Source organism: Equus asinus, chromosome 20, assembly GCF_041296235.1.
Source record: "Equus asinus isolate D_3611 breed Donkey chromosome 20, EquAss-T2T_v2, whole genome shotgun sequence".
In the NCBI taxonomy this organism is placed as follows: domain Eukaryota; kingdom Metazoa; phylum Chordata; class Mammalia; order Perissodactyla; family Equidae; genus Equus; species Equus asinus.
Window position 1 is genome coordinate 88576485 of NC_091809.1, and position 138614 is coordinate 88715098.

Below are 138614 nucleotides of genomic sequence, written 5' to 3' on the forward strand. Positions count from 1 at the left end.
AGCCCCTGGCAACCACTAATTGGTCTTCCATCTCTACAAATTTGTTTTATCATGGATGTTATATAAATGAAACCATACAACACATAACCTTTAGAAACTGTGCTTATTTCACTCAGCATAATTTCCTTGGATCCGTCCAAATTGTTGTGTGTATCCATAGTTTGTTTCTTTTTATTTTTATGCAGAATTCCATGGTGTGGATGTACTACAATGTTTTTAAACATTCCTATGTTAAATAACATTTGGGTTATTTCCAGTTTTTGGCTGTTATGAATAAAGCTGTTGTGAATATTCATGTACACATATTTGTGTAAATATAAGTTTACGTTTCTCTGAAAAAAATGCTCAAGCATTTTTCAATATGCTGCAATATGTGCAATTCTGGGTTGTACAATATGTACATGGTTAATTTTATAAGAAGCCACCAGATTGTTTTCCTGAGTGAGTCTGCCATTTTACATTCCCACCAGCAATGCATGAGTGATCTAGTTACTCTATATCCTCACCAGCATTTGGTGTCCTCACTATTTTTTTATTTCAGTCATTATGATAGGTGTATGCATCATGGTATTAATTTGCATTTCTCTAAATGCTAATGATGTACATTTTTGATATTCTTGTTTGTCGTCTAAGTGTTTCTGCTCAGTGAAATATCGGCTTATGTATTTTGCCTGTTTTCTATTCGGATTTTTAAATTATTTTACAGTTAAATTTTGGGAGTTCTTTATATATTCTAAATACAAGGTCTTATATATCTGGTTTGAAAATAAATTTTCCCTGTCTGTAGCTTGTCTTTTCACTCTCTTAATGGAAACATTCTCAGAGCAAATGTTTTTCATTTTTAAAACTTTTTAAAGTTTTTAAGTTGATAAGCATTCCAATTTATCAATTTTTCCTTTCATGAGTGTGCTTTTAGCATCACCTGAAAACTCTTTGTCTAGCCCTAGTTGCTGAGGATTTTCTTCTATGTTTCTCCTAAATGTTTTATGAGTATTCATTTTATATTTAAGTCCATGATCAATTTCGAGTTAATTTTTGTGTAAGATGTGAAGTTTAGGTTAAGGGTTTTTTTTTTCCTTTGGATATTCAATTGCTCCAGCACCATTTATTGACAAGACCTGTCCTTCCCCCATCAAATTCCTTTTGTGACTTTGCTCAAAATCAGTCAGGCATATTTGTGTAGGTGTATTTTTGGGTTTTCTATTCCGTTTTATTGATCTATATGTCTATTCTTCTGACAATACCACACTGTCTCGATTACTGTATCTAAATAGTAAGCTTTAATATTAAGTAGAGTTATTCCTCACATATCACTTTTTTCTCAAAATTGTTTTAGATATTTTAGGTCTTTTCTTTTCTATATCAATTATAGAATAAGTAACTCTATGTCTCCAAAACTCCTGCTGGAATTTTGATAGGAATTCCATTAAATATGTAGATCAATTTTAGAAATATTGGTATCTGATATCTTTACGACATTGGGTCTTCCAGTTCATGAATGTGGTATACATCTCCATTTATTTAGGTCTGCTTTGATTTATTTCATAAGCGTCTTCTGATTTTCAGCACACAGATCCTATACATATTTGCTAGCTTTTTCCTAAGTACTTTTTGCTTTTGGCATAATTAAAGATGGTACTTCTTCATTTCAATCTCCACATGTTTGATGTTAATCTTCAACATTGATTTTGTGTGTTAATCTCGTATCCTGCAACTTTAATGAATTTATCTATTCTAGGAGTTTGTTGTGTTGTCTTGTTTGCTTGTTTCATAGATTCCCTGGTATTTTCTATGTAGTCAATCATGTCATCTCTGAGTAGGAACAATTTTAATTCCTCCTTTCCAATCTGTCTGCCTTTTATTTCATTCTCTTGCTTTCTTGTATGGCTAGAACTGCCAGCATTAATGTTAAATAAGAGTGGTGAGAACATACATCCCTACCTTGGTCTTGATCTTAAGAAATATTCAGTTTTTCACCATTAATTATGATGATGCCTATAGACTGTTTGTAGATTCTATTTTTTTCAAGTAGATGAAATTACCCTCTATTCCTAATTTGCTAAACATTTTTATCACAAACGGATGTTAGATTTTGGCAAATAACTTTCCCTCATCAATTGATATTTTATACTTTTTCTTTCTTAGTTCTTTGATATTGTGGATTACATATATTGGCTTTTGAATATTGTACAAGCATTGCATACCTGGAATAAATCCCATTTGTTCATGGTATATAATTCTTTTCATACATACCTGAGTTCAATGTGTTAAAATTTTGTTGAAGATTTTTATCTCTAAGTTCATGAGAGATATTAATATGTAGTTTTATTTTTTGTTCTGTCTTTGCCTGGCTTTGCTACCAAGATAAAACTGACCTCATAAAATGAGTTGGGAAGTGTTCCCTCCTCTTCTATTTTCTAGAAGACATTGTATAAAATTGGTGTTAATTCTTCTTTAACCATTTGGTAAAATTCTTCAGTGAAACTATCTGGACCTGGAGGTTTCCTTTCTGGGAGCGTTTTAAGCTCAGATTCAATTTCTTTAATATTTACAAGATTATTTAGAATATCTGTTTCTTCTTGGTTGAGCTATATAGTTTTAAATGAATTGATTCCTATTGTTTAAATTGTTGAATTTCAGAACACAAAATTGTTCATAGTATTCTCTTATTATCCTTGTAATGGCTGCAGGATTTGTAGTGATATCCGCTGTTTGACTCCTGACTTTAGTGATTTGTATCTTCTCTCATTTTATCTTTGCCAGTCTTTCAAAGAACTAGCATTTTCTTTCATCAATTTTTTTCCTATTGTTTTCCTGTTTTGAATTTCATTGATTTCTGCTGTTATCTTTATTATTTCCTTCCTTCTGCTTCTTTGAGTTTGTTTTGCTCGTCTTTTTCTAGTTGTTTTTCTTTTTTTAGGTAGGAACTTAGATTATTGATCTGAAATCTTTTCTCTTTTCTGATGTAACGCACTTAGTGCTTTTTCCCTCTTTTATTTCCAATCTACCTATGTTATTAAGTTTGATGTGAATTTCTTGTAGACAACATACATTTTTGTTGTTTTTTAATCCATTCTGCCATTCTTTATCTTTCAATTGGTATATTTATATCACTTTCGCTTAAAGTAACTAATGCTATGGTAGGGCTTATGTCTGACATTTTATTATTTGTTTTCTATTTGTTCCCCAGGTTCTCATTCCTCTGTTTCTCTTTTCTGCCTTCCTATGTTTTTTTTTTTAACATTTTTTTAAAATTCAATTTTGAGTTTCTTATAGTGGTTTATGAGTATATCACTTTGTTATATATATGTATATAAGTAATTTATATATATTTATTCAATAAATATGTAGGGTTTGAGTATATCAGTTTGTGATATATAAATGAATATATAAAAATTATATATAAATATATAAATCATCTTGATTAATTCATCCATTTGTTTGTTTAATCAAAAGTTTTTATTGCATACCAATATACCAAGCATGGTGCTAGGTGTGGGGATATGCTAAGAAACTCAGAATTTACAGACTTGAAAAGGAGACATTGACTTTAAAAATAAAGACATACACATTTGAATTACACTTGTGACATTAGTTATATAAAATTAGGGTAGAAGTTTTTTCTTTTTTCTCTTTTTTACATTCTGTTATAATGGAGGACCTTGTTAAGTGCTATGATCAAATATACCTACCTGAAAGAGGAACCTTTAATGAGACACACGGAGGATGAGTTCGACTTGATTAAGTGAAACAAGAGGGAGAGAACATTTTTGAAAGAGAAAACCTGTGACATGAGAAAGAACTCGGCCCTGGTGAGGGAGTAAGAGAGGGGTAGCAGGAGTGGAGCCCAGGGAGTGGCTTACCATAAGACTAGAGGTCTACCCGTGATCTCTTCACTCAGGGCCAGGTAGACATTGTTAATAAATAAAGTTTCAATACTAAAAGCAATGAGCATCCAATGAAATGTTTACTTCCAAGGATGGCATGATCATATTTCACGTGTAAAAATCATTTTGGTTATTCCATAAAGAATGTACATTGGGTAGAAGGTGTTAATTGGGAGAATAATTAGGAGGCCATAGGGGAGAAATGAGGGAATGCTGGTGTGGAAAATGTTCTTGCAATGAGAGAGAGAAAAAGTAGATGGATTTTTAGATATATTTAGTGAAGAGAATTTATCTTTTGCTGACATTTGGAGGTTGGATGGCTCAGTGTATGTGGATTGGTGTGAGGGGCAGGGAGTGGAGGGAGAGTGGTGGACAGGTGTGTCAGACACCAGCTCCCTTTCACTGTAAAATGTCTTCCCTCTCCAGCCCACCCACAGAGCACCTATTCATTTCTATATTCTTGTCTCCCCTTGAATCTCTGAACTGACCCCAAGTCCAAGGCTTCCAGTAAGGTCCTTCCTGGCTATGCAGTTTGTGTGAGGGGTAAGTATCATTTGGATGTGGGAACAGGCATGTATCAGTGTGAAACATAGCTCATAACTAGGGATCTGTTTATCTAAATCTATAAGTGATTGTCGATTTTTTTTTTTTTTTTAGGAAGGTTAGCCCTGAGCTAACTACTGCTAATCCTCCTCCTTTTGCTGAGGAAGACTGGCAATGAGCTATCATGGTCATCTTCCTCTACTTTATACCTGGGACGCCTAACACAGCATGTCTTTTGCCAAGCTGTGCCATGTCCGCACCCGGCATCCAAACCAACGAACCCTGGGCCGCCGAGGAGCGGAACGTGCGAACTTAACCGCTACGCCACCGGTCTGGCCCCTTGATTTTATTCTGACTTCCATTCTCTGTGATCTGAAATGAATCATGTTCAGAATGCAAATTAATTTACTTTAAACATTCTCATCTTGGTTTTATTTCAAAAATAGAATAACTTGATTAAAGAGTCATAAATAATTTTAAAGTTTTATCTAGCTGTAAAATAATTCATCATTATAAAAAAATCTTTACTCTGAAACAAAAACTTTATTCTCATCATTTTCCTTGTTGCCTTTTTAAGCTCACTGAACATAATAGTTACAAATTTATTTGATATCCCTTTTCCAGGTGTAGGTTTTTTAAAAAAATTTATCCTGTTCAGTGTTCTCCGAGCTTTTTAGATCTCTGGTTTGGTGTCTGTTATTATTTTTTTGGAAAATTCTTGGCCATTATTACTTGAAATATTTCTTCTGCTCCTGCTTCATTCTCTCTTTTTCCTCTTTCTAGTATTCCAATTATACATATATTACATAAATTGAAATTGTCCCACAATTCTTAAATACTCTTTCTTTTTTTTCATTCTTTATTCTCTTTGCTTTTCAGTTTTTTTATGGGGAATGCTCTGGGCATATTTCAAAATGGTTCTTTTACCCTACTTCTGCCAGGAATAAGAGAGGAGTTTTTTTCTTGGCTCCTTACTATGGGAACCTGATTTTGTTTTCCAAGTGAATTCCAAGAAAGTATGTTTGTCGCCTAAGGCTGTTTCTCTCAGGAATTTCTCACTCTCAAACTAGTTCATATTCAGCCTCCAGCACTTCACCAAAATTACCATTTTAATGCACCTACCAGTTTGTGGCTCCAGCAACTTCTCTGGTTCAGTAGACTTAGGCTGCTTTTCTCTGTTTTCAACTATCTATCTCTAGATTTCAGTGTTATGGTTTGCCCTGTGACCTCAGTTCTCTGTTGGGTCTGAGAAAGGTCATTGATGTTCAGCTTGTTCAGCTTTTTTCTTGCTGTAAGGATGGAAGTAATGGCTTTCAAATTCTTTGCATGTTGGAACTAAAACTGCAAGTCTCTGATATTCTTATCTACTTCTGCAGTAATTCTCTTTTATCGCTTTGCCCAGCTAAGTCTCCATTTTTCAAGTTACTTGTCAACATTATAGCGATAGAGGACAACTCAGGAGTGCTAGGATGGGTTCCCTTAGCAATGGTGTAGGTCAGTGTTCTTTTCTCCTGGTCAGCCTTACTCTTTCCAGTCAGAAATGAAGTAATGCCTGTTCTGCACCTCTAGTGAGACAGCAAGTCAAATGGTGCTGCAATACGTGGTGATATCCCTGGATCTTTTTGGCATTTTCATTGCCAACTATCTCTTAACTTATGAACTGAGACAAATTTAATTAATGTGCTGCTTGATGAAGCAGTTTCTGCTCTGGTCCCTTCTTTGCCAGGAATTTTTCCATTGCTCATCTCCTGACCTTTGGTGAGGGAAGAGATTCCAAATCAGACACATCCGGTCTGTTTGTGTGTAGACACACACCGTTTTCTCCAGCACTCATCCATGGACACTGGAGGCAATCAATTCTATCCATTTCCATTTGACCCCGGTATACTGGTCACCCCATTGCTACAATGACTGAGGCTCTGACTCCCTAGGAACATCCTGCACTCTCTTGAATTATTGACAGGTAACTCTCTAGGGATATTCAGGTCTTTCATTCTCTGAAATTCCCAGCCTCCCAGTTCAAGATGAGAAACTTGTTACAGAGAAAAAAAGACTTGAGATAGCAAACACAGGCAAAAAGAATCTACACACTAAGGGTCACCATCTTTTTAACAGAAGCTTCTGGAGCTAAAAATGGTTCCCTCTGCTGACAAGACTATGAAGCCTGTGAGTTACTTTACATTTTTCTGTTTTCAGGAAAAGACCAAATAAGGGATCTGCATTCAAAATGAAAAATCCAGTGGGTACCAAGTGTGGGTTTTCTCCACCCAGGAATCAGTTCTAGGGCTTTCTCCTTCCCATATTCTCTAAAAGTATATGTGACAATCATGCCATCTTGTAATTCTGGGTCCTTAGGATTGTGCTGGGTCATAATTAGGGATGTGGCGTCCACAGTGGAAAGTTTGGGTGGGCTCAGGAGAATCTCAAGGCATAAAGGAGCCTTCAATTTGCAGAACTGTCTGTGGACAATGAGCAAGCAGATGTGTCTAGAGCCATCACCATAGGGTGATCAGAAGTTTCTAAACCCTGGGACCTAAGATCTCATTGGAATAGACATAGCATCTGCAATCATTTGTAAAAGAGTCTAGTGGTCTTCTGTTTTGCCTGAGGACAGTGCTGGGTAATCTCTTGGTCCTGACTCCAACTCCCAATGTGTTTTATTTTATTATTATTATTATTTTTTTTTTTTGAGGAAGATTAGCCCTGAGCTAACATCTGCTGCCAATCTTCCTCCTTTTGCTGAGGAAGACTGGCCCTGAGCTAACATCCATGCCCATCCTCCTCTACTATATATGTGGGACGCCTACAACAGCATGGCGTGCCAAGAGGTGCCATGTCCGCACTGGGGACCTTAACCGGTGAATCCCGGGCCACCGAAGCGGAATGCGCACACTTAGCCACTGTCTCACCGTGTAGCCCCTATTATTATTCTTTACTCTCAGCACTCTCAACTCTTCCTGCTCCACGGTACATCTCCCAAGCTATGCACCTACCTAGTTCAGGCGACTCTCACCTACTCTGTCTAGGAAAGGCAGAGAGGAATTGTTTTCTCCTCAGGGTTGCTTTACCACTGAGACCGTTCAGGTGGGTATGATATCCTAGGTGTTTTAAGTTATTATTGAGAATGTTGGAGACTTAACAACAAAGATCCTGCTGTCTTGAAGTGGTGGAAAGAAAAATACCTCATAGTACATAAATAAATTTTAATTATCTTTCTAGCAAACGTGCTATTATGTCAAGTGGTCAGTTTTTGGCAAACTCATACAATTTAAAAATATTTATACTTAGTAAGGGATATAAGTACATTTCTGTTGTTGAATGTATTATAGGAAAGCTAAACAGATGATGCTTTATAGGTGGCATCTGTGACCTTCACGTGATCTAAGAGGCCTCAGATTTTACACTTCACTCAGTAAATGTGCCACTTGGCACGACTGAGCCCAAAAGGTTCAAAAGGTCTCCTTCACTGACTGATGGGCTGGAGCTGCAACCTTGAGCTTGAGGTCTGAGAGTCTACACTGTGCTGTGCTAGTGGGCCTTTTCAGCAGTATCCTCCTGTCCCTTCCCTTCTGAGTCATTAACTCTCGGTGTCACAGGTGGAGGCAACTGCAGCAGCACGTGGTCTTCTGTGAAGCCCAGCCAAGGATTTCAGGTTTGGGGAACTATTCCAGACCCTTCCTGCTTCCAAACTGCTGTCTTCCCTCATTCAGGGAGATATGCTTTTTGAAAGAATACAACAGTGTATGAAATACAAGAAAATAAATTTCCATAGAAGAAGTGGTCATTTTACACAAATAAACAAGACAAATGTAACACAAACAACTAATGAACTTGTGAATGAAAAATACTTCATTACAGATAATTAAAATATTAAAAAATATTACACAGGGGCCGGCCCCGGTTAAGTGCGCATGTTCCACTTCTGTGGCCTGGGGTTCGCCAGTTCGAATCCCGGGTGCGGACATGGCAAACCATCCTATGGTAGGCATCCCACATGTAAAGCAGAGGAAGATGGGCACGGATGTTAGCACTGGGCCAGTCTTCCTTGGCAAAAAGAGGAGGATTGGCAGCAGAGGTTAGCTCAGGGCTAATCCTACTCAAAAAAAAAAAAAAAAATTACACATTTCTATACTAATAAGCATTAGAATCTCTATGAAGTAATTCTGTGTGATGAATAAATGACAAGCAATAGGATATACTGGAGTGTATGAGGGAGCCATTTGGTATAAGACTAACTTGGTCTGAACTTGTTTTTCCAAAAAAGCCTAACTTGTCCCGTTGAGCATGCGTTGTACATCTGCTTTAAGTATTTACTATGTCCCAAAGATAAAAACAACACCCTTAAAGATAAGGATGTAACTTCCCCCACATCAGCATTTCCTTAAGGATAAGTATCTCTCCCCAAATTAAGCATTGATTGCTGGCCTGCTGCACTCACCCTGTGACTACTCACCTCGAGCCCACAGACCTACTGCCTCCTGTGTTCATCAATTGCTGTGTGAATTGCATGCTGGCAAGATAATCTCATGACTATTGTAAAAGGGACATTCCAATCAATTGTGATACATGCTCTTTGATGGTGTATAACTTCTCTGTATAGTATGCCCCCACTTATGTGGAGCGCTCCATTCCTTTGTGAAAGGACTCTCCCAGGCTACATGGTCCTCAGATCCAGCTCATGATAAACACACCCCAATTTTGATTTATAGATTGGTTATAGGTTACTTTCATTGATGTGTGAAAAACAAAAAATGTTAAATATTCAAAAACCAACCAGGAAAGCTTCATAATAAAATAAAAATTAAAAGAGGTACAAAATTATCTTCCACGTGCACAGGGCCTTCTGCATATTGATACTTGTGGAGACCCAGGCTTCTGAATCATATTTGCAATTAGAGGCTCATAGAAAAGAAAGCCCTGCTGGGCCCTGCTCTGTGAGAGGGTGGGTACTATGGGACAATGATTGGAGTAAAGCCAGAGGGGTCTGGGAAAGCTGACACTTTACTCCTGCACTGGTATCCATGTAGTGGTTGTCCCCATCCTCCAGATAATTTCGCAGCTCTCGCTCTGCTTGTATAAACGAGTATTAATGATGTGACCTTTGCTCACTTCTGTGGCTTCTCTTCTGTTTACCTACAGCTCCAAGTACAATCCCATGGAACTATTTGTAGATTCCTAAATACACAAAACGTGCTTATCTTTCCATCCAGGCCATTCCTGCCTTCCAGAAGCACAGCTCAGCTGAGAGTGATACACCAGAGAAACTCTTGATACAAGATGAGTTTCCAAAACTGGCTATTTTTTCTGCTTTTAACATATTATATGTTGATAGAAGGTTGTTAAGTAAATAATAAAACAATGGCAAGGTCATAGCATGGTTACAAGCCCATTGAATTCATAGAGAAATGAAAAATAGAGGAAAAAACCCAAGTGAACAAAATTTGTGCTGAAAAATTTGATGTCACACATACAGAACTGATGGACAATGCTATGGTAATATACACCAAAACTAATGATTTAACAAGTCTGTCTAATGATATAAATTGACAATATTGAACTAAGGAGAAGAAAACCTAAATGGAAAAGTAACAATTGACTCCTTGGAAGTAGCCAAAGCGTATGTCCAAATGTGATGGATACAGATGTTTTTACAGGAAAGTTGTTAAAATTTCAACAACGTTTTAATTGTCTTTCTGCTTGGGACTTGTGCTTCGTCCTAAACCATGGGTCATATGATGGAGGAGGGCAGAAGGGAGAATTGTACCTTGGAAAGCGATTTTCAAAGGTGGCTCTTTTTGTTGTATAACATGCTCTACAAGGGCACAGGATACAGGATTTCCTTGAAGAATATGACACAAAAAATTAATCCATCAATTTATTTTCTTCACAAAAACAGAGGGTGCTCTTCACAGAGACAAAATGTACTGGGAGCATCCTGTGCCCAAGAAGAGTAGTGTAGGGGAGGAAGACAAATTCTCTACCCACTCCAGGTCTTCTGGCTGGCCTACAAATTAAATTGACATGAGACAGAATAACAGGAGAAAATCAAACAAAGCCTTATAACATGTATACATGGGAGAAACCCAAGAAAGCCGAGTAACTCTCCAGAATGGCTGAGCTGCAGCTTAAATATCATCTTCACCTAAAGACAAAGGAGGATGTTGGGGGTAGTGGTTTGGGACTTCAAAGGGGAGGAAGGCAACTCACATGGGGATGGAAAAGCAAATGTTTGGTATATAAAAATGGGCTTAGCAATGGCCCTCACAGTGCGTTGATACCCAGAGTTATCTATGGTGACAGCCTGTCCTGGGGACAGGCCTTTTATCTTAAATTCTTTTAGGCAGTTAGGAGGAAGGTCAAAGTTTCTTTCAGAGTCTTTCGTTCTTAAAACTAATCAAGCTAAAGAGACACATTTTGGAGTGGCCAATTCTGATCCCCCACAGTGGTGAAATCTGACAGAGACTCTCCTGTTTAAGGTTACTCCCTATTAGGTTGGTTTCAAACTTACCTCAGTTTCAAAGCACCCCTTTCTGTCCAGGGCCCAAAGGTCCCAATTCATGACTTGAGGCCTCAGCTTCACATAAAAATCAGTTTGAAAACTTCATTTTCTTTTACAATCAACATTATTGAGATACACGTTATGAGCACCAATATGTACCCTAAAAGATTGTGCAATTTCGTATGTTGACAAAGTTTTACACCTGTGTAACTACCACACAATGAAGATTTAGGAAATTTCAAACACTCCAAAAAGTTCCCCAGGTCCTTTGTGGCCAACTCTTCTCAGTAGTCTCCATCCCTCCCCCACCCAACTCCCATCTCCTAGGAGGTGATTCAGTGCTTTTGGGGAGCAAATGGAACATCAGATCTGAAGGGACGATTCAAATCAGGAGGCTGAATTGAGGGCCTATGCACAACCATGAAAGTGGTAGGAGACACTTCATGTCTAGCTGGCCTAGGAAGCAGAAAGGGTTAAAACAGTTTCTCAACCTCAGCACTATGCCATTTTGGACTGGATAATTCTTTGTTGTGGGAGCTGTCCTGCATTGTAGAATGATTATCCATATCCCTGGCCTCTAGCCACTAGATGGCAGTAACATCTCCCCAGTTAGACAGCCAAATTCATCCACTGACGTTGCCAAATATCCCTTCAGGGCAAATCCTCCTTTCTCCCCATGAAAACCACTGGGTTAAAGCATTGCTCTCTCTCCAGTGGCCCCAAGGACCGCTGCCTATTTGGCCCCGAAGCTCCTTCCGGGTTCCTCTTCCTGCCAGCCCCCAAATTTCACTTTCACTTCTCAGCCAGATCCTGGGGAGAAACTACTTCAAGCAGACTGAGCCCCTGTTTGGTAAGTAAATCCTGACCATACCTGTCCTGGTTTTTTTCACCACTTAAATCAGGAATCAAGGCTTCTCTGCTGGAGCCTGACACTGTGTGGGGAAGTCTGTGGGAGGCAGGGATGGGAGACTCCAGGAAGAAATTACTAGGCGAGGTTAGGTGCGTTTCCTTTGTAGCTCAGATTTGCTCTGAAGGGAAGAAACGCCAGCTTGCAGGTTTCCTGCTGTCAGTGCAGACAGATGGCAGTCTTGAGTCTGGAGAGGGTAGGCCTTGAAAGAATGGAGTGTGAGGAGGTAGAGCCTTGTTTGTTTCCTGGAGTGGACCTTATTTCTCCAGGCTGAACCAAATCCTCTCTCTCTCTCTCTTTCTTTTAAAGAGATGAACAGAAAGTCTCTTCTCTTCTGTCCACCTCCACCTCCCCAGAAGAAAACCTTGTGAAAGAGATCTCTGTTTTCCAAATATGTGAAAGCCCAAGCTTCTAGTATGGGGCATCAAAGACAATGGAGTATTGGGGGCATGGCAGAGGTAATATTGAAGCTGATTCCGTCACTCCCCTCCCGGCAACCACCAAGGAGCTGTCTGTGGCCTTTCTGACATATCCTCAGCTGTTGGCCTGCCTGAAGACAGCTGGGCAGATGATCTAACTGTTGCCTGCCTCTGAGGATGCCTTTTTTTTTTTTTTTAAAGATTTTATTTTTTTCCTTTTTCTCCCCAAAATCCCCCAGCACATAGTTGTATATTCTTTGTTGTAGCTCCTTCTAGTTGTGGCATGTGGGACACTGCCTCAGCGTGGTTAGATGAGCGGTGCCATGTCCGTGCCCAGGATTCGAACCAACGAAACACTGGGCCGCCTGCAGCGGAGCACGCGAACTTAACCACTCGGCCATAGGGCCAGTCCCTGAGGCTGCCTTTTATCCTGTGTCCTTCTGAGCCCCAGTCTCAGGAATCTACTTGCACTTCCCTAAATAGACCTGCTTACTCTTACTCCAGTAGCCCCTTGGTACTAGTGTCCTCCCCTGCCTCAGAGCTTTCCCTTCATCATTCTTCCTCTTAGATATGCCTTTGTGTTGATTGTTACCTCCATTTCTGACTCTTTTTCTTTTTTCAGAGCTATTTAATGAGTCAATTATCGCTGAGAAGAAGCCCAAAGATTCAGTGGGCTTGCTAAGAAGTTTGCTCCATCACTTGACACTATGTCTCATCTTAAGCTCACTTTTAAGCAATTAGCACACTGATTGATGTTGCATACATTCTGATATATGCCCACTCTGTCCTATACTCCCATTTTCCAGAAGTCACTGTGTCTGCCTCCCTGTGAGTCTGTGCCTTACTCCTGATAGGGTCCATTTCTGGCCAGATATTGATTGTCGTCCCAGGGTCAAGAACAAGGCCCAACACATAGGATGAAGTAGATTTATTTACTTAATTTTAAAATTTAAATCATGGAAACTAAAGAAGGCTGCTGGTGTGAAAAAATGCAATGACTATCAATTCAACATACAATAAATGTTAAATACATGTAGGAGCTTATATTCTAGTTGGGGCAAGATCGTAAACAATAAATAATGGATATAGTATATAAGAAGGTGACTAATATTATGAGGTAACATTTTTTAAAAGTTGAATTAGGGTGGGGGATCTGCAGTGACCTGGTAGAAGCTTTGCTAGAAATCTTGAGGAGAGGGTCATCAGTGTGGAGTATATTTAACCCTGGACTCTAGGGGTGGCTGAAGCAGGAGCTCTGAGCATAGAGGGATGGGAGTGGCAGAGGCAATGTTTCTGAGTTCCTCAGGTCTCTGGATGCCAAAAACAGGTCCTATTTTCCCCAATTGCAGTTCCTGACTCAGGAAGCAAGAGAAGTGTCTAGGATGTTGTCTGAAAACTTCAAGGGACATCCTTCCCTGCACTTTGCTCCCTGGAGACACCTTCATTTTACTCTCTAACCTGAAGAGAGGCATAGAGTTTGCAATATTGTGAGTCCAGATGTTGGGAGAAGACTCAAGTGTAGGATATAATTGTCTGACACTGTGGAAGCCAAATGACGTGGGACTTCTATCAGGCAGATGCTACTTGTGTTCCCTTCTCTACCTCCCAGACTGCCGCTGGCCTTTAGGGTCCCTCTTGGACATTGGTGGGGTCACTCCCCATGTCTGGGGAATCTGGCTACTCTGTACCTTCCTCCTTCTGTGGCCATTATGGTGGAAGCTGCTTTGATATCAACTTCTTGCAGCCCCACTGTGAACATGAAGTCCACAGCCCCACAATAGAAAGCATGTTCCACTCCTCTCTCCTCTGTAGGCTCTTGGTGTATCACAACATGTGTTGGATACTGAACAAGCTGAAGTATAACAGAGAATCTCATACCCATGGTTGGCCCATAGCTTCAGTTATAAGCAGGGGTGGACATTATCATATTATGTAAACCCTGGTCTTGCCAGTCTTCAGAGCCTGACCTAACCAATTATCACTACAGCCAGGGGCTAAGAGCATCTGGTCTCAGTATCTCCATTTTCAGTATCTCTACCATTGGCTGGATTACACCCACCAGCCCACATTCAGCCTTATTCTTCCTCAGGTTCAATTTATGGATGATTAGAGACGTGGGCGGATTTCTAGGTCTAAATGTATCTCCATACAGCTTTCATCATGCCCTCACCCTTTCTTTTCAGAGCAAGGGGAAGATTGATAGTTCGTTACATACCTCAGATCTTTTCTTTTACTATCAAATCTTTTTAACTATATTAGTTTCCTAGGACTGTTGTAACAAATTACCACAAACTGGAGAGCTTAAAACAATAGGAACCTATTCTTTCACAGTTCAAGAGGCAAGAAATCCAAAATCAAAGCCGTGGTAGATTTGGTTTCTTCTGGAGGTTCTAAGGGAGAATCTGTTCCATGTCTCTCTCTTAGTTTCTGGTGTTTTCCAGCAATCTTTGACGTTCCTTTCCTTGTTGCTGCACTACTCCAATCTCTGCCACCATTGTCACATGACCTTCTTTCCTAAGTGTCTCTGTGCCCTCTCGTTTTCTTATAAGGACACAGTTCATTGGATTTATAGCCCATTCTATTCCAACATGACCTCATCTTAACTTGATTACATCTGCGAAGACCTTGTTTCCAAATAAGGTCGCATTCACACAGATGAACATCTCTGTGTGGAGGACACAATTCAGTCCATTAGAGCAAGTATCAAGGCATTCATACCTACTGAGATCTTCCTTTTTTTTATTTTGCTTCATGTTTCCTTGTCCATATTGAATCTAGGTTCTAAGAGTCAGCATCACCATGCTCCTACTCTGTGACATGCCCTTTGACTGGCCACCAGCAATAATTTCAGGTTTGGTTTGCCATTCCCACTCATATGACAACAGGACATAAACCAACTAGGTTCACTTAGTTTAGCAGGGGCTCACAGGTCAGAAGACAGAGAATGTTGACATGGCTACCTCAGGTGAGCTCTCAGTGAGAATACATACAGTGGTATAGGAGGTACTTTACCCCCCTTAGTCATTTGTAAGAGAACAAAACCAGGTGGATATGTAGGAAGCTGACATAGCTTAGGTAAGTCTTGCTCCAATAGATTGATTACCTTGTAAGAACCATGAGCATAGCTGCCATGACTTTACAGAAAAATATTTCATCACAAGAGTCACAACCCCCTTGTGGAAGCTGAGGTCTGCTTTTGCAAAAACAATAAAAATAAAATTAAAAAAAGTACTAGGAGAAAGTAGTACCAATACCCTTCTTATAGGGAGAGAGAACTTTAGCCAGATGATAACCCTTTGTCTGACATGTCCAATCGAATTTTTAATTCTGTCCCTTTTATCTCACCTTATTTCTCACTCTCATCTGCTTCTCTCCATTTCTTCCATCAACTGGTTCTGCAACCTCCCATCACTGAACCCAGCTCTTTGGAAAGACACTGACTGTCACTTTTAGATCATTTAGGAAGGGTCACATCTTTGATCCCTGCAGGCTCATGTAATGCCAGAGGCCTAGCAGTTCTCTGCACACCAGCTATACTGGCATTTTAAAGCTTGTAGAAGATGCTGTGTTCTCCATTAACAGGGCATTCATATATGTGATTCCTTCTCCCTGAAATGTTGTTCTCTTTCTCATTCTATGTCCCCTTCTCATCATTCTCCTTTCAGTCAATCGTTGCTTATTCAAGGGGAATATTTTTCATATTCTCCTATTTGGGAAATTATTTGATTTCCCAAATACATGTACCTCTGTGTGATAGTGTTGATCACAACTGCCAGACCTCTGAAAGAGAACCCTAAGGACATTTTATTCACCCCAATTCAGTTTATTGGATTGAATACTCTTTGTAAGTCACTTGATTCTGTTTACACATCTGAGGGAATCGTTATTTCTCAAGGATTTTTGTGTGAGGAATAAACAGGTCAAAGTGATTTATAAATTGTAACTGATTATACAATTATTAGTGATAAGATTACTCCGTTGTTGTGGTCCTTGCTGTTTCTGTGGATGTACCTGGAGAGTGAACATGAGGGCATTGGAAACCCTGTATGGGACATTAGGAGGTAAATACTTCCCTGGAAACCATATCTTTGGTCCCAAAGTTCACTATTAGAGAACAGCTAGTTAATGGGGGAAAAAAAGATGAAATGCTGATTTAAATAAAAAATCTAATCATCTATGGAGAAATGAAGACATTCTTTATATATTCATCAAACGTTGTGTTCCTGTGGGTTCTGGGCACTAGGGACACATCAGTGAATCAAAATGAAGTGTCTGATCTACGTGTGGGTTACATTTTAGGAGTAGAATAATTAAAGAAAGACATTATTTATTATATAGTGATAATAAGAAAAAGATGGCAAATGTACGTTGAATGATGTATTGGTGGTTGTGCTGTAGGTAAATTAGTTGTATTAGGCCCTTCTGGTGAGAGGACATATAAGGAGAGAGCTGAACGAAGTGTAAAATGAAGTCATGCAATTATCAAGGGAAGGACCATTCCAGGCTGAAAGAAGAGAAAATGCAAAAGCCTGAGGCATTACTGGCTTACTCGGGCCACTGAATTCCATTTCTGGTTTGTTTCCTTCTTCTTCTTTTTTGTCCTTCAGCATTTCAGTGTTGGCCAGTCCTTAATGTCTGCGCAATTTGAGCCCTTTTATTCATGCCATTCTTACACTATCTCTTTTCAATCCACCTAGCTATCCAGGAATCTTTAAGCAAGGAGAACCTCAGGAATTAGGACAAGAAGAAGCCTGGAGAGCCTTACTATGGCTTTAAAAATCCTGACGAACAAACAGGAAGAGGAGACCTGCTCTGTCTGCCTGGAGCTTTTGACAGAATCCTTGAGTCTAGGCTGTGGCCACAGCTTCTGCCAAACCTGTATCACTGCCAACAACAAGGAAGCAGAAATCAGCCCACGAGGGGAAAACGGCTGTCCTGTGTGTGGTATCAGATACTCACTTGGAAACCTATGGCCAAATCAGCATCTGGCCAAGATAGTAGAGAGACTCAGAGAGGTCAAGTTGAGCCCAGAGGAAGAGCAGAAGAGAAATCTCTGTGTGCGCCATGAAGAGAAACTCCTGCTCTTCTGTAAGGAGGATAGAAAGGTCATTTGTTGGCTTTGTGAACGGTCTCAGGAACACCGAGGTCACCACACATCCCTCATGGAGGAGGCAGTCAAGGAATGTCAGGTAGGGCCCAGGATGGAGGGAGAAAGAGCAGAAGATGATACTTGGTGGGAAATCTCACCTTTTCATCCTTTTTTACTCACCTTGGCACCATAGTACTGAGCCCTGTAATCTCCCTCCATGTATGTCTCATACCCTAGGCTCAGCTTCTAATGCCTGAAGGACACTTCTAGGTATTCCTTTCATTTACACAAAAGATGAGTCTAGAGTTTACAGCCTAGACTCTTGGCCAAGGGTGAGAGGTTTTCCTTTTTTCTCTTTTGTTGTATGGATGGGGAATTCCTCTTGCAAGGTTAGCTTCCACTGCTGCTCTCAGCAGGATAGTTGATGTTCAACATTGTGGGTTGGGTGTGGAAAGAATGTCAGTAAGAGGATAACACTTCCCTTGCTACAGCAGAGTTGATACTTACTCTAAGAAAATAGAGAATAAGGCTAATCTTGATGAGGGGATGATGACTTCACCCAGGAATAAAGAACACATTCACCTCCTGAGATTTTCTCTCATGTCACAGATTCTAACCATCAGATTCTAATCACAATTTCTATAAACTAGTTTCTTCTGAGATCAGCCTGATTTCTTCCCCATTTATGGTCTATCCAGGTACTGAGAAAGCCCATAGCTTGACTCTGATGTGATTTCTCTCTCATAGGAGAAGCTCCAGGCAGCTCTGGAGAGGCTGAGGAAGGAGCAGCAGGAAGCTGAGAAGTTGGAAGCTGATGTTAGAGAAAAGAGAACTTCCTGGAAGGTAGGAAGAGACTCTTCCTGAGGGATTTCTGAGACAGGAATCTTGGCAGGACCTTCAGTCCAAATCACAAGGGAGCCCCTCGTTCTTTGTCCTCTTGAATGAAGCCCTTTGATTTCTCTCTCCTGTCTCTGTTGGGGGTGAAGGCTGAAGAGTGGTTTTGTTACAAGTACACACAGATATTTGGAATTGAGCATAAAGAAAGACTCTATGATGAGGAAAGCTGGAGAATTCTGTCTTTTCTTCTTCTTTCCAGTGAGGCTCTGGTACTTCCAGTGAAGACACCAGGCAAAAGACCAAGATTTTCCTCCAGGTTCAAACTTGGGATTGTAGTAATGCATGGAGGCATGAATGTTCAGGACAGCTGTCTACAATGTAAATCTCACTCAGGTTTTATATTTTGTCCCAGAGTTGGCATAAATAAGACAGTGTGAGGCCTGTTTTGGAATATACTGAAAGGCAAATAGTAGGAGAAAAGCAGCTGTTTCAAAAATTGTCCCCCTGCCTCTACTCCCCTCACGGTTAAAACTCTTTGAAAAAATATTTCTGTTCCTGGCTCCTAATCTCTTGCACAGTAGGTTCTCAAGCTGATAGACTTTCTCTTGTCCAATCTCACAGTATCATATACAGACTGAGAAACAAAGGATACAAACAGAATTTAATCAGCTTAGAAGCATCCTGGACAGTGAGGAGCAGAGAGAACTGAACAAACTGGAGGAAGAGGAGAAGAAGACACTGGATACCTTGGCCGAGGCTGAGGATGAGCTGGTTCAGCAGAACCAGTTGGTGAAAGAGCTCATCTCAGATCTGGAGCGTCGCAGTGAATGGTCAACTACACAGCTGCTGCAGGTAAGAACCGCCCAATCTGAGGTTCTTGAAACACAATCTAAGTTATTTTCTCTTCTGTATCCTCGAGCTTTAATCCTGGTGTTGAGACTAAGAGGTTCCTTTGGCCCTGTAGAGCCCTTATTTGCCTTATTTGCCAGGAGATTCAAGTTTCTATCAATTAAGCTCTGAGAATAAAGTCAACAGATAAGGAAGAAAAGAGAATTGAAACACGGAAAGGCCAGATCGGTGACAGGATTTGAGCTTCCAGTCCATTTTTGACTAAAGTAATATTTCTCTGGCCACAATCCTCTTTTTTAGTTAAGGCAATTTTAATTGGCTTCTTTGTCATGTACAACCAAACTATAATAATATGGAGAGCAAAAATATTCCTTTGGTTGTAAACCTAGTTGGTGACGTTTAAGAGTAAGGCCAAATATATTGGTAAGTATTTTTCAACACAAGTAAATCCATGGTGGTGATGATGTGAAAATGCACTAGGCCAAAGGAAGTTAAGGATGTAGAATGGACTAGCTTGGTAAGAGGTTTGAGTGTTTAGAACAGGGACTGAGTGAATATCAGTACCATTCGTGGCAAGTGGGCATAGGGGAGGGAACAATGTGGTTGGTAAATAGTAGTTTGTATTTACATATTCTGAGTTGCTGGTACCTGTTTCCTCTTCTTTGTGTAATGTATCATCCTGGATGCATAAATGCAGACAATAGACAATAATTAGATTATGTGAAGTCTGGAATCAGCACTGCCTGCATGTGAGGTAAAATTTAAAAAATGGAAGCGGTCACCTATAGGCAGTGTATAGAGCAGATCTTTTCTCTATATAAGATCATATATTCGGCAAATAGAGATAGTTTTTCTTTCCAATAGAGCTGCTTGTATTTATTTTCCTTACCTAACTGCCCTGACAAGAACCTCTAATTCTATTTTGAATAGAAGTAGTGAGAACAGACATTCTTGTCTTGTTCCTGATCTTAGGGCTATGGAAAAAGCCTTCAGTTTTTTCACCATTAAGTATGATGTTAGCTAGAGGTTTTCCATAGATGCCTTTTATCAGGCCGAGGAAGCTTCTCTCTGTTCCAAGTTTGTTGTTATTTTTCCTTTTTTGTTTTTATCATGAAGGGATGTTGAATTTTGTCAAATGATTTTTTTCTGTCTCTATTGGAATCATCATGTGATTTTTATCTTTTATTCTATTAATATGATATAGTATATTGACTGTTTTTCTTATGTTAAACCAACCTTGCATTTCTGTGATAAATTCCACTTGACCATGGTGTATAATCTTTTATACTTTGTTGGCTTCAATTTTCTAGTGTTTTGTTGATGAAATTTATGTTTGTATTCATGAGGGATCACGGTCTGTAGTTTACTTAAATGTGGTGTCTCCGTCTGGTTTTAGAACCAGAATAGTACTGGCCTCATAGAACAAATTGGGATGTGTTCCCTCCTTTTCTGTTTTTTGGAAGAATTTGTGAACTATTTGTGTTATTTCTTCTTTGAACCTTTTGAAGAATTCACCAGTGAAACCATCTGGGCCTGGACTTTTCTCTGCAGGGAGTTTTTGATTTCCAGTCCAATCACTATATGCTTTAGGTCTATTCAGATTTTCTAGTTCTTCTTTTTGTTTTTTTAGATTTTTTTTTTTTTTTTTTTGAGGAAGATCATCCCTGAGCTAACATCTGCTGTCAATCCTCCTCTTTTTGCTGAGGAAGACTGGCCCTGAGCTAACATCCTTGCCCATCTTCCTCCACTTTATATGTTGGACACCTACTACAGCATGGCTTGCCAAGCGGTGCAATGTCCACACCCAGGGATCCAAACTGACGAATCCCAGACCACTGAAGCAGAACGAGCACACTTAACCACTGCGCCACCAGGCTGGGCCCTCTAGTTCTTCAATCAGTATTGGTAGTTCCTGTGTTTCTAACAATTTGTCCATTTTATCTAGATTATCTGCTTTGTTGGCATACAATTGTTCATAGACTTTGTAATGTTTTAATCTTTGTGAAAGTCAGTGATAACGTCTTCTCTGTCATTCCTGATTTTAGTAATGTGCCTCCTCTCTCTTTTTTTCCTGGTATGTCTAACTAAAGTTTTGTCAGTTTTGTTGATATTTTCAAATTGTTCACTTTTGATTTCTCTGATTTTCTCCATTGTTTTTCTATTCTTTCTTTCATCAAGCCTCCTCTAATCCTTATACTCCTTTGCTCATGTTTTCTCTCTTCTTCCTAGGACATGAGTGGAATCATGAAATGGTGCGTATGGGTTACCAAGAGTGGTGCTTTTGTGCTGTCAAGAAAGGTTTGTAGCCATGAGAGTTATCTGGTAGTCAACCAGAATGAAGAATCTCCCAAAGCAGGGAAATTTGGATGTAGTGTTATTTTAAATTGCTAGTCATAGAGGAGGATTTAAGTGTTCCATGTCTTTTGAGATTGGACCAGATTCTATGGTAGTGAATTTGGTGGTTGGAGCTCTCAGAGTTATGGGCCCAGTGTGGATAATGGGGATCAGGAATTTCATTTTCAGACTCCTGTGACTTCACTCATTTTACTCACCAATTGTCCTTGCTCTGGGTTCCTGTATTTCATAAGTACTTATCTTATTACATGGAGGGCTTCATCAAGCCCTAAATAGGCTATGGTGGCAACTATTTTATATTTTCTTTGCTTACATGGAAATGGAAGAGACAAGGTCATTCTACAAGGTTCTCTGAACCTCAGGGTTAGTAGCTTTGACTCTAGTGCCAATAATTAATCTCTTCTTGTTCACACACCTTAGAAGCTTATATGGGAAAGCATAGGCCGTGTGTCTAAAGTTGCCAAACCATCTGGCAGCATCAAGTTCCTCACAAACACATGAAAATCTAAACATTTTTAGTTGGGTGGTCATATCTCCTCCTTTGCCAAGTGATTTTAACTCTATTCCAGAACACTGGGGATCTCAAATGTTGTTTGTAGGCCACACCACTGGAGTTCAGGATTTGACTAGGACACAAGATCACAGGCTCTCCAAAAAGAGACCCACATCATAGGCAGGATCTGTAGCCTCACTATTGATCTGCCTGGGAACACGTGACTATGGCCCCTCCCCGGGAGATCCACTATGATGGCTTTTCCAAATATTACATACCTTTTTTAGAGGTAGCAAAGTCTTTTCTTATGCATTCTTTCATCTAATTTTGTATTATTTCTTTGAGATATCAAGGGAAGGATTAATTACTCCATTTTTAGAAGAGGAAACTGTTTCTTTAAGGTGAAGACCTTCCCAAGGTCACACAGAGGAAGGTAGACTGAGCACATTTCTTCTGGCTCCAGTGTCAGCACTCTCCCTTCTCCCCTCCTCAGGCTTCTCAGGGAAGAGAGTTCAAGTACATAAATGGCATGGAAGGAGAGGAAGGCAGTGGTATTGGAGGGACAGAAGGTAAGAGATGCAGGGTTAACATTTTTTGTACTTCCTAGGAGTGAGATCTGGAAGCTGAAGAAGCCAAAAACGATTTCCAAGACACTGAAGAGTGTATTCCGTGCTCCAGATCTGAGTGGAATGCTGCACATGTTTAGAGGTGAGGAGAGCAAGGGCAGGATCATGGGTGAGGATTCTTGTGGTTTTAGGGAATAAATTGGAGAGCTGGTATAGTTTCAAAGAGAGGATAGAAAGGAGGATGGTATTCAGAGAAGAAGGGATATTATTGAAGAAGATAGGCTTGTATCTAAGAAAGTATGGCTATGTATCTGGTTTATCCTCTCATTCATCAGTTCGTAGCCTCACAGTACTCCCCTCCCCTGCCTTTACTCTGGAGAAGAGATAGGTATCAGTGCTTAATCACTTGCTTCTAATCAACATCATTGAATGTTTTATCATTTCAGAGCTAACACATGTCCAGTGCTACTGGGGTAAGAAGAAGTTATTGGGTCTTCGAATCACTGTGTTCTGATCCCTTTTCAGAAGTTTGTGGTCTCAGTTAGATCCCATAATATTAGTCCCATGTGTTCTCATCTCATTACCTCCATATATATTTGTGTGTGTGTACATATATATATTATATATACATTACATGCTTATATGTATATACATATGTGTACATACATACATATATGTGTGTATATACACACATATGTATATATAAAAATATATATGTATAATACATTTCTCCAGTGTTTTACCCTCTTCTTCAATCCATCAATACATGTTTTTCGTAATCACTTCCCAAATTTCCTCCTCACAATGTCACCAGATACACCTACTGCATATTTGTCATCTGATTTTATAATTTTTTTTCTGCAGTGGATATCACACTGAATCCAGTCAACCTAAATTTGAATCTTATACTTTCAGAAGATCAGAGGCAAGTGACGTCTGTGCCAATTTGGCCTGTTGAGTATTATAATTATGGTATCTTGGGCTCTCCATATTTCTCTTCAGGGAAACATTACTGGGAAATAGATGTGTCCAAGAAAAATGCCTGGATCCTGGGGGTATACTGTAGAACACGTTCCCATAATATAAAGTATGATGTTAGGCGAGGCACAAATCATCCAAATGTTTACGCCAGATACAGACCTCAGTATGGCTACTGGGTTATAGGGTTACAGAAAGAATCAGAGTACAATGCCTTTGAGGACTCTTCCACCTCTGATCCCCATGTCTTAACTCTTTCTGTGACTGTTCCTCCCCATCATGTTGGGGTTTTCCTTGACTGTGAAGCAAGCACTGTCTCATTTTTCAATGTCACAAACCATGGGTCACTCATCTACAAGTTCTCTAAATGTCGCTTTTCCCGGACTGCTTATCCGTATTTCAATCCTTGGAACTGTCCAGCTCCCATGACACTGTGCCCACCGAGCTCGTGAACGTTCTGTTTCCCTCACCCACTTCTTGTAGTGCCCCTTGTTCTGGGTTTCATCTCTATCCCTGAGCTCATCTGCACCATTCACATCATCTCTTCCTTGTTGTCTCCTTTTTCACTTTAAAAATTTTACTGATCTTTGGGATGCACGCTGTATTTGGTTTAAGTTAGGAGAAATGCTTATTTGCCATTTACCTTTTTTTTGTATTCTCAAAGAAAGATGTCTAATCCCTCCTAAAGGCAGTGCAGTCTTGATATAACATGGTTGCTCTCCCATATCTCCATATTTTCCTCTATCTTTGATCTGAAGAGACATAGCAAAGCCTGTCTGCCACCATGCATGTTATCTGGGACAGTCCGTAATCACCCTCCACCCACCACCCACAAGTAAGGTGTCTTCGCGTGTATGTTCCTTTGTTGCCCAGAATACACCAGGTTCATCAGAGGATCAAGGAAAGGAAAACATAAGCCATGCATATACCCAGAGTGAAGATTTTATATACAGAGTGTTTATCTTCAAATCCTGTCTCTTCTTTTATAAGATATGTAATGATAAATAAATTCTGGGTTTCTTTTTCTAAAATACAAATTAAGATTTAAAACTGTACCTGTTAGATTGTTGTGTAGAACTAAGTGTTACTGAACATAAAACAATGACTTAAGTGTCCCATACAATATAATAAATATTTTCTCTCATGATTACTGAAAAGTATAAGCTGTGTCAATGTCCTGTGCAATAGCTGTACAAGGTCCTGTGTCCTTCAGAGGAAAAATAATTGATTCTACTGGTCTCATTTTTCAAGTTCCCAAACGCCACTGTTAAGGCCACTCCTGTTCCAGTCTTATTCTATAGAACTTTTTATACTAAAGCTTAAGGCCTTTTATTGGGAATGGGTCAGAAAACTGCAAAAGTATGAGTTTCCAAAATCTTTCCAGCAGAGGAAGCCACCTCTAGGCACAGCTATTCTTATAAGGGACAGGCTTTCAGTATTCAGGCCTTTTCCTTGTGGTAAAATGATTGAGTATACACCATATATAAAGTCTTACCCACTTTGCTTTGCTTTGCTTTTTTACTCAGTTTCAAATTCAGGATGAGGAATAGACTTACCCAGGATAATAAAGGTACAAACTTTCTTAGAGGACGGTGTCTTATAAACTAGGATGGGCTACTGCCTAGAGTCTACATCAAGATATAGAGGGGTGATAATTTGTCCCAGTGGAATGAAAAAGAAATAACTTGGTCTGGAAATGGTATATCAATACACAGTCATGCTTAAGCATGCATATGCATAAACACACACACATATATATAATTATGTGTATAAATACATATATGTAGGGGATTTTTATGTCAGTTATTCTTCAAACATATCATATGAAGAAGGCATTCCTATCAGGTAGTTAAAAGAATATATAAAGTTATGAGATATTCCCGAATGTCCACGGCTGATGAGTGGAGGAGGTAGGATTAAAACTAGGTCTGGGTTTCTCCAACGCAGGTGCCCTCTCTGCAGTACACACCCAAAGAAAAGGTAGCAGCTAAATTCCCTTGGTGTGGGGTAGGAAGGAGAACCCATGGGATGCTGACCTGCAGAAGGAGCTGGGAGCATCATGGGAAAATCTTGGGTGCCACAAGATAGACGTTGATATGCTCAATCCATGTAGCCATTAATGAAGCAGGAGAAGGTCATGGTAATGGCTAAAACTAAGTTGAGCTACTTCATGACCAGGATGCTCTTGCAGGTGACATGATGTAGAGGGTAAACACTGTGGACGTTTGATAGCCTGGACATTGAAATCAGATAGAATTTCATTATCACAGTGATGTTGCTAATTACTGACCTTTACTAAATTTAATTTAATTGGATTGAGTTCATCATCAGAAATAAATATACTAAGACTTATTGTGGGAAATAAATAATAAAATGTTTGTGTGTCTTCCTCATTTCCTAGCACGTAAGTGCTAATCCAGATTGGTGTTGAACTTTCTCTGTTTTCTGAAATAATTAATGTTAAGAATGACTATTAGTCTACTTTACATATTAGTACCTTTGCTTTGCTTTGATACAGAAAAACTTGATTAAAGAATCACAAATCATTTCTTAATTTCATCTTTTTGCGTAATACATATTTCTTTTTTTAAATCAACTATCTTTATTTCAACTTACAGATAGGTATCTGAGTGCAAAATATGTTTTTCCTCTACACATTGTTTTTGACTTTGTTATATAATAGTCTGATATCAATCAGTCTTTTTTTAATTGTGGTAAGGACATTTAACATGAGATCTAACCTCTCAACAAATTTTTAAGGTGTTGCTATTCAATAAATGTAAAGTTTCAGTTATGCAATTTTAGTAAGTTCTCAAGATCTACTGTACAACATTCTGCCTATACAGACATGCCTTGCTTAAGGACAGGGATATGTTCTGAGAAATGGGTTGTTAAGCGATTTCATCTTTGTGTGAATATCACAGAGTGTACTTGCACAACCCTAGATGGTATAGCCTACTACACACCTACGCTATATGATACTAATCTTAAGGGACCACTGTTGTATATGCGGTCCATCCTTGACTGAAACATCATTATGCAGTGCATGACTGTATTTAACAATACTGTATTGTGCACATAATAAATATTTCTTCATTGTAAAATAAAATTTTACCTTCTTCAAAGCTACTTCGTCTGTTTTTATTTTAAATACCGGAACAGTCTCTTTAATCTAAATATATATGCTAGGCATAAGTTGATTTGCCATTCTTTTCTATTTCCACAGTAATTCTCTCTCAATGGAAAATGTTTTCTCTGTTTGCCCAGACCCATCTCCATTCTTCAGGTTGCTGGTTCCCTTTATGACTACAGTGATAGAGGAAAGGTTAGGACTTTGGTCGTGGGCTCCCTCAACAATGGTGTAGCTCCATGTTTCCTTTTCTGGTCAGCCTCACCATTTCCAGTGAGCTGAAAGGCTACAGCAGTCCTCAGGAATGAATTACTAAGCCCGTTCTCCTCCTGCAGTGAGACAGCAGGGCAGATGCTGCAGCACTGAGGGTTCCTGCAGCACGTAGTGTTGTCCCAATGTCATTATCATTTTTATTTCCAACTCTTTCCCAATCTACTTATGAGCTGAGAGAAATAGAAATAACAGGCTACTTAGCCAAACAGTGTCTGCTCTGGTCCCTGTTTCACAGAAATTCTTCAGTTCTCCATTCCAGGTTAGATACAGCCACTCTCTCTCCACACACACACATGTGCCCCTCAAACTCTCATTCATGGACATTGGAGGAAATCAATTCTTATCTATATTCTCTTTTATTTCTGCCTTCTCGTCACCCTATTGCTACAATGGCTGAAGCCACAACTCATTAAGGAAACCAGTTCAAGATGTGAAACGAGTTAAAGAGAAAAGTACCTGAGTTAGCAAACACAGGGGAAAACTTCAAGGCATGCTTTTTTTTTTTTTTTTTTTTTTTTGAGTAAGAGTAGCCCTGAGCTAACATCTGCTGCCAATCCTCTTCTTTTTGCTGAGTAAGACCGGCCCTGAGTGAACATCTGTGCCAGTCTTCCACCACTTTATATGTGGGACACCTACCACAGCATGGCTTGCCAAGCAGTGCCATGTCCTCATCTGGGATCCCAACCTATGAACCCTGGGCCACCAAAGCAGAACGTGCAAACTTAACTGCTGCACCACCAGGCCGGCCCCAAGACATCCTTTTTTTAACAGCATCTCCTAACCCCAAATGAAGCTCTTTCCTCACAAGAGTAGGAAGCCTATAGTTAGCTTTTCCTCAGAAGTGTCCTGAGAAGGAATTCTGGACTCAGTATAAAAAGTTCACTTGGCATCAAGTGTGGGTTCTCTCATGATCCAAGTTCTCTGAGTAGCAATTGCTCCATCTTGTACTTCTGGGACCTTAGGATTGTACTGGGCCATGACTTTGGGAGATAGGTATCCACAATGGAAATTTAGGGGAGAGGGTTCACGGAATCTCAGGGAGTAAGCAGGCTTCATCCTGCAGGTTCATCATGAATAATGAGTAGGCAGTGGTATCTACAGCCATCACTAGTTGGTGACCAGATGTTTCTAAACCCTGATGACCTGAGATCCTTGATGGAATAGAGACACATGATCTGTGCTCAATGATATGGGATTCTAATAACCACCCAGTTTGTCCAAGGATGGTGATGAGGGATCTACTGATTCTGACTGTTAATCTCTCCATATTCTCCAATCCCAGATCTGCTTTTTATCTCATATCTACAGCCACTCTACCATGCCTCCCAGTGCTATGAACCCTCCCATATAGGTGACATGTATAATCACTCAGGGTGGCAAATGAGGCATTGTTCATCTCCTCAGGTGGTTTATTTTAGGACATTATTATAAAGGGAAGTTTAAGTTTAATTTTCAAATTATTCACAGCTAGATTATAAAATATATTTGGTTTCCAATATGGGCCTTGAGTTCTATAACCTTGCTTAATTCAGTTACTAATTCTAGTAGGTTGCTCTAGATTTATTTTGATTTTCTACTTTAACTGTTGTGTCATCTGCAAAGTCATCTGGAGACTTTTATTTCTTCTATTCTGATAGTTATGCTTTTATTGTTTTTCTTGCCTTATATTTTGGGAAATATAGTTCAACTATGACTATGAATGGTGTGTGTTGATGTGTTTCTTAGATATTTCCAGTCGTACAGAGAATGTATTCAATATTTGACCATAAGTATGATGTTAACAGTAGGCCTTTCCTTATTTCCTTTTATGAGATTAAAATTCCTCATTTATCATGAGTATGAATGATGGGTAATGGGTATTGTATTTTGGGTGATGATTTTCTACATGTAATTAAAAGAACATGTTCTTTTTTACACCTTTGTTTCTCATGTTTTTGTGTGTGTGTGTGCGTGTGACTAAGATTGGTCCTGAGCTAACCTCTATGGCCAATCTTATTCTATTTTATGTGGGATGCCACCACAGTGTGGCTTGACCAGTAGTGCTATGTCCAAGCCCAGGATCCAAACCTGAGAACCTCAGGCCACCAAAGTGGAGTGCGCAAACTTAACCACTATGCCACCGAACTGGCTTCCCTCTTTGTTTCTCATTTAATTAAGCTACTTGTATAGTTTTTGCATTGCAGTAATTTAGTAGTTGTCCTGTGGTTTAAGCCTATGTTATTATCTTGATTTTTTTTAACAGGTTATTGAGGTTCTATTCATTATTTTCATATATGATCTTTTTTATTAATCTACTTTTAAGTTCACCCGGGCTTTATTTTATGATCTGAATTTCCCCTAAACCAAGCCTGGGTTGGTTTTTTGACTGATTGTAGTTTCTAGTTTTAATATTTCAATTAAAAGCACTATTTCTATTTGTCTTTTGATGTTTCTTCTTTGGTCATTATTGTAAGCATATCCTCTTTTACATCTTTCACCTTAGATAGAATAGCTGCTGCAACGTTCTTGTCTATTAAATACAAAATCTTGATTGTTTGAAGTGGGTCTCCATTGATTGCCTTTTCTCTTGAGTAGGAGCCATGTTTTTTTGTTTCCTTCTGTGTTGAATGATTTTATATTGTATCTAAAATTCTTCCAGGGGAATTGTGAATGAGATGTAGAGACTCTGGATTCTGTTTATTTCTCTGAAAAATATTAGTTTTTTTTTCTGATAGTTAAGTTGGTTGAATTCAAATTCTTAATTCTCCCCTGCATTTTGCAGCTGAAATCTCTGTTCAGTTCTGTCAGCCCTACTTCTATGACTTGTCGTCTCTCTCACACGTGTAGTTTAGAGATTTGGTGAGAGTTCAAATGTGCAATTTGGGATCTCTTCTTCTGCATCTCTCTTTTACAGATATTCCCCACCACTTCCCAGCTGCTGTGGTAGCCCCACATCGTTCTTCTTCTTCAAGCCAATAAGTCTGTATGTTGCTGAGTTTTAGTGGTCCCATACACTACTGATTGAGATCTGCTTTCAAATGAAAAGCCATAAAACCAGGAAACTGCCCCAATACTCTTTCCTTCTGCCAAGTGTCCATTGCATTGCAGATTCTAACTCTTTTGTCACTCTGTAGTGCCTTCATATTTAGTTTCCATTTTTTTTTTTTTACATTTGTTCAAGGTTTGTAATGCTGATCTATAGGTTAAAGGTAATGTTTTGTTAGAATCAATAGCTCCATTAGTGGAAAGAGAACCTCAGTTTTGCTTGCTTTGCATATTCAGTAATGATGGTATGGAATATGGCGGTTAATGCAGAGATATTAAGGATAGATGTCTTTTTAGTTATGTTATATGATTGAAACTGGGCAGGATTGGAGAGCTCAGTGGATAACTGTGTTGTGGACAAGCACAGCACTAGCAGTATTGATTGCAATGTTTGAAAAAAAAGAGCTATCTTTTTCAAAGACATCTTCTCTGTCCAATACTTCTTCCATTCCCAATCCTTCCACAGATCAATATCCATCCTTGTACTCCTCTCCCTTTGAATCTCTGAACTGACCCCATATCCTTGGTTGATATCTTGGGACTTTCCTAAGAAGCATCAGGTTTGCAGCTGAGAGAAATCAAATCCTGAAGATACCTGAAAACATGGGCCAGTAGGAAACCTGAATTCACCAAGCTCCTCTCACCACATACAATTTTTCACCAGAGTGGAGCATGTTGGCATGCTCCACATTCTAGCTTATCATGTTCTGAGTTACAGGGAAAAATAAATCCTCTCTAGGGCTCTGTGTTTCCCCTCCAGTCCTTACATCTCCTGCTTGGAGAGGAAATATGAAATATCTCCCCTTGACTAATGGATTTCCAACATTTTTCCATTTAAGAAAACCTTAAAACAAAGTACGAGTTAATGTGGTTAAAATGTGGTAGTGGAGACAAATTAGACATCAATCTGATTAATCCTTAGGAAGAAATCAAGAGATACGAAAAATTTTGGCTAAATTTTGTCAAAGGGGAATTACGTTTTTGTTAATAATACCATAAGAATAAAAGAATTTCATTGTGTAACACAGCAATTGTATTCACAGTAAGAACAGTAAAGCCTGTTTATCATCCAGATGTTCAAATCAGTTACAATGAGCTTTATAGCGGTAGGTCTGTATTTCTATATCTTTATCATTCTTTATATGCAACAACTTCTAACAGATCTGAGGCACTAAGCAACAAAATAGAGAAAATCTCTGTCTGACTTTATGAAACTTACAGTTGTAGGTGCAATGTGGGGTAAGGATGGAGATAGCTAATGACAGTATTAGTGATAACGCCATGCTGCCCACTGCATTTCTCCCTCCTGTCTTCCACTCATGCATTTTCATTTCCTAACTCGGGTTATACAGACTGTGACCTCACCTCTAGTAGTAATCCTAGTTCCAGCGAGAACTTCCTGAGAAATCTTAGCAAAGGATGCCCAAGAGAAAACCAGTGGATCTCCATAGGCCACAGCCCTGTCTTTTGGACCAGTTCTGCACAGAGAGCAGCAGAGAAAAATGCTATGCCTCACCCTCCTAAGGGATGAAAAACATCCTTTGAAGAAGAAATAAGGGAGAGTCAGAGAATTCTTTGAAGGTGAATAATGTAACATCTGTCACTGTAATAATGTAGGGTTTCTATAGGCACACCACATAATCCTACACCCTGTCATCTATGGGTTGGGAGCCTTAATAGTATGACAGCTGTCCGGATCCATAGCTTCTTTTAAGTTTGCTAGTCATAACAGATTTCCAAATTCAAACTCAGGGATTAGTTCAGTTCCTGAAAACCTTGCTCCTCCTTCTCTTCGGGCCATATCTGCCAGCAAGAAACAGAGCTCAGCTGAGAGATCAGGAGCAAGAGGGGCATGTAGGAAGAATTTCCATAAAGGGGCATCTTTACAACTTTTAATAAAACAAAATGAGATAGTTGATTGGTGTTAATAATGTGAAAAGATATCAGAAGTGACATGATAAGAAGATCTTGAAACCTCTGGGAAAACGTGATTAAAGTACAAGTGTCTCTTTATTTGACCACCTCTTTCCTGTAAAAGGCTCACTGCACTTCAGACTGGCTCACTCAGATGGTAGATCCCAGTCAAAGCTCTTTCTTTTTTTATGTTGACTTCCTCTTATCTGACCAGATCTTACTGGATTAAGGTTGATTTTGAGTATTATCATCCCTACAACATCCTCCTTGTCCCCTTAACTTCCCCAAGGCATTTTTAGGCACACATCTTTTGAAATAGCACAGTTCATCTGTGTCGTTATCGTTATCATGATCACATTTCACCTATGCCACTTAACACAGAGTTTTAGAATTTTTTCACTACTGTATTAGTCAGGGTTCTTGACAGAAACAGAATCAATATGATATATATATATCATATATATGTATCATATATATCTGATATATATATCATATATATCATATATATATCTGATATATATATATCTGATGATATATATAATATATATATATGAGTGTGTGTATATATATATATATATATATATATATATAGGTATATACTCAAGTGATTATGGAGGCTGAGAACTTCCAGGATCTGCTGTCTGCAAGCTGGAGACTCAGAAAAGCAGATGGTTTAATCAGGTCCTGTCTGAAGGCTCGAGAACCAGGGTATCCAGATCGTGCAACTGCTAGTGCAAGTGCAGATCAAACAGGCAGACAAGAAGCAAAAGGGACAAATTCATTCTTCCTCCACCTTTTCTTTAATTCAGGCCCTAAAGAGATTGGCTGATGCCCACCCACACTGGGGAGGACAATCAAGTTTACTGAGTTCACAGATTTAAATGCTAACCTGGAAACAACAACCTCTCAGACACATCCAGAAATAATGTTTGATCTGAGCACCTTGTGGACACTCAAGTTGACATGGAAAATTAGATGTCATGATTATTTCCCTGCTTCACTTTTATTATGGTAAGAAATAGAGATTATATGTTAAACAGTATTGGATGACATTGCCCCAAAAGGACAGTTCATACAATTTAATCAACCCAGTCTAATTAGGAAAAGTGTCATTTTGGCCATACTGAATCCAGGTTCTGAAAGTCAGCATCACTGTGCTTCCACTGTGATAGCCCCTCTGACTGACCACCTGAGGTGATTTCGGATTTGGATAGCTATTTCCTCTCACATCACCTTATAGGACACAAACTGGTCAGACTCACTTAGATCAGCTGGTGGGTGTGGGACAGGAGAGAGTGTGCAAGTATAGCTGCCTCAGGTGAGCCTTCTGTGTGGTCCTCACTGTGGTAAAGGAGGTACTTTATTTCTTCCTCATGACGGCTCATTTGTAAGGGAACAAGGCAAGGTGGATCTGTGTATAATTCCACTGCCCAGGGAAGCCTAGTGCTCCGAAGGGCGAATTACCTTGAAGAGCCATGAAAGAGCTTCCAGGACTAGAACTGAGAAAGGGATAAGAAGGTAGTCACTGGCCCATCTGGCCCCGGTGCAAAAGCCTGGTCATTTCCCAGGGTCCTGACGTGGAGGCCTTCCATTGGTCCATAGTTTCTCTTCTCCTTTTCTGCCCTCCCCCAAGAATTTAACTTTCATTTTCACTGGCTCCTCCGATCTTCTTAGTGTAGATCAGGGCCCTGGTTTAGTGAGTGAATCCTAACCACCTCTGCTCCTAGCCTGGCTTCACTCTGCTCCAAGGAAGCACGAATTCTCCATTGACGTTTGAAGGTGAGTTGAGCAGCTTGTAGAGGACAGAGATTTGGAGACTTTAGAAGAAAAAACGATTTTCTAGGGTGAGTTTAATTCGCCTTCAGGAAGCTGTTCTGAAGAGGGAACAGGCCCAAATTGCAGGCTTCCTGCTAGAGTCCTGACTGAAGTGCAGTCTAGGGGAGGGGTGGTCTTCAAAAAAGAGAGGTTTGGAGAAGTGAAGGGCTTTATTTGTTTTCTGAAGGGACTGTTATTTCTCCAAGTTGAATCTAGCCACGTCTCCTAAACTTTCTATAATTTTAAATTGCACCTTGTTGAACAGCCAGACTCCTAGAATTTTCAGAGGTAGAAGGTCCCTCTCCTCAACAAAAGGAACAAAGGCAAAGGGGTCTTTGAATCCTAATAGTTTCATGTCTATCGGTGTAAAAACACAGTAGTTCTGCATGACTTTGTAGACAAATTCTCATCCCTTGGCCTGTCTGTGCCTAGGACCCTTGGTGGGGTGACAGCTGCCAAGCTCTGCAGCCTTTATCTATTCATTCATCTAGATACAGAGAATAGTTGCAGTTCCTTAAAAATCACTAACTAACCTTGCTCATCCATCTACTTGGGCCATGTCTGCCACCTGGAGGCAGAGCTCAGCTGAGAGATCTGAAGCAAGAGGAGCATGCAGTAAGAATTTCTGGAAAAGGTAACTTTTCCCACATTAGTAAACCAAATGAGTTACTTAATTGGTGTTAATGATATTAAAACATGTCAGAAGAAGTAGTGAGATCACAAAATCCTGAGAACCACGATGGAAGGAAGTTAGAATAAGGGAGCCTCTGTGTTCACTTCCCCCTCCTATAGAAGGTACCGCTGTACCCATCTTACTCAGGCATATGGAAGACACCAGTCAAATCTCTTTTCTTACCCTGACTAACCCCACGCGACCAAATCTTATTTTATCAAAGTTGACTTTGGAGATTATCTCCTCTGCTACATATTCTTGTCCTCCTCTTAGCCATAAGTCCATGTTAGGCAGCTGTCTTCTGAGCTCGTACACTACACCTCTGTCATACCAATTATCACAAGGATTTAGAACTGATTTCTGACCTTTATGCTTCAGTTTTTATATGGTAGTATTATAGGGAGTTTACATTAAATAGTGTTAGATGATCATCTGGTAAATAAAACACAGCGCAATTTCATTTTCCCATTCTATTTAGGAAAAATGACTCTTTCCCATATAACATCAGTAAAATGGGGCTCCATCATGCTTAGAGAAATAGTTTTGCTCCAATCACAAGAGAAGAAAGTTATACTATATCCTTATTGTTAGAACTTTTACATAGTTATTGTCTTTTAATGTCTTTTTTGCTCGTCTTTAGCTGTCACCTCTGGGACATTTTCGTGAGCTTATATGTTGGAGAACCAATGTATAAGGTGCAATCAGCTGACACCTACGGCAGCCAACTGACCTGGGAGTTCCATCAAGCAGACAACACTCATCTTCCTTTATCTATGTTGCTGATTGCTGTGGAGCCCTGCGTCACTGATTAGGTAGAGATGGGGTGATCCTCCACGTGAAAGGACTCTAGCTCCTTTGCACGTTACCCTTCTGTGTCCACAGTGGCAGCAGTTCTTTTGCCATTAGTTCCTTGTAGCCAGACTGTGAAAATAAATTCCATAACGTCATGCATAAACCATGCTCTGATCCTTCCCCCTCTACAGCCTCTTGAAGTATCTCAGCATTGGTTGTCTCTTGAGTGGACTGAGAAATAATTGGAGGCCCCACTCCCATGTTTGGAACAGAGCTTGAGTCAGAAACTGGAGTAGACATTATATGTAATATCTACTCCTGGTATAATACCCACCTCTGACCTTGCTACTCAGCAAAGCCTGATCTGGGCCATAGTCTATGCAGCCAGGGGCTGACTGCACATGGCCTCTTTACTCTTTTTAGTATCTCTACTATTAGCTAGATTATACTTTTGGTTTACCTTCAGCCTCATTCTTTATCAGGTTCCCTTCATGGATGATGAACATGGCACAAGTAGACACTTTTAGTAGGTCTAAATAAATAAATAAATAATAAGTAAATAAAATAAACAAATAAATGGCTTTCCCCTCCTTTTTGCTGGGCAAAGGGAAAAATTACTGGTTGTCTCATGCTGGAAATCTTTTTGTTATCATCAAATTTTGGCAACTATCAAGGTATGACAATGGTTACTCTGTAAATAAGTTACACAGAGTAGGTCTTGCTGTTGTTAGAAGACGGTGAACTGAAGTATAAGAGTGAGTCATGCTGATATCAGGGCAGCTGAGAGAAGAGCAGGTATAAAACCCCAGAGCCATAAGTGGTTTGGCACTTTTAACATTGAAGGTGTGTTTTGGCAGGAAAGAACAAGTAGGATAGATGGTAGATCACACAAGGATCTTGGTAGGAAAGTTCTCACCCTTTTGTTCAGTAAAAGCAAAGAAAAATATCAATCATTGCACAGACAAGGATGGAATTTGTCATAGAATGTGAACTCGGAGTAAAGTGTCTCAAGTCATTGTGAAAAGTCCTTTCTATCAGATCACCAAGCTTCTTTCCTTGTTTCGCCACCTTTTCTTTTTTGTCCTTCAATATTGTGTTTCGGCCTTGATTTAACACAATTAGTATCTTTATTCTTACCTTTCTTATGCTGTCACCTTTTACCTTCGCAATTGTACAGGGATCCGTGAGCAAGAGGAGACACAGAAGTCAGGACAGGGGAGCTGCTGCAATGGCTTCAGGAATCCTGGTGGACATAAAGGAAGAGGTGACCTGCCCCATCTGCCTGGATCTCCTGACAGAACCCCTGAGCCTAGACTGTGGCCACAGCTTCTGCAAAGCCTGCATCACCTCAAACAACAAAGAGTCCAAGATTGGCCAAGAAGAAGAGAGCAGCTGCCCTGTGTGCCGCATCCCTTACCAGCTGGGGAGCCTGCGGCATAATCGGCATGTGGCCAACATAGTGGAGAGGCTCAGGAAGGTCAAGTTGAGGCCAGAGGAGGAGCAGAAGAGAGATCTCTGTGTGCGTCATGAAGAGAAACTCCTGCTCTTCTGTAAGGAGGATGGGAAGGTCATTTGCTGGCTTTGTGAGCGGTCTCAGGAGCACCGTGGTCACCACACATTCCTCATGGAGGAGATTGCCCAGGAGTACCAGGTACAAGACCAGGATGAAGACAAGGCATGGGAGAAAATGGTACCTGATGGGAAATCTCCACTTTACGTTTGAGCTCAGTGACCTTGTCACCATAGCCCTGAGGTCTGTGATCTCTTTTCTTCCTATGCTCACCTTCCGAGGCCTGAAAGCCATTTCTGTGCATTCCATCCAATTACAAAAGGATAAACCTACCAGAAGTAGATATGTTTGTACCTCGTGCTCTTAATACCCCTTTGAACAGGAGGGTTGAATGGAGAGCTGGGTGGCTTGAGATATAAGTTCTTTCCTTGTCTCAGGATCAGATTTCTTCTACTAGAACAAAGAGAATCAATCTTCTCTTAGGGAGGGGATGCTGACTTCTATCACCTGAGTCTTAAAGAACACATTCACCACCTCTAGTTTTCTTCCAAGTGAAAGATTCTAATTGCTGTTCTTACAGTTTCTGTAAACTGCAGTCTCTCCAGAGATCAGCCTGATTTCTTCCCCATTTATCCTCTATTCCAATGCTGTAAAGCCCAGTGCTTGATTCTCATTTAATTCCTTGCTTATAGGAGAAGCTCCAGACAGTTCTGGAGAGGCTGAGGGAGAAGCGAGTGGAAGCGGAGGAGCTGGTAGCTGATGTCAGAAAGGAGAGAACTTCCTGGAAGGTAGGAGGAGACACTTCCTGAGGGAGTTAGACTGAAATCTGGGCAGGACCTTGGGTGTTAGTCACAAGGAACCGCCTTCCTCTTTGTTCCCTGACAGTTGATGTGTCCAAAAGTCATTTGATAAGTCCTCTTTTTTATACTTCTCCTGACAGGGGTAGGGGCTCAAAAGTGAACCTGTGGCAAATGAACACAGTTATTTGAAATGAGGTAGTCACCAGATGAACGATCTGATGAGGATGGCTAGTGAATTCTGTGCTCCTTTCCTGTCATGTTTTTGAGCCTTTGACTGGGGGAAGACATTTGACAATGGCTCATGGTTCTATCCTCAGTTTTCAACTTTTGGCACAGGGTGGCACTGGGTCAGAAGTGATACAGAGAGGCTTGACTGTCCTGGACAGCTGTGTGAAAGCTGGACCACACCCAAGTATCCAGTTTGGCTCAGGGTTAGTCTCAACAATGCAGATTTGAGACCCTTACTTGGAATATGATGAAGAGAAAATAATAGGAAAAGTCAGCTTCCCCTAGAATTTTTCCCCTGCTTTTATCTTTCTTCCCTGTAGGAACTTCCCAAATAGAATCATTCTTTTTCTAGCTCCCAGCCTCTTCCTGAGAACCTGAGCATATTTCTCTCTTTCTCATTCCTGAAGAATCAAATACAAAATGAGAGACAAAGTGTCCAGGCCGAGTTTAATCAAATGAGAGGCATCCTGGACTGTGAGGAGCAGAAGGAGCTGCTAAAGCTGAAGAATGAGGAGGGAGATATTCTTTATAATCTGGCTGAGTCTGAGAATGAGCTGGTCCAGCAGAGCCAGTTGGTGAGAGCTCTCATCTCAGATGTGGAGCATCGGTTGCAGGGGTCAACACTGGAGATGCTGCAGGTAAGATTTGAGAAGAAGCCCCAGCATCTGAGATTTAGGAAAAATGAAGACAAGTTTCCCTCTCCTCTGTATTGCTGTACTCTTTCTGATGGTGAAACTAGGGTTCCTTTTGTCCTGCAGTACGCCTTCCCTGCAACTATTACAGAGGTTATAGGAATAATGGAATGCATGGATAACAAGGGAAAATCTAAGTTTATTAATTTATCCAGCATAGTGCAAAAATTTGATCTTGGAGAGGAGACCTGTTGTGTCCAGTGGTATTCTATAGGCCTCTGTTATCTGGAGTCTGTGTCCAGCATGTATCTGTTACCTCTTTATCACCCAGCTTAGTCACAGACAAGCAAATGCACTTTGGATTGTAAGTTTGTTTTTTATTTTCCTTGTAGTTGAGTTGATATTTTCCTCTTCTTTCTCTATTTTTTGAATAAAAATTGTGAAAGACTATTATTATTTATTCTTAAATATTTAATAGAATTCACCAGTGAAGCCATCTCACTCTGGGCTTTTCTTTTTGGAAAGGTTTAGAATAATATTGTTTTGGTTTGTATTAGCCTTATTTCAATTTTCTACAGTTCTTGAGTCAGTTTTTGGTATTGCATGTCTTTATAGGAATTTATCCATTTTATCTAACTTGTCTGATTTCTAGACATAAAGTTCATCATAATAATACTTCAGAAATTTTTTAATTTCTACAACACACACGGTAATGTCCCCTGTATTATTCCTGATTTCAGTGATTTGCTTTTTCACTTTTGTTTCCTGGTAGGTTTAGTTATGTTTGATCAATTTTGTGGCTTTTTTACAAGAACAGTCTTTATTATTTCATTGATTTTATCTATTTTTTAAACTTTCTATATCATTTATTCCTGCTCTCACGTTTAATGCTTTCTTTATTTGTGTGTGCATATGTAGGTACACATATGGGTGTGTGTGTATGTTAGGTTTATTTGCTGTTCATTTTCTGGATATTTTTAAAGTGGAGAACTCAGATTGCTGATTTGAGACCATTTTTTCTGACATTGTGTTTAATGATAAATGCATTACTTTAGCTGTATGCCATTCATTTTGATTATTTAGTTTTTATTTTCACTCAGTTCACCCTACTTTTAAATTTCCTTTGTGATTTTTTGTTAACCCTTTGGATACTTGAAAGTGAGTTCAATTAAAAAATATTTAGTGATTTCTTACTTTTTCTTCTGTTGTGTATTTCAAATTTAATTCCTTTGTAATCAGAGAACATATATTTTATTATTTCAATCTTTTAAATGTCTTGACACATTTATGACTAAAATACTGTATATCCAGAAAATTTCTCCATGTAAATTTGAATGTTTATTCTCGATTCATTGGGTAAAATGCTGTATAAATGTCAGATCAACTTGGCTCATTCTATTGTTCATGTCTTATTGACAGTTTTCAAACAAGCTATTCTCTCTGAGAGTTACTGAAATCTCTAACTATTATTATTGAATTATCTAGTTTTTCTATTAATCTCACTTTGTGTATGTTGAAGCTCTGTTGTTAAATGCATACACATTTATAACCATGATACCTCCTGATGTACTGAGTTTTTTATCATTATGAAATTTCTCACTCATTCTGTCATAATATTTATTGCCTTAAAGTCTATTTTGTCTTATATTAATATAGACAGGAGCAATTTCATGATTACTCCTTGTATGGTTTATATTTTTTTATATTTTTACCTTTTCCCTTATTTCTGTCTTTGAATTCAAATTATGCATTTTGAAGATAGCAATAATTGAATCTTCCTTTTTATCCAGTCCAAAAATCTCTGCCTTTTTAATTGAGGTATTAAGACAATGACATTTAATGCAATTATTGATGTTGCTGAATTAAAATTTTCCAGTTTGCTACTTGCTTTTCGTATTTCTCCTGTAGGTTTTATTCTTACCTTTCTCCTTAAGATGCTTCTTTCCTGTTAAATGAATATTTCCAATATAACATTTTGTTTTCCGGTTTTCTAACTGTATTTTTTTTAAGTTTTTTTCCTAGTGATGGCTCTGGTGTTTACATTATGCATCCTATCCTATCACAATCTACTTCAGATTAAAACGAACTTAGTTCCAGTAAAATATAGAAATTTGCCTTCAACATTGCTTCATTTCCTTTCCGCAAGAACACAATGATGCTTTTAATATGGGCATCTGATCCAAGGTAGGCCAATGCCTTGCAGAACTCAGATTTTTGTGAGAACTGGAAAAAGAAGTTCTCTTTCATTCTGGAGTTTATATCAGGAGATTCATGTTCCCTTCATGAATTGAAAACAAATCAACATATAGAGAATAAATAGAATTTTAAAAGTGACATAGACTAGTCCCTTATGACAAGGTTTGAGCTTCAAAATTAAGCTTTAAATAAACTTATGACTGCCTTCAAAAATTCTTTCTCTACTTAATAGTTTTTTTTTTTTTTGGTTTTTGTTTTATACAAAAAAAGCCCTAATACAGAGAGCAAAATCATTTGTTTTTTGTCATCTGTAGACCCAGCTATTGGCCTATTTTTTGGTGACATGAGTGAAGTAAGTCTGAGACAAAAGGTACCACATGTATTGGTACAAAGCTGTTCAAACAAATAAAATAATATCTGTGATGACAAAGAAGATCGGATGGCTAAAAACTGTTAAGAATGTAGACTAAACTGGCTTGGTAGAGACTGAAGAGTTGGGTAAATATTGTACTTTTCAGGACACTGACCCAGTGGATATTGGTAACGTTATGGAGTATAAGAGAAGAAACAATTTGGTTTATGAACAGTGGGTTATATATTAGACATCCTAAGTTACTGGTTCCTGTGGCTTCTTTACTACTGAATATATTAACCTACATTTAAGGGCAAAATTGAGTAAAAATAAAGAGTTGGAAATTAACTGGGCATATTTGTGTGTTTAATTGGAGGGAGTAGACGAAGGCACATACAGATAATATATAAAATGAGAAGAGAGAGATTTAAAAAATACTTATATTAATGTATTTGTTTCCTTGTTCCCTCAGCAAAAACCATGCAAACTTCTTGAGGGATATTATGATTATTTACTCAACTTTGATTTTCCAAAGCCTGTTATAATGCTTGGCAAATAATAGTATATCGTTTTACATTTCTGTTAAATAAATGAAAGAACCATGAATTATTCAAATCATCTCATGGGGAGCCTTCTGTATTTTTGAAAACAATTATGGACCTCTTGTTTTCCTCATAAATGTCTCTCATCTCCCGATATCAGAAGCCTCATGCTGCACTTCCGCTAGGATCAAAGCTGTTTCTATCTTTTAGGAAACGTGACAACATTTCATGAGTCTTCTAGAATGAGTAGCCTAGGTCTTATCTTTGCTTTATGGCTCTCACTTTGGGACCATTTCTATTCCCACCACATCATGGTGTGGTGGGGATGTGATGAAGCTTTGTAAGTGGGGAGAGTGTATCACTTCTTGACTCATGTTTTCTCTTTTCTCCCTAGGATGTGAACGGCATCGTGGAAAGGTATGTGAGGGAGACCAGAGATGGTCCTTCTGTGCTGTGAAGAGAGGTTTAAAGCTATTAGGGTAATCTGGTGGTCAGTTAGAATAAAACATTGCTCAGGGCAGGAATTTGAGGTATAGATTTTTCTTAAATTTCTGTTCACAAATCATTGTTTGAGTGTTCTATAATTATTGAGAGTGGACCAGATTCTATGGTAGGGAATTGGCTGGGGGAAGTTGAAGAGAGTTTGGTTCAGTGTCAGGGTTAGAGATAAGGCATTGGTGAATCAGAACCTTGTGATTTCATAAATTTATTCACCCAGTGTGCCTGGATCTAAATGGAGTTCCCGTATTTTGTAGGTGCTTGACTTATCACGGTTAGGTCGTGGCTTCTTTATCTGCAAAGCACCCAAAATTGGAGACAACTCCTTTGTATTTAAATTTTTGCCCTGGGAATTGAAGAGAACAGGTGTTTCAGTATGGTTCTGGTTTGATTTTCAAAAAACAGACTTGAATCTTTAGGAATATTTTGGCCCTGGTGCAAACAATTGATCCATCTTGGTCACGTTCTTCAGAAGCCAGAATGGAAAGGAGGCATCCTTGTATCTAAATTGGCACACCTACCTGGAAGCATCAAGCTCTTTCCAAACTCTTAAAATTCATCCCACTGTTAGTTTGGTGTTCATAATATCTTCTTTTCCAAGGGTTTGTAGTTGTTTCCAGAGAACCTGAAATCCCAGATCTTATTCTGAGGGCCACCCTACACTAGCGAGCAAACTATGAAGATCTCGATCCTCTCTAGACAGTATTCCCACACTTGAGATGTCTCAAACACCCAGGATCCAGGTTCTGCAACCTCATTTTCTGATCTTCTCCCTGGGAACCCACATCCATTCAGGGTTTTTTAAACACATTATTTTTTTTAAGGTACCAATATTTTGTTTTGTTTGTTAAATCCATTATTTCATATAATTTCACATGATTACTAGGAGGTAAAGAGGGAGAGATTAGTGATTTCATTTTGGAAGGAAGAAGCTGTGCGTCTGAGAGGTCAGGATCTTCCTAAGGTCACATACAGGGTAACTTGGAAGGTGGACATAAACATATTTCTGGCTCAAAGGGCAGCAGTCTACTATCTCCTTTTTCAGAGTCTCCAGATAAGAGAGTTCAAGTGCATCAATGTGGTGAAATGAGAGGAAGTTAGTGCTTTTGGAGGGACAAAAAGTCAGAAGTGTGCAAGCCAATTTTTGTCATCCCTAGGAGTGAGACCTTGACTCTGAAGAAGCCAAAAACTTTTCCCAAGGAACAAAGGAGAGTTTTCCGAGCTCCTGATCTGAGAGGGATGTTGCGAATGTTTAATGGTGAGGAATGTTAGAGCTAGTGGGTGGCTGTGGGATTCTTGTGATAGCAGGGGCTAAGTGGGGAGGAGGGTACAATTTCTAGGTGTCGGTAGAGGAGAGAAAAAAGGGTAGATATCATGTGCTGATTATATCATGAAATTTAATGGGGAGTGGCCAAGTGTCTTGTTCATCCTCTGATTTACCTGAGTTAACTATCTCACCTCTCCCTAATCTAGAGAGGAAATAGATTTCAGTGCTGACTCCTTTCCTTATATTTAATATTGGATTATTAATGTCTTGGATGTTTTAATTTCAGAGCTCACAGATGTTCAACACTACTAGGGTAAGAAGAAATCACAGTGTTATCGAGCCACTCTGTTCTCATTATCTTTTAGAATTTTGCATTTTCTAGCAGGTCTCATGTTTTAAGACCCATGTTTCCCCTTCCAACACACAGATAGATCTTGTATTTCTGCAGTGTTATATCTCTCCCCAAGAACAGAACAGAGTTCTTTCCAGTTTCCCCTCAAGCTATTCCCGAGATCCCTCTCAGAATGTGCCAAATCAAGCTACATCATATGCCTCACCCAACCTTGTAATTTTTCTACAGTTCATGTGACATTGGATCCTCCCAACAATAAATCAAAAGTTTTCATTTCTGGGGATAAGAGACAAGTGAGATATGTGTTCTATTTGAAATCAAAGAAAAATGCATATCGGAATGGCGATTATGATGATTATGGTGTCCTGGGCTCCCCAGTTCTCAGATCAAGGAAACATTACTGGGAGGTAGATGTGTCAGAGAAGCATGCCTGGATCCTGGGGGTATACAGTGGAAAATGCCCTAAATTCAATATGGAAGTTTGTTTTAGACAACATGTTTACTCTACATATCAACCAAAAAAAATGGGTACTGGGTTATAGGGTTACGGAATCGCTCTGAATATAATGCTTTTGAGGAGGCTTCCTCCTCAGATCCTTTGATCTTAACCCTTTCTTTGACTGTTCCTCCCCTTCGTGTTGGAATTTTCCTAGACTATGAGGCCGGCACCTTCTCATTTTTCAATGTAACAAACCATGGGTTTCTCATCTATAAATTCTCCTCATGTTGCTTTTCTCAGGCAACTTTTCCATATTTCAATCCTATGAAATGTCATCTCCCCATGACTGTGGTCGCCAAGTTCTTAAACCTTCTTGCACCCTCACACACTTTGTATTGCCTCTTGCCTTGGGTGCATCTAATGCACTCAGCTTATTTATACTATTCTCACCATCTTTTCCTCGCTGCGTCTCTTTTTCCTATTTGAAGATCCTTCATTCATTAATAGGATGCTCAGTTTGCCCTGTGTCGTATTTTTCCAGTATCATTTTTGCATTAGGAGAAAATCTTAATTCATCATTTTTCATACTCCTAAGGAAAATTGACTGATGCCTTATAAAGAAAGAAAGATGTAACACATCTGTCAATTTATACATCCTCATTTCCTCTGCCACAGACTGAGAAGATGAAGGACAGCTTTTCAACAACTTTTGTATATTATTGAAGACCGTGTATGGGAAATATCCACGAAAGAATGTGTCAGTGGGGTGTCGATTCACTCCTGGTACCCCTTATTCATCAAGGAGTTAAGGAGAAAATATCATGAAATAAATCATATGTACCAAGAGTGTAAGTTTTAGGTCCAGAGTGTCTGAGTTCAAGTCGTCTTTCCACATAATAGCATTGTAACCTTGACTAACATACTTAAGTGCTGTGTTTATTTCCTTAAAATAATCTTGCTATAAAAATTGCATCATACTTAGGATCATTGTGAGAAGAAAAATGCCATTAAGTACAAAGTGTCTAATTGTCTCAACTTAATAATAAGTATTTGCTCTACTAATTACTGAAAAATATAAGCTGTGTCAGAGTCTCATGAAACAGGTTTGTGTCTTCAGGGGCGCTAGGGTTGTTTTTCCTGAAGTCTCATTTTTCAGATCCTAATTAGCTCTCTGCTGCTGTCAAGACTACTCCAGCTCTGCTTGTGCTAAATAATCTGTGTCTATGTGTATGTGTACAACATTTAGAATTTCATTATAATTCTGGCATGCTACATACTGGCCTTTATCAAGTGACTTAAATTCTATGGGATTCAGTTTCTCATTTGTAAAAAAAATATGAAATTTGCCTGGTGTAGTGTTACAAAAATTAAAAAACAGAATGTTTTCAATAACTTCTGTCATTTCTGTCATTGCACATAGCAGCAATCCAGCATGCTGTGTACTTATTTTTTGGCTCCTTCTCACTGTGACTGAAATAAATGATTTTAACAATACCAATTAGTTTACTTTCAACACTATTACCCCCACTTTGTTTTAAGAAATACAATAACTTAATTAAAGAATTACAATTTTCTTTAAGTTTTAGCTAATTGCAAATAAATGTTTCTATATAGCCACCCAGTCTTATCTTTTTCATTTTCTGTAGTAATTCTGTGTCACTGAAATTGAGTTTCAATTTGGACTCTGTTTGCCAAGCTTTAAAGAGTTATTATTCACAGGGATAGAGTCAGAGCCAGAGGTTCTATTGTGGAATTTCCTAACAACCGTGTAGGTGAGTCAGTCTTCTTTGCTCTGGTCGGCCTTACTTTTGCAGTGAAGTGAAAGTTCCCAGGGATGAAGAGGAAAGCCTGTTCTCCAACTTCAGTGAGATAGGAGGGTAATTATTTCTGCAGTGGATGTTCATTCAGGACTTAGCGGGAACCCCCATGTCTTTTGGAATTTTTATTCACAACTCTTCCCCCAGCCATCTTCGGAGTTAAAAAAAAAGTGGACTGTTTGGTTAACAGTGTCTACTGTCATCCCTGCTTGTCCCCGGAATTCCCAACTTCCTCATCTTTGGATGACCTTTGATGAGATAAGGGATTTCAAAGTGGGTATTTCCAGTATCTGTGTGTGTGTGATCTATAAATCCATATCTTAGTGCTCATGCATGGCAACTGGAGGAAATTGATCTAAATTTTTCCTTTGACCACTGCCTTCCTCTCACCTCATTGCTATGATGACTGAGGATCTGATACACTAGCAAAAATTTGTACTCTTGAATAATTGACAAATGACTCTCCAGGAATGTTCATTGTAATGCCCAGTCCTCCAGTTCAGGATGAGGTACCTAGGTATAAGGAAATAAAACCCTGAAATTTTATATACCACAGAAACAATCTGTACATTGTGGGGCATCTACTTTTTAGCAGAGGCTCATGGCCCCAAAATGAAGCCCTTTTCTGAAAAGAATATGAAACTTTTAACTTCCCCAAATTGCGCTGTCTCTTCTCAGTAAACAACCAGAGAAGGTATCCTGGACTCAAATAATCTGGTGGACACCAAGTGTGGATTTGCTTTCTGCAAGTCAGTTCTAAGGTTTTTCCTACCCCAGCACCTTTCAATCTCTGAGTAGCAATCACTTCCTGGTGTATTTCCGGGGCCTCAGGACTGTGCTGGGCCATTAATGAGGCAGATGTGCATCCACAGCAAAAAGTTTCAGTGGGATTAGGAGAACTCAGGAAACAAGGAATCTTCAACCTGCGAGAACATCCATGGACAATGTGCAGGCAGCAGTATCTGGAGCCAGCACCACATGGTGATCAGAACTTTCTCCATTTGAGGACCTGAGATCTTCATTGGAATAAACACATAACCTGCACTTGTTAATATGGTATTCTAGTGACTTTCCATTTTATGTGATGATGATGCTGTGCAATCTCTTCATTCTGTGCTACTCTCTCCATCCTATCCCAAACTGGGTCTGTTCTTAACCTCAGCATTCACAGCTTATACTCCCCTTCTGCTGTGCTAGGTACCTTCCCAGCTCAGTTAACTCTCACTTGTCTCCCTGGGGTGGGAAGTGGGGCAATTGTTTTTCTCTTCAACAAATTATTATTCATGGCAATATGGGAAGAGTCAAGAATACTTTGTGGGATTTCTCAACAACGTTGTAGGCCATAATTGTGTTTCTCTTGGACAGCCTTACTCTTTCCAGTGATCATATAGACTATGGCAGTCCTCAGCAATGAAGAAAAGCCCTTTCTCTTCCCGCAGTGAGAAGGAAGGGAAATTGTTTTTGCAGTATGTGTTCTTGAAGGGCTTGGTGGGATCCCCATAGCCAGTCCTCTGCAAGTACAAATAGGTCATTCCTCTTGAGTAAATACTATAAGGTGATTGACTGATTTTTAGGGTGAGTGTGTGTTTTATGTCATAACGAACTACCAGGTTTCTTTCAAAGGGGTTGTCCCATTTTTCATTCTCACAGTTCAGGAAGGAGAAGAAGATGGTATGGAATATGGTGGTTAGCGTCGAGCTATACAGTAGATGTGATGTTTGTTATAGTCTATTTTTGATCTGTAAATCTTGTTAACAACTAGAGGGGAGTGGAGGGCTCAGTGTGTGTGAGTTTGTTTACGTGGGATGCCCAGGACAGGGTAGGGGAATTGATTTTGAGGACCAAAGGAGATGAGCTCCCTTGTGCAAGGTGCTCTCTTTTCTCTTATACTCTTCCTTCTCATGCCTCCCATACATCCCATAGCCATCCTTTTACAGGCATACCTCAGAGATATTGTAGGCTCAGTTCCAGACCACCATAGTAAAGTGAATGTCACAATAAAACAAGTCACACAAATTTTTTGGGTTCCAAGCGCATATAAACGTCATGTTTACACTAATCTGTAGTCTATTACATGTACAGTAGCACTATGTCTAAAGAAATATTGTACACATCTTAATTAAAAAATACTTTATTGCCAAAAAATGCTATGTATCATCTGAGCCTTCAGTGTGTCATAATATTTCTGCTGATGGAGGATCATTTCTTTATGTTGATGGCTGCTGACTGTTCAAGGTGGTGGTTGCTTATGGTTGGGCTGGCTGTAGCAATTTCTTAAAATGAGACAAAAATGAAATTTTCCACATTGATTACTTTACCTTTCATGAACGATATCTCTGTAGCCTGTGATGCTGTTTGATAGCATTTTACCCACAGCAGAACTTCTTTCAAAATTGGTGTCCATCCTCTCGAACCCTGCTACTACTTTATCAACTCAGTTTATGCCATATTTTTAAACACTTTCTTGTCATTTCAATAATCTTCACAGCATCTATACCTGGAGTAGATTCCACTTCAAGAAACCACTTTCTTTGCTCACCCATAAGAAGCATCTTCTCATCCGTTAAAGTTTTATCAGGAGATCGCAGCAGTTCTTTCACATCTTTAGGCTCCATTTCTAATTTGAGTTCTCCTGCTATTTCTACCACATCTGCAGTTACTTCCTCCAGGGGTCTTGAACTCTTCAAAGTCATCCATGAGGGTTTCAATCAACTTCTTCCAAACTCCTGTTAATGTTGATGTTTTGACATCTTTCCATGAATCACAAATGTTCTTAATGGCATCTAGAATGGCAAATCCTTTCCAGAAATTTGTCAATGTACCTTGCCCAGATCCATCAGTGGAATCATATCTACTGGCAGCTACGGCCTTACAAAATGTATTTCTTAAATAATAAGGCTTGAAATTTGACATTACCTCTTGGTCTGTGTGCTGCTAAATGGATGTTGTGGTGGCAGACACATTAATCTCATTGTACATCTCTCAAAGATTTTGGGTAATCAGGTACATTGTCAATGAGCAGTTGAAAGGAATCTTTTTTTCTGAGTAGTTCGTCTCAACAGTGGGCTTAAAATTTTCACTAAACCATGTTTTAAAAAGATATGTTGCAATGCAGGCTTTATTCTTCCTTTGGCAGTGTAGATTTAACATAATTCTTAAGGGCTCTAGGATTTTCAGAATGGTAAATGAGCATTGGCTTCAGCCAAACTTCAGAAGCTGTGTTAGTCCCTAACAAGAGAGTCAGCCTGTCCTTTGAAGCTTTGAAGCTGGGCATTGACTTCTCCTCTCTAGCTATGAAAGTCCTAGATGGCATCTTCTTCCAATATAAGGCTATTTTGTCTACATTGAAAACCTGCTGTTTAGTGTAGCCACCTTCATTAATATTTTAGCTAGGTCTTCTGGATAACTTGCTGCAGCTTCTATGTCAGCACTTGCTGCTTTATCTAACCCTTTTATGTTATGGAGACAGCTTCCTCCCTTAAACCTCATGAACCAACCTCTTCTAGCTTCAAACTTTTCCTCTCCAGCCTCTTCACATCTCTCAGCCTTCATAGAACTGAAGAGAGTTAGGATTTGCTCTGAATTAGGCTTTGGCTTAAGGACATGTTGTGACTGGTTTGATCTTCTATCCAGACCTTTAAAACTTTCTCCATATCAGCAATAAATCTGTTTCTCTTTCTAATAATTCATATGTTCATGGAGTAGCACATTTAATTTCTTTCAAGAACTTTTCCTTTGCCTTCACAACCTGGCTGATTGTTTGGTACAAGAGGCTTTCAGCATATCTTGGCTTTGGAGATGCCTTCCTCACTAAGCCTAATCATTTCTGGCTTTTGATTCAAAGTGAGAGATGTGAAACTCTTCCTTTCACTCGAACACCTGGAGGTCACTTTAGGGATATTGATTGGCTTAATTTCAACATTGTTGTGTCTTAGGGAAGAGGGAGTCCTGAGGAGAAGGGGAGACAGGGGAATGGCCGGTCGGTGGAGCAATCAGAACACAGACAACATTTATTGATTAAGTTCACTGTCTTATATGAGCACAGTTCATTGTGTCCCAAAACAATTACAATAGTAACATAAAAGATCACTAATCACAGATCAGCATAAAAATAGTATAATAATGAAAAAAACTGACACTGTGGAAATTACCAAAATGTGACAGACAGACACCAAGGGAGCAAATGTTGTTGGAAAAATTGTTCTAATAGGCTTCCTAGAGGCATGCATGGTACTCTCCTTCAATTTCTAAAAAAAAGCAAAATAACTGTGAAGTACAATAAAGCAAGCTATGCCTGTACTTTTTTCTCCCTTTGAATCTCTGATCTGACTTCACGTCCTGGGCCCAAGAGATCTAGTGGGTTTCCTCCAGACTCTATGAGATTTTGTATGAGGTCCAAGTGCCTCTGGAATATGAAGAAAGAGATTTCTTTGGCAGTAAGGGGTGTAAAAGTTGGCTTTTTATCTGGATTCCTTCTCTTTATCCCCCAAGAACTCTTTCTCCCCACACTCATTTCTGAGTAGTTGGAGATAGGGCAGCTTTAGGCTGTAAAGCCTTGGATCAATCTATAATTTAAAAATTGCAACTACATAGAAGACCTGATGTTGTTGCACTTGTCTGGGAAGAGATTATAAAAAATTCATCTGGAAAATGAAGGAGGGAATCAGAGGCCCCAGAGGAGATGGGAGGGCAGGGAGACTGCCACTAATGCCCCGGGAACCTCCTCTGAGACATTAGATTTAAACTGGAGAGAAACCAAGGAAGAAATCAGAGTTTGTCAGGGTATGAGAAAACGTGTGCCAGAAGGAAACCTGAAGGAACCATGCTCCTTCTCCCACCACCCAAGGTCCATCTCCAGAGATAACCACATTGCTATGGTCCACATTCTAGCTTACAATTGTCTTTTTTTTTCCTGCTTTTTTCTTCCCCATCCCCCAGTACATAATTGTATATTTTAGTCATGGGTCCTTCTAGTTCTGGCATGTGGGATGCCACCTCAGCATGGCCTCCGGAGTAGTGCCATGTCCATGCCCAGGATCTCAATCAGTGTGAACCTAGACACTCGGCCATGGGGCCGGCCCCTAGCTTAGTATGTTTTGAGGGCCCAGGAAATAATAAATCCTCCTTAGAGCTCTGTGTTCTCCACCAATCCCTACATCTCCTGTTGGAGAGGAGTCTAATGAAAGATCCCCCCATTTTGGCCCATGATTGTTTACTGTTTACAATCTGAAAAAACCAGCGGGCACAGGAAGTAATGTGGTTAGAGTGTGGTGGTGTAGATAGATGAAACAACAGGCATTGAGTAAGTGTCTTAGTCAATCTTAGGCGCAAATCAGAGAAGATATGAAAAATTGTTTCTTAAGATTTGTCAAGAGAATTCACATAAATGTTAGCACTAATATGAGAATTTCATTATGTATCACAGAATTATGTTGACTGCAACAACAATAATAGAACATAACCATGGTTATCATCAGTATGTTCAGTGTAATTAAAATGATATCTACAGCTATGTAACTGCATGTCTTTCTGTTTAGATACCACTGCATAGATACAACACTGTAATACATCTGAGACAAGAAGGAACAACACAGAAAAAGACCCTTCCTGCCTTCAAGACGACTTACTCTCGTTGGGCACAGGGCTGGATGAGGAGGGATACTCAATGACAGTATTATGCGATAACAAAGAAGGTAAAGGAAAAAATGCAATTTGTACAAAATGTGGAGGATTTCATTGCACTTGAAAAGCATCATGAGTTTATTTGTTGTTAGAACAAATTTTATTCCTATCCAAGAAACTGAAACTGTCAATATGGCTCAGCAATTATGTCTATATAATTTTCAGTTCCGGTCTCATAGATATGAGTGAGTCAGAAAGAGTTTACAGGCCAATATTAGCTTACTCTTCTGTGGGTTACAAACAATGCCAAAATAGCTGTGCTTTAATAGGAAAAACATCGACTTCCCAGCACCCTACATGTCTCACATCAGTTAACGTGTGAAGATTGGTGAGCTCTGCTGTCCTATCTGTCAGGGTCTCATGTTATGGAGCTTCCACTGTCTTGTAGCTACAACATCTGAAACATGTAGTCAGAACAAGAACACAGTAGATAATAGGACACAAAAGTATGTATTGGAAATGTAAAATGTTTAGGTCTGCTTTTGATGGATGGGTGAGAAAGGACCAAATGTTTCCCAAAGGAAGTGGAGAAAAGTGGACAAATTTTGGAGGTGTGAGTGTTACTCAGTGGAAGATTATTCGGGAGCAGCACCATCTATAAACCACTATGTTCTCACCTGCCTCTTACTTGCTGAGTAACGTGACACTGACACAGTTTTACTATGATTAGTCTCTGGAAACCTTCCTCTTCTGGCCTGTCTGAATGAAGACCAGAAACCTGTAATTAACTGATGGACTCGTGGAAGTATTTTCTCAATAGGCTCCCACTGAAGAATCTTTTTTAATTTTATTTTTACAATTCACAATGACAGCCACTAATACTCACTGTGCCAGCTTAATTTTAGAATGTTTATAACTGACTATTTTCCTCATCACACTCTGTGTTACAAGAGGCAGGTGCCAAACCTTTCTGGATCATTATTTTATTCCTAGTGACTTGCTTAGGATCTGAATATAGGATTAGCTTAAATAATAACAATAAGATTGAACTCTGAGTATTCAGGCAAACTGTAGAATGTATCATTGTAATTCACATTCTTCTTATTCAAATATTCTTGCTATACTAAACTAGGAGAGGAGTAAGATAGTGCAGGCCCTAGAGCATACTGAAGCATTACTCTCCACTAGTCCTACCTAGTGGTCTCTCATTGTTATTGTTTTAACGTTTCTATTCCGCTTCCTTTGTTTAATTTCCCCTTCTAAGAATTTAACCTTCATTTTTCACCCAGCTCCTGCGGGGGAACTCCTCTTGGTGAGCAGGGCTTTGCCTTGGTGAGTGAATTTTTACCACACATGCGCCTGATCTCTACCAAGTCAGGACTCATCCACTTTGGCTAAAGGTGTGTAGGGTAGATTCTGAGGGCAAAGAACAGTAGTCTTTGGGAGAAACAGATTGAATGTGTTTGGGTGAGGTTAATTTTGGTTCTGAAGTTTCTCTGGATTAAAAAAGGAGCCGTATTTTAGCTTTTCTGCTAAAGTGGCAGAAGAGGGGACATTGATTCTGAGAGAGGAGCAAGCTTTAAGAAAGAGAAGTTTAAAAAAGTAAAGATCCTTGTTTGTTTCTAGGAGGGACCACTATTTCTCCAGGCTGTTGCCTTTATCTTCTTCTTATTCTGTAGCTTTGATTTTCTACCCTGTGAAGATGAACCAGAATAGTTTATTTCAGAAGCAGAGAATTCCTTCCTCCTTCCCTCCAGAGAAGCCTGTGAGATGGAACCCTGTTTTCCCTCTTCACAAAAGCATAAGCTCTTGGTGAGAGCCCGCAGAGGGGAGAGCCCTTATGTGGATTCATGATGGAGAGAAGAGATCTTAGGGGCTCTGCCAGGATAAGACCTTCTTGAAGATAATCTTTTGTGCTACTAGTCCTGGTAAGTTCTAGGAAGGTGTTCACAATCTTCCTGTTAAATTATCAGTCCTTTGGCCAGCCTGATGAGACAGGTTGGATGACCAGATGCTTCCCATCTCCGCAACTCCTCTCTGGTCACTTGTCTCTCCGGAGTTCCAGGCACAGGGAATTTGTTCTCCACTGAGGGCCATGGTTTACTCTTACTTGAGTAGTGCCCCATGACCTTCAGGTGAGAGGTCTTGCTAAGAACTTATTCTTCATAATCTTAGAAAGACCTGGACAAGATGGTATATATTAATTGTCTACTCAGTGACTAGTACAGGGCCCAATAAAGAGGAGGCAATGAATTTAAATAAATTTTAATATGTTTGATTAAATTCACAAAAAGAATAGTTTACAGCTGTCGAAAAAAATTGTATTAACATCTACTGAACTTACACTAAAAGTAAGCACCCACAAAAGATTATAGGGCTCAGGGGAGAGAAAGTAAATAAACAGTAAAAGAGTAATGTAATATGCAAAAAGATGAAACTCACTATGGCACAAAAACACAACAAAGAAACAATAATATTAGTAAGCCAAATGGGCAGTGATGGGGCAAAAGATCTACATGCTCTGGGAAAGGGTTTTGCAATTTTAAATAGATTTCAGAATAAGTCTCAATGTGGGAAGGTGACTTAGAGAAGAGTCTTCAAAAAAAATGATGTGTACAAAATATATTTTTATCCAGAGTGATTAAGGAACATAAAGGCAGCCAGTGTGGTTTGAGGAGGAGGAGGTGGGGTGAGAAGAATGAGCCCATAGCAGGGGATGTATAACGTGAACTTCAGTAGACCACAATAAAGAAGGACTCACATGGAATGACATGACTTTGATCAGAGACGTGACAAGATTGATGTATATGTTTAAAAATCATTCTGGCTGTTGATGTGAACAGTGATGAGAGCTCACTGTGTGACCCAATGACAGTATTGGAGAGACAGTGGGGAAACTATTCCTTGAATATGGTTAAAAGACTTCAGTGAATGAGACCTAATTTGAAGAAAATGCTATAGGATTTTGTGATGAACTGACTGTGAGAAAAAGGGACTAGATTTAGGTTAGCTATATGAAGATGGCCTCTATTGCCAAATGACTTATTTGCAACTAATTGCCCTGGGAGCTAGAGTGCTTAGGGACAGGGTCATTACTGTGGGGCAGATTAAACCCTGTACTTTAAGGGAAGGTGGAAGAGGGATCGCTCAGCACAGAGGAATAGAGGAGGAGTTGTCATGTTTCTGACTTTTCTCAGGTCTCTGGATGCCAAGAACAGGTCCACCTTCCCATTGACAGTTCCTGAAAGAGTAACAGGAGAAGTTTCAAGGATATTGGATAAACACCTGACAGGACTTTTTATCTGCATTGTGGAGACCATTTCATTTTTCTTATCTAAACTGTACAGATACAGAAAGCCTCTGGGCAGACCATCTGGATAGAGTGAGATAAGGAAACTCAGGATCTAGTTGTTCCTTACCTTACTGTAGAACTCCTACATTGCACCGTCTCCAAAGGAGAGCATACATTTTGTCTCTGTGTCTGTCTGTTGTCTGTCTGTCTGCATTAGGTGGGAGGTTTTTTTTTTTAATGATGTAAAGCGTCTTCAATGATAGAATGGAGAATGGATGAATAAAGGAAAAATAAGCACTTGTCTTATTTTCTAGAGGTTCCATAAAAAAATGTACCACAAACACATGGCTTAAATAAAATTTATTTTCTCACAATTCTGGAGGCTAAAAATATAAGATGAAAGGTATTGGCAGGATCGGTTCTTTCTGAGGGTTTCATAGGAAGGATCTGTTCCATGTCTTTTTGCTAGCTTCTGGAAGTTTGCTGGAAATATTTGGTGTTCCTCTATTTGTAGATGCATCACCCTGATCTCTGCTTTTATCTTCACATGGTTTCTCCATGTGTGCATGTCTGTCTCTGTCCAAATATCAACTTTTTATAAAGACACAGTCATGCTAAATTTAGACCCACCTTAATGACTTCATTTTAACGTGATCATCTGCAAAGACAAGATTTCCAATTAAAGTTTCATTCACATATATTTGGGATTAGAACTTCAACATCTTTTTTGGGGAAGAGAATTCAACTGTAATAGCTCTCAATGTGTTTGTAACAAGAAACTTGTACAGAAGAGAGATCTCTGTGAGCACCATGGAGAAAAACTCCATTTCTTCTGTAAGGATGACAAGAAGTCCATTTGTAGGCTTTGTGTAGTTGTCTCTAGAGCACCAGGGTCACCAAATATTCTTTATGGAGGAGGCGGTCATGGAAAAGCAGATGGGCTCCAGGGTGGAGAAAGATAGGGCAGAATGTTGTCTAAAGTGAAACCGTCACTTTTTTTATCCGACTGAGCCCTGCAATCTTTCCATACCCCTTGCTCGGCTCTGAGGCATGAAGGACATTTCTGTGCATTCATCCATTTGCTTCAAAAATAAGCCTAAACTAGAAACTCAGCACAGAGAATTTGGATGAGTGGAGAATTGCTTCCCAAAGTAAGTTCTGATTTTCCCCCTGACCAGAAGGTTTTTTTGGGAACATGGGTGGTTGGATGTGGGAAAAGCATCAATGAGGAGAAAGGACTTTCCTGGCTCCATGATCAGTTCTTCTAGGGAAGAGAGACACAGGCTATTCCTGATGAAGGTTCATAACTTGCATCTCCCTGGGTTAAGGAATACATTCACCCCCTCAGATTTTTGTCTACATCTTAGATTCTAAATGCTGGGCTCATTTCTGTAAACTTTAGTCTCTTCTGAGCTGGGCTTGATTCCTTCTCCATTTGTCCAGGTGCTGAGAAAGCTCATAACTTGACTCTGATGATTCCTTTCTCACAACAGAAGCTCCAGGAAGCTCTGAAGAAGCTGAGGAAGCTGAGGAGTTGGAAGCTGACGTCAGAAAAGAGAGCTACTGGAAGGCAGGAAGAGGTTTTTCCTGAGGGAGTCTGGAGACAGGAAACTGGGCAGCACCTTGGTCCAATCACACGGAGTCCCATTTTCTTTGTTACCTCAGAATTAATGAGTCAGAAAGACATTTGATTAGTCTTCATTTCATTCCTTATTTGTTGAGGGTTCAGGGCTAGATAGTAGATATATCACAAGTGAATCCAAATATTTGGAAGCAAAGGCATAGAGGGAAGCAATATAAAAATGACTCGTGAATCCCATGTCCCATTTCCATCATCAACTTTGAGGCTCGGATACTCCCAGAACACACGTTGAGAAAGGCCCAGCTTTCCTTGTTTAGGAAGTGTGGGTGGAGGGGTTTAATGCACAGTGTAGCATGATCATCCAGGACAGGTCTCTGCCATCCAAGCCTCCTCCAGGTATCAGTTTGTGTCTCAGGATGGGCCTTGATGAAGTAGACTTGAATATATCGCTTTGGGAGGAGCTCAAGGGGAGACAGGAGGAAAAATGTCTTTCCTAGGAAACGCTCACCAATTTCACCTCCTATCCCTTTGAAAACTCCCTGAGGAAAGTAGTTCTTGTCTTGGCTCCCAGGCGCATACGAAGTAGGCTGTCAGCCAGAAAGACTGAAGGCCTCTTTCTCTTTTCATCCCCAAAGCATCATATGCAGACTGAGAGAGGATTCTGAAAGGGTTTAATGTAATGAGAGGCATCCTGGACAGTCTGAAGCAAAGGAGCTGCAAAACACGGAGGAAGATGAGGTGACTCTGCTGGATAATTTGGTAGCAGCTAAAGACCAGTCGGTCCAGCAGAGTCAGTACATGAGAGACTTCATGTCATATCTGGAGCCTCAGATGTAGAGATCATCAATAGACACAGCACAGGTAAGACTCAGGATGGAGGTCCTACCCGTGACATTCCAGGGAAAACACAGAGACTAGCTTTTTTTCCCTTCTGGGTCCATGAACTTTCCTCCTCCTAGTGACGTTAAAAAGTTCCTTTGGCCCTCCATTGCCTCTTCTGTGTCATTTGTTTCAAGAGTCATAGGAGTAATTCAATGTACAAATGGTAAGGAAAAATTCTATCATTAACTTATCAAAGGCTGTGCAATTATTTGGAGAAATGATTGTTCATAGGCTCCTATTAGCATTTGTGAGGACTCTCCTCACTAAGCTTAGTTATAAATAAGCAAACAACATGAATTTTTGCTTATGTTTGATTTTTGTTGTTGTTGAGGAGGGAAAATGTAAGCCTAGACTGTGTAATACCTGAGTGAGGGATGTACATGTATGAATAAGTGTGAGTGCTTTGTGTGTGTGTGTGTTTGTTGGGGCAAGAATGTGGGGGCAAACGTATAGAGACTTTTTGAAGGAATTGTACCTACATGAATGTTAAAATTTTTTCTGTGGCATTATCATTGTGACTGTGATCTTAAGCTGTGAATTACGTTGAGAGATTCAGGAAATTTCAAGTTTTCTCTGCTTGACTTTTTGCCATTCTCCTTTGCCAGCTGAACAAGAATTTCTTTCTTTAACTTTTGCTGCAATACTTGGTAATTAATTTTCATCTGCTGAGTCTTTACCTCTGCCTTAAAAAAAAGAAAACTCTTCATATTTCTTGAGGAATAATTTACATATCGTGAAGTTCAGCTATGTTAAGTGTTCAACAAGGATCTTTAGTAAATATATTGAGTTGTTAAACCATGAACAAATTTAGTTCAACATTTCTTAAACAGACTCTCCCTTCCTCCACCAAATTATTTTGGCACCTCTGTCAAAAATCAGTTTACTCTAAATGTAAGTATTTATATCTGGATTATCAATCTGTTACATGGATCTATATGTCTATTCTTTCACTAATATTTTAAACTTTTGATTACTGTGGCTCCATAAAAAATTTTGAGATTGGTTAGCATAAGTCTTACAACTAGGTTCTTATTTTTCAAAATTGTTTGAAAATAATTTGAAGGAGTTATATACAATTCTATTTCAAAACAATTCTATTCTAAGTCAGTTGTTCTCTGTAGGGACAGTTTTAACCATGCCTACCCCAGAGAACATTTGGAGAATGTTACTGACATCTAGTGGGTAGAAGCCAGAGATGCTGCTAATTCTCCTACAATGCACTTGGCCAACTCCATGACAAAAAGTTATCTGTGCCAGAATACCAGTAGTGCCAAAGTTGAGAAATTCTGCCCTGGGTTCTTTGACTTTTCCATGGACATTTTGAGATATTTTGTTAATTTTTGTTTAAAAGCCTATTGGATTTTGATAGGCATTGTGTGGAATTTAAAGAACAATTTGAGGAATATTGTCATCTTTACAATACAAAATCTCTCCATTATTTAGTTTCTCTTTAAACTTTATCAGCAGTATTTTGTTTCCAGCACAGAAGTCTTTTATTTATTTTCTTCAATTTTTGAGTTGTTTCTTTTATAAGTAAACATCAATTTCTTGTTGGATTTTTTCATTACTACTAATCAAAAATACACTAGATTTTTATATTGATCTTGTATTTCACCATATTCCTAAACACTTTTGTTAGTTTTAGTCATTTATGTGTGTGTGTGTGTGTGTGTGCGTGCATGTATTCCTTGAGATTTTCTACATACTAGATCATGTCGTATGTAAATAAATCCAATTTTATTTATTTTCCAGGCTGGGCATTTTAATTTCTTTTACTTCCTCCATTTTTTTCTTCTGTTTTTCAGCTGTTTCTTATCTGATCTAATAAATTATTCTTATTTTATTCTCTTCAACATTCTTTATTTCATGTTTATGAATGTGGCATTTTTCCCTTTCAGAACTAGATAGCCAGAAGTAATACTCAGTTGTCCAGGGAAAACCAAGTAATAACTGGGAATGACACTGACTCAGGAAAACTATAAGCTCAGAAATAACATACCACTGTGATCATTCAGTTCACCTGATCAGTTATTGCTGGAGCCAGATAGATTACTGGGTATTTCATTTATTTGATTTGCCACAATCTGCTATCATCTTTTTCTAATCAAGCCTGCTTGATTTTGTATTTGGTCATTTGAAATAAACACAATGCTGAGTAATTTGTGAATGATTCCCTGTATTTGTTGGGCTGCAAATGGAAGACGGAAGCGAGGCAGCTCTCACACAATCACTTGTTGCACAGTGGGACTGTTGACTTTGCATGTGGCTATTTTGTTTAGCCTTTAGTAATGACCCATAGGACTGAGGAGTTTCAGGTAAAGTTGCTAAGAAAGGCTCATTTGCTTTGTAACAAAGTCCAGCTTCTCTATTCTCAGCTAAAGTTAGTTCCAGCAAAGTCAGAGTGGATGAAAGTAAAGCGTGAGTTATGACTGGGACTAATGAAGAGCCAGAGACTGAGACAGCAGTCATACAAAGGTCAAATGGTAAACTTCCTACCTGAGATAGGGCACAAGAATATCACTATTAATGCCTATTCATTGGAATGCAGATTAGGGAAGGGGCCCAATAAACTGTGTTGAATTAACTCTAGGATAATGTCCTCATGCTAACAAATAAGCTAAACTCTTAGATACAAATCTGTAGAACTGGAAGAGATCTCTAGTTTTGTTATGAGCTCCTATAATTGGCCATAAAAAAGGCAAAATCATACAAAATTTTAAGGAAGTAGTTGGGAAAAATAAATCACAATCGTGGGAAATGATGTCTGTGCTTGTTCCATTTCTGAGGCAATATGGGACTTTAATACGCAATCTGCGAGTCTGTATGTATTGGAAAGAAATAGTTACATAATGGACATTCTCTACGATTTTCCTCTTTGGCCAATTAAGAAACTTTTTGAGTTTTGGCTCTTCTTCAAATTGTTATAATGTGTGATGGGCTTGTGGTGTTTACCCTCCATGACTTTGCCAAGTGTGAGTTCAGACGACAGTTTCTCTGTTATCTGGACTGTTTATTTGGCAATGTTTGGAATGGGTCATTTTGTCATATATACATTGGCTGCTAGACCATGAGAGGCTGCTTTCAGACAATAAGGATGAAAATGACAGAAATGCTGGTCTTGAGTGTAGATTTGAATGGTAGATGAGAGTTTCGATCTTCCACCCTATAAAAGGGCTCATGTCCATTTCTAGTAGCTTTGTTGAGATATAATTCACACATCATAGCATTCATTCATTTAAAGTGTAAAATTCAATGATGTTTGGTATATTACATTGTTAAATTTTTAAAACAATTGTTATAAAACATGTATGATAAAATTTGTCATTTCAGCCATTTTAAAGTGTATGCTTCAGGGGTATTAATTACATTTACAGTGTTTTGCAGAAATCACCACTACTTATTTCTAAAAATTTTTCATCACCCCAAGCAGAAACTCTGTAGCCATTACGTAATAACTTCCCATCCCCATTGCCCCTGACCCCAGTTCCTAATAATCACTAATCTACTTTCTGCTTCTGTGAACTTCCCTGTTCTAGGTGGAATAAGTGGAATCACACAATATTGCTCCTTTTGTGTCTGTACTTTTTCATTTAGTACAATATTTTTAAGCTTCATCCATGTTGTAGTACGTATCAGAACTCCATTCCTTTTAATGACTGAACAATATTCCATTGTGTGTATGCACTACCTTTTGTTTATCTATTCATCTGTTGATGGACATTGATTGTTTCCACCTGTTGGCTATTGTGAATAATGCTGCAATGAACATTTGCATAAAAGTATCTGTTTGAGTCTCTGCTTTCAATTCCTTTGTGTATATACCTTAGAGTGGAATTGATGGATCATAATACTAAGTGTTTAGCTTTTTGAGGAAGCGTAAAACTGTTTTCCATAGTGGCTGCATCATTTTACATTTATATCAGCAATGTACAAGTCTTCCAGTTTCTGCATATCCTCACCAATACTTATTATTATTATTGTTTTGAGGAAGATTAGCCCTGAGCTAACATGTGCTGTCAATACTCATCTTTTTTGCTGAGGAAGCTTGGCCCTGAACTAACATTTGTGCCAACTGCCTCTATTTTATATGTGGGATGCCTGCCACAGCATGGCTTGATAAGCAGTGCGTAGGTCCACACCCAGGATTCAAATCTGCAAACCCTTGGGTCCCGGAAGCAGAGCACATGGAATTAACTGCTGTGTCACCAGGCCGGCCCCAATACTTAGTAATTTTTAGGAATTTTTTGCCATTCTAAAGTGTGTGCAGTGTTATCTCATTGTGGTTTTGATTTGCGTTTCCCTAGTGACCAATAATGCTGAGCATCTTTTCATGTGTTTATTGGCAGTTTATATATTTTTGGAGAAATATCTATTCAAATATTTTCTCCATGTTTTGAATTGAGTCTTTTTTTGTTGTTGCTGAGTTGTAGGAGTTCTTTGCATATTCTGTATATTAATATCTTATTAGACATATGATTTGAAAATATTTTCTCCCTTTCTGTTCATTTTCTCTTCACTTTCTTCAGAGTGTCCCTTGATGTACAAAAGTTTTTAATTTTGGTGAGGTCCATTTATTTTTCTTTTATTGCCTGTGTTTTTTATGTCACATCCAAGAAATTATTACCCAATCAAATTTCATGAAGAGCTTTTTCTATGTTCTCTTCCAGCACTTTTATAGTGTTAGATCTTAAGTTTAGACCTTTAATTGATTTTAAGCAATAATTTGTATATGATGTAAGTCATCCATTTTTAATATTATTGTAACCATTGTAATATACGTAGCCACATTTTGGAAATAATTTGGTGGAAAGTGTGAGAAAGCGGCGGTCAGCTAAGAATGGACTGCATGGGACTTTTGTTTGTCTGTACAACCTTAATTCAAAATCTTTCTTTTGGTAACAACCTCTTGGATTGCCCTTTGTGGAACCATCTCCACCTTCAGTCCATGTAGTTGATTAAGTTTGCTAAAATCAGTAGCATTCAGTAGGTATATGTTTCTCAATTCTAGGTAAATCAGCAAATCTGATTCCTATATGCTTACCAATGACACAGTGATTATTGTAATCATTGATCCAATTCAAGTCAATGATTTCTATGCCTTAGAATTTTACTGTCATGACTAGAAAGACAAATTATCTTTTCTGTCAGGTATATATCAGAGATTTTCATTTAGATCAAGACATTCAAGTTGATGCCACGTACAGTCTGAAAAGAAAGTCAACATAGCAGGTAGAAAATAAAATTTTGATAAGAAAGAACAGATTCTGTTGACAAGTTTTTCACTTAAAAACGTGGCTATTACTAAAGTTCTACCTCCCCCTTGAATTTCTTCTTCCTTGTTTTAAATGTAAGTCAGTTTTCACTGAGTTTTTGTCATATACAATAAAAACAAAAAAAGCCTGTTACAGAAATTGTCTTTTTCTGAAGATGTAGAGCCAACTTGTGGCCAAGTCTTTGGTATAAAACACGTTAGGCTGGAGATTGGGAAACCAAAGATATTGCTACATTTCTCTTCAGAAAAATAAAGCAAATAATGAATATAATGGGAAAAAGAAGATGGCTAAAATAGGTTGAGGATATGGACTGAATTGCTTAATACAATTTAGGAATACAGGGTAAGGTACTGTAATTTCTAAGACAGTGACTGAGGGGATAATAGTAACATTCTGGACAATTGCATGTGAATGGTCAGGAAACAGCATGTTACACTTTAGAATTTCTTAGATGCTGATTCCTGTTGCTTATTTAATACTTAAAAATTGATGAGATCATCTATAGCTAATGTGTAGGAGGTGTATGGAGTGAGTAGAGGGAGGCCAGAGAAACAATTATTTGAAGTGCTCATTTGATTGTACCTGCAGTAAAAGAACATACACTTCTTGAGGACTGTTATTAACTGCTCATCTTTGAATCCCCAGAGCCTGGAATGATGTCTGGCAAGTAGTAGATTTCACCTGTATTTGTCTCTGGAATAAATAGAAGCATAATGAGTTCTTCTCATAAATGTATTTAAAACATAAGTAGTCCTCTTCTCTTTGTTTTAAATATATCCCATCTCCAGATGCTTGAAGCATCTTTATAACATCCTCACATGAGTCCTCAAGGATCGTTGGTCTGGGTATTATGTCTGCATTTTGTGCCGCATATTCTGACCGTCTATTTTTTCACATCAAATCAAAGAGTACTGGGGGTGTGAGGAAGAAGGTGGGTAAAACTTTGTAGAGTAGGAGGGCTTATCATTCCTTTGAGGGATGCCACAAAAAATATGACATGAGTACTTAAATTTGAATTTCAGATAAATAGCACATCATTTTTTAGTAGAAGGGTATCTTAAATATTTTGGGGGTCATACTTATACTAAAAAAAATTTGTTATTTATCCAAAATTTAACTAGTGATTTTTATTTTGTAAATCTAGCAATTCTATCCTTGACTCATGTTTCCTCTCTTCTCCCTAGGATGTTATTAACGTCATAAGAAGGAATGTTTGCAAAATCAGATCTGTCTTGTGTGAAGACAGAATTGTAGCCATGGTGTTATCTGGAGATCAATCATCATTTTAAAATAATCACAGTGCTGGGAAATTTGAGTATGATATTGTTTCAAATTGCTCATCACAGATGAAAGTTGTCAATGATAGGAAATTTGAGTGGTGAGAGATCACAGAATTAGGGCCAATAGAAGCATTAGAAATGAGGGGTTGCTGTATCAGAACTCCATAACTTCACTCATTTTAGCCAAACCCCATCTCTGCCTCACCTCTTTTTTCCATATTTCTTAGATGCATGTCTTATCCCAAGGAGGAACCTGTCCTCTTTATCTGCCAAGCCCAAATTTTCTACAAGGATAACTCCTTTACATTTATTTTTCTTCCTGAGAATAGAAGAAACAAGGTCTTTGAAGGTAGTTTTTCTTTGATTTCCAAAAAAGAAAAATAGATTCAAGTCTCAGGGAATAGTGGCTTTGGTCCTGGTGCCAATAATTAACTTCTTCTTGCTCACACACTTTAGCATCATGTAGGAAAAATGGTTTTCTTGTGTCTAAAGTCGACTACCCACCTGGCAGCATCAAAGTCTCCCCAAACACATGAAATTCAGACCACTATTAATTTGGTTATCATAACTTCTGCTTTTCCAAATGTTTGTAATTTTTCCCCTGAGAATTTGACCTCGAATGTTAATCTCTGGGCATCTGTGCTGGACTAACAGGCTCAGGAGACCCTTCAGACTTTCAACACAGGAGCCCTACACTTGATAACCTAAACCCCTCAGTAGCCAAGTTCTGGAGCCTCTCTACTGACCATCTGACTGGGACCTCACATCTCTGGCCTCCTCCGGGTGGACCCACTGAGATGGCAGTGACTTTTCCATGTATCAAACACTTTTTTAGAGGGATAAAATACCTTTTAAAGGCATCATTATTTCACCTAATTTTATATTATTTTTAGGAAGTAGAGAGTATAGGGTTAATTTCCCCATTGTAGAAGGAAGACCATGAGTTTCTTTAAGGTGAAAACCTTCCCAAGATCACACAGGGGGTAAATAGAAAGCTAGGCATGAGCATATTTCTTCTGGTTGCAGTGTCAGGGCTCTCATCTCTCCTCTCCTCAGGCTCTTCAGTGAAGAGGATTTAAGTGCATCAATGGAGTGATAGGTATGGCAGACAGTTGTCTTGGAGAGACACAAGGTCATAAGTGCAGGAAGATTAATTTTGTCTTCTCAAGAGGTGAGACCTGGACATGTAAAAAGTCAAAAATTGTTTCCAAGAAACTGAAGTGTGAATCCTGAGTCCCAGACCTGAGCAGGATGCAGTAAGTATTTAAAGGTGAGGAGAGCCAGGGGAATGGTGTGAGTGTGGGATTCTTGTAGGATCAGGGCAAAATGGGGGAGTGGATGTCATTTCTAGATGTGAGTAAAAGCAAAGAAGTAGACCTTACAAGGAGAGAGAGATCCTGTGCCGAAGATGTGATCAGATCTAAGCTGGAATGATAGGTGTCTGCTTTGTCCTCTCATTCACCAGTTCATAGCCACACAGGGCTTGCCTCCTCTGTCTGCACACTCGAGAATAGCTAGGTAGCAGGGTTTACTCCTTTGTTTCTAACAACATCATTGTACCTTTTGTCATTTCAAAGCTGACAGAATTCTAAGGCTACTGGGGTGGAAGAAGTTACAAGGTCTTCAATTCTCCATGTTCTGATCCCTTTTCAGAAGTTATGGTTACTACTAGATCCCATGATCTTAACTTCACATGTTCTCCCGCCAACATGCATTCATACAACAGTTCGTAAGTGTCCTGCTCATCTCTGACCCACCAATGCAAGTTTCTCCCAGTCAAATCCCAATATTGCTCCTCACAATGTCACAAGACACCTGTTCTGTGTCCCTTGCCTGACCCTGTAATTTTTCCTACAGTTGGATGTGATGCTGAATCCAGTCAACACGATTTTGGATATTGTGGTATCTGCAGATCAGAGCCTAATGGGTTTTTTGCACCTTTTTCTCTTTAGGAATATATATCCATGTGATTTTTCTGCTTTCAGTGTCTTGGGCCACCAGTGTCTCTCCTTAGGGAAATATCACAGGGAAGTAGACGTGTCTGAAGATTGCCTGGATCCTGGGGTATACAGTAAAACAAGTAACCTCAATACAAAAAACTGTTCTGAGTTTGTCTTCAACACAAAAGTAAATTGTCCAGATGTTTACTCCAGGTACAGACCTCAATATAGCTACTGGGTTATAGGGTTACAGAAGGAATCTAAGCCCAATGCCTTGAGGACTCTTCCACCTCTGATCTCAAGGTCTTGAATTTTTCCATGGCTGTTTCTCCTCATTGTTTTGGAGTTTTCCTAGACTATGGAGCAGGCTCTGTCTCATTTTTCAATGTCACAAAGCATGGGTCACTGATTTACAAATTCTCTAAATGTCAGTTTTTGAAGCCTGTTTATCCATATTTCAATCCTTCGAACTGTACAGCTCCCAAGACTTTGCCCACTGAGCTCCTGAATCTTCTTTTCCCCTCACCCACTTCTTAAGGTGCCCCTTGTCCTGGGTTTCATCTCTATACGTGAGCTCATCTGCGCCACTTAGACCATCTCTTCTTTGCTGTCTCCATTTTTTCTTTAGAACTTTTACTAATCCTTGGGATGCACAGTGTACCTGTGTTGACTTAGGAGAGATACTTATTTGTCACTTACCCTTTTTATCCTCTCAAAGAAATATGTCTAATCTCTCCTAAAGACAGAGGAGTATTCATATAACATGTTTGCCCTCTCATATCTCCATATTTCCCTTTATCAGTCATCTGAAAAGACATGGCAAAGCCTCTCTGCCACCATGCATGCTATCTAGGACAGTCCATAATCTCCCCACACCCACCACTACCAACTAAGGAGTCTTTGTGTGTATGTCCATATGTTGGCCAGGATATACCTGGTATCAGAGAGTCAAGGAAAGGAAAATATAGGCAATATATGTACCCAGAGTGAAGATTGTATGTAAAGAGTGTTTGAGTTCCAATCTTGTCTCTTCTTTCACAAGATGTGTAGTCACAAATAAATTCTGGATTTCTTATTCCTAAAATACAAATTACAATTTAAAACTGAACATAACTCTTAGATTGTTGTGTGAAACTAAATGTCACTCAATGTAAAGTAACTATTTAAGTGTCCTGCACAATATAATCAATATTTTCTCTCACGGTTACTGAAAAGTATATGCTGCGTCAATGTCCTGTGAAATAGATCTGTGCCCTTCAGAGGAACGCTAATCGATTCTACTGAAGTCTCAATTCCCAAGGATCTAGATCATTCCAATTTCCTGTCTTGTTCTATAGAACTTTTTATACCAAGGCTGGAACTGTTTTTAAGGCCCTTTATTGGAAATGAGTCCAGGAAGTGCTAAACTTTGAGAGTCCAAAATCTGTCTAGCAGACGAAGCCATGTCTAGAGATACTAGTTCTTAAAAGGGACATGATTATGGTGTTTAGGCCTTTTCCTTGTGGCAAAACACTTGAGTATACACAATATATAAAATCTTATGTGCTTTTCTTTTCTTTTTTACCCCGTTTCAAATTCAGGATGAGAAAGATACTTACGTAGGTTAGCAAAGGTATAAATTTTCTTAGATAAGTATGCATTATAAACTAGGGCAGCCTGCTGCACAGAGTCCACATCAAGATATAGAGTGGTAATAACTTGTCCCAGTAGAATGAAAAAGAAAGAACTTGGCCCAGGAATAGTACATATATACACACTCACACTTACACATGCAAGTATACATAGGTATATATATTTATAAAATTGTGCATATAAATATATATACATAGAGTATATTTATCATAGTTAATCTTCAAAAATGTCATATGAAAAAGGAATTCTTATCAAATAGTTAAAAGAGTATATAATCTTATGAGGTATTCCCCAATGTCCCATGGCTAAAGAGCGAAGAAGGCAGGATTAACTCAGGCTGGGTTTCTCCAGCACAGGTGCCATGACTACAGTACAGCCCTTAAGGAAAAGTAGGAGCCAGATGCCCTAGGATGTGGGTAGGAGGGAGAATCCAGAGGATACTCATCTCCAGAAGCAGCTGGAGGATCATGGGAAAATCTTGGGTGCCAGGAAATAGAGGTTGATATGCTCAATTCATGTAGCCATTAATGAAGAAGGAACAGGTCATAGTAATAACTAAAAACAAGTAGAGGTACTTCATGACCAGGGTGCTCTTGCAGGTGACATGATGTAGAGGGCGAACACTGTGGACAGTTAATAGCCTGGACTTTGAATCAGGTAGAATTTCATTATCATAGTGATGTTACTAAATTAAGTTAAATTTAATTGGATTCAGTTTATGATTAGAAATAAATGTACTAAGATTTACTTGATTGGGGTATTGTGGGAACTAATAATAAAATGTTTGTAATAGCTTCTTCAATTCCTAACACCTAAGCGTGAATCCAGATTGGTGTTGATTCATTGTCTCTGTGTTTTGAAATAATGTTAAGAATGAAGATTAATCTATTTTAAATAGTAGTACCTTTGCTTTTCTTTGAAATAGAGAAACTTGATCAAAGAATCACAGCTGATTTCTTAGTTTCGTATTTTTCTATAATAAATATTTCTCTTTTTAAATCTTAAATTATCTTTATTTCAACTTACATATAGTTATCTGAGTACACAATTCTAAATTCTTTCTCTTGACATTCTTTACAATTTTGCTATTTAATACTCTGCTATCTAACTGTTTTTTTTTTTTTTTAATTGTGGTAAAGACACTTAACCTGAGAGCTAACATTTTAACAAATTTATAAGGAGTTGCTGTTCGACAGATATAAAGTTTCTCTTTTGCAAGACGAAGAAGCTCCAGAGATCTCCTGTACCACATTCTGCCTACGCAGTCATGCATTGCTTATGGACAGGGATACCTTCTAAGAAATGCATCATTAGGTGATTTCATCATTGTGCAAACACGATAGAGTGTACTTATGCAAACCTAGATGGTATAGTCTACTACACACCTAGGCTATGTGGTACTAATCTTATGGGACCGCCATCATATGTATGGTTCATCATTGACTGAAATGTCGTTACGTAGTGCACGACTGTAGTTGACAATACTTTATTGTCCACATAATAAATATCTCTTCATTATAAAAGAATATTTTCCTTCTTCAAAGATGCTTAGTCTTTGTTTTATTTTTTAATTTACTAATTAATTCCTTAATTAATTAATTATTTTGCTGAGGAAGATTTGTCCTAAGCTAACATCTGTGCCCAATCTTCTTCTATTTTGTATGTGGGTCTGCACAGCAGCATGGCCACCACCAACTGGTGAAGATGCACGCCTGAGAACCGAACCCAGGCCGCTAAAGCAGAGTGTGCTGAATTTAACCACTGGGCCATGGGGCCAGCCCTCACTTTTTATTTTAATTACTGGAAAAATCTCTTTGACCTAAATGAATAGACTAGGTATAATTGGATTTGCCATTATTTTCTATTTCCACAGTAATTCTCTGTCAGTGGAAAATCATTTCTGTCTGCCCAGATAAATCTCCATTCTTCAGGTTGCTGGTTTCATTATGACTTATGGTGATAGATGAAGGGTCAGAACTTTGATCATGGGCTCCCTCAGCAATAGTGCAGGTCAGTGTTTCCTTTCCTTGTCAGCCTCACTCTTTCCAGTGAGGTGAAAGGCAACAGTAGTCCTCAGGAATGAAGGAAAGCCTGTTCTCCTCATCCTGTGAGACAGCAGGGCAGATGTTGCAGCACTGCGTGTTCCTACAGCATTTGATGATGTCCCCCTGTCTTTCAGCATTTTCATTTCCAACTCTTTCCCAACCTACTTATGAGCTGAGAGAAATAGAAATAACGGGCTACTTGGTCAAACAGTGTCTGCTCTGGTCCTCGTTTCACAAGAAATTCTTCAGTTCTCCATTCCAGGTTAGATACATACAGCCTCTCTCCATACACACACACACACACACACACACACACACACACACACACACACACGCCTCAAACTCTCATCCATGGATACTGTGGGAAATTGATTCTTATCCATATTCCCTTTGACCTCTACTTTCCTGTCACCCTATTGCTACAATGACTGAGGCCATAACTGCTTAAGAAAAGCAATTCAAGATGTGAAACAAGCTAAAGAGAAAACTATGTGAGTTAGCAAACAGAAAGGAAAAGTTGGAGGCATCCTTTTTTTTACAGCATCTCCTGCCCCCAAATTAAGCCCTTTCCTCGCAAGAGTATGAAGCCTATAAGTATCTTCTTCTCAGAAAATGTCCTGAGAAGGGATTCTGGACTCAAAATAAAACGTTTATTTGGCGCTAATTGTGGGTTTTCCCAGAACAAGTTGTCTGAGTGGCGATTACTCCATCTTCTATTTCTGGGATCTGAGGATTGTGTTGGACCAGACAAGTGTCCACAATGAGACTTTCATGGCATTCATGGGAACCTCGGAATAAACAGGCTTCATTGTGCAGACTCATTCATGAGCAATGAGCAGGCAGTGGTATCTATAACATCACTAGTTGGTGACCAGACATTTCTAAGCCCTGAAAACCTGAGATCCTTATTGAAATAGAAACATATGCTATGCACTCAATCACGTGAGATTCCAGTAATCAGCCATTTTGCCCAAGGATCATGATGGGGATCTATTTATTGTGACTCTTAATCTCTCCATTTTTCTCTTTCCAAGTCTGTTTTTATCTCATACCTATAGCTATGCTTCCCAGTGCTGCAACTCCTCCCAGACCAGGTGACTCATCTAGTCACCCAGGGGTGGGATATGAGGTGTTGTTCATATCTCAGGGTGGAAATTATTGTAAAAGGGACCTTTAAAGATGATTTTCTAACTACTCACTGCTAAACTATAAATATAATTGATTTTCAATGTTGGTCTTGAGTCCTATGACATTGCTTAGTTCATTTACTAATTCTAGTAGCTTCCTCTAGATTTATTTTGGTTTTCTACATAAATTGTTATGTCATCTGCAAATAGAGACTTTTATTTCTTATGTTCTGATATTTATGCTTTTTACTTGTCTTTCTTGCCTAATTTTAGGGGCCAGGACATATAGTCCAATGATGAATTTTTTTTCTGCTTTATCTCCCCAAACCCCCCAGTACACAGTTGCTGCAGGTCCTTCGAAATCACTAACCTTGCTCATGCTTCTCCTTGGACCATATCTTCCACCCAGAAACAGAGCTCAGCTGAGAGATCAGGAGGAGGAGGAGCATGTAGGAAGAACTGCCAGAAGTGGTGACTGTTCTCACATTAATGAACAAAATGATTGATTGGTGTTAATGATATAAAAAGATGTCAGAAGAAGTAGTATGATAACAAGATCTTGAGACCCATGAGGGAAGAAAGTTAGAGTAATTGAGTCTCTCTGTTTATTCCTCCTTGCTATAGCAGGTACAGCTGCACCCACCTTACTTAGGCATGTAGAAGACACCAGTCAAATCTCTTTCCTGTCCTTGACTACCCCTCATGTCACCCAATCTTACTTTTTAAAAGGTGACTTTGGAGATTATCACTTCTGCTGCACATTCTTGTCCTCCTCTCGGTCATAAGTCCACGTTAGGCACATGTCTTTTGAGCTCATACAGTACACCTCTGTCATGTCAGTTATCACAGGGATTTAGAATTTACTTGTTTCTTTTTTGCTTCGGTTTTTAATTTGCTAGTATTATAAGGAGTTTATATTAAATAGTGTTAGATGACTGTCTGACAACAAAAACATAGCAGAATTTCATTTTTCCATTCCATTTAGGAAAACTGACTTTTTCCATTTGACATCAGTAACTTGTGGCTTCCTCATGCTTAGAGAAACAGTTTTACTGCAGTGACAAAAGAACAAAGTTGTGTTTATATCATTATTGTTTGGACTTTTACATAGTTATAGTCTGTTAATATCTTTTGCTTTTCTTAATTGTTACCCCTGAGACATTTTGAGTTTGTGTTCTCGTAAGCTCAGCTGTCAAAAGACCATTGCGTAAGGTGCAATCACCTGACACCTATTGCAGCCAACTGACCTGGGAGTTCTGTCAGGCAGACACCACTCATGTTCCCATATCTATTTTGCTGATTGCTCTGAAGCCCCAGGGTCTCTGCTTAGGTAGAGATGGAGTCACCCTCCATGTGAGAGGACTCTAGCTCCTCTGCACATTGCCCTTTTGTGTCCGTTGTGGCAGCAGCTGCTGTGACATTAATTCCTCGTAGCCCCACTGTGAAAATAAATTTGTGACCCCATGGAAGAAAGCATTCTCTGCTCCTCTGTCCTCTATAAACTCTTGATGCATCTCAGCACTGGTTGGGTCTTGAATAGGATGAGAAATATTTGGAGACCTCAAGCCCATGTTTGGATCACAGCCTGAGTCATAAACAGGGGTATACATTATCATAAAATATCCACCCCTGGTGTAAAACCTCCCTCTGATCTCCTTAGTCATCAGAACCTGATCTAGGCCATAGTATCTGCAGCCAGGGGCTATCTACATATGGCTTCTGGGCTATTTTCAGTACCATAGTTGGGTTGCACTGCCAGTTCACCTTCAGCCTCATTCTTTATCTGGTTCCCTTCATGTATGAAGAACATGGCACAAGTAGACACTTTTACTAGGTCTAAATTTATTTCCATGCAGTCTTACCGCTTTTCTCTCCCCTTGTGAAGAACAAAGGGAAAACTTACTTGTTGTCTCATGCTGGAGATCTTTTACCATCAAACTTTGACAACTTTTAAGACATTAATATCTACTGAGACACTCCTCTTCTTTGTTAATTGCTTAATAGGCCCATTTGCCTGGAGTTCCTGACAGAACTTCTGATCTTCGACTGTGGCCACAGTGCCATATTGAGTGCAGGTTGGAGATAAGCTTCACTGTGGTACCACTCTGTGATACTTCTTCTGACTGACCATCAGTGGCAGTTTGTAATCTAGATGGCTGTTTCCATCTATGTGACCTAATAAGACATAAACTACCAGGTCACTTAGCTTAGCTGGGGAATACAGGACAGGAGAACCAGCACGCTGGCATGGCTGCCTCAGGTGAGTTCTCAGTGACAGACCTTACAGTAGTATAGGAAATTCTTTCACTGTCATCTTAGCTTTTTAAGAAGCCAGACTGGTGGGTGTGCATGATATTACCATAGGTTAGAAAAGCCTAGTGCTACAAAGGACTGATTACCTTGTGAAAACCAATGGACACAGCTTCCAGGGGCTTAAAAAAACATACTTTGATTATAAGAGTCACATTTTCCTTGTGAAAAATGAGGTCAGTTCTTAACAACTGGTATTTAAGGTCTATATAAAGTCTTCCCAATCCGAATGCACTTTAAAAATAAGACCATTTTTATATCAAGGCAACTGAATTTCCAGTTTATTGTAACCCAGTAGATTTCCCAGAAAAAAAAATCTTACTAGAAGAAGAGTAAGCCAATATCATCTTTAGAAGAAGAGAGTCCGGGCCTGATGTTAACCCTTTTTTCCCACATCCAATCTTAGTCCCAGCCCTGTCCTTCTACGTCATCTTGTCTCTCACTCGCAACTCCTGCTCTCCCTTTCCTTCATCACCTTGTCCCTCAAGCTGTCATCGTCTCTCCCCAGAGCAACTGCGCCTGCATCCTAGCTGATCTTCTCAATGCCACTTTGAATCCATCTAAAATTTCCAGCTCAAGTCTTAAGCCAAATACATCCCCACTCTTCTCTGATGGGAAAACATTGATAATTTCTCCTTGCTCTTGAAAAACAGTCCCTAAATGTTATGTAATTTGAGAAGTGTGTTATTTTATGGTGAATGCAGGCTCATGTGATACCAAAGGCCCAGGAGTTTTCTGCATACCAGCCACATTGGCATTTTAAAACTCATACAAGATGATATGTCTCCCGTGAAAAGGTCATTTCTTCCATATGATACATTTTTTCCTTTCTCTCATCCCATATTTCCTTCATCTTCTTCAACTTTCTCTTCAACTCTTATGTTTTCAAATTGGAATTCTTGGATAACCTCCATTTGCTCCCATTATTTGATTTCCCAACAACATGTATATCTCTCTAGTAGTGTTCTTCACATCTGTTCTTTTGTACACATAAGGCTGGATATTTAATTTACTACTACTTTCCAAGTCCATGTCAAGTACTTGGAGGTTTAAATTTTCTGTTTAGGTTTATCTTTTTGTTTTTGGATATTGGTCCAGTTGCTAGCATAATTCATCTTCAATGATATTTTGTGGAATGATCTTGCCTAGAATTTTGGGACTTCTTTCTCAAGACTCACATTCATTTAATCTGTGCTTATCATTTCCAGGTGTCCGACATGTATGATCCTGTGAGTATATCCATATTATCTCATTCCCCACCATCCACAGACATACATACATTTAGGTTCCTTTCAACATCGTTGGCTTATACTAACACAGGACTCCTCAAAATCTCCCAGCTTGCCTCCATCTCTTCACTTTGATACACCCCATTGCTCTGGGTATTAATTGGGTCTGTGAAGTTTCCTCTGTTTGTCTTGGAATAACTCTGAGGGGAGGAGGAGACTGAGCTCTGAAGGAGGACCCCAGACATTAGGTTTATCTTAACTCTGTGTATTTAAGAATAATGATCTTTGTAAGTCACTTATTATCTCTCTTTGTACATCTGATAAAGGTTCCTCTTACCATGTACACACACACATCCTTGTATTACATGTATTACATGATAATAAGAGAAATCATTGCAAATGTACAGTAAGTGATGGCAAAGGTTACACTCTAAATACGTTAGTCAGAGCAGGTCTTTTTGATAAGACAACATGTATGGAGAGAGTTCACTAAAGTATAAAAGTGAGTCATAGTGATATCAGGGCAGCTGAAAGAAGAGCAAGTATAAAATCCCAGAAGAACAAGTAGTTTGGTGCTTTTAACTTTGAAGGTGTGTTTCTGTCATGGGAAAGAACAAGCAGGATAGGTGGTGGGTCACTGACGTATCCTGGTAGAAAAGAGCTCAAGTCACCCTTTTGCTGAGTAAAAGTGCAAGAAAATATCAGTCATTGCAGATAAGAGGAGCAAGAGGAGACTCAGAAGTCAGAACAGATAAGACAGAGGAACAGCTGTGATGGCTTCAGGAATCCTTGTGGACATAAAGGAGGAGGTGACCTGCCCCATCTGCCTGGTGCTTCTGACAAAACCCCTGAGCCTAGACTGTGGCCACAGCTCCTGCCAAACCTGCATCACCACAAATAACAAAGAGTCCAGGATCGGCCAAGAAGGAGAGAGCAACTGTCCTGTGTGCCAAACCCCATATGAGCCCAGCAACCTGCGGCCTCATTGGCACGTGGCCAACATAGTAGAGAGGCTCAGGGAGGTCAAGTTGAGCTCAGAAGAGGAACAGAAGAAGAGAGATCTCTGTGTGCACCATGAAGAGAAACTCTTTCTCTTCTGTAAGGAGGATGGGAAGGTCATTTGCTGGCTTTGTGAGTGCTCTCAGGAGCATCACAGTCACCACACCTTCCTCAGAGAGAATGTTGCCAAGGAATATCATGTAAGAGACCAGGATGGAGAAAAGACAGGGAAGAAAATGATGCTTGAGGGGAAATCTCCACTTTACTTTGGATTTTAATTACTTTGTCACCATAGCTCTCAGGCCTGTGATCTCTTTTCTTCCTATGCTCAGCTTGCAAGGCCCAAAAGCCATTTCTGTGCATTCCTTCCAGTCACAAAAGGATAAGCCTACAGTACAGACTCTTAGCCAGAAGTATATATTTTTTTATCTTGTGCTAATAGGCAGAGATTAGGTACCCAAGAAAAGCTCTCATTATCCCTCTGAATAGTAGGGTTAACTGGGGAGCTGGGCAGATTGAGATGTAGATTCTTCCCCTCTCTTGGTATCCGTTTCTTCTTTCAGGACAAAGAGAATCCGTCTTCTCTTGGTGAGGAGATGCTGACTTCTATCAGCCGAGTCTTAAAGAACACATTCACCACCTCAGGTTTTCTTCTAAGTCAAAGATTCTAATTGCTGTTCTCACAGTTTCTCTAAATTCTAGTCTTTCCAGAGATGAGCTGATTTCATCATCCTTTATCCACATGCTGAGAAAGCCTGGTACTTGATTCTGATTTGATTCCTCTTTCACAGGAGGAACTCCAGGCAGTTCTGGTGGAGCTGAGGGAGGAGCAGCAGGAAGCTGAGAAGTTGGAAGCTGGTGTCAGAGAAGTCAGGACTGCCTGCCTGGAAGGTAGGAGGAGGCACATCCTGAGGGAGTTAGACTGAAATGTGTGCCAGACTTTGGGTGTTAGTCACAAGGAGCTCCTTTCCTTATTTTTTCCTGACAGTTGATGTGTCAAAAAGTTGTTTGATTAGTCCTCCTCTTTTTATCCCTTCCCTAATAGGAGTGGGGCTGAAAAGGGAACACATCACAAATGACACAGACATTTGGAGGGAGGTATTCATTTAGACATACTCTCTGGTGAGGACGGCTAATGAATTCTGTGTCCTTTTCCTGTCATTTTTTGAGCCTTTGACCCTTCTCGGGGGAGACATTTGGCAGTGGCTCAGGATTTTATCCTCAGTGTTCAACTTTTGGCAGAGGGTGGGTGTGGGGTCAAGAATAATGCAGGAAAGCTCGACTGTCCTGCACAGCTGTGTGAAAGCTGAGCCACACCCAGGTATCCACTGTAGCTCAGGGTTGGTCTCAATAATGCAGATTTGAGGCCACTATTTTTTTAATATGACGTAGATAAGATACACGGAAAAATGGCTTCCCTAAGACTTGTTCCCCTGTTTCCATCTCACTTCACTGTGAGAACTTCCCAAACAGAATGTTCTTTTTCTAGCTCCCAGGCTATGCCTGAGAGCCTGAGTACCTCTCTCTCTTTCTCATTCCTGAAGAATCAAATACAAAATGAGAGAGAAAGAGTCCAGGCAGAGTTCAATCAAAGGAGAGGTATCCTGGAGTGTGAGGAGCAGAGGGAGCTGCTAAAGCTGGCGAATGAAGAGGGAGGTATTCTACCTATCCTGGCTGAGGCTGAGAATGAGGCGGTGGAGCAGAGCTGATTGGTGAGCACTCTCATCTCAGATGTGGAGCACTGGTTGCAGGGGTCAACACTGGAGATGCTGCAGGTAAGACTTGGGAAGAAGCCCTGCATATGCGATTTAAGAAAAATGAAGGCGAGTTTCCTTCTCCTCCGTATTGCTTTGCTCTTTCTGGTGGTGACACTAAGATTCCTCTGGCCCTGCAGTACCCCTTCCTGCATCTATTTCAGAGGTTATAGGAATAATTGAATGCATGAATAACAAGGGGAAAATCTCATTTTTATTAACTGATCAAGTGCATTGTGAAAATTTGACCTGGGAGAGAAGATCCATTGTGCCCAGTAATATTCTCTAGACCCCTATCATCTGTGGTCTATGTTAAGCATTTATCTGGCACATCTTCATGATCCAGCTTAGTCACAGACAAAGGAGTGTACTTCAGATTCCAAAAGTTTGGGGGTTTTTTCCCCTCATAGAATGGGTTGAGACTTTACCTCTCTTTCTTTACATTTTTCAATATTTGTGAAGGACTGGTATTATTTTCTCTTTAAATATTCAAGTGTTCACCAGGGAAGCCATCTCACTCTGGATTGTTCTTTTTGGAAAGCTTTAAAATAATATATTTTGACTTGTCCAGGAGTATTTAAATTTTTTACAGTTCCTCAGTCATTTTTTGGTGGTGTATGTCTGTAGAAATTTGTCCATTCTGTCTAAGCTGTCTGATCTGTAGACATAAAGTTAATTATAATAATCCCATATAAAGTGTTTAATTTCCACAGCACTCACAGTAATGTCCCCTCTTTTATTCCTAATTTTGGTGATTTGCTTTTCTCTCTTTTGTTTTGTTGAGTTTAGTTATCTTTGGTCAAATTTTGTTGATTTTTTTCAAGAACAAACTTTACTGTTTCATTGATTTTATCTATTTTTTAATCCATTCTGTATCAGTTATTTCTGCTCTCACCTTTGTTTTCTTTATGTATGAGTGTGTGCGTACTCAAGTGCACACGTGTGTGTGTGTGTGTGTGTGTTGGGTTTAGTATTCTGTTCCTTCACCAGTTTTACTAAAGTGGAAGCTTAGATCACTGATTTGAGACCGTCTCTTCTGATATGGTATTTAATGATATAAATCCATTGCTTTGGCTCTATTGCATGCATTTGATTACTTAGTTTTTATTTTTGCTCAGTTCAACTTATTTTCAAATTTTCTTCATGATTTTTTGATAAACACTTAAGATATTTGAAAGTGTGTTGTTTAATTGAAAAATATTTAGTAATTTCTTTTTCTTCTGCTGTGGATTTCAAATTTAATTCCTCTGTAATCAGAGAACACGTATTTTATTTTTTCAGCCTTTTAAATATGTTGCACTTGTTTTATAGCTTAAGATATTTCACGTCTAGAAAATTTTTCTGCATGAATTTGAAAAGAATGTATATTCTGCATTCACTGGCAAAATGGTCTGAAACGGTCCATAGACGTCAGTTATGTTAAGTCGTTGATAGTATTGTCCATGTTTTCTGTATCCTTGACAATTTTCATGAAAGCTGTTCATTTTGTTATTGACAGTGAGTTATTGAAATCTCCAACTACTATTGTTGAACTGTATATTTTTCCTTTTAATCTTGCTTGGTGTATTTTGAAGCTCTGTTATTATGTGCACATACATTTATAATTGTTACACCTTCCTGACATACCTTTTATCATTATGAAATTTCCCTCATACTCTTATTGTATTTATTGTCTTAAAATCTATTTTGTCTGATATTAATATAGACATGAACTATCTTATGATTATTGCTTGTTTGGTATTATTTATCTATCATTTTACTTTTGCCCTATTTGTGTCTTTAAGTCCAAAATATGTCTCTTGTAGACAGCAACAATTGAATCTTGCTTTCTATCCAGTCCAACAATCTCTGTCTTTTAGTTAGGATATTAAGACAATGACTTTTAATGCAATTATTGACATAGCTGTATTTAATTTTGCCATTTTGCTATTTGCTTTCTCTATGTCTCCTTTAGTTTTTAGTCTCCTCTTTCTCCTTAAGAAGCTTCTTTTGTGTTTCTAATATATTATTTAATATTTCCTCATTTTCTAACTTTATTTTTTTTTAGTTTCTTTCCTAGCAGTTGCTCTAGTGACGATATGAAAGGTATCCTATCATGATGTACTTCATGATAATTAATTAACTTAATTCTAGTAAAATATAGAAATTTGCCTTCAACACTGCTTCATTTCCTTCCAGCAACAACACAGTGATGCTTTCAATATGGGAACCTGAGCCAATGCAGGCCAATGTCATGCAGGCCTCAGAATTTTTTGTGGTAACTGGGAAGAGAATTCTCTCTTCTCCCGGAGTTTATATAGGGAGATTCACGTCCCCTTGGTGAACTCAGAATAAATTCAATATAGAGGGAATAAATGGAATTTGGAAAAGGACATAGATGAGATCTTGATGACAAGGTTTTAGCTTCAAATTAGTCTTTGACTAAAGCTATAACTGCTCCCCAAATCCTCCTTTTCCACTTAATCTAGTTTTATGTGGTTTTTGTCATGTACCAAAAAAGCCCTAATACACAGAGCAAAACCATTTTTTTTAGAGTGTGGAGACCCAGCCATTGAACTAGTTTTTGGTAACATGGAAGAGGTAAGTCTGAGGTAAAAGAAACCAAATGTATTGGTACATATCTCTTCAAAGAAATATAACTATATCTGTGTTGATAAAGATGATCACATGACTAAAAGCTGTTAAGAATGTGGACTAAACTGGCTTGGTAGAAACTGAAGAGGAGGGTAAATTTTGCAGTTATTAGGAGAGTGATAAAGTGGATATTGTTAACATTATGGACAATGGAGTATAAGAGAGGAGAAAATTTGATTGGCGAATAGTGAGTTACCTATTAGACATTCTAAGTTACTCTTTCCTGCGACTTCTTTACTACTAAATATATGAGCTTGTATTTAAGAGAAAAGATTGGGTGAAAATAAAGTGTTGGAAATCAGCTGTACAAGTATATGTTGAATTGAAGGGAGTAGATGAGGTCACTAATAGATAGTGTATAAAATGAGAAGTGAGACTTGAGAAATGCCTACATAAATACATTTGTTTGCTTGTTACCTCAGCAAAAGCCTTGTAAACTTCTTGAGGAATATTATGGTTATTTACTCATTTTTGATTGTACAAAGGCTGGCATAATGCTTGATAAATAATAGTATATCACTTTACACTTCTGTTGAATAAATGAAAGAATCATGAATTATTGAAATCGTCTCACAGAGAGCCTTATTTGTTTTGGGAAAAAAATTATTAACCTCTGGTTTTCCTCATAAATATGTTTCTCCTCCAGATATTGAAAGGCTTATGATGTACTTCCAATAGGGTCAAAGCCGTTTCTATCTTTTAGGAAATGTGACAATATCTCATGAGTCTTTCAGAATGACTGGTCTGGACCTTTTCTTTACTTTTTGGCTCTCATACTGGGGCCATCGCTATTCCTACCATATCAGGGGACACTGGGATTGTGATGGAGCTTTGTAAGTGAAGAAATGAAGAAGTCACTCCTTGACTCATGTTTTCTCTTTTCTCCCCAGGATGTGAATGGCATCATGGAAAGGTATGTGAGGGAGACCAGAGATGGTCCTTCTGTGCTGTGAAGAGAGGTTTAAAGCCATTAGAGTTATCTGGTGGTCAATAAATATAAAACATCACTCAGCCAAGAAAATTATGATGTAGATTTATTTTAAATTTGTTTACAAATCATGGCTTGAGCGTTCTACAACTATTGAGAGTGGACTAGATTTTATGGTAGGGAATTTGTTGGGGGAGGTGACAGAGTTTGGGGCCATGGCCATATAATGGATAAGGTATTGTATTATCTGACCCCTATGATTTTATCAATTTTATTCACCCAGCTAGCCTGTATCTCACTGAGCTTCCCATATTTCATAGGTGGTTGACTTGTAGGAAGGTTGTGTCTTCTTTATCTGACAAGTACCCAGGATTGGACAGAACTCCTTTATATAAAAATTTCTGACCCGGAAATGGAGGAGACTAGGTCCTTCTATATGGTTCTGTTTAGATATTCAAAAACAGAATTGAATCTCAAGGAATATTTCATCCCTCGTGCAAACAGTTTATCCATCTTTCTGATGTACTTTAGAAGCTAGAATGAAAAGATGGTGACTTTTTGTCTAAATTTGCACATTTACCTGGGAGCATCAAACTCTTTCCAAACGCATGCAATTCAGACCAGTGTTAGTTTGGTGTTCATAATGTCTTCTTTTCCAAATTATTGTAATTATTTCCAGAGAAAATGAAATCTCAGATGGTATTCTGAGGGCCTCCCTACTGGGGAGCAGACTTTCAAGATCTTGGGCCCTCCAGACAGTTTTCTCACACTTGGTATGTATTAAACACTCAGTCTCTGCAACCTCATTTTCTGATCATCTCCCTGGGAACCCATATCCATTCAGTGACTTTTCCACACATTAATTTTTTTTTAATTGCCAAAGTTTTGTTTTTTAAAATCTATTATTTCATGTCATTTCATATGATTTCCAGAAGTTAGAGAGACAGAGGTTAACATTTTCATATTGAAAGGAAGAAACTATGTTTCTAAGAGATCACGACCTTCCCAAGGTCATAGAGAGGGTAAACGGGAAAGTGGACATGAGTACATTTCTTCTGGCTTCAAGGTAAGCAGTCTCCTCTTTCCTTTCACAAGGTCTCTAGGGAATAAGGTTCAAGTGAATAAATAGAGTGAAAAGACAGGAAGTCAGTGGTTTTAGAAGGACCAAAATTCAGAGGTGTTGGTGTCAATGTTTTTCGTACCTAGGAGTGAGACCTTGACTCTGGAGAAGCCAAAAACGTCCCCAAGGAACAAAGGAGAGTGTTTCAAGCTTCCAATCTGATAGGGAAACTGCAAGCATTTAAAGTTGAGGAGGACCAAGGGAGGAGTGTGGGTGTGGGATTCTTGTAGTATCAGGGCAAAATGGGAAAGTGCATGTTGTTTCTAGATTAAAGTTGAAAAAAAAAGGAGATAGGCCTGACAAGGAGAAAGGGATCCTGTGCTGAAGATGTTCAGATTGAAATGGGAATGGCCTGGTGTCTGCTTTGTCCCCTCATTAACCAGTTCACAGCTTCACAGGGCTCCCCTCCCCTCTCCCCACTCTAGATAGACGATAGGTATCAGTGTTTACTCCTTTCTTTCTGACAACATCATTGCAGGTTTTGTTATTTCAGAGCTGAGAGAGGTCCAATGCTACAGAAGTAAGAAGTTACAGGGTACACAATTCTCCATGTTCTGGTCCCTTTTCAGAAGTGGTGGTTATGGCTAGGTCTCATGGACTTAGCTTCATGTGTTCTTCCCCAAAGATGCGTAATGCAACCATTCTTAAGTGTCCTACTCATCTCTGACCTATCAACACAAGTTCCCCCAGTCAACCCCCAGTATTGCTCCTCACAATGTTGCAAGACACACCCATTATATAACCCTCACTTGACCCTTTAATTTTCCTACAGTGGATGTGATGCTGAATCCAGTCAATGCTATTACTGGTATTGGTGTGTCTTTGGATTAGAGACAAGGGATAGTTGTGCAAACTTTTACAGTTAGGTATATATATCCATATGATCTTTTAACTTTCGATGTCTTGGGCTGCCAATGTTTCTCCTCAGGAAAGTATTCCTGGGAAGTATATGTGTCTGGGAAGATTGCCTGGATCCGGAGGGTATGCAGTAATGAAAGGAACTTCAAGAGAAATAAGACCTCTGGGTTTATTTTTGGCCAAATGTAAACCACTCAAATGTATACTCTAGACACAGACTTCAATATGGCTAATAAGTTATAGGGCTTCAGAATGAATCTGAGTACAATGCCTTTGAAGACTGTTCCACCTCTGATTCCCAGACTCTTTCCATGGCTGTTCCTCCCCATCATGTAGAGGTTTTCCTAGACTCTGAAGAAGGCATTGTCTCATTTTTCAATGTCACAAACCATGGGTCTCTCATCTATTAGTTCTCTAAATGTCACTTTTCTCAGAATGTTTATCCATATTCCAATCCTTGGAACTGTCCAGGCCCCATCACCCTGTGCCCCTCGAGCTCCTGAACATTCTTAATCTCTCACCCTCCTCTGCTCTTGTCCTGGGGCTCATCTCCTGCACCTGAGCTGATTTGCACCATTCCAACCACCTCTTCCTTTTTTCCCCTTTTTTTATTTAGAAGGTCTTTGTATTGGTCTACTAGGGCTGCCACAACAAAGTACCACTGACTGAGTGACTTAAACAACAGCAATTTGTATTCTCACAGTTCTGGAGTCTAAAAGTCCAAAGAGAAGGTGTCAGCTGAGTTGGTTCTTTATGACAGCTGTGATGAAAGGATCTGGTCAAAATTTTCTCTCTTTGGCCTGTAGATGGCTCTTGTCTCCCTATGTCTCTTCACATCTTCTTCTCACTATGCATGGCTTTCTGCCTAAATTTTCCCTTTTGATGAGGACCCAGTCACATTACAGTAGGGCTCACCTTAATCATTTTAACATAATTATCTCTGTAAATACCCTATCTCCAAATAAGGTCACACTCTGAAGTATTAGTGATTAGAACTGCAACATATGATTATGGGGGAACATAATTCAAGCCATGACAGTCTATACACTTCTCTAACACAGTGAAAGCTTGAATTTTTTCTTCCTAATATCTTGTTTTTGTTAGGAGAGAATGCTTATTTTTTTGTATTGCAAGGGAAACACATCTAATCCCTCTGACAGAAAGAACAGTATTGCTGTAACTCCTCTCACATCTCCTTTCTTCCTCATTCCCTCTGCTGCTGAACAGAATTAACAAAGCAAAACTTGTCAACCCTATCTGTGTTATCTAGGAGCATGCATAAGAATCTGTCCCTACATAGTGAATCCTTCAGAGTGTGTTGCTTTACCAATGGCACCCCATGTCTATCACAGCGCTAAAGTGAGAAGTGCAGAAATTAAATATTTACCAAAAGTAGATTCTTGGTGCTCAGAATTTCTGAGGTCAAATCTTGTCTCTTCACTTATAAGCTGTGTAAACTTGAAGAAGTTACTTACCATCTCTTGGGCTCATTTTCTTAAAATAAAAATTGATTTTAAAGATCGTATCCAGGGGCTGGCCCCGTGGCCGAGTGGGTAAGTTCGTGTGCTCTGCTTCGATGGCCCAGTGTTTCACTGGTCTGGATCCTGGGCGTGGACACGGCACCGCTCATCAGGCCATGGTGAGGTGGCATCCCACATGCCACAACTAGAAGGACCTACAACTAAAAGAATATATATATATATACAACTATGTACTGGGAGGATTTGGGGGAGAAAAAGAAGAAAACAATGAAAGAAAGATTAGCAACGGTTGTTAGCTCAGGTGCCAATCTTTAAAAAACAAAACAAAATAAAATAAAAATTGTATCCAATTCCTAGGATCACTTTGAGAGTCTATGTTTTATTAAATGTAAAGCACTTTGCTAAGAGTCTTATGTGTAAGAATAAATATTTATTATTTTTACTGAAAAAAGATAAGCTATGCCAATGTCCCTAGGAACAGTTTTCTTTTGGTTTGGTTTTGCTTCAACAAAATGAGAATTGGTTCTACTGAAGTCTCATTTTTCAGCTCTGAAATGCCCCTGCAGACAGTTTGAGTTTTCATGATGTGTCCTGTGGAGAGGGTCGGGTCTCTGCCCACCTGTCCTTATGAGAGACAGCCTTTTCGTGTTCAGTCCTTTTCCCTGTAGTGAAACACTTGGGTATACCACAGTATTTAGTACCTTAGGCACTTTTCATCTCTTTTTTAAAAAAATCACTTTCAAACTTAGGATGAAGAACAGAACTACCTAGGAGAACAAAGACACAAACTGTTGCTAGAGAAGTATGCCTTGTAACTTAGAGCAGGCTACAATACTGTACAAAATTTGAATGAAGATTTGAAGGACTGGAGGACGCTTGACCTGTGGGCCAGGAACAGCAGGGGACTAGTGCACAGCATCAGCCTGCAGGACATTCAAGAAGTACAGAAACTGGTAGAGAGTGGGGTCAATGTGAACTCCCCAAATGAGGTCACCAACTGGACCTGTGTACACCGGATATGTAAACACAGTCATGACCAGGTGGTCTCTAACTTGTTAAAATGAGCATCTGACAGAGAAATTCTTACCACAAAAGGAGAAATGCCAGTCCAATTAACATCAAGGAGAGAAATTAGGAAGATTATGGGAGTAGAAAATGATTATGATGAAGAAAACTACCCCCAGCTTAAGAAGGAGACAGACCTACCTTTTGTTCCTAATTGTTTGGCCAAGACAGACTTCCATTTTATCTACAATCCCACAGTAGAGGATTCAACCCAACTGCAGAATGGGGGCTCATCTTCACCTCCTGCATCACTTCTTGTGGATGGCTCACCTCCGTTGCTCCTTCATAGGGACCCTCCCCTGCTGGGAACCTTTTCGTGGGACCACACCTCTTGACACTGGTTCAGAACTATGAGGTGTCTGCCCCCTCTGCCATACTCAGAACACCAGAAAGCACAAAACCGGAGACTGTTCGTTAGTCACCAGGGAGTCACAGTCGCTCACTGTTCTCTTCTGTCCTGTCCAACCTGCCAGTGTTGCTGGAGCTGCAAAATGGGATGTTTACACGACTGCTGCCAGCATTCCCTCCATTTTTACTCACTGGAGCATTTCCATTTAATATGCAAGAGCTAGTACTTAAGATGAGGGTTCAGAACCCATCTCTTTGAGAAAATGATTTTGTTAAAATTGAACTGGCCCTTCAGGAGCTTACCTACCACAAATTGCTCAGAATGACTTACTGTGCCCTGAGTGTTAATCCAGATAAGTGGAGATCAGAAAGGTATCCAGTGCTCTGGTAAGAAAAGACAAAGATGTTGCTCAACTTCAAGATTTCCAAGAGTTGGAACTGATTCTAATGATAAGTGAAAATAATTTTTCTTCAGAAATGCTGCATCCACACTGACTGAAAGGTCTTGCTACAACAAGAGAGCTTCAAAACTGACTTCCTCATGCAGCAAGGACTTTTATCACTGAATATTGTGACAATGTGTGTCACCTCTGGGCCAAAGACAAGGTACTGATCTAAATGCCTGGTATACCCAGGACGGTCCCTGCTGCCACTGCATAGCATACATTCTTCCACCAAGTTAGGAGGCCCCTGACCCCAAACAGTGGTGCCCACACTTCCAAGCCTCTAGGCGCACAATAAACCTATTGCTTGAAGCTGTGAACAGCTGAGAAGTGGTCTGGAGAGGTAGAAGCCAGTGGTCCTGTATCCAATGTGTTTTATGTGCAGAATGTAAAAGAGTTGTCCAAGTAAAGCTGAAAGAATGCGGAGCCTGTTTCTAGACACTCTTGTTGACAGTGCAATTGAAGAGCCAGGATACACTTTTCTTGGTTTTGCATGCTCCCAACTCTCCTAAAATGTGAACCAACTAGGGGAAAGAACTGGGGAAAGCACAGGTACAGAACAAAGGAATTTTAGCCTGAGTTGTGGCTGTCAGGTTTCACAGAACATAGGTACAAATGTTTCTTAGGTTAAAATATTTAAAAACAGTTACCTAATAGTATGTATGGTATAAATCAAAAGAGGTTCCCTTCCTCCTGCTTTTTCCTTTGTAAACACTCATGACTACTTCTCTGTCTCTAGTCTGCCATTGCCTAGACAGTTATCTCTGCATTATCTCCTTTGTGGTCACCAGAGGATTCTCTGATGCTTTCTGAGAGAGCAACCACTTTCTTTTAACTCTAAAGTGATTCCTTTCATCTATGCATTTAATTGTGTCATATGAGAAGAGCACAAGCATTGCCAATCCGTGTTCTCCTCTTTCATTTTCTGCTAGCAATGAAAAGCAATTGTTGAGACAGAATCTGTGGCTTTTTAAAAAATTATTGCGATAAACTGAGATAAAGGAGTTAGCATCCTTATTTTTATATCAAAAGTAAAGATTATCTTGAAATTATTTGGATTTTTATACAACCCTGAAATCTGTGCTTTTGTGAACAAATCATTTGATCTGAGAGCTTTCCCCACTACCATCACCAATCCACTTAACAAAGTCAGTTTTGAGTCCACCAGACTTTGTTCAGGAAAAAACAAACACCTCACTAAACTCTTGAGCATGGATGGCATGAGAATTTTTTTAAAGAGTGCATTCAAGGATTCTTTTCTTCTCCTTCAGTGTCATTAGTGTTAAAAGAAAAGCCACTCTCTGGTTGCAACAAACAGCTTAACTTTAGAAATAAGAACGAGCGCACTTCAACAACAGGAGAGCAGAGGTTTGAAGCCAGCTGTTGAAAAGCGTCCCCGCTGTCTTAAGAAGGTTTTTCCCCCATAGTGCCTATAGTTTTCAGAGAAAACATCCCAACTGGGTTAATTTTACTGGCGCTCTAGAATCGAGAGAGAGAGTGCAGACATCAACGGAAGAGGATGTTGTGCGAAGTTAATGGCCTCCTTCTGCCACCTAAATGCTGAGCTGAGGTTGAGGTGTTTTCAAGGCCAACTTCACAGAGTCACTCTGTTCAGTAACTTAATTGGGTTCCACCAAGGACTGATGGTGAGTTACTGTACAGTGTTTACACAGCAGAGTAAAGGTTACTTATTACCCTCTTTCTCTGAAGTGCTTTAAAGAAGAAACCTTACTTGTGTTTCAACCAATCAGAAGATAGTTTATCTAGACATACTAAGCTTTTTTCCCTTCTCTTTGAAAAAATTTCAATTTATTGACACAATGAAGGCTAGCTTTATCCTGGAATAAATAAATTCAGTATTAATTAATGTCTAAATCATTGGGGTTAAAACTCTTCTAGCTATTGGGATCCACTGGAGATTCTCAGAAGCAGTGGAGGCCTCTGGCTGGGAGGTGGCCTGCCGAGAAGTAGCTCTGGGCATACCCTGGGCTTGGAAATGGGCTAGCAAGGGGCTGGCATCTCCAGTGAGAGATGGGCCAACATTGTTCTCTCTTTTCCTTTACAAAGTCCTCTGTGGTCAACTGACTCCTGCCGATGGCAGTGGGATAAGGTGCACAGTTGCTGGTAGGTCTTAATTAAAGTCTTACTCTGTGCATTCAGGGAAACATTTTTACATGCTCTGTGCAATTTATAACAAGGATCTTTCCGTTAGCTGTGTTAACTGTAAATTCACCCCTCCTCCTCCACTGCATATTTAAAGTATTTTTTCACTGTGTGTAAACATTCCCTGAACGTTTTGTTCTTTGTGCATTGTTGACTGTTTGATCATAAAAACACTATTGCAATTAAATATTAACTGACTGAAAAAAAAGGATTTTCAGGACTTGAGAGAAAGATGAGTATCTTGGTCATACTGCATCAAAAGAAAAGTGTGTGAATTGAGATCAATGTGTTAATCTGTATAGATCTACATCTCTTTCTCTCTTTATACATACACACACACATATACACATAGGTACATATATTTATATATACATGTAATCACTTGTTTAAATATACACACTTATGCATTAACATTATCCCAGTTAGTCTTTACAAACATCATCCACAGGAGATAGTTGTATCATGAGTTTAAAAGAATTTAAAACCTGTTAAACTTTTTCCCTATGGCCCCAAAGGTAATGAATGGGAGAGGGAGGATTAGGATCAGGTGTGCTACTGCAGAATCTGCCATGTCTCCTCTGCACCAAATCACAGAGAAGGCAGCAGCCTGACTCCCAAAGATGTGGGGCAGAAGAGAGAGCCAGGAAATGCTGACCTGCAGGAGAAGCCTGGTGCATATTAGGGAAAATCTTAGGTACCATGAAATATAATTTGATGTGCTCCATCCATGCAGCCATAAATGGGACAGGAGTAGACGTGAAAATGGATAATAATATACTGAGATACTTCAGGACCAGCATGCCATTGCAGATGACATGAAGAAAATATCCCCTCCATTTAGTGTAGGGCATGAATATTGTAATTGGATGGTTAAAAGGCAGGAATATGAAAACAGACCTAATTTTGTATGACAATACAGCCATTTAGTGGCCCATATCAAAATTAACTAATTTCTATGGAATTCAATTTCTCACTTGCAAAATAAATAAAAATAATAAAACTTACCTGATAGGGATGTTGTGGGAATTAAATAACAAAATATTTGTAATAACTTCTGCTATTTTGCAGCACATAGGCACTGATCCAGAGTGATGTCTATTCATATTTTCTTGACTTCTTTTCGGACTTGAAATAAATCATTTTAAGAAAGCACATTTTTTCACTTTAAAATAATTAGTTTTGCTTGATTTCAAAAAAGAGGATAATTAGAATAAAGAATCACAGTCTTTAAAAATTTTTCTCTCAAAGTATAAATATTACTTTATTGTAAAAATAATTTTGTTCTCATCATCTTCTGTAGTAGAAATATCCTCTTTAAACTAACTCAACATACTAGATAAACATTGTATTCATTTTCTATTACTGTGTAACCAGATACCACAAGTTTAGCAAAAGGCTCACATTTTAAGATAAAAGGACTCACATTTATTGTGTCCTAGTTTCTCTGGACAGGAGTGTGGGCACAGCTTAGTGGGGGTTCTCTCTTTTAGGTTCTCACTGGGTTGTCCTTGAAAAGGAACAGAGTTTGCCACCCCAAAATATGCTTCTTTGGGAGATTGATTATTTTAAAGAAACGAAAGACTCACAAAGGTTTTCTTTACCACCCCAGAACTACCCAGTGGAATTTCGAGAAGTGGCCTGTAAGACGAACACAGGTATTCCCAGAAATATCTATAAAGAATATGGGCCGAATATAGTGAGGGCACTTGGCAGAGCTAGAGATCAGAGTCTTCTCCATGTCCCCTTGTCTGTGATGACATGGCAAACATTTGTTCACTGAACGTTTGCTTTTCCACCTTTATGTGAATTGCCCTTCTCCTCTCTGAAGTTCCAAACCATTCACCCCAACATCCTCCTTTGTCTTTAGCTGAAGATGGTATTTAAGATTGTGATTTCTTCTATTTTAGTGACTTAATTTTCTTGGGTTTCTCCGGTGTATGCATGTTATTAAACTCTGATTTAGCACCCCGTTTAAGAGGAGACTTTTTGCCCTGACAGCACCTGCTGCCATGATAACAGTCAGGAGAGCCTGGGGGAAGGCTGAGCTCAGATGAAACCATCGTACGGTGCCAAATTAAGTCCTGGCTGTGAAACGGTGTCTGCCTGAGCCACCGTTCCACCAGACTCTCCAATCACTCTCTCCGTCCTAGAAAACTTGTGTCCAAATTCTGAGGAGCGGCCCCTGCAGCTGTTCCAGGAACTGTTCCCTTGTACCTCTCTGTAAGATGGCCTGCCACTTTAAACCAGACATCTCAGCTTTCAGAAATACACAAGACTAGAAGTTAACAGGATGTCCTTCTTTCTCCAGGAGGGACCAGAAGCTCTTTGCCAAGGTTAGAGTTTAATGGGGAAATAGAAAATTGTACTTCTTGGGCATTGTAAGTATTGGTGCAGGGGTGACTGTGATCCCTGAATTCTTGTCATCAACATGAAGGGAAAGCAGAAAATCCTCTCTGGTTTGGATTCTGAAGACACCGCTACTATTAAAGAAAAAGCCATTCAGTATACTTGTTGAAGACAGGAGGTAAGGAACTCTTTTTTCCAGGGGCTACTTCAATGGACTTTGGTAACAGGGGAGAGAGATCAGGCTGAACTCTGACTACAATAATGAAAAGTGGGGATTTATAACCAAGGAGCAGGGTCAGAGGTCTCTGGATGGAAAATGGCTAAGAGGTAGAGCAATTCTTTGCTAAGCTGACCTAACAGAATGTTTGCTGAAGGTGGGCCAGGGTGATCAGATATTGAGGGTGGTCAGAGCAGCTAAACATCTTCAAGGGGGCTGAGGCAATGACTCATCAAATTCAGTCAGCAGGATTTTTGCGACAACCAGACAATGCAGAGACAAACACCAGAAGAGTATATGTCAGGGCCCAGTTGAGAAGAGAATTCAGAGGAGCTTGACTAGACTTTGGTCCAAGAGGGAATTTTTGTCACCACTCAGACCATTGGCCAAGCCTGACAATAGGTGAGTGTCTTTGGGCCCTTACAAACCTCTCCTGTGATGGCTTCCACTGCTGAATATGTTATTGATGTTCATAAAGTATCCACGTGTACCTTTGCTAGCCTTTGTCTCAAAGCCATGGTGGTAATGCTGCAGATATGGACATTTTAGTGGGACATGTGGAGGAGTATAAAATCCTGTCTGCTAAACTTACCCACTTTAGCAAAGGTAGAAATTTTCTTGGAGAATTATGTATTATAAACTAGAGCAATCTGCTGCCCAGAGCCCACATTAAGATGTAGAAGAGTAATAACTTGTCCCAGGGGAAGGAAAAAGACAGTACTTGGCCTGGGAGTGGCATATACATACACACTCATAGGTACACACACACAGGTATATGTATAAGTATGTGTATAAATATATATGTATAGGGATCATTATCACAGTTTATCTTCCAAAATACCATATGAAGAAGGAATTCCTATCAGGTGATTAAAAGAATATATAAAATTATGAGATAGCCACCTATGTCCCACAGCTAATGAGTGAGGAGGCAAGATTAGAACTAGAACTTGGTTTCTCCAGCACAGGTGTCCTCTCTGTAGTGTACCCCTTAGGAATAGGTAGGAGCCACATTCCCTAGGATGTAGGGAAGGAAGGAGAACCCAGAGGATGCAAATCTGCAGAGGCAGCTGGGAGCATCATGGGGAAATCTTGGGTGCCAGGAAATAGAGGTTGACATGCTCAATCCACGTAGGCACTAATGAAGCAGGGGCAGGTTCTGGTAACGGCTAACACCAAGTTGAGCTACTTCATGACCAGGGTGCTCTAACAGGTGACATGATGTAGAGGGGGAACACTGTGGACAGTTCATAGCTTGGACTTTGAAATCAGGATTTCATTATTTAATGATGTTGCTATTTAATGGCCCTTATTAAAGTAAACTTAACTGGTTCAGTTCACCATCAGAAATAGAGATGGTGAGCTACTTGATAGGGACATTGTGGGAACTAGATAATAGAATGTTTGTCATAGCTTCCTCACTTCCTAGCACATAAGCACTGATCCAGATTGTTGCTGATTGATTTTCTCTCTTTGAAATAATTAATAAGAATGAATATTAATCTACTTAAATATTAGTACCTTTCTTTTGCTTTGAAATAGAATAACTATTAAAAAATCATAAATCTTTTTTTTTTTTTTTTTGAGGAAAATCAACCCTGAGATAACAACTGCTGCCAATCCTCTTTTTACTGAGGAAGACTGGCCTGGAGCTAACACCTGTGCCCATCTTCCTCTACTTTATATGTGGGATGCCACAGCATGTCTTGACAAGTGGTGCCATGTGTGTACCTGGGATCTAAACCGGCAGACCCTGGGCCGCCAAATCGGAACGTGCCAACGTAACTGCTATGCCACCGGGCCAGTCCCCATAGATCATTTTTTTATTTCACCTTTTGCACAAAAAATATTTCTTTCTTAAAATCTTCAAATATCTTTATTTAAAGTAGCAGGTATTGATTTGAGTACACAATTCTAATTTTTTTTCTCTAAACATTCTTTTGGACTTTGATATTTGCTAGTCAGCTATCATTCAGTATTTTTTTAAATTTCTGTATGGACAGTTAACATGACGTCTAATGCCTTGAGTTTTTATGGCATTGTTATTCAAGATATAAAGTTCCAGTTATACAAGATAAATACTTTTTATAGACCTACTGTACGGCATTCTACCTACGCAGTCATGCATTCTTATGGACGGGGATACATTCTAAGAAATGCGTCGTTGGGCACTTTAATCTTTGTGTGAATATCATAGAGTGTACATACATAAACCTAGATGGTATAGAGTACTACACAGCTAGACTATATGGTACCAATCTTACGGGACCATGTCATGAATGCGGTTCATCGATGACTGAAACATCATTGTGCAGCGCATGACTGTAGTCAACAATGATTTATTGTGCACATCATAAATATTTCTTCATTATGCAGCAAAGTTTTAGCTTACTCAAAGATACTTAGATTTTAAAAAATTTTAATTACTGAAACAGCATCTTAAATCTAAATCAATATACCAGGTACAAGTTGATTTGACCTTCCTTTCTGTTTCCACAGTAATTCCCTCTCAGTGGAAAGCTTTTCTCTGTTTGCCCAGGTCAATCTCCACTCTTCAGGTTGCTGGTTCCACTGTGACTGCAGTGATGGAGAAAGGGTCAGTACTTGGGTCATGGGTTCCATCAGCAATGGTCAAGGTCAGGGTTTCCCTTTCCTGACCAGCCTCACTCTTTCCAGTGAGCTGAAAGGCTACAGCAGTCCTCAGGAATGAAGTAAAGCCTGTTCTCCTCCTGCAGGGAGACAGCAGGGCAGATGCTGCAGCACTGAGGGGTCCTGCAGCACTTGGTGGTGTCCTAGTGTCTTTTAGCATTTTCTTTTCCAACTCTTCTCAAACTACTTATGAGCTGAGAGAAATAGAAATAACAGGCTACTTGGCCAAACAGTGCCTGCCTTGGTCCCTGTTCACCAGAAGTTCTTTAGTTCACCATTCCAGGTTAGATGCATCCTGTCTCTCTTCACACACACATATCCCTCAAACTCTAATCCATGGGAACTTGGGGAAATTGATTCTTACCCGTATTCCCTTTGACTTCTGTTTTCCTGTCACTATGGCTACAATGACTTAATAGCTCATTAAGAAAACCAGTTCAAGATGTGAAACTAGTTAAAGACAAAAGTATCTGAGTTATCAAAAACAAAGGAAAAGTTTGAAATATCCTTTTTTTGACAGTGTCTCCTGCCCCAAAATGAAGCTGTTTCCTCACAAAAGTCTGAAGCCTGTAAGTAGCTTCTCCTCAGGAAGTGTCCTGAGAAGGAATTCTGGGTTCAAAATCCACAGTGCATTGGGCATCAGTATGGCTTCTGTCATGAACAAGTTCTCTGAGCGCTATCACTCCACGTTGTATTTCTGGGACCTTAGGATTGTACTGGGTCATGATTTGAGAGATGACTTTACACAATGAGAAGTTTAGGTGAGCCGAGGAGTTGAAAGAAAGATTTCTTGGACTCTCAAGATCTGGCAGTAGTGCTCTTTTATTTAGAAAATAGTGTGGAATAGCATGGGGACAGGACCCATGGGCAGTCAGAGCTGCTGCTGCCGGCATGGGGACAGGACCCGTGGGGACAGGACCCACGGGCAGGAGGAGCCACTGCTGCTGCCACTTCTGCTGCAAACATGAGTGGAGAGTAAGGCTAAATTTAAGCCATAGGTGTGTGAGTTATCTCTTTACAAGACAAAAAATGTTAAAATGGTACCAATGCCAGTAGGGTCCGGTCATTGGGTGGTCCCACAACTTTTAGATAAGAATCAAACCGGATTGAGTAAATGGCAGAAGTCACTGCTTAAATATTATCTTCAGCTAAAGACAAAAGAGGATTTGGCGGGGGGGGGGGGGGGGGGGGGGGGGGGGGGGAGTCAGTTACATGAGGTTCCCAGACAGTAAACAACTTAAGTTCTTGCCTTCCCCGTTAAGAGTTTCCAGAGATAAGGCCATCCCCGCTTCCTCCTGGCACAGAGAGGGAGACATGGAGATTTCCTTCAAAAATGCAACTGTCTCTCATCAAAAGGCGAGCAAATTCCACTCCTCGGAGCCTGCTTCTCATGTGCAGAATTAAAATTAACCAGCCTAAAAATCCTCATCAGCTTCTCCTCAGGAAATGTCCTGAGAAGTAATTCTGGACTCAAAATCAACAGTGCATTGGGCATCAGTGTGGGTTCTCTCATGAACAAGTTTTCTGAGTGCAATCACTCCACGTTGTATTTCTGGGACCTTAGGATTGTACTGTGTCATCAATTTGAGAGATGACTTTACACAATGAGAATTTTAGGGAGGTTCATGAGAATCTCAGGGAATAAGCAGGCTTCATCTTGCAGGTTCACTTATGGGCAATGAGCAGGCAGTGCTATCCACAGCCCTCAGTAGCTGTGCACCAGACGTTTCTAAATCCTCATGACCTGAGCTCCTTACTGAAATAGAGACATGTGATCTGTGCTCAGTGATATGGGATTCCAGTGATCAACCACTTGGCTCAAGGATGATGATGATGGGGACTATTGATTCTGATTCCTAATCTCTCCATAGCCTCCAATCTCAGGTCTGTTTTGATCTCATACCTGTTGCAACTTCACCGTGCCTCCCATCGCTATGAATCCTCTCAGACCAGGTGACTTATCTAGTCACCAAGGGGTGGAAAATGAAGGATTCTTTATCTCCACAGTAGTTTATATGGGGACATTAATGTAAACGGATGTTTCAATTTAACTTTCCAATTAACCACTGCTAGACTATAAAATATAATTGATTTTTAATATAGAATTTGTGCCCTATGACCTGACTGAATTTACTAACAATTTTCAGTAGGTTATGCTGGATTGATTCGGATTTTCTTCGTAACTATTGTGTCACCTACAGAGACTATTTCATTACCTCTTTTCTAATATTTATGTTTTAATTTGATTTTCTTGCCGAATTTTTTGGGCAAGGATATATAGCTCAAGAACGAATGGGAATGGTGAGTACTGGCGTTTTTCCAATCATAGAGAAAATGTCGTCAATATTTACCCATTAAGTATGATGTAAACTGTAGGCTTTTCTTATTTCCTTTCATCAGGTTAATGTTCCTAATTTATTATTATCATGACTGAATATCGGATTTTGTGTGATGCTTTTCTGCACATATTTAAAGGAAAGTGATTTTTAACCCTTTGTTTCTCATCTAATTCAGCTACTTTTATAGTTTTAGTATTGTTGTACTTTAATAGTTGTCCTGTAGTTTAAGCCTATATTATAATCTCGATATTTTTGCAGAGAATTGGGGCTCTGATTATTATTTTCATATTGGATCATTTTTATTAATTTACTTCTAAGTTCACTTATGCTTTCTCTTGTGATCCTGAAGATCCCCTAAGCCAAACTTGGATTTGTTTTTAGAGTTGTTGCAGTTTTCAGTTTTAGTATTTCAATTAACAAAACCCAACAGTTTCTGTTTGTCTTTTGGCATTTCTTATTTGCTCCTTATTGTAAGCATATTTTCTTTTACATCAGTCTCCCCAGATATAATAGTGGCTGTGAAGTCCTTGTCTATGAAATACAACATTAGATTGTTTTTACTTGGTCTCCATTAACTGCCTTTGTCTTGAGGAGAAGCCACGTTGGCCAGTATCTTTGTAAGTTGAGTGGTTTAGATTGGATCTAAAATACCCCAGGGGAATTGTGAATGAGACTTAGAGACTCTGGATTCTGTTTATCTGCCAGATGGATATTTTTTTTTCAGGTGCTTAACTTGGTTAAACTCAAATTCTTCATTCTCCCCTGCATTTTGCAGCAGCTGAAATCTCTGTTCAGTCCTGTTAGCCCTGCTTGGTATCTCTCTCACAGATGTGTTTCAGGGATTTGGTTATAGTTTACATGGACAATTTGGAGTCTTTTCCTCTGTATCTCTTTGATATTCTCCACCACTTTCCAGCTGATGGCAGTCCCAAATCATTCTTCGTGTTCTTCAAGCCATCAAGTCTGTATGTTGCTAACTGATCTTGAACTGTGCAATCCACTGCCAATTGAGGTCTGCCTTAAGATGACAAGCCATAAAACCAGAAAACTCCTCTAATACTGTTCCCTTCTTCCAAGTGTCTATTACACTGTAGTTTCTGACCACTTTTGTCACTTTCTAGTGCCTTTACGTTTAGTTTCCTTTCCTTTTCTTCTTCTTCTCTTTCTTTTCTTTTGCATTTGTCCACGGTTTATAATGCTGATCTCTGGTTTAGGGTCCTGGTTTGTTAGAATGAATACATCCTTTAGCGGAAACGGAACATCAGTCTTGCTTCTTTTGCATATTCAGCAATGATGGCATGAAGTATGGTAGTTAATGCAGAGATATTAAGATAGATGTCTTTTTAGGTATGCTATATGATTGAAACTGGAGGCAAATGTAGACCTCAGAGGGTAACTATGTTGTGTGACAAGCACGGTATTAGCAGTATTGATTGCAATGTTCTTAAGAAATGAGCTCCCTTCTCCAAAGACCTCTTCTCTGTGCAATGTTTCTTCCCTTCTCAATCCTTCCTCAATATTCACCCTTTTTCTCACCTCCCTTTGAATCTCTGAGCTGATCCCATATCTTTGGTTGATATGTTGGGAATTTCCTAAAAAGCATTAGGTTTGCAGCTGAGCCATATCATGTCCCATGAAGATACCTGACAACGTGGGCCAGTGGGAAACCTGAATTCACCAAGCCCCTCTCAACACACACAAGTGTTCACCAGAGCTCATCTTGTTGCTATGTGGTAGGCATTCCAGGTTATCATGTTCTGAGTTACAAGGGAAAAAGATCCTGCTTAGGGCTCTGTTTCTGCTCCAGTCATTACAGCTCTTGGTTACAAAGGAATCTAATGAAATATCTCCTCTCAGCCCATGGATGATTAATGTTTTCTTGTTAGAGAACACTGTAAAACAAAAGAAGAGTTAATGTGGTTAAAATGTGGTACTTGAGACAGATCGAACACCAATCTGAGTCAAGTTTAGGAACAAAAGAGGAAATAGAAAAACTATTGGTTAAAATTTGTCAAAGGAGAATCATATATTCGTTGATAATAACAAAAGAATAGGAGAATTGCATTATGTACCACTGCAATTATTTTCATATCAAGAATGGTAGAATAGAAGCATGATTTGTCATCCAGATGTTCAATTCAGTTAAAATGATGTTTACAGCTTTAAGTCTGTATATCTACCTCTTTGTCACTGCTTATATGTAACAACTTCTAATAGATCTGAAGCATTAAGCAACAAAAGAGGGAAAGTCCCTACCTGACTTCATGACACTTACAGTTGGGGGTGAAATGAGGGGTGGGGTGGAGATCACTAATGATGGTGTTAGTGAGAACACCAGGCTCCCCACTGCAGTTCTCTCGATTGCCTTCCACTTGCGCGTTTTCATTTCTTAAGTCACGGTATCATCACTGATACCTCATCTCTAGCAGTAGTCCTAATTCCAGCAAGAACTTCTTGAGAAATCTTAGCAAAGGATTCTCAAGAGAGAGAGAGCCTATGGTGTCTCCACGGGCCACAGCCCAGTCAGCTGGACCAATTCTGCACAGAGAGCAGCAGAGAAGAGTGCTAGAACTGGCCCTGCCCGGGGATGACAAAGATCCTGTGAAGAAGAAATAGGGGAAAGTCAGATGGTTCTTTGAACCTTAGTAAGTCAAGTTCTATCAGTGTAATACTGTAAGATTTCTGCATGCCTTCAAAATAATCCTAGTTCCCTATCCTCTCTGGGTTCGGAGCCTGAATGGTGTGACAGCTGCCCTGCTCTGCAGCTTCTTCTGTGTTTACTAGTCCTAGCAGATTTCCAAGTACAAACTCGGGAATCCACTAAGCTCCTCAAAACCACTAACTTTGCTCCCCCTTCTCCTTGGGCCATATTGGCACCCAGAAACCGAGCTCAGGGGAGAGATCAGGAGCAAGAGCAAAAGGTAGGAAGAATTTCCATAAGAGGCATCTTTACAACTTTTAGTGAAACTAAATGAGAGGCTTGATTGGTGTTAATAATGTGAAAAGATATCAGAAGAAGTAGCATGATACCAAGATCCTGAGACCCATGAGAAAAAGGGGTTAAAATAGGTGTGTCTCTCTTGCTGTGAAAGGCGTACTGCACCCCTGACTAACTTACTCAGATGGTGGATCCGACACAAAGCTCTTTCTTTTTTGACACTGACTTCTCTTTATCTGATGTGATTTTATGCATTAAAATTGACTTTAGGCATTATCATGTCTACAACATCCTCCTTGTACCCTTAAGCCCTCCAAGTCTTTTCTAAGCACACGGCTTTTGAAACAGTGCAGTTCATCTGTGTCGTTATCACAGTTCATGTGTGCCGCTTAACACAGTTTCAGAATTCCCTCTTTCCTATATTAGACTTGTTCTCCAGAGAAACAGAACCAATATTTTACATATATATTTTATATATTTATAAATGCAATATTTATGTGATAAATATTATATTTATATTTATTTATATAATATTTATAATATATAAATAGTTATATTTATAATGTACAATTATAAATATTTATACATGTTTATAAAATGTATAACTATTTATAAATATAATATTTACACATATTTTAATATATATACAATATATAAAAATATATTAATTATGTATACATATATATATAATATATTGGCTGACATCATTCTGGAGGCTAAGAACTTCCAGGATCCGCTGTCTGCAAGTCGGAGACCTAGGGAGGCTGGTGGTGCAATCAGACCCTGTCTGACAGTGTGAGAACCAGGGTAACCAACGGTGCAAGTCCTGGTTGAAGGGCAGGGGAAGAACCATGTCCCAGGTCCAACAGGCACGCACGAAGCAAAAGGGGCAAATTCTTTCCTCCTCTACCTTTTTGTTCTATACAGGCCACAACAAATTGGATGATGGACATCCGCAATGGAGAGGACAATCTAGTTTACTGAGTCCACAGATTTAATGCTATTCTCATCTGGAAAGAACGCATTCACAGACATACTGAGAAATCACGTTTAATCTGGGCACCTTGTGGCCAGTCAAGTTGACACTGAAAATTAGCCTTCATGGTTATTTTCCAGCCTTACTTTTATTATGCTCTGACACAGGGTTCCATGTTGAATAGTATTACATGGCATTGTCAAACATATGACAGTTCAGACAGTTTCATCTTCCCAGTCTATTTTTGAAAAGTCTCATTTTGGCGTTATTGAACCCAGGTTCTGAAAGTCATCAGTTCTGTGCTTCTACTGCCAGAACCCTCTGACTGACCACTTGAGATAATTTCAGATTTAGATAGCTTTTCCCTGTCTCGTAATATAATAGGACACAGACTGGCCAGATGCATTTACCTTGGCTGCAGCTGCAATCCAGGACAGTGCTGGTGTGGCTATGTGAAGTGGACCTTCGGCGTGGGTCCTCGCTGAGTGAAGGAGGTACTTTATTCCAGCCTTGAGACAGCTCATTTTAAGGAAGCCAGATGAGGTGGACGTGTGTGAAATTTGAAGGCCTAGGTGAGCCTAGTGCTCCAAAGAGGGAAGTATGTTGAAGAGCCATGAAACAGCTTCCAGAACCAGAACTAAGATAGGAATAAGCATGTAGTTTCTAGCCCATCTGGTCCTGGCAAAAAAGCCTTGTCATTTCCCGGAGGCCTGACATGGAGAGCTGCCATTGGTCCATTGTTTCCCTTCTGCTTTTCTACCCTACCCTAAGAATTTAACTTTCATTTTCACTTGGCTCATTTTGCTCTTCCTTGTGTAATTCAGGCCACTGGTTTGGTGAGTGAATCCTGACCTTCTCTCCCTGGCCTGCCTTCACCTTCACTCTTCTCCAAGAAATCACGGCTTCTCCATTGGTGTCTGGAGGTGAGCTGAGTAGGTTTGGAGGGCAGAGGTTGGGTGACTTCTGCAGAAAAGATTGCATGTGAAAGGGTGAGTTAGATTTGTCCTCAGGAAGCTGTTCTGAAGGTGGATACAGGCCCTGCATGCAGGCTTCCTGCTGAGAGTGCTTCCTGACTGAAGTGCTGTTTGGGGAAGAGTGGTTTTAAAAGAAGGGAACTTTAGAGAAGTGAAAGGCTTTATTTGTTTCAAGAAGACACTGTTATTTCTTCAGGCTGAATTTATGCTCATTTCCTACTAGTTCTTTAAGATTGAATTGTTGCTTGCTGACAACAGCCAGACTCCTGGATTTTTCAGAGGTAGCTAGTCTTTTTTCCCCCAAAACAGAAGCAAAGGCAGAGGGATCTTTGAATCCTAATAGTTTAATGCCTATCAGTGTAACAATCTAGTATTTCTGTATGACTCTGTAGATCAATTCTCATCACTTGTCCTCTCTGTGCTTAGGAGCCTGGATGGGGTGACTATTGGCAAGCTCTGTAGCCTTTCCCTGTTCACTTGTCCAGACACAGGGAATTGCTGCGGGTCCTTAGAAATTGCTACTCATATCATCTTTCTCCGTGGGCCATATCTGCCACCCAGAAACAGCGCTCAGCTGAGAGATCAGAAGCAAGAGGACCATGTAGGAAGATTTTCTAGAAATGGTATCTTTTCTCAATTTAACATACCAAATGAGTTACTTGATTAGTGTTAATGATATAAAAAGATGTCAGAAGGGGCTGGCCTGGTGGAGTGGTGGTTAAGTTTATGCACTGTGCTTCCATAGCTCAGGATTGAGATTCAGATCCTGGGAGGAGACCTAGCAGCACTCATCAAGCCACGCCGTGGTGGCATCCTACATAAAATAGACGATGATTGGCACCGATCTTAACTCAGTGACAATCTTCTTCAAGCAAAAAGCGGAACATTAACAACAGATGTTAATTCAGGGACAATTTTCCTCACACACACACACACACACGTACACACATAAGATTTCAGAAGAAGCAGTATGATAGCAAGATCCTGAGACCCATGAGGGAAAGAAGTTAGAGCAAGAGAGTCTCTGTGGTTGCTCTGCCCTCCTATGGACAGTAAAGCTGCACCCACCTTATTCAGGTATGTGGAAGACATCAATCAAATATCTTTTCTCAACCTGACTTCTGTTCACGTGACCCAATCTTACTTTGTCAAAATCAACTAGGAGATTATCTCCTCTGCTACATATCCTTGTCCCACCTCAGCCATAAGTCCATGTTAGACACCTGTCTTCTGAACTCACATCGTACACCTCTATCATGCCTGTTATCACAGGGATTTAGAATTGATTTGCTACTTTTCTTTTTCTGTCTTTAATTAGCTAGACTTACAAGGAGTTCATATTGAATACTCTTAGATGACTACCTGGGAAAATAAACATAGCAAAACTTCAGTTTTCCATTCTATTGGGAAAACTGACTCTTTCCATTTCACATCAGTAATTTGTGGCTTCAGCATACTTAGAGAAACAGTTTTACTGCACTCACACAAGAAAAAAATTCTGTCCGTGTCCTTATTGTTTGGAATTTTACGTAGTAATTGACTTTTAATATCTTTTTTTCTTGGGGCTGGCCCCGTGGCCGAGTAGTTAAGTTCGCGCGCTCCGCTGCACGCGGCCCAGTGTTTCGTTGGTTCGAATCCTGGGCGCGGACATGGCACTGCTCATCAGACCACGCTGAGGCAGCGTCCCACATGCCACAACTAGAAGGACCCACAACGAAGAATACACAACTATGTACCGGGGGGCTTTGGGGAGAAAAAGGAAAAAATAAAATCTTTAAAAAAAAAAATATCTTTTTTTCTTGTATTTAGCTTTCACTTCTGGGATATTTTGAGTTTGTGTTCTCATGAGCTCTGATGCCAGAAGAATGTGTGAGGTGCCATCACCTGACTCCTATGTCAGCCGACCTACCTGGGAGTTCTCTCAGTCAGACTCCGCTCATGTTCCCATATCTATCTCCCTCAGAGGGGACACTGCTTAGGGAGAGGATGTGTCATCCTCCACGTGAGAGGACTCGAGCTCCTCTGCACATTGCCCTTCAGTGTGCATTGTGTAGCAGATGTTTTGACATTAACTCCTTGTGTCCCTGCTGTGAAAATAAATTCCGTATCCCTATGGCAGAAAGCATGCTCTGCTCTTCCCTCCTCTATAGGTTCTTGACACCTCTCAGTATAGCTTGGATCTTGAATGGAATGAAAAATGGTGGAGGCCCCACCCCCATGTTTGGATGAGTCATAACACAGCATGAGTCATAAACAGGGGTAGACATTATCATGTAATATCTACCTGGTATAATGACTATCTCTGATCTTGCTATTCATCAGTGCCTGATCTGGGTCATAGTGTTTGCAGCCAAGGGCTAACTTGAAATGGCCTTTTGGTTATTTTCAATATCTACCATTAACTGTATTACACTTCCGGTTCATATTCAGCCTCAGTCTTTATCAATTACCCTTCATGGATGATGAACATGCCACAGATAGACACTTTCAGTAGGTCTAAGTTTATTTCCATGCAGTCTTTACTTTTGTCTCCCTTGTGCAGAACAAAGGGAAAACTTACTTGTCTCATGGAGATCTTTCTTTTACCACCTAACTTGGGCAACTGTCAAGACATTAATACCTACTGAGATGTGCCTTTTCTTTGTTTATTGCTTCTTGGCCTCATTTGTCTGAAGCTCCTGACAGAATTCCTCATCATAGACTGTGGCCACAGAGCCATAGTTGAGTCCAGGTCAGAATGTAAACATCACTGTGCCTCCACTCTGTGATCCCCCCTCTGACTGACCACCAGCAGCAGTTTGCAATCTGGATGGCCATTTCCATCCATGTGACCTAATAAGACGTAAACTGCCAGTATCAATTAGCTTAGCTGGGGGATATAGGACAAGAGACACAGCATGCAGCGTGGCTGCATCCCTTGACTCTCAGTGATGAATGTTACAGTGGCACAGGAAATACCTTATCCTGGTCATCTCAAGTTTTTAAGAAGCCAGACTAGGTGAATGTGTATAAAACTACCATATTTTAGATAAGCCTAGTGCTACAGAGAACTCATTACCTTCGGAAAGCCCATTATCATAGCTTCCAGGGGCCTAAATAAGACACATTGTGATTATAAGTGTGACATTCCTCTTGTGAAAAATGAGGTCCGTGCTTCACAACTGGAATTTTAATGTCAATTTAAACCTTTTCCACTTCAAATATACTTTATACATAAGGCCATTTTTACTATTCAGGCAGCTGAACTTCCACTTTCTTGTAACCCAGTAACCAGCAGTTTTCCCCAGAAAAAAAATCAAAGAGCAAAAACTTAATAGGAGAAGAGTAAGCCAATATCATCTTTACAGGAAGAAAGAGCTCAGCTCTGATGCTCACTCTTTGTTCCCACTTATCCAGTATAACTCCCCGTCCCATCCTTCTACGTCATCTTGTCTCTCACTCTTGCCTGCTGCTCTCCATTACTTTCATCACCTTGTCCCTCAAGCTATCACCGTCTCTCCCCTGAGCAACTGTGCATGCATCCTAACTGATCTTCCCAATTCCACTCTGGATCCATCCAACATTTCACAGCTCAAGTGCAGAGCTAAATATGTCCCCACTCTTCTCTGATGGGAAAACATGGATAATTTCTACTTTCTCTTGGAAAACAGTCCCTCAAAGTTACGTAATTTGGGAAGTGTCATATTTTAAGGTCACTACAGGCTCACATGAGCGAAAGGCCCAGCAGTTTTCTGTACACCAGCCACACTGGCATTTGGAAACTCATACAAGATGATGTGTCTTCCATGAACACGTCATCTCTTCCACCTAATACATTTTGTCCTTTCTTCTCCCATATTTCCTTCATCTTCTTATGATTTCACGTCTGAATTCTTGGATAACCCTCCATTTCTCCACATTATGTTGATTTGCCAACAACATGGACATCTCTCTAGCAGTGGTTTACACATCTTTTCTTTCGACACATGATAGTGAATATTTAATTAACTGTTACTTTTCTTGTGAATGTCAAGTGCCTAGAGGTTTAAATTTTCTGTTTAGGCTGTTGTGTTTCTAGATAATGGTCAAGTTGGTAGCATAATTCATCATCAATGATAATTGTTGAATTATCTTTCCAAGTATTTTGAAACATCTTTCTCAAGATTCATATTCACTTCATCTGTGCTTCCCTTTCTCCAGGTATAAGATGTGTGAGACCCTATGAATATATCCATACCACCTTCCTCTGTACCATCCACATAAAACACATCCTTAGTCTCTTATCAATGACCTTGGCATGTTTCCAGGCTAAGGTGAGATCTCACCATTTACAAACACAAAACTCCCCAGAACTTCTCAATGGGTGTGGATTGTTTCACTTCCACACCCCATTGCTCTCGATATTAATTGGATAGATGAAGTTTCTTCGGTTTGTTTTGAGTAATTCTGTAGGTTAGGAGGGGAAAGGCCTTTAAAGGACCCTAAATACATTGTTTCATCTCAACTATGTTTATGGATGATAAACAAGGTTTGTAAATCACTTATTATCTCTATTTACACATCTGATAAAGGGTTTGCCCTTACTGTCTATGCACACAGATTGTCAGATGTTATGTCACAGTAATAAGAGAAATCATTACAAACAAACAGCAAGTGAGAACAATGGTTACACTGTAAATAAGTTAGAGCAGATCCTTCTGATCAGAGAACATGTAGGGAGGGAGATCACTGAAGTATAAGAGGATGTCATACTGAAATCAGGGCAGCATGCCTTGCTGAGAGAAGAGCAAGTGTAAAAGCCCAGAGGCATAAGTGGTTCAGTGCTTTTAACACTGAGGATGTGCTTTTGGCATAGGAAAGAAAAGTAGGGTAGACAGTGGGTCACACATGGGTCTCAGTAGAAAACACCTCGGGTCATGCTTCCTTCCATGAAAGAAAAGGGAAATATCAGTCATTGCACAAATAAGGATGGGTTTTACAGGGGCCATGAACTGGAAGTTAAGTGTTTGAGATTATTAAGAAAAATTCCTTTTACCAGATCATCAATCTTCTTCCCCTGTTTCACCACTTTCCCTTTTTTGTCCTTTGATATATGTCTTGGCTTGTCCTTCATTTCTACACAATTGGTATAATTTTACTACTTCCTTTCTTAGTCTGCCCCCCTTTACCTTCCCAATCATACAGGGATCTGTGCATAGGAGGAGCCTCAGAAGTTAGGACAGGTAGGACAGGGGAACAGCTGTGATGGCTTCAGGAATCCTGGTGGGCATAAAGGAGGAGGTGACCTGCCCCATCTGCCTGGAGCTCCTGACAGAACCCCTGAGCCTAGACTGTGGCCACAACTTCTGTCAAGCCTGCATCACTGCAAACAAAGATTCCAGGATTGACCAAGGAGCAGAGAGAAGGTGCCCTGTGTGCCAAATCCCTTACAAGCCTGGGAACCTGAAGCCTAATCGGCCCATGGCCAACATAGTGGAGAGGCTCAGGGAGGTCCAGTTGAGGCCAGAAGAGGAGCAGAAAAGAGATCTTTGTGTACGTCATGAAGAGAAACTCCTGCTCTTCTGTAAGGAGGATGGGAAGGTCATTTGCTGGCTTTGTGAGCGCTCTCAGGAACACCGTGACCACCAAACATTCCTCGTAGAGGAGGTTGTGCAGGAGTACCAGGTAAGAGACCATGATGGGAAAAGACAAGGTAGAATGGTAATTCATGGGAAATATACACAGTGCATTCAACTTCAGTGATCTTGAAAACAACTCTGAGGCTTGAGATCACTTCCTATACTTGCATTCCAAGGCCTAAAGGACATTTCTATGCATTCCATCCAATTATAAAAGGATAAGCCTATGGTACAGACTTTTAGCCAGAAATAGATATTTCTGTACCTTGTGCTAGTAGATGGCGATTTGGTGCCCAAGAAAAGCTCTTGTTATCTCTTGGAACAGGGTTAACTGGGAGCTGCATGGATTGAAATGTATGTTCTTTCCTCAGGATCACCTTTATTCTTCTAGAACAAAGAGAATCAATCTTCTCTTGGGGAAGGGATGCTGACTTCTATAACCTGAGTATTAAAGGACACATTCATCACCTCAGGTTTTCTTCCAAGTCATAGATTCTTATTTTGTTCTCACAGTTTCTTTAAACTCTAGTCTATCTTGGAGATCAGCCTCATTTCTTCCCAACTTATCCTCTATTCCGATGCAAGAAAACCCAGAGGTTGACTTTGCCTTGATTCCTCTCTCCCAGGAGAAGCTCCAGGCTGCTCTAGAGAGGATGAGGAAGGAGCAGCAGGAAGTTGAGATGTTGGAAGCTAATGTGAGAGAGGAGACAACTTCCTGGAAGGTAGGAAGGGTCACTTCCTGAGGGTGTTAGACTGAAATCTGAGCAAGACCTTGGGTGTTAGGTACAAAGAGCTCCCCTTCCTCTTTGTTTCCTGATATTTGATATGTCCAGAAGTCATTTGAATAGTCGTCTTCTTTATCCTTTCCCTAATGGGGTGGGGCTGGAAAGTGAGCATGTCACATATGAACATAGATATTTGGAGGACGTATTCCCATAGATGGACTGTCCGATGAGCATGGTTACTGAATGCTATGTTCCTTTCCCATCATGTTTTTGAGACTTTGTCTCCTCTACGCGAAGACATTTTGCAGTGGCTCATGGTTGTGTCCTGAGTGTTCAACTTTTGGAACAATGTGGGGTGAGTGTCAGGAGTAATGCAGGGAGGTTGCATTGTTCTGGAAAGCTGTGTGAAAGCTGAGCCACACACAGCTATCCTTTTTTTGGCTCAGGGTTGACCTCAATATTACAGACATGAGGGCATTATTTTGAATGTGATGAAGAGAAAATAATTGGAAAAATCAGCATCCCCAAGAATTTCTCCCTTGCTTCTATCTCATTTCCCTGTGAGAACTTCCCAAACAGTAGTCTTCTTTGTCTGGCTTCTAATATCTGCATGAGAGCCTGAGTTCCTCTCTCTTTCTCATTCCTGAAGAATCAAATAGAAAGTGAGACACAACGTATCCAGGCAGGGTTTAAACAACTGAGAGGTATCCTGGACGATGAGGAGCAGAAGGAGCTACTAAAGCTGAAGAATGAGACAGGAGACGTTCTACACAACCTGGCAGAGGCTGAGAATCAGCTGGTGGAGCAGAGCCAGTTGGTGAGCTCTCTCATCTCAAATCTGGAGCATCGGTTGCAGGGGTCAGCACTGGAGATGCTGCAGGTAAGACTTGGGAAGAAGTCCCAGAGTCTGAGATTTGATGAAAAAGCAGAGCAGTTTCCTTCTCTGTATTACTGTGTTCTTTGTGTTGGTGACATTAAGATTCCTTTGGTCCTGCACTCCATCTTCCCTGCATCTATTTCAGAGGTTATAGGAATAATTGAAAGCATGGATAACAAGGGAAAAATCTCATTTTTATTTAATTTATCAAGTACCGTGCAAAATTTGACCTTGGAAAGAAGATCCATTGTATCCAGTGATATTGAGTAGGTCCCTGTTATCAGTGACCTAGTCTGAAGTATTTATGAGATACCTCATCATGACCCAGCTTAATCATAGACAAACAAATGCACTTCAGATTCCAACAGGTTTTTCTTTTTATACCTTAGAGAAGCATTTGAGATATGCCCCCCTTCTCTGTTTTTTTTAAAAGAAATCGTGAAGTACTGGTATTATTTATTCTTTAAATATTTAATAGATTTCACCAGTGAAACCTTCTTACTCTGGGCTTTGGTTCTTGGAAATATTTAAAATAATTTTATTTTTACGATATTAGGTTTATTTAGATTTTTTACAGTCCTTGCTGCAGTTTATGGTAATGTATGTCTTTGTAGGAACTTGCCCATTCTGTCTCAGTTGTCTGACTTCTAGATGTAAAGTTAATCATGATAACCCCTTACAAACCCTTATGTTTCTACAGGACTCCCAGTAATGTCCCCTCTCTTATTCCTGATTTTGTTGCTTTACTTTTTTTCTTTCTTTTTTGTCAGTTTAATTATGTTTGGTCAATTTTGTTAATGTTTATCATGAAACAACCTTTTCCTGTCATTGATTTCATCTATTTTTAAATCTTTTATATCCGTTATTTCTGCTCTCACCATTAATGTTTCATCGGGTGTGTGTGTGCAAGTGTGCACGTGTGTGGTGACTTTAGTTTGCTGCTCCTTTTGTACTTTTCTTAAAATGGAAACATACATCACTGATTTGAGACCATCTTTTCTGATCTAGTGTTCGAAGATATAAATTCATTGCTTTAGCCGTATGACATACTTTCTGATTATTTGTCTTTTATTTTCACTTAGTTCATCTTATTTTCAAATTTCCTTTGTGACAGATTTGTTAAGCCTTGGGATATTTTACAGTGTGTTGTTTAATTAAAACATATTTAGTGATTTCTTACTTTTTCTTCTGCTGTGGACTTCAAATGTAGTTCTTCTCTGAAGTCAGAAACATATGTTTCATTATTTCAATCTTCTAAATATATCGACAGTGGTTTTGTAGGTTAAAATATTGTATGTCCAGAAAGTTTTTCCTCATGAATTTGAAAATTCCGTGTATTCTGCATTTATGTGTGAAAATGTCAATAGATGTCTGTTCTGTAAATTGGTAGATACTATTGTCTATGTCTTCCATATCCTTGAAAGTTTTCATGCAAGCTGTTCACTCAATTATTGAGAGTGAGTTATTGAAATCTATATGTAGTTAACCTTAATTATTTTTCCTTTTAATATTGCTCTTTGTATTTTGAAGCTTTGTTGTTAGGTGCGTATACATTTATAACAGGTATATGTTCTTGATGTCTGAACTTTTTGTCATTATGAAATTTCCCTCTCATTCTCTCTTAAGATTTATTGTATTAAATTTCCTTTTATCTAATAATAATAATCTAGGCACTTGAGCTATATTATGATTATTGCTTGTGTGGTATATATTTTTCTATACTTTTACAAGTGCCCTATTAGTATTTTTGAATCCAAAATATATCTTAGATAGCAATAATTGAATTTTACTTTTTATTTAGTGAAACAATCTCTGCTTTTTAATTAGAGTATTAAGACAATGACATTTAATGCAACTATTGATATGATTGTATTTAAATTTAGCATATGCTATTTGCTTTAGCTATGCATTCTTTAGTTTTTATTCACCTCTTTCTTCTTAAGAAGCTCCTTTTGTGTTAAAGACATCTTTCTAATATAAAATTTTGTTTTCCTATTCTCTGTTTTTATTTTTTTTATTTTTAGTTTTTTCCTAGTGGCTGCTCTCATGGTTACAATACGGATGTTGTCCTGTCATGATCTACTTCTGATAAATAATAGTTGAATTCTAGTAAAATATAGAAATTTGCCTTCAACTCTGCTTCATTTCCTTCCAACGACAACATAGTGATGCTTTCAATATTGGCATCTGATCCAGTGCAGGCCAATGCCATGCAGACCTCTGAATTAGTTATGATAACTGAGAAGAGACATTCTCTTTTCTTCTGTAGCATATATCAGCAGATTTATGTTCCCTTCATGAACTCAGGAAAAAGTCAATATAGAGGGAATAAATGGAATTTGTAGAAGGACATAGACCAGATCCTGATGACTGTGTCTGAGCTTCAAAAATAATCTTTGAGCAAAACTATAGTTACCCCTCATACTTTTCTCTACTCAATCTAGTTTTATTTTGTTTTTGTCATATTGAAACAAAAGCTCTAACACGGAAAGCAAAACTTTTGTTTTGGCATTTGTAGGCCCCGCTGTTGGCCTAGTTTGGTGACATGGAGGATGTAAATCTAGGATAAAAGTGCCCAAATGTATTGGTACTTATTTGTTCAAACAAATAAAGTAATATCTGTGATGATAAAGAAGATCACATGGCTAAAATCTGTCAAGAATGTGGACTAAACTGGCTTGGTAGAGACTGAAGAGGAGGGTAAATATTGTCCTTTTCAAGACAGTGACCAAGTGGATATTGGTAACATTATGGACAATGGGTATAAGAGAGGAGACAATTTGGTTTGTGAATACTGCTACCTATTACACATCCTAAGTTACTGGTTCCTGAGGCTTTATAAATACTAAATATATTAACCTGAATGTAAGAGGCAATACTGAGTAACAGTAAAGTGTTGGAAATTAACTAGACATACATGCATGTCGAAGTGAAGAGAGTAGATGAGGTCTCTTATAGACAGTGTATAAAATGAGAAGAGATAGACTTGAAAAATGCCACATTAGTACATTTGTTTGCCTGTACCCTCAGCAAAAGCCATGTAAACTTCTTGAGGAATATTATGACTATTTACTCATCTTTGATTGTATAAATCCTGGCATAATGCTTGGTAAATAATAGTACATCAAATTACATTTTCATTCAATCATGAAAGAGCCATGAATTATTGAAATCATCTCATGGAGAGCCTTATGCATTTTGGATAAAAAAAGTAGGAACCGCTTGTTTTACTCATAAATATGTCTCACATCCAGATTCTGGAAGCCTCCTTCTGTAATTCCACAAGTCTCAAAGCTGCTACTAACTTTTAAGATACATGACAATATCTCATGAATGTTCTGGAGTGTTTGTCCTGGGTCTTTTCTTTACTTTGGGCTCTCAATTTGGACCAAGTCTTTTCTCACCACATCAGGGGGTGGTGGGTGTTCGAGGAAGTTTTGTAAGTGGGGAGGACGTATTATTTCTTGACTAATATTTTCTCTTTTCTCCCTAGGATGTAAATGGCATCCTGCAAAGGTATGTGAGAGAAACCAGAGATTGTCCTTCCATGCCGTGAAAAGAGTTTTGCAGTCTTCAGAGTTATCTGGTGGTCAATGAAAATAAAATATCACTCAAGGCAGGAAATTTGAGTAGTAGTTTTATTTTGTTTCTCTTCACATACACGGCTTGAGTGTTCTGTAACTATAGAGAATGAACCAGATTCATTGGTAGGGGATTTAGGTGGTGAGAAGTTGCAGAGTTTGGGTCCATAGCAATATTAGGGATAATGTGTTGCATTTTCAGAGCGCTGTGACTTTGTCAGTTTTCTTCACCATGTGTGCCTGTATCTAACTCAGGTGCCTGTATTTCACAGGAGCTTTACTTGCCGTGGGAAGGTAGTGTCTTCTTTATCTGCCAAAAATCACCCATAATTGGAGACAACACTTTTATGTTTAAATTTCTGCCATAGAAATAGAGGACCGGGTCCATCTATGTGGTTCTGTTTAGGTTTTCCAAAACAGACTTAAACCTCAGGGAATATTTTTGCCCTGGTGCAAACAATTAATCAATCTTAGTCACAGACATTTGAAGCCAGAATGAAAAGGCCACATCTCTGTGTCTAAATTTGTACACCTATGTGGCAGCATCAAGCTCTTTCCTAACACATGAAATTCAGACTACTATTACTTTGTTGTTCATAATATCTTCTTTTCCAAGTGTTTATAATTTTTCCCAAAGAAACTGCAATTGCAGATGTTATTCCGAGGGCCTCCCTACTAGGGAGCAGACTTTGAAGATCTTGGTTCATTCTAGACAGTATTCCCACACTTGATATGTCTTAAACTCTTGGCAACCAGTTTCTGCAGGCCCATTTTCTGATTCTCTCTCTGGGAACCCGCATCCATTCAGTGACTTCACCAGAAATTAATTTTTTTAATGTACCAAAGTTTATTTTTTTGGTGTAATATATCCATTGTTACATATATTTTCATATGATTTCTAGGAGACAGGGAGGGAGAGGTTAATTATTTTATTTTGGAAGGAAGAAACTATGCCTCTGAAAAGTCAATACCTTCCCACTGTCACGCAGAGGGTAAATGGAAAGGTAGACATGAGCATGTTTTTTCTGGTTGCAGCATCAAGGTTCTCCTCTCTCCCATCCGCAGGCTCTTCAGTGAAGAGTATTTCAGTGTGTCAGTGGATGAAAGGTGAGGGAGGCAAAGGTCTTGGAGAGACCTAGGTCAGAAATGTGGTGATCATCAACTTTTGTCTTCTCTAGGAGTGAAGCCTGGACCTTGAAAGAACCAAAAATGGTTTCCAGGAAAACGAAGTGTGCATTCCGAGTTCCTGATCTGAGCGGGATGCTGCAAGTGTTTAAAGGTGTGGAGTGAGTGGGAAGGGTGTGGGTGTTGAATTCTTGTAGTATCAGGGGAAAATGAGAGAATGGATGCTGTTTCCAGATTAGGGTCAAAGAGGGGAGGTAGGCCTGATAAGGAGAGAGAGATTCTGTTCTGAAGATGATCTGATCTGAGGGGGAATGGCCAGGTATCTGCTTTGTCCTCTCATTCACCAGTTCATAGCCTTACAATAATCCCAACTCCTGTCTCCACTCTAGAAAGAGGACAGGGACTAGTGTTTACTCCTTTGCTTCTAACAACATCATTGCAACTTTTGTCATTTCAGAGCTCACAGAGGCCCAATGCTACTGGGGTAAGAAGAAGTTACAGGGTCTTCAAATCTCCATGTTCTGATCCCTTTTCTGAAGTTGTGGTTACTAATATGTCCCAATATCTTAGCTTCATGAGTTCTTCCCCAAACACACATACATACAACAGCTCTTGTGTCCTAGTCATCTCTGACACATCACCACAAGTTCCTCCCAGTCAATTCACAATATTTCTCCTCACAATGTCACAAGACACACCCATCCTATATCCCTCACCTGACCCTGTGATTTTTCTTACAGTGAACATGACGCTGAGACCAACTAGCTCTAGTAACATTGTTATATCTGCGGATCAGAGACAAGTGAGAATTATGCAACCTGTTACATCTGGGGATACAGGTTCATATGATTTTTCTGTTTTTGATGCCGTGGGCCTCCAAAGTTTCTCCTCAGGGAAATTTTATTGGGAAGTAGATGTGTCTAAAAAGATTGCCTGGATCCTGGGGGTATGCAATCTTAAATTTTACCACGCAAGAAGATTATTTTATCAGTTGAAGCTCAGAAAAGAAAATCGTCTAAAAGTTTACTCCAAATTCAGACCTCGAGCTGGCTGCTGGGTTATAGGATTACAGGATGAATCTGCGTACAATGCCTTTGAGGACTCTTCCACCTCTGGTTACCATGTCTTGACTCTTTCCGTGCCTGTTCCTCCCCATCGTGTTGGGGTTTTCCTAGACTATGAAGCAGGCACTGTCTCATTTTTCAATGTCACAAACCATGGGTCACTCATCTACAAGTTCTCTAAATGTTGCTTTTCTCAGGCTGTTTGTCCATATTTCAATCCTTGGAACTGTCCAGGCCCCATCATCCTGTGCCCACCGAGCTCCTGAACATTCTTCATCTCTCACCCACCTTTGCTGAGTGCCCTTGTCCTGGGGCTCATCTCCTGCACCTGAGTTGATTTGCACCATTCTGACTGCCTCTTCCTTTTTTCCCCATTCATTTGTTTAGAATGTCTTTGTATTAGTCAGCTAGGGCTACCTGACAAAGTATCAGAGACTGGGTGACTTAAATAATGGCAGTTTATTTTCTCCCGGTTCTGAAGGCTAAAAGTCCAAAATCAAGATGTGAGCAGGGTTGGATCTTTCTGAGTGCTGTAATGAAGGGTTCTGTTTGTGGTTTCTCTCTCTGGCTTGTAGATAGCTGTCTTCTCCCTGTGCCCCTTCACATCATCTTCTCACTGTGCATGGCTCTATGTCTAAATTTCCTTTCTATTCATTCATTTTCTGTGTGTGTGAGGAAGATTGGCCTTGAGCTAACCTCTGTTGCCAATCTTCCCCTTTTTCCTTGAGGAAGATGGTCGCTGATCTGACATCTGTGCCAGTCCTCCTCTACTTTATGTGGGATGCCACCACGTCATGGCTTAGCAAGTGGTTCTAGGTCTGCACCCAGGATCCGAGTCTGCAAACCCCAGGCTGCCAAAGCAGAGCAGGCAAACTTAACCACTATGCCATGGGGCCAGCCCCTAAATTCCTTTTTTATACGGACACCAGACATCCTGGAATGGGACCATCTTGATGACATTATTTTAATTTAGTTACCTCTATAACAACCCCCTCTCCAAATTTGGTCACATTCTGAAGTATTAGGGGTTAGGACTACAACATATGAATTTGAGGGAACACAATGCAATGCATAACAGTCTGAACAATTCCTTACTATAAAGTGAAAGCTTGAAACTTTTCTTCCTAATACCTTTTTTTCCATGAGGAGAGAATACTTTTTTTCTTGTATTTGCAAGGTAAACACATCTAATCCCTCCTATAGAAAGAATAGTATTGCTGTTACTCATCTGACATTTCTTTTCTTCCTCATTCACTCTACTGCTTAACAAATTAGCAAAGGAATACTTGTCAGCCCTATCCATGTTATCTAGGAGAGTTCATGGAATCTGTCCCTAAACAATGAATCCTTAAGGGTCTGTGGCTTTTAGCAATGGCACCCCATGTTTATCACAGAGGTAAAGCAAGAAATACATAAACAGAATATTTACCAAGAGTAGATATTTGGTGCTCAGTCTCTTTGCTTGCAAGCTGTTTAACCTGGAATGAGTTACTTAACATGTCCTGGAATTATTTTCTTAAAATAAAAATTGATGTTAAAGATTCTATGTAATTCCTAGGATGCTTTTGAGAACATAAATTGTATTAAATGTAATGTACTTTTCTAGGAGTCTTAGCTGTAGGAATAAATATTTGTTATTATTACCGAGAAAGTGTAAGCTATGTTAATCCCCTAAGGAACAGTTTTGTTTTGGTTTTGCTACAATAAAATGATAATTGGCTCTAGTGAGTCTCATTTGTCACATCCCAAAACCTCAACGTAGACAGCATAAGTTGGCATGATGCAGTCTATAGAAAGAGTCAAGTCTAGGCTGTCATTGTCGGGGACAGCCTTTGGGCAGCCCATGCTTGTCGTCATGGTGAAACACCTGGGTTTAACAGAGTATTTACTACCTTAAAAACTTTTCTTCTTTTTTATAAAAGAAAAATATCACTTTTGAATTTATGATAGAGAATAGAAATACTTTTGACAGCAAAAATATAAACTCTTTTTATGGAATTATGCATTATAACGTAGGGAGGGTATGCCACTATACAAAATTTGAATTAATTTTTGCAGGACTGGAGGAGGCTTGGGCCTGAGGACCAAGAGTAGCAGGGGAGTGGTGGGTGGTTGCAACCTAGGGGGACACTCGAGAGGAGCAGATACTAGTGGAGAGTGAAGTGAATGTGAATTCCCCAAATGAGGTCAACAGCTGGATCTGTTTATACTGGTCAGGTAAACACAATCATAGCCAGGGGGTCAATTGTCCAAATTAGGATCTGACAAAGAGATTATTACCACAACAGGAGAAATGCCAATCTAATTAACATCAAGGAGAGGAATCAAGGAGATTATAGGAGTGGAAGAGGATGATGTGAAGACAAACACCTACCCTAGCTGAAGAAGGAGTGAGACCGGCCCTTTGTTCCCAACTATTTTGCCAAACCATTCTTTCCTTTTGTCTATCACCCCACAGCAGAGAATATAGCCCAGTTGCAGAATGGAGGCCTCTCCAAACCTTGTGCATCACCCCTGTAGAGGGCTCACCTCCATCACTGCCCCCTGGGGAACTTGCCCCTGCTAGGAGCCTTTCCATGAGACCACACCTCTTGGCACTTGTTCCTAACTGGGATGCCACTCCTCTCTGCCATGCTCAGAACATCAGAAAGCATAAAACTAGGTCCTGTTTGTCAGCCACCAGCGAATGAGAGTCAGTCACTGTTCTCTTCTGTCCTGGCAAGCACCAGTGTCTCTGGAGCCTCAAAATGGGATGTGTAAAGGAGCATTGTCAGTGTTCTATCCATTTGTCTTCACTGGAGCATTTCCACTTAATAAGCAAAAGCTGGTATTCCAGGTGAGGATTCAGAACCCATCTACTAGAGAAAGTGATTTCATTGAAATTGAACAGGACTGACTGGAGTTCGCTTTCCAAGAACTGCTTGGAGTGAGTTGCTTGGAGCTGAGTGTTAGTCCAGTTCAAGTGAAAATTAGCAGGAATTTATCCCATACGCTGATAAGAAAGGACGAAGATGTCTCTCAACTCCAAGATTTCCCACGGGACAGGTTCTAATGGTAAGTGAAAATAATTTTCTGTTCAGAAATGCTGCATCTACACTGACTGAAAACTCTTGCTATGACTAAAGAGCTTCAAAACTCACTCATTAATCCTGCAGTGACTTTTAGCAGTGAGTATTGTGACAGTGTGTGTCACCTCTGGGCCAAGGACTAGCTACTGATATAAATGCCTTGGATGCCCAGCACAGCCCCTGCCAAACTGGGAAGCCCTTGGCCTCCAAGAAGCATGTGGCACACGTCCAAACCTCTTCATGCACAGGGAACCTGTTGCTTGAAGCTATGGACAGCTGAGAATCGGTCTGGAGAGGCAGAAGCCAGTGGTTCTATATGCAGTGTCTTTTACTTGCAGAATGAAACAGAGTTGTCCCAGCTGGAGCTGAGACAGAGTGGAGGTTGTTTCTAGATAGTGCTGTTGACAGTGCACCCGAACGTCAAGATGCGGATGCACTTTTCTTGGTGTTGCATTCTCTCAACTCTGCTGAAACATGACCTAACTAGAGAAAAGAACTAGGGAAAGCACCGGTACTGGACAAGGGGATTTTAGTGTGACTTGTCGCTGTTAAATTTCACAGAATGTAGATATGAGTGTTGCTTGAGTTAACATATTTAAGAGTATAGTTACCTAATTTCAAATATGCTGTAAACCGAAAAAGCTTTCCATCTTCCACTTTTCCCCTTGTCAATACTCATGACTGCTTGTCTGTCTCTAGTCTGCCAAGGACTACAGTCATCTCTGCATTACCTCCACTTAGTGGTCTCTAGAGAAATCTCTCACAATTTCTGAAAGAGTAATCACTTTTTTCTTTTAAACTTGGAAGTAATTCCGGTCATCTATGTGCTTAATTGCACCATATGATAAGACAATAAACATTGCCCTTCAGTGTTCTCCACTTTCATTTTCTGCCAGAAATGAAAACTAATTTTTGAGACAGACTGTTGCTATTTTAAAGGTTATTGTGAAAACTGAGCTAAAGGAGTGAGTATCTTTATTTTTAGGTCAAAGATAAAGGTCATTGTGAAATTATTGGGATTTTTACACAATTCTGAAATCTTTTGCTGTTGTAAACAAACAATTTCATCTTAGGGATCCCCCACTACCAACACCAATCCACTTAACACAGGCAACTGTGAGTCCACCAAGCTTTGTTTTGGAAAAACAAACACCTCACTGAACTCTTGAGCATAGCATAAGAATTTCTTTTTTATAATGCATTCAAGGATTCTTTTTCTTCAGTCAGTGTCTTTACTATTAAGAGAAGCCCACTCTTTTGTTGAAATAAACAGCTTAACTTTGGAAATAAGAAAGAGCACACTCAGAGAAACAGGAGAGCAGGGGTTTGAGGTGAGCGGTTGAACAGCATCCCTACTGTCTTAAGAAGCTTTTTCCCCATAGTGTCGACAATTTCCAGAGAAGCTCAACTTCCTAAGTGGTTAATTTTATTGGGACACTAGGATTGAGAGAGAAGATGCAGAAGATGTGAGTGAATGAGAATGTTGTGCTAAGATAATGGCCTCCTGCTCCGCCTAAATGCTGAGATGAGGTTGAGGTGTGTTCAAGGCCAACTTCATGGAGTCACTCTGTCCAGTGACTTGATTATATTCCACGAATGACTGATGGTGAGTTATTCCCCCTCGTACAGTGTTTGCACAGCAGAGCAAAGGTTATTTATTACCCCCTAACTCCAAAGAGCTTTAAAGAAGAAACCTCCCTTGTGTTTCAACTAATCAGTAGCTAGTTTAGCTATATATACTACTGTTTGTTTCCCTTCTTTTTGGAAAAAGTTACATTTATTGACACAATGAAGGCTAGTTCTTTCCTGAAGTAAATAAATTCAGTATTAATTCACATCTAAGTCATTGCAGTTTAAAGTCTTCCTGCCATCTGGAGCAATGAGACTTCTAAGAAGCAGTGGAGGCCCCTGGCTGGGAGGTGGCCTGCAGAGGAGTAGCTCCGGGCATTTCCTGGGCTTGGAAACAGGCTAACAACAGGCTGGCATCTCCAGGGAGAGATGGGCCAACACTGGTCTCTCTTCTCCTTTACAAAGTCCTCTGTGGTCAACTGACTCCTGCCGATGTCAGTGGGCTAAGGTGCACAGTTGCTGGTAGGTATTAATTAAAGTCTTACTCTATGCATTCAGGGAAACCTTTTTATATGCTTTGTGCAATTTATAACAGGGATCTTTTCTTTAGCTGTGTTAACTGTAAATTCACCCCTTCTCCTCCACTGCATATTTAAAGTATTTTTTCACCGTGTAAACATTCACTGAACGTTTTGTTCTTTGTGCATTGCTGACGGTTCGATTATAAAAATATTATTGCAATTAAATATTAACTGACTGAAAAAAAAGATTTTCAGGACTTGAGAGAAATATGAGTATCTTGCTCATACTGCATCAAAAGAAAAGTGTGTGAATTGGGATCAATGTGTTAATCTGTATATATCTACATCTCTCTCTCTCTTTATATATACACACAGGCACACTCACATATACACATATGTACATATATTTAAATATACGTGTAATCATTTGTTTAAATATACATGCATATACTTTAACATTATCCCAGTTAGTCTTGACAAACATCATAAGTAGGACATACTTATATCAGGAGGGTAAAAGAATTTAGAAACTGTTAGACTTTTTCCCTACAGCCCAAAGGTAATGAATGGGAGTGAGGATTAGGACCAGGTGTGTGTTACTGCAGAATCTGCCATGTGTCCTCTGCACCAAATCACAGAGAAGGCAGCAGCCTGACACCCAAAGATGTGGGGCAGAAGAGAGAGCCAGGAAATGCTGACCTGCAGGAGAAGCCTGGTACATTTTAGGGAAAACCTTAGGTACTGTGAAATATAATTTGATGTGCTCCATCCATATAGCCATAAATGGGACAGGAGTAGACGTGAAAATGGATAATAATATACTGAGATACTTCAGGACCAGCATGCCATTGCAGATGACATGAAGAAAATATCCCCTTTGATTATTTTAAAGAAAAGAAAGACTCACGAGGGTTTTCTTTACCTCCCCCATAACTACCCAGTGGAATTTAGAGAAGTGGCCTGTAAGAGGACCACTAGTATTCCCAGAAATATCTACGAAGAATATGAGCCAAGTATGGTGGGGACACTTGGCAGAGCTAGAGATCAGAGTCCTCTCCATGTCCCCTTGTCTGTGATGACATGGCAAACATTTGTTCACTGAACGTTTGCTTTTCCACCTTTATGTGAATTGCTTTACTCCTCTCTGATGTTTCAAACCATTCACCCCAACATCTTCCTTAGTCTTTAGCTGAAGATAGTATTTAAAATTGTGGTTTCTTCTATTTTAGCGACTTTAACAATTTTCTTGGGTTTCTCCCATCTATACATGTTTTTAAACTGTGATTTAGCACCCTGCTTAAGAGGAGACTTTTTGCCCTGACAGCACCTGCTGCCATGATAACAGTCAGGAGAGCCTGGGGGAAGGCTGAGCTCAGATGAAAGCATCCTACGGTGCCAGATTAAGTCCTGGCTGGGAAACAGTGTCTGCCTGAGCCACCGTTGCACCAGGCTCTCCAATGACTCTCTCCATCCTAGAAAACTTGTGTCCAAATGCTGAGGGGTGGCCCCTGCAACTGTTTCAGGAACTGTTCCCTTGTCTCTCTCTGTAGGATGGGCTGCCACTTTAAACCAGACATCTCAGCTTTCAGAAATACACAAGACTAGAAGTTAACAGGATGTCCTTCTTTCTCCAGGAGGGACCAGAAAGCTCTTTGCCAAGGTTAGAGTTTAATGGGGAAATAGAAAATTGCACTTCTTGGGCATTGTAAGTCACAGAGGTGATTGTGATCCCTGAATTCTTGTCATCAACATGAGGGGAAAGCAGAAAATCCTCTCTGGTTTGGATTCTGAAGACACCGCTACTATTAAAGAAAAAGTCATTCAGTATACTTGTTGAAGACAGGAGGTAAGGAACTCTTTTTTCCAGGGGCTACTTCAATGGACTTTGGTAACAGGGGAGAGAGATCAGGCTGAACTCTGACTACAATAAGGAAAAGTGGGGATTTACAGCCAAGAAGCAGGGTCAGAGTTCGCTGGACGGAAAATGGCTAAGAGGTAGAGCAATTCTTTGCTAAGCTGACCTAACAGAATGTTTGCTGAAGGTGGGCCAGGGTGATCAGACATTGAGGGTGGTCAGACCTGCTAAACATCTTCAAGGAGGCTGAGGCAATGACTCATCAAATTCAGTCAGCAGGATTTTTGTGACAACTAGACAAAGCAGAGACAAACACCAGAAGCCTAAAGTCAGAGCCCAGTTGAGAAGAGAGGTCAGTGGAGCCCAACTGGGCTTTGGTCAAAGAGGGACTTTTTGTCACCACCCAGACCCTTGGCCAAGCCTGACAATGGGTGAGTGTCTTCGGGCCCTTACAAACCTCTCCTGTGATGGCCTCCACGGCTGAATACGTTATTGGTGTTGATAAAGCATCCGTGTGTACCATTGCTGGCCTTTGCCCCCAAACCTTGGTGGCAATGCTGCACATATGGACATTTCAGTGGGGCATGTGGAGGAGTATAAAAACCTGTCTCTTCATTTACAAGGTATATAATGATGAATAAATTCTGAGTTTCTTTACCCTTAAACACAAATTGAGATGTAAAATTTCACATAACTCTTTGATCAGTGTGTAAGACTAAGTGCCATTCAATGTAAAGCTGCTATGTCAGTGTCCTGTACGATATAGGAAATATTTTCTCTGATGATTACTGAAAAGTACAAGCTGTGTCAATGCCCTGTGCAACATTTTTGTGCCCTTCAGAGGAACAACAGTTGATTCAATTTAAGTCTCATTTCTCCAATTCACAGACCACACTCTCAAGACCACTCCAGTTCCAGTCTTTTTCTATAGAACTTTTTATACCTAGGCTGGGGCTGATTTTAAGGCTTTTTCTTGGAAATGGGTGAGAAAACTCCTTTCCAAAATCTGTCCACCAGAAGGAGGCCTATCTATGGACAGCTACTCTTATAAGGGGCAGGCTTTTGGTGTTCAGGTCTTTTCTTTGTGGTAAAACACTTGAGTTTACACTATATAGAGAATTTATGCACTTTTCTTTTGTGGTAAGCAGTTTTAAATTCAGGATGAGGAGTAGACTTACCCAGGATAGGAAAGGTACACAGTTTTTAGAGTAGTATATATTATAAACTAGAGAAGACTGCGGGACAGACCTCACATCAAGATATGTAGGGGTTGGGGCCGGCTCCGTGGCCAAGTGGTTAAGTTCGCGCACTCTGCTGTGGTGGCCCAGGGTTCAGCTCTTGGGCTCGGACATGGCACCACTCATCAGGCCACGTTGAGGCGGCATCCCACATCCCACAGCTAGAAGGACCTGCAACTAAGATATACAACTATGTACGGGGTTGGGGGGGGGGGGTGGGTTTGAGGAGATAAAGCAGGAAAAAAAAAAAAAGATTGGCAATAGTTGTTAGCCCAGGTGCCAATCTTTAAAAAAAAAAAAAGAAGAGTGGCAGCAGTTGTTAGCTCAGGTGCCAATCTTAAAAAAAAAAAAAAAAGATATGTAGGAGTAAAAACTTGTCACAGTGGAATGAAAAATAAAGAGCCTGAATGGTATATGCATACACACTCCTAGTTATGCAGACACACACATGCATATCTATATATATTATTGTGTATATATATATAGGTAGTGTATTATCATAGCTAATCTTCAAAAATATCATATGCAGAAGGAATTACTATCACATGGTTAAATGAATACATAAACTTATGAGATGTTGCCCAATGTCCCACAGCTAATGAATTGAGGAAGCAAGATTAGAACTAGGTCTGAGTTTCTCCAGCACAAGGGTCCTCTCTGTAGCACACCCCTTAATAGGGAGGAGCCAGATTCCCTAGGATGTGGGGTATGAGGGAGATCTCAGGTGATGCTGATCTGTAGAAGGAACTGAGAGCATCATGGGAAAATCTTGGGTGCCAGGAGACAGAGGTTGATATGCTCAATCCGTGTAGCCATTGATGAAGCAGGAGCAGGTCATGGTAATGGCTAAACCCAAGTTGAGCTACTTCATGACCAAAGTGCTCTCACAGATGATATGATGTAGACGGTGAACACCGTGGACAGTTAATAGCCTGGACTTTGAAATTAGATTGAATTTCATCATCTAGTGATGTTGCTGCTTAGTAGCCCTTACTAAATTAAATTTAATCGGATTCATTTCATCATCAGTAATAAATGAACTAGGACTTATGTGATAGGGATGTTATGGGAATTAATAATAAAATGTTTGTAATATCTCCCTCATTTCCTAGCACATGAGCACTGATCCAGATTGGTGTTGATTAATTTTCTCTGTGATTTGAAATAATTAATGTTAAAAATGAATATTAATCTACTTTAACTAGTAATAGCTTTTCTATGAAAAATAATTAATTGATTAAAGAATCATAGATCATTTCTTCATTTCATCTTTTGGATAATAAATATATTTTTTTAAATCTTCAAATATCTTTATTTCATCTTACACATAGACATCTGAGTATGCAATTCCAATTTTTTTCCTAAACGTTCTTTATGGCTTTGCTATTTTATAATCAGCTATCAATCAATCTTGTTTTATTTGTGGTGAGGACGCTAAACGTAAAAACTAACGTCTTAACAAATTTTTATGGAGTTGCTGTTCCACAGATATAAAGTTTCAGTTCTGCAAGATAAGTAAGTTCTAGAGATCTGCTGTACAACATTCTGTCTATACAATCATGAGTTGCTTAAGGACAAGGGACGTACTAAGAAATGTGTTGTTCGGCGATTGTATCTTTGTGCAAACGTCATAGAGTGTACGTCCAAAAAACTATTGCCACAGCCTACTACACGCCTACTCTGTATGGTACTAATCTTATGGGACCAACGTCATATGTGCAGTTCACCGTTGACTGAAATGTCATTATGCAGTAAATGACTGTAGTTAACAATACTGCATTGCACACATGATCAATATTTCTTCATTAGAAAAGAAAGTTTTACCTTCCTCAAAGCTCTCATCTGGGTCATAGTCTCTGCAGCCAGAGGCCAAATGCATATGGCCTCTTGACTATTTTCAGTATGTGTACTATTAGCTGGATTACACTTTTGGTCCACCTTCAGGATCATTCTTTATCAGGTTCCCTTCAAGTACGATGAACATGGCACAAGTAAACACTTTTAGAAGGTCTAAATTTGCCATCATGCAAATTAGCTTTACCCTCTCTTGTGCAGAAGAAAGGGAAACTTATTAGTTTTTTTGTGCTTGAAATCTTTCTTTTGTGGTCAACACTGGTGACTATCGTGACATTAACATGTACTGACATCTTCCATTTCATTGTTTATTGCTTCATAGCCCCATTTGTCTGGAGCCCCTGACAGAACTCTTGATCCTAGGCTGTGGCTACAGGGCCATATTGAGGCCAGGTCAGGACAAAGAATCAGCATCACTGTGCTACCACTCTGTGATACCCACTCTGACTGGTCACCAGCAGTAGTTTGCAACCTGTATGGCATTTTCCATCCATGTGACCTAATGAGACATAAACTGCCAGGATCACCTAGTTTAGCTGGGGGGTACAGGACAGGAGCCACAGCATGCAGGCATGACTGCCTCAGGTGACTTCATAGTGATGGACCTCACAGTAGTACAGTAAATGCTTTCCTCTATCATCCAGCTTTTGAAGAAGCCACACCAGGTGGATGTGTGTGAACCTACGATATATTAGCTCTTACAGTGTATGCACAGACATTGTGATATATTATGTCGTGATAGTAAGAGAAATCATTGCAAATTTACACTTTAAATAAGTTAACCAGAGCAGGTCTTTCTGATAAGAGAACATGTCAAGAGAGAGCTTTCTGATGTATAGGAGTAAGTGAGTCACACTGATATCTGGGGCGACATTCCACGATGAGAAATAGCAGGTGTAAAACTCCAGAGACCTAAGTGGTTTGCTACTTTTTACAATGAGGATGTGTTTTGGCATGGGAAAGAGAAGCAGGAGAGAGAGTAGGTCACACAAGGATCTTGGTAGAAAAGACTTCAGGTCATTCTTTCTTTCCATGAAAATGAAAGACAATATCAATCATTGAACAGATAAGGATGAGATTTGTCATATGACATGAACTAGTGTAAAGTGTTTGAAATATTACGAAAAGTCCTTTTTACCAGGTCGTGAAACTTCCTTCCTTGTTTCTCCACCTTTTCTCCTTCTCTTTCAACATGTTGGTCTTTGCTTGACCTGGATGTCTACACCATTAGTATCATTTTATTCTTACCTTACTTATTCTGCCCCCTTGTACCTTCCCAATCATTCAGGGACCTGTGAACATGAGGAGCCTCAGAAGTCAGAACAAGTAGCACAGGGAGCAGCAGCAACGGCTTCAGGACACCTGGTGAACATAAGGAGGAGGTGACCTGCCGCATCTGCCTGGAGCTCCTGACAGAATCCCTGAGCCTAGACTGTGGCCACAGCTTCTGCCAAGCCTGTATCACTGCAAGCCACAAAACATCTGTGGTCAGCCAAGAAGGAGAGAGAAGCTGCCCTGTGTGTAGAATCAGTCACTAGCCTGTGAAACTGCTGCCTAATCGGCATGTGGCCAACATAGTGGAGAGGCTCAGGGAGGTCAAGTTTAGTTCAGAGGTGGAGCAAAAGAGATCTCTGTGTGCGTCATGAAGAGAAACTCCTGCTCTTCTGTAAGGAGGATGGGAAGGTCATTTGCTGGCTTTGTGAGTGCTCTCAGGAGCACCGTGGTCACCACACATTCCTCATGGAGGAGCTTGCCCAGGAGTATCAGGTAAGACACCAGGATATAAATAAGACAGAGTCGAAAATAGTACTTGATGGGAAATCTCCATGTTGCATTGCATTTTCATTTCCTTGTCAACATAGCCCTAAGCTCTGTGATCTCTTTTCTTCCTATCCTCAGCTCCCGAGGCCTGAAAGCCATTTCTGTGCACTCCATCCAATTACAAAAGGATGCCTACAGTACAGACTTTTACTCAGAAGTAGATATTCTTGTATCTTGTCCTAGTAGGTGGAGATTTGGCGTGAAAGAAAAGCTCTCATTACCTCTGTGAAGAGGAGGGTTAACTGGGCAGTTTGGTGGATTGAGATATAAGTTCTTTCCTTCCCTCAGGATCAGGTTTCTTCTTCTAAGACAAAAAGTATCAGTCCTCTTTTGGGGAGAGGATGCTGACTTCCACCACTTGAGTATTCAACAACACATTCATTGCCTCAGGTTTTCTTCCAAGTCATAGATTCTAGTTGCGGTTCTCACAGCTTCTGTAAACTCTAGTGTCTCCAGAGATCAGCCTGATTGCTTCCCCATTTATCATCTCTTCTGATGCTGAAAAAGCCCATATCTTGATTCTGGTTTGATCCCTTTCCCACAGGAGAAGCTCCAGGAAGCTCTGGGGGCCTGAGGGAGGACCAGGGAAGCTGACAGCTTGGAAGCTGATGCCAGATGGGAAACAACTTCCTGGTAGTTAGGAGGAGACACTTCCTGAGGGACTTGGAATGAAATCTTGGCAGGACCCTGGGTGTTACTTACATGGAGCTCCCTTCCTCTTTGTTTCCTGACAACTGATTTGTCCAAAAGCCATTTGATTAGTCCTCTTCTTTATCTTTTCCCTGAGAGGGGTGGGGGCTAAAATGTGGACATATCACAAATGAACAAATAATTGGAGGGAGGTATTCACGTTGATGGACTCTTTGATGAGGATGGCTAGTGAATTCTGTATTCCTTTCCTTTCTTGTTTTTGAGCCTCTGACTCTTCTGAGGGAAAACATTTGGCAATGGCTCATGGTTCTGTCCTCAGTGTTCAAATTTCGGCACAGGCTGGTGGTGGAGGTGCAGGTGAGAGTCAGAAGTAATGGAGAAACTCTTGACCGTCTTGTAGAGCTGTGTGAAAGCTGAGCCACACTCAGTTATCCAAGGCGGCACAGGATTGGTCTCAATAATGCAAACTTGAGGCCATTAAGTTTGAATGCAATGCAGAAAAAAAGATAGTAAAAGTCAGCTTGCCCAGGAATTGCTCCCCTGCTTCCATCTTACTTCCCTGTGAGAAATCCCCAAATAGAATAATTCTTTTTCTGGCTCCCAGGCTCTGCCTAGAACCTCAGTACCTCTCTCTGTTTCTCGTTCCTGAGGAATCAAATACAAAGTGAGAAAGAAAGCGTGCAGGCAGAGTTTAATCAAATGAGAGGTATCCTGGTCTCTGAGGAGCAGAAGGAGCTGCTAAGCTGAAGAATGAGGAGGGAGATAGTCTACGCAACCTCACTGAGGCTGAGAATGAGCTGGTGGAGCAGAGGCTGTTGGTGAGCCCTCTCATCTCAGATGTGGAGCACTAGTTGCAGGGGTGAACAATGGAGATTCTGCAGGTAAGACTTGGGAAGAAGCCCCAGCATCTGAGATCTGAGAAAAATGAGGACTAGTTTCCTTGTCTGTATTGCTCTGTTCTTTCTGGTGGTGAAACTAAGGTTCCCTCGGCCCTGCAGTACCCCTTCCTGCATCTATTTCAGAGGTTATTAGAATAATTGACATTGTGGATAACAAGGGAAAATCTCAATTTTATTAACTTATCAAATGCAGTGCAAAAATTTGACTGTGGAGACAAGATCCATTGTCTGGTGGTATTGTATAGGGACCTATTATCTGTGGTCTCTGTTAAGCATTTATCGGGTACCTCTTCATCATCCAGCTTAGTCACGGACAAACAAGTATTCTTCAGATTCAAGAGTGCTTTTTCTTTGTTTTAAAAAAAATGTTTTCTTTTGTTTTTTAAGAAAAACTTCTTTCTCACAGTGTTTTTTTTTTCTTATGCTTTTTGGTGAGGAAGATTGGCTATGAGCGAACTTCTGTTGCCAATCTTCTTTTTTTTGGTCCCCAAAACCCCAGTATATAGTTGTCCATCCTAGTCGTAGGTCATTCTAATCCTCCCATGGGGCATGCTGCTACAGCATGGCTTGATGAGCAGTGTTCAGGATCCCAACTGGCAAGTCCCGAGCTGCCGAAGCGGAGTGTGCAAACTTAACCACTTGGCCGCAGGCCGGCCCCCCTGTTTTTTCTTTTTTCCTCATATTATGAGTTGAGGTTTTCTCCTTCTTTCTCTTTTTTCTTTTGCTGAAGAAGGTCTGTACTAAGCCAATATCCATTGCCAATCCTCCTCTTTTTTCTTTTTCGATTGAGGAAAATTAGCCCTGAGCTAACATCTGTGCCAGTCTTCCTCTACTTTTTTGTATGTGGGACACCTCCACAGCATGGCTGGTGAGTGGAATAGGTCCACACCCAGGATCTGAACCCTCAAACTCTGGCTGCCAAAGTGGAGTGCACAGAACTCTAACCACTTGACCACTGGGCTGGGCCCTCTGTCTCTATGTTTTTAAAACAATTTGTGAAGGACTGGTATTATTTATCTTTAAATATTCAATAGAATTCACCAGGGAAGCCATCTCATTCCAGGCTTTTCTTTTTGGAAAGCTTTAAAATAATTATTTTTTTTACTTCTATTAGCTTCAATTTGAGTTTTTATGGTTCTTGAGCCAGTTTTTGGTAGTGTAATTTTTTGTAGGAATTTACCATTTTGTCAACATTGTCTGATTTGTAGACATAAAGTTAATCATAACAACCCTTATAAACTCGTTAATTTCTACAGCACTCACAGTAATGTCACCTCTTTTATTCTTTATTTGGTGATTTGCTTTTTCACTTTTTTCTTAGTTTAGCTATGTTTGGTCAATTTTATTGAGATTTTTTAAGAACAGACTCTGCTATTTCATTGATTGTATGTATTTTTAACCTTCCTATGTCATTTATTTCTGCTCTCACCTTTAATGTTTCCTTTACACATTGTGTGCTTATGTGGGTACATGTGTGTGTGTGTTGGATATAGTTTGCTGTTCCTTTTCTAGATTTTTATTAGGTGGAAACTTAAATCACCACTTTGAAACCATCTTTTCTGATATATCATTTAATGATAAATGGATTGTTTTAGCTGTATTCCATATATTTTGATTATTTAGTTCTTATTTTTACTCACTTCAACTTACTTTCAAATTTCCTGTGGGATTTTTTTTGGTTAACTCTTGGGATATTTGAAAGTGTGTTGTTTAATTAAAATATATTTAGTGATTTCTTACTTTTTCTTCTGCTGTGGATTTCAAATTTAACTCCTCTGTAATCATAGAACATATATTTTATTATTTGAATCTTTTAAATGTATTGACAATTGTTAATGACCTAAAATATTGCATCTCCAGAAAATTTTTCTATATGGATTTGATGAGATTGTTTATTCTGGATTCGTTGGGTGAAATGGTCTATAGATGTCAGGTCACTTTGGTTGATAGTATTGTCCTTGTCTTCTATATCCTTGACCGTTTTCACAGAAGCTATTCTCGCAATTATTGAAAGAGAGTTCTTGAAATCTCTATTATTATTGAATTGTCTATTTTTCCTTTAAATCTCACTTCGTCTGAGAAAATTTCAAAGCAAAATTTGTGATGTGTGAGGAAAATTTGAAGCTCTGTTTTTAGCTATATGTACATTTATAATTGTTATATCTTCTTGTCGTACTGAAACTTTAATCAGTATGAAATTTCCCTCTCATTCTCTCATAATATCATCTTAAGTCTATTTTGTCTAATACTGATATAGACATTAGCAATTTTATGTTTACTGTTTGTATGGCATATGTTTTTCTCTATTTGTACCTTTTCCCACATTTCTGAGTTTGAATCCAATATATGTCTGTCATACAGAGCAATAAATGAACCTTGCTTTCTATCTAGTCCAAAAGTCTCTGTCTTTTAATTGGGGTATTATGACAAGGACACCTAATGCAATTATTGATATTGTTTTCAAATTTTCCAGTTTGCTAATTGCTTCCTATGTGGCTCCTGTAATTTTTATCCTCCTCTTTCTCCTTAAGAAGCTTCTTTTGTGTTTCTAATAGGAAATTTTAAGTTTTCCTATTTTCTACCTGTGTTTTTTATTTATTTTTTTCCCTCGTGGTTGCTCTAGCGCTTGCAATATGCATGCTATCCTATCATGGTCTCCCTCAGATTAAAACAAACTGAGTTCCAGGAAAATATAGAATTTGCCTCCATCAGTGCTTCATTTCCTTCTGGTAATAACATATACCTCAGAATTTTCATGGTAACTGGGAAGCGGAGTTCTGTATTATTCTACAATTTATATCATGAGATAGATGTTTCCTTCAAGAACTGAGGATAAAGGCATAGGGAGGGGTCAATAGAGAGGGAAAAAACTAGAATTTGGAGAAGGACATAGACCAGATACTGATGAACAGGTTTAAGCTTCAAAATTCAGCTTTGACTACAAAATGATAGTCGGCTTTACTGAAGTCTCATTGTTCAGATCTCAAATTCCCACTGCAGACAGTGTGAGTTTGAAAACTCATGTTGTGTGCTGTAGAGAGGGTCATGTCTAGGCTCAGCTTTCCTTATGAGGTACGGTCTTTTGGTGTTTAGTCCTTTTCCTTGTGGTGAAACAGTTGGGTATACAACAGTATTTACTACTTCAGGCACTTTTCTTCTTTTAAAAAAAATCATTTCTAAATAAGGATGAAGAACAGAACTACCTAGGATAGCAAAGATGCAAACTGTTCTTAGAGAAGTGTATATTCTGATTTAGGGCAGGCTATGCCACTGTGCAAAATTTGAATCAAGATTTGCAGGCCTGGAGGAGGCTCGAGCCTGTGGGCCAGGAGCAGCAGAGGAATGGTGGGTGGCCATGGCCTTGGGGGACATTTGAGAAGTGCAGAAACTGATGGCAAGTAAGGTGAATGTGAACTCCCAAGGTCAACAGCTGGGCCAGTTTACACTGGGTATGTAATGCAGTCATGAGCATAGTCTCTTACTTGTTAAAATCGGGAGCTGACCAAGAAATTCTTATGACAAAGGGAGGAATGCCATTCCCATTAACATCACGGAGAGAAACGAGGAAGATCATGGGAGTGGAAAATATTGATGATGATGACAACCTCCCCCAGCTGAAGAAATATTTCGTACTGTCCTTTCTTTGTTCCCAACTCTTAGCTGACTCAGTTTTCCCTTTTAGCTAAAAAGCCTCAGCAAAGGATTCAGGCCACCTGCAGAATGGGGGTCTTTCCACACCTCCTGCATCACTGTCTGTAGATGGCTCTCCGTCATTTATCCCCCATGGGGAACTTCCCCCTGCTAGGAGCCTTTCCCTGGGACCACACATCTTTGACACTAGTTCAGAACTGGGATGTGTCTTCTCCCTCTGCCATGCTCAGAACACTAGAAAGCACAAAACCAGGCCCTGTTTGTCAGGCACCAGGGATTCAGAGACACTCACTGTCCTCTTCTTTCCTGCCCAAGCCACCAGCATCTCTGGAGCCTCAAAATGGGATGTGTACAGGATCCGTACTAGCGTTCCATCCATTTTCCCTCCCCTGGAGCATTTCCATTTAATATGCAAGAGTTAGTACTCATGGTGAGTATTCAGAAGTTATCTCTTCGAGAAAATGGTGTCATTGAAATTGAACTTGACTGACTTGAGCTCACCTTTCAAGAATTGCTTGGAGGGAATTGCTGTGAACTGAGTGTTAGTTGAGATCAAGTGGAGAACCTCAGGAAGTTATCCCATACTTTGGTAAGAAAGGGCAAAGATATTGCTCAACTTCAAGATTTCCAAGTGTTGGAAATGGTTCTAATGATAAGTGAAAATAATTTTCTGTTCAGAAATGCTGCATCCACACTGACTGGAAGGTCTTGCTACAACAGCAGAGCTTCAAAAATGACTTCATAATACAGCAAGGACTTTTATTACTGAGTATTGTGGCAGTGCGTGTCACTTCTGGGCCAAGGACAAGCCATTGATCTAAATGCCTTGTCTGTTCAGGAAGGCCCCTGGTGCCACTGCACAGTATACACTGACATTGTTCTGCCCAGATACAAAGCCCCTGTTCCCCAAGCAGTGGTGTCACACTTCCAAGATTCTCAGAGCACAAGAAGCCTATTGCTTGAAACTGTGAACAGTTGAGAAGTGGCCTGGAGAGGCAGAAGCCAGTGGCTGTCTATCCAGTGTGTTTTACATGCAGAATGTAAGAGAGTTGTCTACGCAGAAGCTGAGACAGAGCAGAGCCTGTTTCTAGGCCCTCCTGTTGACAGTGCACCTGAAGGGTCTGGATGCACTGTTCTTGGTGTTCCATGCTCCCAACTCTCCTGAAATGTGAACTGACTAGAGAAAAATACTAGGTAAAGCACAAATATTGGGCAAGGGAGTTTTGGTGTGACGTGGGGCTGTTCGATCACACAGAACATATGGACACATTTATCAATGTTATTCGGGTTAAAGTCATTGAGAATACAGTTACCTAATTGTAAATATCTGTAAACCAAAAGTGTTTTCCCTTCCCCCTGCTTTTTCTTTTGTAAACACTCATGACAGCTTCTCTGTCTCCTCTGCCATTACCTGGACTGTCATCTCTGCTTTAATCCCCTTCATAGTGACTAGACGGCTCTCTGTGCTTTCTGAAACAGCAGCCACTTTTTTTGTTTTTTAAACTGAAGCAATCCCTGTCATCTATGTGCTTAAACGCACCATATGAGAAAAGAACCAACATCGCCAGCCATGTTCTCCACTCGCATTTTCTGCTAGAATGAAAAGCAATGTTTTCTTTAAAGATTTTATTGTTCCTTTTTCTCTCCAAAGCCCCCCAGTACATAGCTGTATATTTTTAGCTGTGGGTCCTGCTAGTTGTGGCATGTAGGATGCCGCCTCAGCATGGCTTGGCGAGCGGTGCCATGATCGCGCCCAGGATCTGAACCAGCAATACCCTGGGCCACTGAAGCAGAACGTGCGAACTTAACCACTCAGCCATGGGGCCGTCCCCGAAAAGCAATTTTTGAGACAGATTCTGTTGTTACTTTAAAGGCCATTGTGATGAATTCAGCTAAAGCAATTAACGTGTTTAATTTTAGGTCAAAGATAAAGGTTATTTTGAAATTATTTGGATTTTTACACAACTCTGTAATCTGTTGCTTTAGAAAACAAATTGATCTGATGGATCACCCCTACCACCACCAATCCTGTTCATAAAGTCAATTGTCAGTCTATCAGGCTTTGTTCTGGAAAAACAAACATCTTACTAAATTCTTCAATATGGCATCATAATTTTTTAAAGAATGCCTTCAAGGATTCTTTTCCTCTCCTTCAGTGTCACTGATGTTAACAGAAAAGCCGGGCTCTTGTTGAAACAAACAGCTGAACATTGAATCAGAATGAGAACACTTTGACCAATAGTAGAGCAGAGGTTTGAAGCTAGCTGTTGAAGAGCCTTCCTGCTGTGAAAAGAAGATTTTTCCCCATAGAGCCTACAGTTTCCAAAGAAATTCAATGTCTTAACTTGGTTTATTTCATTGGAACTCTAGGACTGAGAGAGATGGTGCAGAAGATGTCAATGGAAGACAATGTTGTGCTAAGATAATGGCCTCCTGCTCTGCCTAATTGCTTAGTTGAGATTGAGGTGAGTTCAAGGCCAACTTTATGGAGTGACTCTGGTCAGTGATGGAATTGTATTCCGTCAATGACTGATGGTGACTTATGTCCCCTCGTACAGTGTTTGCACAGCAAAGGTTACTTGTTACCCCCTTTCTCTGAAGTGCTTTAAAGAAGAAACCTCCCTTGTCTTTCAACCAATCCGAAGCTAGTTTATCTAGAGATACTATCCTTTTTTTCCCCTTCCTTTTGAAAAAAGTTACAATGTATTAATGTAATTAAAGCTAGTTCTATCCTGGAATTAATAAATTCAGTATTAATTCATGTCTAAATCACTGCGGTTAAAACACTTCCAGACATCTGGGTCAATTAGAGATTCTCAGAAGCAGAGGAGACCCCTGGCTGGAAAAGGAGTAGCTCCAGGGCATTTTCTGGGCTTAGAAACAGGCTAGCAAGGGGCTGTCATCTCCAGTGAGAGATGGGCCAACACTGGTCTCTCTTCTCCTTTAGAAAGTCCTCTGTGGTCAACTGATTCCTGCCCATGGCAGTGGGAGAAGACTACACCATTGCTGGTAGGTGAGTTTGAAGTCTTACTCTACACATTCAGAGAAACAGTTTTGTATGATTTGTGGAATTTCTAACATGGATCTTTTTTAGCTTTATTAACTATGAATTCACCGCCCCTCCTCCACTGCATTTGAAAGCTTGTGTTTGTACTGTATAAACATTCATTGAAATTTTTTTCTTCAATAAATTTTTTTCTGCATGGCTGACTGTTCAAGGATAACAAATAATATTACAATTAAATATCAACTGACTGAAAAGAAAGAATTAGTAGGACTGTAGGAAAAGATGTGTATCTTGGACCTGCTGGATGAAAATGAAAGTGCCTGGCTTGCGATCAACGTAAATATCTGTATGTATCTCTCTGTCTCTATCTCTATCTATTCATAGGAAGACGGATATACACACATGCATACACTTGCATATACACATACAGGTACATATGCATGTAATCATTTGTATAAATATATGTATATACATTAACATCATCGTGATTAGACTTTAAAAATATATGAGAGAGAGAGAAATTTACATCAGGAGGTTAAAAGAGTTTAGAAACTGTAGCTATAAATGAGACAGGCGTAGACATGAAAATGGATAATATTATGCTGAGCCACTTCATGATCAGTGTGCTATTGCAGATGCCACGAAGAAAATATGTCCTCCTTTTAGGGTAGAGAATGAACGTTGTAAGTGGATGGTTAAAAGTCTGATAAATAAAGGAAAAGTGATAGGATATATTGGAGTATATGTGGAAGCCGTTTTCTTTAAAACAAATTTGGCCTGACCTTCTTTTTCCACAAAGGCCTGATGTGGTCTGTTGAGCATGTGTTGTACATCTGCTTTAAACATTGGCAATGTCCCAAAGCTGAGAACCCAAAGTCCTTAAAGATAGGGATATTGCCTCCTCATATCAGTATTTCTTTAAGGATAAGCATTTGTTCTCAGAAACTAAGGATTTAACTGCTTTAATTCATCTCATGACCACTGACCCACGGACCACCGACGTGCTGTGGTCACCATGTGACCCCTGACCTGCTGTGCTAGCAAAGCTTCTCGTGACAGGAGTGAAAAGGATATTCCTGTCATATATGATGTTTGTTCTTTGTTCCAAGATGGGATATAACCACTCTGTGCACCCCACTTCTTCAGAGAGCTTTCTTCTTGGTGGAAAAGTTATCCTGGGCTATCGTCCTCAAATTAGCTCATAATAAGCTCTTCCCAAATTTGATTTATAGATTCGTTATGGATTATTGCATTGACAAGAATGGACTCTGAAAACAGAACAGGTTTCATACAATGATGATATAATCACTTAGGGGCCCTTATCAAATTTACTAATTTCTATGGATTTCAATTTCTCACTTACAAAATAAATAAAAAGAATAAAACTTACCCGATGGGTATATTGTGGGAATTAAATAAGAAAATATTTGTGATATCTTCTGCTATTTCCTAGCACATAAGCATTGACCCAAAGTGATGTCCATTCATATCTCTTCATGGCTTCTTTTCTGACTTGAATAAGTGATTGTAAGAAAGCATATTCATTCACTTTAAAATAATTAACTTTGGTTTATTTCTTGAAATAGGATAATTTGAATCAGAAATCACAATCTTTAAAAATTTGTTTTATCCACTTATAAAATCAGTATTACATTATTATAAAAACAACTTTTTTCTCTTTGACAAATAAAAATGGCAAGCAATAGGATATACTGGAGTATACGAGGAAGCCATTTGGTATAAACCTAATTCGGCCTGACTTTGTTTTTTCCAAAAGGGCCTGACCGTGGCTGTTGAGCATGCTTTGTATATCTGCATAGACATTTCCTATGGCCAGAACAAAGGCCCTTGAGATAAGGGTGCAACTTCCCCTGACATTGCATTTCCTTAGGGATAAGCATCTTTCCTTAGGCTAGGAACTGATTGCTGCACTCACCTTTGACCACCCAGCTCACCTGTGACCACTCAGCTGGAGACAACAGACTGCCACCCTGCTGTGTTCACTGAGACAGAAGACCTACCTGCTGTTTCCATCAATTGCTGTGCTGACAGAGCAGTCTCGCGACTATTGTAAAAGGGACATTTCAATCCTATGTGAAACATCCTCTCTGGGGGTATATAACCACTCTGTGCACCCCACTTCTTTGGTGCCCTTTCTTCCTTCGGAAAGAAAGTCCCCGGGTTATAATCCTCACATTTAAGCTCAGAATAAACTCACCCAAATTTTCAATTATAGATTGGTTATGGATTATTTTCGTCGACATCACCATCTTCTTCTACAATTATAATAGCCTCTGTAACCTACCTCAACATACTAGACTAAAATGTTATTCATTTTCTGTTGCTGTGTAAGCAATTACCACAAATTTAGTGGTAGGCTTAAATTTCAGCTTAAAAGAACACACGTTTATTATGTCACAGTTTCTCCAGACTGGATTCTGGGCACAGCATAGCTGGGTTCTCTCCTTTAGGTTCTCACAGGGATGTCCTTGAGGGGAACAGAGTTTGCCACCCCAAACTATGCTTCTTTGGGAGATGGATTATTTTCAAGAAACAGAAGACTCACGAAGTTTTTCTTGTTAATTCCCCCTTCACTGCCTAAATGAATTTAGATAAATTGCCTGTGGGAGGAACAAAGCTATCCACAGAGATATCTACAAAGAATACTGGCCACATGTGGTGGGGGAGACATGGCAGGGCCTAGAGTTGAGAGTCCTTTCCATGTCCTGTTGTCTCTGTAGGACCTGCAAACATTTCTTTACCAAATATTTGCTTTTACATCCCCATGTGAATTGCCTTTCTCCTCTTTGAAGTCCAAAATGAGTAACCCCGACATCCTCCTTTGTCTTTAGCTGAAGATGGTATTTAAGACGGTGGCTTCAGATATTTTAGTGATCTGCTCAATTGTCTTGGCTTTTTGCCGTTTATACACGTCATTAATTTTTTTTTTTTATTTTCTCCTATTATTCTGTCTCATGTCAATTTAATTGCTGGGCCAGCCCAGAAAAACCTAGAGGGCCATGGTGACTTCAAGAATGCCTGGGGGAAGCCTGGGTTCAGATCAAACCATCCTAATGTTGCTCCCAGAAGTCCCGGCTGGGAAACAGTGTCTGCCTGAGCTACCATTTCACCAGGCTCTCCAATGACTCCCTCCTTCCTAGAAAACTTGTGTCCAAATCCTGAGGGGCAGCCCCTGTGACTCATCCAGGAATTGTTTGCCCTGTCCCTGTCTGTGGGCCTACGGGTGGGTGGGAGGGCCCTGCCACTTTTAACCAGACATCTCAGCTTTCAGAAATAAACAAGTCTAGGGGGTAAAGAATGTCCCTCTATCTCCAGGAGGGACCAGAAGCTCTTTGCCAAGGTTAGAGTTTAATGGGGAGATAAAAGAAAATCATCCTGTGTGGGCATTGTACATATTGGTGCAGAGGTGACTGTGATACCCCATTTCCTGGTATCAAGATGAGGAAAAAGCAGATTGTGTTCTCTGATTAGTGGTTTGAAGCCACCATCATTGTTAAAGAAAGACTATTGAGGACACTTGTTAAAGACAGAAGGTGAGGATGACTTGATTCCAGGGGGGTACTACCATAGAGTTTGGTAATAGGAGAAAGAGCGGGCTCATCTCTGGATATAATAAGGAAAAGTGAGGATTGATAGCCAAGGAGCAGGGTCAGAGGTTGCTGGATGGAAGATGGCTAAGAGGTAGAGCAATTCTTTGCTAAGCTGACCTAACAGAATGTTTGCTGAAGGCGGGCCAGGCTGATCAGATATTGAGGGTGGTCAGAGCAGCTAAACATCTTCAAGGGGGCTGAGGCAATGACTCATCAAATTCAGCCAGCAGGATTTTTGCGAAGACTAGGCAATGCAGAGACAAATACAGGAAGCCTGAGAGTCAGGGCCCAGTTGTGAAGAGAATTCAGAGAAGCCTGACTAGTCTTTGGTCAAAGAGGGAATTTCTGTCACCACCTAGACCCTCGGCCAAGCCTGACAATGGATGAGCGTATTGGGGCCCTTTCAAACTTCTCCAGTGATGGCCCCCCTGCTAAATATGTTATTCGTGGTGATAAAGCATCCATGTGTACCTCTGCTAGCCTTTGTCTCCAAGCCGTGGTAGCAATGCTGCACATATGGACATTTTAGTGGGACATGTGGAGAACTGTAAATTCCTGTCTCTTCCCTTACAAGGTATAAAATGATGAATTAATTCTGGGTTTCTTTTTCCGAAAACACAAAGTGAGATGTAAAATTTCACCTAACTACGTAAACTAAGTGTAAAACTAGGTGCCAGTCAATGTAAAGGAGCTATGTGAGTGTCCTTCACAATGTAAGAAATATTTTCTGCTATGATTACTGAAAAGTACAAGTCGTGTCAATTTCCTCTGCAACAGACTTGTGCTCTTGAGAGGAACAATGGTTTATTCTACTGAAGTCTCATTTCTCAAGTTCCAGACTCTGCTGTGAAGACCACTGAGTTCCAGTCTTCTTCTCTGGAACTTTTTATACCTAGGCTGGGACTGATTTAAAGGTCGTTTATTGGGAATGAGTCAGAAAACTACTAAAGTATGAATTCCCTAAATCAGTCCAGCAGAGGGAGTCATATCCAGGGACAGCTCCTCTTATAAGGGTCAGGTTTTTGGTATTTAGGCTTTTCCCTTGTGGTAAAATGCTTGAGTATACACCATATACAAAGTCTTATGCACGTTTCTTTTCTTTTCTTTTTAACCAGTTTCAAATTCAGGATGAGGAAGAGACTCAGTTTAGCAAAGGTAGAAATTTTCCTGGAGAATTATAAACTAGGGCAACCCGCTGCGCAGAGCTCACATCAAGATGCAGAAGGGTAATAACTTGTCCCAGGGGAAGAAAAAAGAGGGTGCTTGGCCTGGGAATGGTATATACATACACACTCATAGTCACACACACACAGGTATATGTATAAGTATGTGTATAAATATATATTCATAGGGATCATTATCACAGTTTATCTTCCAAAATATCATATGAAGAAGGAATTCCTATCAGGTAGTTAAAAGAATATATAAAATTATGAAATATTCCCCCGTGTCCCACAGCTAATAAGTGAGGAGGCAGGATTAGAACTAGAACTTGGTTTCTCCAGCACAGGTGTCCTCTCTGTAGTGTACCCCTTAGGAATAGGTAGGAACCACATTCCTTAGGATGTAGGGAAGGAGGGAAAACCCAGAGGATGCAAATCTGCAGAGGCAGCTGGGAGCATCATGGGGAAATCTTGGGTGCCAGGAAATAGAGGTTGACATGCTCAATCCATGTAGCCACTAACGAAGCAGGGGCAGGTTCTGGTAACGGCTAACACCAAGTTGAGCTACTTCATGACCAGGGTGCTCTAACAGGTGACATGATGTAGAGGGGGAAC

The 138614-nt window shown here is 39.7% G+C and overlaps 3 protein-coding genes and 5 pseudogenes across 28 annotated transcripts; all 8 read left to right on the plus strand.

The window, feature by feature from the left end:
• The first annotated feature begins 11549 nt into the window (after window positions 1–11549).
• TRIM34 (tripartite motif containing 34) lies at window positions 11550–24579 on the plus strand. 2 transcript variants are annotated; one of them, XM_014839656.3, is made up of 9 exons: window positions 11570–11779; window positions 12146–12294; window positions 16953–17444; window positions 18092–18187; window positions 18803–19033; window positions 21260–21282; window positions 22486–22586; window positions 22891–22917; window positions 23309–24579. In XM_014839656.3, exons 3-9 carry the CDS (start codon window positions 17022–17024, stop codon window positions 23872–23874), a joined length of 1467 nt encoding a protein of 488 aa, XP_014695142.3. In that variant the 5' UTR covers window positions 11570–11779; window positions 12146–12294; window positions 16953–17021; the 3' UTR covers window positions 23875–24579. The 2 variants fall into 2 exon arrangements, with proteins under 2 accessions (XP_014695141.3, XP_014695142.3); XM_014839655.3 differs by lacking the exon at window positions 12146–12294 and having other exon boundaries at window positions 11550–11779.
• Window positions 24580–33414: 8835 nt separating this feature from the next.
• LOC106830229 (tripartite motif-containing protein 5-like) lies at window positions 33415–82161 on the plus strand. Of its 25 annotated transcripts, XR_011495842.1 has the most exons (11): window positions 33415–33542; window positions 34892–35063; window positions 36221–36694; window positions 37246–37341; window positions 37989–38219; window positions 41698–41720; window positions 42959–43059; window positions 51214–51369; window positions 52588–52630; window positions 52978–53226; window positions 56084–65453. XR_011495842.1 is itself a non-coding variant. In XM_044753281.2 (10 exons), exons 4-9 carry the CDS (start codon window positions 36272–36274, stop codon window positions 43378–43380), a joined length of 900 nt encoding a protein of 299 aa, XP_044609216.2. In that variant the 5' UTR covers window positions 33425–33542; window positions 34157–34212; window positions 34892–35063; window positions 36221–36271; the 3' UTR covers window position 43381; window positions 44535–51203. The 25 variants fall into 25 exon arrangements, 13 of the variants coding, with proteins under 13 accessions (XP_070346980.1, XP_070346987.1, XP_070346982.1 ...); XM_044753281.2 differs by lacking the exons at window positions 51214–51369; window positions 52588–52630; window positions 52978–53226; window positions 56084–65453 and adding exons at window positions 34157–34212; window positions 43355–43381; window positions 44535–51203 and having other exon boundaries at window positions 33425–33542; XR_011495841.1 differs by having other exon boundaries at window positions 52588–65453.
• On the plus strand, window positions 43477–44460 carry LOC106830178 (E3 ubiquitin-protein ligase TRIM34-like; annotated as a pseudogene).
• LOC106830231 (E3 ubiquitin-protein ligase TRIM22-like) lies at window positions 74664–84497 on the plus strand (annotated as a pseudogene).
• Window positions 83523–85572, plus strand: LOC106830179 (ankyrin repeat domain-containing protein 40 pseudogene; annotated as a pseudogene).
• Window positions 85573–99932: 14360 nt separating this feature from the next.
• On the plus strand, window positions 99933–113336 carry LOC106830224 (E3 ubiquitin-protein ligase TRIM22-like). The gene is given in 10 exon segments (XM_070490877.1): window positions 99933–100071; window positions 100549–101199; window positions 105286–105765; window positions 106346–106441; window positions 107094–107324; window positions 110815–110837; window positions 112081–112181; window positions 112485–112511; window positions 112768–113174; window positions 113176–113336. Coding segments are annotated over 8 exon segments (1332 nt in total). The 5' UTR covers window positions 99933–100071; window positions 100549–101199; window positions 105286–105345; the 3' UTR covers window positions 113203–113336.
• Window positions 113337–113352: 16 nt separating this feature from the next.
• On the plus strand, window positions 113353–130012 carry LOC139041138 (tripartite motif-containing protein 5-like; annotated as a pseudogene).
• Window positions 129923–132598, plus strand: LOC106830101 (ankyrin repeat domain-containing protein 40 pseudogene; annotated as a pseudogene).
• Window positions 132599–138614: the final 6016 nt, after the last annotated feature.

Coding starts and splice junctions, on each gene's coding strand:
- TRIM34 (XM_014839655.3), top strand. CDS start 17,022: ATGGCTTTAAAAATCCTGACGAACAAACAGGAAGAGGAGACCTGCTCT. Junction 21,283..22,485: donor ATGAGTGGAATCATGAAATG/GTGCGTATGGGT, acceptor TGTACTTCCTAG/GAGTGAGATCTGGAAGCTGA. Junction 22,918..23,308: donor ACATGTCCAGTGCTACTGGG/GTAAGAAGAAGT, acceptor TTTTTTCTGCAG/TGGATATCACACTGAATCCA.
- LOC106830229 (XM_070490878.1), top strand. CDS start 36,272: ATGGCTTCAGGAATCCTGGTGGACATAAAGGAAGAGGTGACCTGCCCC. Junction 36,695..37,245: donor AGATTGCCCAGGAGTACCAG/GTACAAGACCAG, acceptor CCTTGCTTATAG/GAGAAGCTCCAGACAGTTCT. Junction 37,342..37,988: donor AGGAGAGAACTTCCTGGAAG/GTAGGAGGAGAC, acceptor TCATTCCTGAAG/AATCAAATACAAAATGAGAG.